This window comes from Geotrypetes seraphini, chromosome 5, assembly GCF_902459505.1.
Source record: "Geotrypetes seraphini chromosome 5, aGeoSer1.1, whole genome shotgun sequence".
Taxonomy (NCBI): Eukaryota; Metazoa; Chordata; class Amphibia; order Gymnophiona; family Dermophiidae; genus Geotrypetes; species Geotrypetes seraphini.
The window spans coordinates 11,375,869-11,520,047 of NC_047088.1; the positions used below are offsets into that span (position 1 = coordinate 11,375,869).

Genomic DNA, 144,179 nt, shown 5'->3' on the forward strand with positions numbered 1-144,179 from the left:
GTCTTTATCTGCCGTCATTTACTATGTTATTTGGCAGAAACCCAAAGAGTAGCAATATTCCAGAGCTGAGATTATGATGTCATAATGCCTCATTCCACCAATGCCTAAGAGCCAACCTCATCAGTGATGTCACAATGGCTTGATTAGATGGAACTTCAGCAGTTGGAACCTAGGACAATACCAGGTGGGCTTTACAGTCAATGACCCAGATATATCACAGAAGAGACAAGTTAATTTAATCATGCATTTTTAATGGATATACCGGTAACTAATGGGCAGATTGGATGGACCGTTCAGGTCTTTATCTGCCGTCATTTACTATGTTACTATATTAACCATGCATACATTTAGTTGAAGCTGAGCTCCACCTATCCAAATCTGGACTTAGAAACGTTTCCAGCAGAAAACTATGGCCCCCTTTTATCAAGCCATGTTAGGGATTTTTATCACCGGCCACTGCAGTATAAGCTCTGATGCTCATATCATTCCTATGAGCATCAAACCTTTTACCGCAGCGGCCAGCAATAATAAACCCTAATGCAACTTGATAAAAGGGGTCTTTATCAGCTGTGGCGAATTAAAACATTATTCATACTCTGTGGCAATGTTAAACAGCTTCCATGGAAATACACACACCTGGGTCATGTACCAGATTTACCATAATTTACCACACATTGAATGCTAATACCTCCCTATTACCTGCAATGTAGTTAACACATGGTATAGGAATATGGTGAGAACGCCCTCACGAATTAATGCAGAGGCTTTACGGATACCATGTGTTAATTTTTTTTTTTTTACTAATACACAATAACTGTTAAATTTCAAAGTGGGCCACCATTATGACATGTGCTAATAACTAGGGTCAACAGTAAAATATCATGTCTTAATGGTAGCCCATGCTGATATCCCCCTCCTCCTTTAATTAAAGAAAAAAGAAGTGTCTCTAGAAATGGAAATCACTGCTATATATAAGAAAAGTGAGCCAAGTATAGCACAATCAAGCCATTGTGACATCACTGATGAGGTTGGCTCTTATTGGTGGAATAAGGCATTATGATATCACAATATCAGCTCTAGTTACCAGAGACATATGAATAGCCTTACTGGTTCTGACTAGAGAATGACACGGTGACAAAATTCATCACCGTCCCCGTGGATAACCGCAGGAAATCATCTTCATGTCATTCTTTAAGGAGAGAGGGAAGAATCAGAGTATGAATGACCACAACCACTGACCCTCAAGCTTTGCTTTGAAGAATGCTGGTGTAGAAGGACTGAGGTTGAAATAGACACTAAAAAAATAACATGGGATTATTTCCCGTGGTTATCCGCGGGGACAGGAATGGTGATGAATTTTGTCACCGTGTCATTCTCTAGTTCTGACCAATGGTCTATCTAGCCCAGTATCCTGTCTTCACGGTGGACAATCCAGATCACAAGTAACTGGCAAAAACCCAGATAGAAGCAACACTCCATGCTACTGATCCAGGGTAGGCAGTAGGTTCCCCCATGTCTGTCTAATAGCAGACTATGGACTTTTCTTCCAGGAACTTGTCCAAACCTTTTTTTAAGACCAGCTACATTAACTGCTCTTACCACATCCTCTGTCATTGTGCTCCAGAGCTTAACTATTCTCTGAGGGGAAAAATATTTCCTCTTATTGATTTTAAAAGTATCTCCCTGTAACTTCATTGAGTGTCCCTAGTCTTTGCAATTTTTGATGGAGTAATAATAATTGATCCACTTGTACCCATTCTATACCACTTAGGATTTTGTAGACTTCAATATCTTCCCTCAGCCATCTTTTTTTTTTTTTAATTTCAAAAGAAAAGACATAGGTTTACATCTGAAATTGAAAGACAATTACATTCCAGTCTGCTAATTAGCTTAGTGATTGTGATGTGTCTGGAAAAAGCCACTCCAAATTGATGTTCACTAAACAACTTGTGAGTTTTTACAATGTCCCAATTCTTTCATAGAATCTTGGCTGCCTCTTTCCTTCCCACAAGTGTCATTATCATTTGACATCTTTATTTGGATCAGACTTCCTTGACCACTTAATGTACGCATACTTATCTCACTTATATGCTGAGCATAAAACATGGTCCGGATAGCCTCTCTTCTGTAGAATCAATAATAAAGTATGAGCCTGGCATTTAAAGTCAACTTGACTACTACAAATACCCTTGATTCTCAATAATTGTGAGTATGGGAGACTGTTCTTCAGTACTTTGGGATGACTGCAGCCATGATGTAACAATGTGCTGTGATCCGTGGATTTTTTGAACACTTTGGTAAAAATTGCAAATCAACCTTATGCGTTTCAACATCCAAAAACGTACTTTATCCTTGGAACAATCCATGGAGAACTGAATTGTATAATTACAAGAATTCAACCAACATGAAGAATGAATCAAAGCATTGTAGTCATCTGTCCATAGCAAAAACCTGTCATCGATATAGGGATTGGTAGCATGGAATTTTGTAGGTCTTTGGGATTTTGCCAGGAACTTGTGACCTGGATTATTCACTGTTGAAAGCAGAATACCGAGCTAGATGGACCACTGGTTGGCCTCTGTATGACTATTCTTATGTTCTTGCAACATATTTCAAGGTTGTGTCTTGAGCATTTAATTAGCAACTTTATAAGATCTGCACGGCACATTGGACTGTTTCATTTGCTGGATTAATCACATCTTTCAGCTAAGTGGACTTATACTGTAATTAGTTCTCTCATGGCGATAGTGGTTCCCTTTTAACCCTTTTTATATATGGGAAGGACTTTAAATGAACATTGATATAAAAAGAAAAAAATATCTAATATAATAAAGCCCTAAGCGCGCATGCGCACTCCCACCTGCGTGCTCCCGTTTTCCGTGTGCTGTAGGGCACCACACGTAGGAGTATGCATGCGCGAGAATGCTGCTGCTTAGGAGGCAGGGAGAGAGACAAATAGATAGAAAGAAAAGAAGAAAGACACGGGCAGGGAGAGACACAGAAAGACAGACAGACAAAGGGGACCAGAGAGAGACAGACAGCGGGAGGGAGAGAGAGACAGAAATAAAGACACACAGACATATATTCTAGCACCCGTTAATGTAACGGGCTACAATACTAGTATATAGAATAATAGGATAAAAGGGTGTTTTCAATATTTAAAAAAATGGGGGAGGTTTTTCTGACCAATTATTGCTCAAAATATGTGACCAGTACATGAATGCTATTTGGCTTCGCAGTTCCGATTCACTGAACCCTTGAGATCTTTTCCTCCGCCCAAGACATTTGTTACTCCCTAATTATTTATTTGTGGTATTGGAGCTCACAGCTTTAGCATTTTTTGGACTTTTTCAATGTTGTGTCTTTGCCTTTTTCCAAAATGAAAGCCCTACTTTCTGGTCAGTTTAGGCATGTGAGGGTTGCGTCCAATTCTGGTAGCATGCCCAGTTGCATGCTCTGCATCCGTCTTTGCTAAGTGGTGTAATATAATTCAGTGCCTCCCACATCTGTCTGTCTTCTGACTGTACAGGAACAGCCCATGATTCACTGTAATTACTGTGTATGAACCTGGTAGCCCTTCAAAAGGAGAAGTGCCAGACCTCTACAGGAACAAAGAACTACCATTGACTGAAAACAAATCTAAATCCAAACTTATAGAACAGGCAATGAAAGACTTTGATTTTCTTTTCTTTTCAAAGAGACATGAGATCAATCCCCACTTTCAGTTTGCATCTCTGAGCTTCCTTAGGGGGGTCACTGGAAATGAGATTTTTACGTTTCAAAGCCAAGTTGTCAGCATTTCTCATGTTATCTGGCAATCACAGAATGATTTATAAAAATAAATTTACAGACACACGTTGTGAAAAGCAATCCTATGACAGGCTTGGAGAAATTTGAGGTCCAATAGTCAGCTGGTGGTGATTGGCATTTGGGGGGCAAAGGGGAAGGGAATGTGTTCCCGCTAAGCTGCGCTGGGGTGCGCTGACGCACAAAATATTACCTCGCAGCGCACAAGTTTCTCGTCACAGCGCACACAGTGTAGAGCACAGTTCTTCAACCGCCGGTCCGCAAACAAAATCTTGCCGGTCCGCGAAGGATTCGGTCCCCGCCGCAACGAAAGGCCGGCGTCAGCTGACTTGCAACTTCCTGTTGCAGTCGCTGTGCCGGGACTCCTGCCTTCGCCGGGACTCCTGCCTTCCACCGCGTTTGCCTCCTGCCTTGTCTCCGCACCTCCAGACCAGCAGCGGCAGCTGTGTATGCTTTTAACTTCGGCACAGAGCTGCCCCTAATCAATAGTTTAGCGCGGTTTCATAAGGCAGCCTCGGGGCCTTTGCTAGGCCGGCCCACATCGCATCATCGAAGCGGGCCGGCTATCAAAGGCCCCGAGGCTGCCTCATGAAACCGCGCTAAACTATTGATTAGGGGCAGCTCTGTGCCGAAGTTAAAAGCATACAGAGCTGCCGCTGCTGGTCTGAACTCTTGGGCCGCTGAAGGAGGGCAAAAAGCAGCTGTCCTGGAGGTTTCCCTTCCTCTCGCCTTTACAGGTTCCTTTTTTCCACCTTTTTTTTTTTTTCCTTCAAACGGCAACGGGCCCCAGCATCGACATCAATCAAGTAAGTTCCACTGTCAATCAAGCGGTTCTGCTCGGCCAAAGCTTCCCCTGTGACATGAGCCACCCTCAGGGGAAAGAAAGTGACCCACAAAGGTGAGGGGAAGGGGGGCAGATGATGGAAGTTGGGGGGGGGGGAGGAGAGAGAGAGAGAGAGAGAAGGGGCAGATGATGGAATGGAGGAGATGAGAGAGAGAGAGAGAAGGGGGACAGATGATGGAAGTGAGAAGAAGGGAGAGAGAGCAGAAGGCAGATGGATGTCAGTTGAGAAGGGAGAGCAGATGCTGAATGGAAGTGGGGAAAGAACACATACTGGATGGAAGGAGGAGATAAATAAAGGGGGAAGAAAATAGTAAGATAATGGAGGGGTGAGGGAAAGGGGTGACAAGCTGTGTGTAGACACATTGAAAAGAGGGAAACGGGACTAAATAGTAAGAAAGAATTTAATTTAGATGGAGGCAGAAAATAGAGAAGGAAGACCAGAGAAGAAAAGGGAAGAGAGAGCAGAGAATGATCAGATCTGAGTGGAGGAAATGAGAAGAGAGATATGCTAAAAACCACAGGGGGGAGGGAAGGATAGAGATGCCAGACCATGAGGGGAACAGAAGGAAGATGATGGATGCTAGACCAAATTGGGGGGTGGGGGGGGCAGGAGGAGAGATGGCAGGGAAAGACAGACAGTGAATGGAAGGGGCAGATGCTGGACTGAAGAGACAGAGAAGGTTATCATGCTGCTGTACCGGGCCATGGTACGCCCTCACCTGGAGTACTGCGTCCAGCACTGGTACTTTAAGAAGGACACGGTACTACTCGAAAGGATCCAGAGAAGAGCAACTAAAATGGTTAAGGGGCTGGAGGAGTTGCCGTACAGCGAAAGATTAGAGAAACTGGGCCTCTTCTCCCTTGAGCAGAGGAGATTGAGAGGGGACATGATAGAAACATTCAAGGTACTGAAGGGAATAGACTTAGTAGCTAAGGCAGGGAGAACGAGAGGGCACTCTCTAAAGTTGAAAGGGGATAGATTCCATACAAACGTAAGGAAGTTCTGTGGTAGAAAGCAACATATTTATTTGGCTCATAACTTGCTGGCGCCCGATATTTTTAGCTCACAGTGAAAAAAGTTTGCTCACAACACCCGCCCGCTTAGAGGGAACACTGGACTTGTATACTGCCTTTTTGTGGCTTTGACATTGAAAGTGGTGGGGCACTGAAGGATTAATTGACTTGCCCAGAGTCACAAGGAGCAACACTGGGATTTGATCTCATAACCTCTGGGTTACTGAGGCAACAGCTCTACCAGTGAGCCACACCTTCCAGCTGACCACTGCTGGTATTATACCCAGAAATTCAATGCTGGGCCATGTCCAGGCTCCGACAGTGAATTTCCAGGTATATAGAGCCAGCAAAAACATAGCTGGCTAAGGCGCGCTAGAGCGACATTCAACACTTAACAGTTATGAAGAACCGAGGACTGCATTTTATGTGGTCCAATTTAAATGGTTATCGTAGTTGAAAATCGGCACTGATTTCTGCCCTCCAGAATGCCCCTAAAAAGGCCCATTTTGACTTGGCTGCTAACCAGGAATTTTCAGCAGTTAAATGCTGGCCATTTATATCTTTTGGATTTTAACAGGATAGGATTTGGGGTGAGACGCAGAGGAAGTCTATATTGGGATAACTGCATAGTTATATTTATTTATTTAACCCCCCCTCCCCCCTTTATGGAGCCGCGTTAGGCTTTTTTATCGCCAACTGTGGCAGTATTAGCTCTGACACTCATAGAAATCCTATGAGCATTGGAGCTAACACCTCCACAGCTGGCAATAAAAAAGCCTATCGCAGCTTCATAAAAGGGGGGTTATTTATTTAATCAATTTTCTATACTGTTCTCCCAGGGGAGCTAGTTTAAAAGATTCAGGCTTTAGTTGCATTAGTCATTATTCAATCTATGAATGAACCTTCCTATATGAGACTTACTAATTAATGTAGGGATGAGCAACCACGATCCTCGAGGATCACAACCCAGTTGTGTTTTCAAGAGTCCCACAATGAAATTGATTTGCACGAACTTCTTCCGTTGTACATGAACAGTTCTCAATAATATTCATTATGGAAATCTTGAAAGTCCGACAGTTGTGGCCCTTGAGGATCGGGATGACCCACCTCTGGCGTAGAGAATGACTCTTTTGATTAAATATGGTGGCTTCTTCTCTTTCATACAATTTATTTAACAAATTTCTGTCCTGCTTATCTACTAAGCGGGTAACAGTTGGTACATACATAAAAAGTAACAAACTTTGCATATTCATTAATACATTATCAAAGAAAAGCACTTATTAAGAACCATCATCTTGTATCCAAATCACATGTCATCTACTCTCAAATAGGCAGGTCTTTAGCAAGTCTACGCATAATCTTAATGTCCCTTTCATTGAGTTCCAAAGTCTTGGGCCCGCTACCAATACAGCAGCATTGATGGGTTTTTGTAATGTTCTTCCTGATTCTTTTCCTCGATTAATCTTATAGTTGATTCTGACCGCAAATTTCGGTTTGGAGTAGACCTTCTCAAAATCTGAATCAGGTACCATGGTGTCACACCATAAAGCACATGGTGTATTACAGTCAAAACTTTAGACTCGATTTGAGATTCAATAGGCAACCAATATAGCTTTTTTAGCATGGGAGCGATATGATCATATTTTGACACCCCAATAAGGGACGGAGCTGACTTTTCAGGCCCATCTTTCTGTGCAATTCACAAATGATGCTTCACTAGATTTGTGACAGGACAGTTTACGGATTTTACAATTCCACTCCAGCTCTCTGACAACAGCAAAAGCAATCACTACAGAAACAGGACCCGACAGGTCTACAGGCATCACGATATTTTTTAAGGTTAGCAGTCCAACGCTTCATCTCTTATGCTGCGTCTCAGCTTCTTTTGCTGATAAAGGTGGATGATGAATCTAACCAGGACAATGGATGCCACAAAAATGGAGGTTAGGGGAAAGTGTGCCCCAGGCACGGGCCTATTTTCCCAATGGTCAGTCCGCACCTGCTGGTCAGCTACCATAGGACAGGAAAAAAAAACTTTCCTATGTTAACTGGATAGTTCTCCGAGTACTGCTGCTAATACTCACGATACCTGGGTAACTCCCAGCAACCACCTTGTGACAGTATTCAATGCCAATGCGGGACAGGAGCCAGTGTTTAAAGAAATGCTGACTGCCACTGGCTGAAAACTGCCGTTATTTTATTCCTGAAAGCTCTGCCTTAACTTCACAAGCCTCAAACACTTAAGATTTTAAAGTGTTTGAGGCTTGTGCAGGTGAGGACAGAGCTTGCAGGAATGGGGCAGGGACAGGAAAAGAGCTCGGGGGACGGGATGGGAAAAGGAGTTCCCGTTGGGTCGGGTCATTCTCTAATAGATATCTCACCTGTAAAATTCATGTTCAGGAACAGATTACAAACATCAATAATTTAAAAAGCAAACACCATAAAACACAAGATGTTAACTAACCAACCAACTCAACCATTCCCAAATGGCAGCTCTAATGCCCATATTACTCTGGAGGACATCTGTCCTGGCACATCATGGAAATAACGCAAAGGTGACGACCATCAAACTGGTCCAGTGGCTGTATGCTGAATGCAGCGACAGGTTATAGAGCTACGGCCAAGATCAATAAAAGGTGATTATAGCTTTTGCTTCAGGGAAGAAATTATACCTTTCACTGACAGCAATTTCTTCATCAAATATTACTGTACCATACAGAAGAAACACTGAAACGGGCACCGACAAGCCCTGTGACACAACAAACCACTCTTCTGGTCCAGAGCACAGACTTTATAGGGAATTTTTAGATCATCAAGGAAACACATTCAATGAATTTCCTGTGATAGAATAATTCCCTACTGTGATTTTACATTTGAATTACTGGCTTATAAATCACCTTTCCAGAGAAACGTTGCCCAAGGTTGCAAATAACAAAATGCCACATCTTTCAAAACATGGGCAATTTGGCAATCAGTTTGCTCATAACTGTGCTGCAATAATTTAGTCTTCCAGTTTATAGCTCAGATGCCATAAAGCCCCAGGTCAATCAACTTCATACTAAGATAACCCAGTTCCATTCCACAGCCAAACACTGTGGGACACTTGACAACCAGCCCCTGTGATACAGTATGAGCGAGAGAAACATGCAGATTTGTTCATGAAAAAAAAAAAAGAGGACCCGTGGCCCCACCCCATTCCACCTCCAGCCTTACCCTATTTCATCCCCCAATCCCTCCCCCACACAAACCTCATCACTTCTTCCTTGAATCTGGACCACATCTGGAGGGCCTCCCAGCATGTACACTTGTGTGCGATGTCATCCCGTCACATCCGTGCATTCTCAGAGGCCCTCCAGACACGGCCCCGAGCTCGGGGCCTTCCAAAACCCGGACAAACTGCCAGGTTTGGAAAATCCATCCGGGCACCTGGATAGTCCTCTAAAAAGAGGACATGTCCAGGTTTTCCTGGACATCTTGTAACCCTACTGATGACAGCCACACTGCGATAGGCCACTTTTCCATTCTAGAGCACAGGTACTGTGGGAAATATAATAGTTATTCAACAGCTGTGTGAGCACAGTGGCTTCTAGGTCTCTTATTGGCTAAGATCCAAGCAGGAGTCTAAAGACAATTATGAAGTTAACACCCTGCTACTCAAAGCAGGAAGAGAAAAACTTCTTCTAACAAACAATACTACTACTATTAATGATTTCTATAGCGCTACCAGACGCACGGAGCACTGTACAAAGTCACAAAGAGTAAGAAAACAGTCCCTGCTCGAAAGAGCTTAAAATCTAAACAGGCAAGACAGACAAAAAAAAGATGTCTTGGATACAGTTAAGGGGAACGGTTAATCAGCTAGATGGGTTGCAGGGCAAAAGAGTAGGGTTAAGGATTGAAGGCTATATTAAAAGGTGGGTTTTCAGTCTGCTTTTAAACAAGGGAAGGGATGGGGGCTTGGCGGACAAACTCGGGTAATTTATTCCAGGCATAGGGGGCAGCTAGATGAAAGGAACGAAGTCTGGAATTGGCAGTGGAGGAGAAGGGTAACGTTAAGAGTGACTTATCTGAGGAACGGAGTTCTCTGGGAGGTGTATAAGGAGAGAGAAGCGTAGCGAGGTTGGTAGAAGAGTCGCACAGCAATTTTACACAGATTGCAAGGAGGAGAGGCGACATTGAGGGATACCATTTAGGAAGAATGAAGGAAAATATGCACTGCTCTACCCGAGAAAACAATGTTTTCACAATTCTACTCTAGCTTTGGCAAGAAGACCAGCACTTCTCCAAACAGCTGCTGTTTGTTTCAAGTACTTCTAAGCATGCCCACTGATCTGAGGAAGCGGCCCAGCGATCTTGTGCTGCTCTCTACTGGTCCTCCCAGGATGAGCACCAACCAAAGTTTTGCAAACTATACCCTCCAGTTGTTGGATCTCATCTTTCAGGCTTTGCACTGTTACTCGAACCTCTGAAAAATCAAAAAGGCTCACTAGATGCAAAGAAGTGAAGAGAAAGCCACTCAATCTCTGGTTTTCTCTTCACTTCTTTGCATCTAGGATTCCAGGCTTGTTTTGGATGCCACAAACTAATACTCATCTGTCTTGTCCTCTTTTGTGTAGTTCAACACTTCTAACGAAACAGTCTCTATAATGTGGACTTCATGTGCATTTTAAGTAAGGCTGCAAGTTAATCTCAGTTACCGCTGCGATTGATGCATTATTAATTGTGACTGAAAAAGTTAATCGCTACTAAGAAAATGAATCACGTTGCAGTCTGCTGCCTCCTCCAAACATCTCTTCTGCTCTCTTCCACTCCCATACCATCCTTGGTGTGATCCAGCATCTTTCTCCCCCATCTGCAATTCAGCATCACCAGCCCCTTGCGCCAGTCTTCCTTAAAGATAATCTTCTGTTGGTCCATGTCAGTGGCAGCATTGCACATTTGCAGCCTGGTCTGAAGCTTTCTCTCTGACTGGTCCTGCCCATGCGAAAACAGGAAGTGATGTCAGAGAAGCCAGAGGGAAAGCTTTGGAGCAGGCTGCAGGCAACGTATGTGCAACATTAGTTACCAGACGTCCAGGAAAGCCTGGGTATGTCCTCTTTTTAGAGGACTATCTGGGTGCCCAGAGGGATTTCCAAAACCCGGCAGTTTGTCCAGGTTTTGGAAGTCCCCAAACTCAGGGGCCACGTCTGGAGACCATCTGTGCATGCGCAGACGTCAATGTGATGACATCATATATACATGCATGTGATGTCATTGCATCAATGTCTGCGTATGCGCCTAGGCCCTCCAGACCTCAGGGAAGGAGACAGGAGGTTCGTATTGGGATGGGACTGGGGGTGGAATGGGGTGAAGCTGGAGGCAGAATGGGGTGAAGCTGGGGGCGTAAAAGGGTGGGCCAGGTATCCTCTTTGTTTAAGGAGGAAATCTGGCATCCCTATGCAATATGGCCACTGCCGGAGACCAAGAGAAGACTACCTTTAAGGTAGATTAGTGGGTGGGGCAGACAGTAAATCACAGGTAGAGAGAGGAAAGTGACCCATGGTTGTGATTTGGGGATGGGAAGGATGGAAATTATCAGTCCTTTATGGAAGAGAATGGGGATAGGATCTGATATAACGCCTTTCTGTGACTAATGTCAAGGGGTTTACATTTTATACACAGATACTTGTTTTGTACCTTGGGCAATGGAGGGTTAAGAGACTTGCCCAGAGTCACAAGGAATTGCAGTGGAAAACAAATATTTCCTTGTGTGATTAATTGCAATTACATTTTTTTGAAATCATGCAATTAATCTCAGTTAAAACTTTTAATTGAAATGCAGCTCTAATTTTAAGCAGCACATGACTGGTGTATTTTCTAATTAGCACATGGGATTGATCTGATCTATAACATCTGATCTACTTGAGTTGGGAACTGTAGCCCACAGTTACCCCCAAGTAACTTGCTTTTAGCGTCTTGTGGCTCTCGTGTAGCCCAGTGCATGCATTACTTTTGAGCTCTTCCCAGCTTTCACAGCAATGAGACAAAGTCCTGGGTTTCAATCTGCTTGTCTGACATCGCTACCTGGATGATTCACTTCCATCTAAAATTAAACATGTTCAAAACTGAGCTCCTTAAATTTCCACCTATATCTTCCCCTGTTCCACCCTCATCCTCCCTGTCTTGTCAGGTAATCTGACTCATCGCTCTCCTTCTCTTCACATATTCAACAGATGGCCAAAACCTGTTGTTTCTTTCTGTACAATATCGCTAAAATCAGACTCTTCCTTTCTGAGCACACTGCCAAGACCCTCATCACTTCTCACCTAGAGGTTACTGCAACTTGCTTCTCGCAGGTCATCCACTAAGCCATCTCTCTTCCCTTCAGTCTGTTCAGAACGCTGCTGTATGCCTCATATTCCTGCTCACATTACCCCTCTCCTCAAGTCGCTTCACTGGTACCCTGTCTGTTTCCGCAAATGGTTCAAACTCCTCTTACTGAATATTCCTCAAGTGTATTCACTCTGCAGCTCAGTATCTCTCCGTACATTCCGCCCCGAGAACTCCGTTCATTGGATAAGTCTCTCTTGTTGGTACCCTTGTCCTCTACTGCCAACTCCCGACTCCATCCCTTCTCTCTCTGGCGGTATTCAAATCCAACTTGCAGGCCCACTTTTTTGAAGCTGCGTTAAGTCCTAACCGTAGTTAGTTAGTTAGGTGCCATTGACTTATGCTCGAGTCCTAGCGACTTGATGAATTACAGATCTAAAAAGAAATCGGTTTTGTGCTAGTCCAGTAAAGTCCTCCAGCATCATCCACATGGTTGTTTTTATCATGTCCTAGTCCTCTTCACCTGGTTCTTCGATCTTCCTGAACATGATATCCTTCTCCAATGATCTTTCTCTTCTGACAGTATGAGCAAAATAAGCTAGTCATAACTTCATCATTACCCTTTGAGTGTCATAGCCGGTTTGATCTCTTCCAGAATCCATATTGTTAGTTCTTCTGGTGATCCTTAAGAACATAAGAGATGCCGCTGCTGGGTCAGACCAGTGGTCCATCGCGCCCAGCAGTCCGCTCACGCAGTGGCCCTTTTGGTCAAAGACCAGTGCCCTAACTGAAACTAGCCTTACCAGCGTACGTCCTTGTTCAGTAGGAACTTGTCTAACTTTGTGTTGAATCCCTGGAGGGTGTTTTCCCCTATGATAGCTTCTGGGAGAGCGTTTCAGTTTTCCACCACTCTCTGGGTGAAGAAGAACTTCCTTGTGTTTGTACGGAATCTATCCCCTTTCAACTTTAAAGAGTGCCCTCTCATTCTCCCTAACTTGGAGAGGGTGAACAACCTGTCCTTATCTACTAAGTCTATCCCCTTCAATATCTTGAATGTTTCGATCATGTCCCCTCTCAATTTCCTCTGCTCGAGTGAGAAGAGGCCCAGTTTCTCTAATCTGTCACTGTACGGCAATTCCTCCAATCATCTTAACCATCTTAGTCGCTCTTCTCTGGACCCTTTTGAGTAGTACGGTGTCCTTCTTCATGTACGGCGACCAGAGCTGTACGCAGTACTCCAGGTGAGGGCGCACCATGGCCCGGTACAGCGGCATGATAACCCTTTCCGATCTGTTCGTGATCCCCTTCTTTATCATTAGTAGCATTCTGTTTGCCCTTTTTACCGCCGCCGCACATTGTGTGGACGGCTTCATCGACTTGTCGATCAGAACTCCCAAGTCCCTTTCCTGGGAGGTCTCTCCAAGTACCGCCCCAGACATCCTGTACTCTTGCCTGAGATTTTTCTTACCGACATGCATTACTTTACATTTATCCACGTTGAATCTCATCTGCCATGTCGATGCCCAGTCCTCGAGCCTGGTTATGTCACATTGTAGATCTTCGCAATCCCCCTGCGTCTTCACTACTCTGAATAACTTCGTGTCGTCCGCAAATTTAATCACCTCGCTCGTCGCACCTATGTCCAGATTGTTTATAAAGATGTTGAAGAGCACGGGTCCAAGCACCGAGCTCTGCGACACCCCACTGGTGACGCTCTTCCAGTTTGAGTATTGCCCATTTGCCCCCACTCTCTGTTTCTTATGCTCCACCCAGTTTTAATCCACGTATTTCTCCCTCGATTCCATGGTTCGCAATTTTCCGAAGTAGTCATACATGCGGAACCTTGTCGAACGCCTTCTGAAAGTCCAGATATACATGTCAACTGGGTCCCCCTTATCTATCTAACTGTTAACTCCCTCGAAGAAGTGCAGCAAGTTTGTCAAACAAGATCTGCCTTTGCTGAAACCGTGCTGGCTGGTCCTCATCAGACCATGTCCGTCAAGGTGATCAATGATGCGGTCCTTTATCAGCGCCTCTACCATCTTTCCCGGTACCAAGGTCAGACTCACCCGGTCTGTAGTTTCCCAGATCTCCCCTCAAACCTTTTTTGAAGCTTGGCGTAAAATTCGCCACCTTCCAATCCTCTGGAATCTTTCCTGTTTTGATCGACAGATTGGCTATTAGTTGAAGTAGTTCAGCTATGGTCCCTTTCAGTTCCTTGATGACCCTTGGATGGATGGCATCCGGTCCCGGTGATTTATCGCTCTTAAGCCTATCAATCTGTCTGCATACCTCTTCTAGACTGACCGTCAACCCTGTCAGTTTCCCGTTTTCGCTTCCAGCATATAGCCTGATGAGTTCCGGTATGCTGTGTATATTCTCTTTGGTAAATACAGATGCAAAAAATGTATTCAGTCTATCAGCGATTTCTTTGTCCTCCTTTAGCGCTCCCTTTATTCCTTGGTCATCCAATGGTCCCACCGCTTCCTTCGCGGGTCGTTTTCCTTTAATATATTGAAAGAAAGGCTTGAAGTTTTTCGCCTCCTTGGCTATTTTTTCCTCGTAGTCTCTTTTTGCCACTTTTACCGCCTTATGGCACCTGCGTTGGTGTTGTTTGTGCTTATTCTAGTTTTCATCCGTTTTTGATCTTTTCCATTCTTTAAACAAGGTTTTTTTTGTCTTTGATCGCTTCCTTAACCTCTACAGTAAGCCATGCCGGTTCTTTATTCTTTTTCCTCTTTGATCCCTTGTTGATACGTGGTATATATAGATTTTGCGCCTCGGTGACCGTATCCTTAAAAAAAGACCAAGCTTACTCCAGCGTTCTTATAGTGCTTATCCTCTTCTTAATTTTCTTTCCCACCATGCGTCTCATCCCTTCATAGTTTCATTTTCGGAAGTTTAGGGCCATTGCCGTCATTCTGGGCCGATGTTTCGCCCCTATTTCCAGGTTGAAGTGTATCATATTGTGATCGCTGTTTCCCAGCGTCCCTTCTACTTCTACATCCTGTGCCGGTTCTCGCAGCCCATTTAGAACTAAGTCCAGAAGTGCGTTTCCTCTTGTGTTTTCCTTGACAAGTTGTTCCAGGAAGCAATCATCTACAGTTTGTAGGAACTTGGTCTCTCTAGCACAGCCGGAGGTGCCTAGGTTCCATTCTATCCCCGGATAGTTGAAATCGCCCATGACAACTGCATTGCCTCCCTTGCAGTTGCATTCAATCTCATCCGTCATTTCTTCATCAATTTCTTCAGACTGCCCTGGGGGTCGGTAGTAGATGCCTATCCTCGTTTCTGGTCCATTTGTTCCTAGAAATTTTGATCCATAGAGACTCTAATTTATCTGTCCGTTGTGGCATGTTATCTCCAGTAGATTCAATTCCCTCTTTGACGTATATGGCAATGCCTCCTCCCTTTTGAGCCACTCTGTCTCTGCGGTATAGTTTGACACACATAAAATCCTTCTCCAACACCAAAGCTCAAATGAGTCAATCTTCTTTCTTTCTGTCTCCCTATACCTCTTCAACGTGCTCCCACTGACGTCACTTCCGGGTGCTGTGCACAGGAAGTGATGTCAGAGGGAGAAGATGCGATCACAAGGAGCATGTTGAAGTTGTCGGTTGTAGTGGTGAACAAGTAAAGGTATGGGGGGGGGGGAGCGGGAGGGCGGAGTCCAGGGAGGGGGGCTAATGTCTCAGGCACCTGTCACCCTCGCTATACCACTGACCACAGCCAAAATGCACTCCTCTAGTTCCTTGAGGCCACTGAGCCTCTGCAGAGCCCAAATCCATGGCCATCGCTTAGTTTATAGATCTAGACATGTTTCTGCGGCCAATAGCATCACATACTGTAAGGCTCATCTTCTCCCTCCCACTCAAGTAACATAAAATCTAGCTAGGTAGGTGACAGCATGGGTTGGCCATCGTTGTAAATAGGTCTGTCCCTAGTCTATAGCAATTCTTAGGTTCTTATGGAGCGAAGGCCTCAGCGCATGCGCTCTCCTCGAGCGACGCTGTCGTGCCGCTGCGCGTCGTTCCGCCGGAAGAAAATGGCCGCTTCTGCGCGTGCGCCGCGCAAGCGCACAGCCCGCGAGACGTTGGCGGCCGTTGTGTGGGCCTCGCGCGCATCTCTCTCTCCCGGGAGGCCTCGAACGAGTTCCTCGGAGCAGCGGGATTTCTTCTCCGGATCCCCCCGCTCCGCGTGAGGCGACAGGGCGGGCTACAACCAGCGTTGCCGCTCCCGGACGTCGGCGCTTGCCTCGCTCGGAGGAAGGGATGAAGGAGAGCAGCAGCGCCCGCGGCCTGTCGCCCCTGGTGCCCGCCTTCCTCACCAAGCTCTGGACCCTGGTGGAGGATCCCAGCAACGACGACGTGATCTGCTGGAGCTGGGTAAATGCGAAGCGAAGCGAAGCGCGAGGGGGGGGGAGGGGCTCATGCTGCAAAGAGCCTTTGGGGCTGCTTTTCCCCTGCATTGAGATAAGAACAGCCTTCTTGGGTCAGATCAATGGCCCATTAAGCCCAGTAGCCCGCTCCCGGTCCCTAGTAGCTGGACAAAACTCAAGGAGTAGCAACATTCCATTCAGAATCCTAAAGAATAGCTAGATTCCGGAATCCCAAAGACTAGCAACATTCCATTTAGAATCCTAAAAAATAGCTAGATTCCGGAATCCCAAAGACTAGCAACATTCCATTCAGAATCCTAAAGAATAGCTAGATTCCGGAATCCCAAAGACTAGCAACATTCCATTTAGAATCCTAAAAAATAGCTAGATTCCGGAATCCCAAAGACTAGCAACATTCCATTCAGAATCCTAAAAAATAGCTAGATTCCGGAATCCCAAAGACTAGCAACATTCCATTTAGAATCCTAAAAAATAGCTAGATTCCGGAATCCCAAAGACTAGCAACATTCCATTCAGAATCCTAAAAAATAGCTAGATTCCGGAATCCCAAAGACTAGCAACATTCCATTTAGAATCCTAAAAAATAGCTAGATTCCGGAATCCCAAAGACTAGCAACATTCCATTCAGAATCCTAAAGAATAGCTAGATTCCAGAATCCCAAAGACTAGCAACATTCCATTCAGAATCCTAAAGAATAGCTAGATTCCGGAATCCCAAAGACTAGCAACATTCCATTTAGAATCCTAAAAAATAGCTAGATTCCGGAATCCCAAAGACTAGCAACATTCCATTCAGAATCCTAAAGAATAGCTAGATTCTGGAATCCCAAAGACTAGCAACATTCCATTTAGAATCCTAAAAAATAGCTAGATTCCGGAATCCCAAAGACTAGCAACATTCCATTCAGAATCCTAAAAAATAGCTAGATTCCGGAATCCCAAAGACTAGCAACATTCCATTTAGAATCCTAAAAAATAGCTAGATTCCGGAATCCCAAAGACTAGCAACATTCCATTCAGAATCCTAAAAAATAGCTAGATTCCGGAATCCCAAAGACTAGCAACATTCCATTTAGAATCCTAAAAAATAGCTAGATTCCGGAATCCCAAAGACTAGCAACATTCCATTCAGAATCCTAAAGAATAGCTAGATTCCAGAATCCCAAAGACTAGCAACATTCCATTCAGAATCCTAAAGAATAGCTAGATTCCAGAATCCCAAAGACTAGCAACATTCCATTTAGAATCCTAAAAAATAGCTAGATTCCGGAATCCCAAAGACTAGCAACATTCCATTCAGAATCCTAAAGAATAGCTAGATTCTGGAATCCCAAAGACTAGCAACATTCCATTTAGAATCCTAAAAAATAGCTAGATTCCGGAATCCCAAAGACTAGCAACATTCCATTCAGAATCCTAAAGAATAGCTAGATTCTGGAATCCCAAAGACTAGCAACATTCCATTTAGAATCCTAAAAAATAACTAGATTCCGGAATCCCAAAGACTAGCAACATTCCATTCAGAATCCTAAAGAATAGCTAGATTCTGGAATCCCAAAGACTAGCAACATTCCATTCAGAATCCTAAAAAATAGCTAGATTCCGGAATCCCAAAGAGTAGCAACATTCCATTCAGAATCCTAAAGAATAGCTAGATTCCGGAATCCCAAAGAGTAGCAACATTCCATTCAGAATCCTAAAGAATAGCTAGATTCCGGAATCCCAAAGACTAGCAACATTCCATTTAGAATCCTAAAAAATAGCTAGATTCCAGAATCCCAAAGACTAGCAACATTCCATTCAGAATCCTAAAGAATAGCTAGATTCCAGAATCCCAAAGACTAGCAACATTCCATTTAGAATCCTAAAAAATAGCTAGATTCCGGAATCCCAAAGACTAGCAACATTCCATTCAGAATCCTAAAGAATAGCTAGATTCTGGAATCCCAAAGACTAGCAACATTCCATTTAGAATCCTAAAAAATAACTAGATTCCGGAATCCCAAAGACTAGCAACATTCCATTCAGAATCCTAAAGAATAGCTAGATTCTGGAATCCCAAAGACTAGCAACATTCCATTCAGAATCCTAAAAAATAGCTAGATTCTGGAATCCCAAAGACTAGCAACATTCCATTCAGAATCCTAAAAAATAGCTAGATTCCGGAATCCCAAAGAGTAGCAACATTCCATTCAGAATCCTAAAGAATAGCTAGATTCCGGAATCCAAAGACTAGCAACATTCCATTCAGAATCCTAAAGAATAGCTAGATTCTGGAATCCCAAAGACTAGCAACATTCCATTTAGAATCCTAAAAAATAGCTAGATTCCGGAATCCCAAAGACTAGCAACATTCCATTCAGAATCCTAAAGAATAGCTAGATTCTGGAATCCCAAAGACTAGCAACATTCCATTCAGAATCCTAAAAAATAGCTAGATTCCGGAATCCCAAAGAGTAGCAACATTCCATTCAGAATCCTAAAGAATAGCTAGATTCCGGAATCCAAAGACTAGCAACATTCCATTCAGAATCCTAAAGAATAGCTAGATTCCAGAATCCCAAAGACTAGCAACATTCCATTTAGAATCCTAAAAAATAGCTAGATTCCGGAATCCCAAAGACTAGCAACATTCCATTCAGAATCCTAAAGAATAGCTAGATTCTGGAATCCCAAAGACTAGCAACATTCCATTCAGAATCCTAAAAAATAGCTAGATTCCGGAATCCCAAAGAGTAGCAACATTCCATTCAGAATCCTAAAGAATAGCTAGATTCCGGAATCCAAAGACTAGCAACATTCCATTCAGAATCCTAAAGAATAGCTAGATTCCAGAATCCCAAAGACTAGCAACATTCCATTCAGAATCCTAAAGAATAGCTAGATTCCGGAATCCCAAAGAATAACAAAAGATTCTAGAATCCCAAAGAGTAGCAACATTCCATGCTACCAATCCAGGGCAAGCAGTGGCTTCCCCCATGTCTCTCTCAATAACAGACTTTGAACTTTTTCTCCAGGAATTTGTCCAAACCTTTCGTAAAACTAGCTACGCTATCCGCTCTTACCACATTCCCTGGCAACGTATTCCGAGTGAAAAAAAAATTTCCTCCTATTGGGGGCTGCGCTGAGATTTGTGGTGCTTGGGTAGTGGAAGGCTTCTTTCTCTGCCGTGAAACCTGAAAGCGGTTCAATAATTCTACTGGCGCTTCTTATTTATCACGTCTGAAATGCTATCAGGTCTCTGCAGGGGCTGCTTTTCTGATACAACTAAAGTGGTTTTATGTATGCAGGTACTTTGTCCCCAGTTGGGGAGATGGATGCACTAAACGGGATCAGTAAGACCACTTGGATCTGATCCGACTCTAAAAGATCAATTAATGCACTAAAAATTTTGCATGCAAATAATTTGCGCAGAGATTCATATTAATCCTTGTCTCTCCCATCCGATTGATTGTTGTGAGAGCCTTAAAGTAGTCATCTGCCTCTTAGCTGTTTGTGGCAGGAATTTTTTTTTAATATTATTTAAATGGGCACAGATGCTGTATGTGTTACCCATGCACAACATCTCCCCCCCCCATGACAGCCCTTCCCAGCATCCCCCCAACGAACTGGCACTGGGGCCTGACACCCTCCCCCCTTTGCATTAGTGAAAATCGGCAGGAGGGATGCCCACTCCTTCCGGCCATGCCGAGTTTTTGTACTTGGGGCAGTGCAGGTTTAAGTGACTTGCCCAGAGTCACAAGGAGCTGCAATGGGAATTGAACTGTAGTAAGATTTATGGATGACTAATCAGTTACATAAACAAATACGTGCCTGTTTTAGTTTTCTAAAGGAAACCATAAACTCCTTATCCAAGGTTCGTTATTTTGCCAGTTTATATACTAAGAATATAGACCAAGGCTATATGAAGTATTTTATTAGAAATATAATTCACAAGCCAGCAATAAATAATAAACTAATTATTTGTTCACAATGTCTCTGAATACATATATATATCTCATTACATAATCATTACACCACACTTGCTAGATAAATGAGTAAAACTAATTCTTACACTCTAAATAATTCCTTATAATAATAATTCCTGATTAACAGCAGCTAAAATATAGCTTATCACCACATGTACTTCACTTCCTTGTCCCAAAGACAATAGAATTCTCTCTCTAACCCAGCTGAAAAGGCAATAGAATTCCTTATTCTCACCACATAGATCAGGCCTCAGCAAAATTGGGGAGCTATCTTTCCTCTGCTCGGCAGATATAGAAATTCTTCTGATTAGGAACAGTCCGTCAGCCACTGGAAAAGCTGTAAATTAGGTTGGCAGCAAAGGTTTCCTTTATGTGATGGAATCCAGATCTGTAGAAAGTCCGATTTCTCTCTCTCAAGCAGAGAGTCACAAGAGGTAACTTTTCAGGTCTTAGTTATTATAGAAGATGTGCAGAGAACACCTATGATAAGATATAGATAGACGCTGCACTATGCAGACACAGATACACAAAGTCATACAGAAGGCATTCTTCACCATGCGAAACCTAAGAAAAATAAGAAATTTCTTTACCAAAGAACACTACAAGATCATTGTACAATCCCTCACACTCAGTAACTTGGATTACTGCAACAGCCTCTACCTAACATGTCCTAACAATATGATAAAACAACTACAGACAGTTCAGAACACTGCCATCAGACTCATCTACTGTCTCAGCAAATTTGACCACATCACTCCCGCCTATATAGACTCTCACTGGCTTCCGATAAAAGCAAGAACTCAATTCAAGTTCTATTGTCTGCTGTTTAAGATAACCCATGGAACTGCCCCCTGTTACCTAAACAACCGCCTAAACCATTACCGCTCATCCAGATCAAGAAGAACTCAAAACCTATTCACCTTCCCACCTAATAATGGAACCCGTCTTAAGAAACTATACAACAGCCTTCTAGCGACACAGGCAGCAAAAATTGACCCCACAATCACCAAACTAATGATCAATACAACAGACATCAAAGTGTTTCGAAAAGAAATCAAAACATTTCTATTCAGAAAACACGTCATTACCAACTAATATCCTCCCTTTATGCACAAGCTCTCCCTCGATAGAATAACACATTAATTCAATTCTTAGAACCTTTCCTATCATACATACTCTGATTCCTATATAAACATTTTCCACACTATCCAATAAATTTCTTACTTCATTATTAGATAACTTCCAATCTGTAAACCGTATATACTGATAATCTCCACTATATTCTGTTATCACTTGATTCCCTTGATATGTAATTCTCAAAATTGAATCCTCTACCACACCATTTAATGTACACGAATCACTGTTATGTAATTTATCTAGATAATCTTTATTACGCAATTCTTTTGGTAATTCCTATAATTTGTATTCCGCCTTGAACAATATATAATGTATAATGTATTCGAAATTAATTTTCCTATGAACTGTTTTCCTACCTTCTTCTACTCTATGTTTATAACCTAACTAATTTATTTTTCTCAAGTACCGTATTTGCCGGCGTATAAGACGACTTTTCAGTACCTTAAAATCCTCCCCAAAGTCGGGGGTTGTCTTATACGCCGGGTACTGTTTACATGCCCTTACTTTACATGCCCTAACATCTCCTTCCTTACCTCCTTACGGTGCTTACGGTACTAGTAAACCTGCCGGGACATCAGCGGGGCCATGGCGGGACATCAGTGTGACAAGGGTGCCAGCTCCTTCATCCTGCGCAGCGGGAAGCAGCGGCGCTCTGGCCCCACCCCTTTTCTCTTTACTACGTCTCTCGCACATGCGGCCGTGTGTGGAGTCTAGCCCTTAAGGAAGTTGCGGGGGCGAACAGGAGGCTTTTGAAGGCTTTTAAAGGGAAACTGTCATGCCAGCAAACTTGCTAGGGACTTGCCCGGCACTTGCTCTCTCCCTCTATGTGTTATCTTCCTTCTATCATTGACAGTTTCAGTTTGGTTAACAGTTTAGAAATCAAATAGCATGGCAGCTCCCATGGGTTTATTGTTCTATTCAGCTTTAGTGAATTAATTAAAATTGTTGAAATAAATTCTGATGTTCTTTTAAGTTTTATTTGTTGTGCAGAAGGTGTGCGGAAGAAGGGGTAGTCTTATATGGCGAGTATATAACAAACTCTATATTTTAACTGTAAAAGTTGGGGGGTCGTCTTATACGCCCAGTCGTCTTATACGCCGGCAAATACGGTACTTTAGCAAGAATGTGAGCCTTTGGGACAGTCAGGGAACTCTAAGTACTTTCTCTTCATCTTAATTAATCTTACTTATTGCATTTCTTCTGTTTCTACTGTAAACCGCTTAGAACCTCACGGTACAGCGGTATATAAGAAATAAAATTATTATTATTATATAAGTTCCCTCACATCCTAGCACAGACTAATTAATAATTAGGCACCTTCTATTTGGTTCTCATCAGATGACCTCTCCAGACCAGCCTTTTTGTATAGAGTCTCGCACAGGCCGTGAAACAGAGGCGCCTTCGTTAGATAAGAACAGCATAGAAGCAATGCCTCCCCCAAGATTCACACAGGCTGAGCATGTAGGCATAGCTGGATGTCCTTGACTAGAATACAGTTCTGGTACATACCCAGAATGCATCAGGCATCATAAACAGCAACGATGTTTTCTTCTTTCTCTTGCATGGTTCAGGCTGGAATGATTTCTTGCAGATAATGGTTCAAGCTTTATGACGTCAGAGAGGCCTAACCTTCAGGTGTGAATAAGGAAACACCCCTACAGAACCCAGTTCCTCAGGTTCTCAGCCCATGCAATAACCATTAGGCAGTGAAGGGTCTTTAAATCTAAGGCAACTTATGGAACCTTTCCAGATAGAGGGACAGTTATTAACTAGTATAACTGTGCTACTGTAATTCAGAGACATTTTATTGGAAGGTAAGTGACATATAGCAATCAGTGCTCCCATAGTGGACAAGCAGTTTAGAAATGGGTGCAGTGGTTTTACTGACCAGTTAAAAAGGTACAGAAACAAAAAAAGGTTAAGAACCACCCTGCTTTATAAACAAGTAGAACTGAGAAAGAAGGATGACTCAATAGTGGCTTCTCTTGGTTGTCATGTAGTACATAGAAATTAAAACATAGGTATCGGTAAGGATGTGGGAGAGAAGGATATCGAAGGTCTCTATAAAAAGAAAAGATAAATCAAAACCAGTGGAAGAAGAGGGCATCAGCAGATCTGATTTTTAGTTTAGCCCTAATGAATATGCATATGAGAGAGTTTGCATTTCTGCTAACTTTATTGTATTCAAATATCTCATGTATATTCATTAGGTCTGTTCTGAAAACCCAACCTGTTGCCAACCCTCACGAACTAGGAATGAAGACCCAAAGCCATAAGGAATAGAAAACAGATAAAATTTGGTGACAGGCTCAGGAATCATAATAGGAAGTCAGTAGAAGCATAATAAAATGGTTTATGTAGATCAAAGAATTGTATGGGGACTAAAACAAGTGCTGAGGGCATTAATGTGCTGGGACATCCTTGGAGGTTGTTGGCTAGCATGGGTAAGCTTGATAGAAGAGCCATCTCTCTCAGGTACCAAAGTGTCAGTGGTGGGCCTGGCCTCTCTTGGGAGACCATCCCAGCTTTTACAATAAAGGGGAAGAAAGCCCGCTAATACACGAGTATGTACAGTAGAAACTATATAAGTTGAGGGCAGTTTTAGGACAAAAAATGGCCAAAAATTATATGACCCGTATATGTCCTATAAAGCAAGTCCCACATTGCTCACTCCCCTGCACCTCTCCTCTCCAGTATTTCCCCTGCCTTTCCTATAATTTCACAGACTTCCATAGCTTTAAGCTAAATCACCAGATTTCAGTATGTGAGAATTATATATTTATTCCTCACTGATAATTTCTCAATTTTATTCACCATTCTCTCTAAACATTGGCAAGTTTAGTAAAGCAAAATGTTTTAGAAAAATATTTTCACAAATCACTCACCCTTCCTATCCAAGAATAATGTTTCATTTAGGATTCATTATTTCTCAGCACTTACACACTCCTGGTTTTCTTTTACTAAACACAAAAGCAATCAGTTTCACTCACCAACTCTTACCATATCAAACCTCTCAGTTAAAATTCCCCTTTGAACCATCAAATTAATCATGGCTTGTAGCTGTTTCCAGGTTACCTGATAATTGTCATGCATGCTTTCCTGCAGGCATGTCCTCCTTTCAGTGTACATGCTCAGCACAAACTTTAAACCAGCCAGAACATTTACAGATTTTAAACAGTCACTACTACTACTGTGTTACTATTATTTTGATCACAGTCAACTTGCACACCTCCCCAATCCTTTTCTATTTGATTTGAACACTAAATAACCCCACCCTAAATTAAGGTTACTTCAGCAGCAGGGACACTTATAGCACTGGCTCTGTAAAGCAACTTCAGTACAGCTAGTCTGTTTACTGTACTTCCATGAAGTAGTATAGAACGGGTAGAGGTGGATCAATTTTTTATTTTTACTCCTTCAAAAATTGCAAAGACTAGGGAGACACTCAATGAAGTTACATGGAAATACTTTTAAAACCAATTGGAGGAAATATTTTTTCACTTGGAGAATAGTTAAGTTCTGGAATACATTGCTAGAGGATGTGGTAAGTGCGGTTAACATAGCTGGTTTAAAAAAAAAGTTTGTACAATTTCCTGGAGGAAAAGTCCACAGACATGGGGAAAGCCACTGCTTGCCCTGGATCAGTAGCATGGAATTTTGCTTCTATTTGGGTTTTTACCAGGTACTTGTGACCTGGATTGGTCACCATGAAGATGGGAAACAGGGTTGGAGGGACCAATGATCTGACCCAGTAAGATACTTCTTATGATACTGATGGGAATGGCCCATATATAAGATTACCCTGTTCTCTTAGGCTTCCGTGACTGGCATCATGAGTGTTGCAGTTGTCTGCGTCTTGCTTTGTCTAGGTAGGTAGAACTTACATTTCAGCCATCAAGAAAGCTACAGCATGATGGCTGAAGCGTCCATTCTACCTACCCAATCAAGGCAAGACCCAGACAACTGCAACAATCAAGATGACCCTGGTTTATTGATTGTATTTTGAAGTCAATTAACCTGATATCCTTAGCAACAGAAAACTGAAACTGTCTCTCATTTTCAGATTTTAATCTGCGAGCAAATTTAACAGGACAGATGATCCTTCATAGAGTGGGCCTTGGTCATTTACTGAATTAGTCAATTTAGGGTCAGATGCTCAAGGCCCAGGCAAGAGGCAAGAACTTCTTTCACCGGCACATCCTGTGGGTTGCGTGTCGGTGCCAAATGGGGGGGGTGCCAGTTCTCAGGGGGGGGTGCTCGTAAATCGAGTCAACGCTCGGGTTTGCGAGAATGTTTTGCTCATCTTGCAAAACACTCACAAACCGCGTTACTCACAAACCAAGGTTTGACTGTATTTGGTTTTAAATGGCATTTTCCACTTGTTAGACAACAGTAGGGTGCCATTTATAGACTATGGGCCATAGTGCTGCAATCCAGATTACAGATAATATGAAGAATCATGGTACAGATGCAAGAGAAAGCAGCATTATGAAAAAATTGCTTTGGTACTTAGTTTGCACCTCTTTTCTTTGAAAATGCTCAGTTTTGTTTTATTTCTCTCAAAACGTAAGGCTTCCCTCCACCCAGAGACTTATTTTAACTCTGACACTACCTACTATGTATCATTACTTTAATATTACCTTGGTTGAGGAAATGTTTTTAATGAAGAACTGCATTTGATTGATCAGAATATTATTAATAACTAAATATTTCACCTTTCCCTTTTTTTTTACTTCTAGAATGGCCAGAATTTCTCCATCCTGGATGAACAAAGATTTGCAAAAGAGATAATTCCTAAGTATTTTAAGCACAATAACATATCAAGCTTTATACGTCAGCTTAATATGTGTAAGTAGCAGCTGTTCTCATACAATGAAACTACAAGAAATTTTTCTGGTGGGTAATGGGTTTGTGCAAGATTGAAAGATCTGAGACCTTATTCCCACGTGTGAATTTTAAGTTTGCATCCCCTTCGCTTAGTCTTCAGCAAATCAAATACTAGTTTCAATAACTGAATTCCTTATTGTTGTGGTATATGTGCTCAGAAGCATTGTCCCTAGATACAGGTTACTTTTGAGCATATCCTGGCCATAATGAACTTTGCTCATATATCAGGGTATGTGGAGTATGATCGCAATCTCTCAAATTTACAGTTAGTGCTCATCATAGTTCTTCTATTGTGGCTTAAAGAACTTCCCTCTGGAGTTCTTGTCAGTCCTCCAGGCAGTACCAGACACTTGGGTTATGCACATCTGCCAGCAAATGGAGACTGAGAACACTTGACTTAAAGAACCATATACCGTATTAATAATACAAGTACTATGCAGTTCCTAGCTAGTCGTTATTTCTCAGTCTCCAGCAGATGGTGGACATGCCTTATGAGCCAATTTGGTAGGCTGGGGGTGGGTCCAGGGTTCCTTAAGACATTGATATATATTTTTGGGGGCATGTTGCAGGCAGGAAAAAATGAAGACAAGCCCCTCGGCTCGAGCTGCCTCCAACCCCGCGGGATCTCCAAGACCACGAGGGGCATCCCCATGGGATCCCCGGGACTCAGAGGGGGAACCCATGAGATTCCCGTCATCACCATGCAGCTCTCAAAGAAAGTCCAGAGAAAATATAGGGATGGATAGATGCCACCACTCGGGATCACATAGTTTTGAAATGTCTTTAATTCATACACATATCAATATATAGCAGAGAAGTAGACTACACATTTCTTCCAATCCTTCTCATAGGGAAAATGCTCCTCAAACTTTGCCAAGATTGGGGCACCATGATCCTCAAATCACCCCTTTAGCCATTCCAGGTTTGGTTTCCATGCTTCCTGGAACTCTCAATCGGGAAAGCATAGGAACTCCAACTGTTCCAACATTAACTCAGAATGAAAGTTCTCTACTGCATCCCATCCTTCACTCATTAGCACTAACCGTGGTTTCTTTCACCAAACGGGTAAATGCTTTCTGTCTCTAGGCTGCAGTATCTACTGTCACTGAAGTGTATAGGAAACTTTCCACTCAGCTTCAACTTTCTGCCACTTCAAGTGGACACGGTTTTCTTCCTGGTATGCATTTCATTTTCTAGAGCCTGGATCACATGTTCACTTCCGTTCATCCTTGACTACTTTCTCGACCTCAAATTCTGGTCTAAAAAACCAATTTGGTTAGAGTTCATCTTGGTGTGATCAGTGCATTTTACTCCTAACTGAACAAGAAGCCTCTTTCTGTATGTTCCTTGTTAACCCATTTCATGAAAGGCTTAGGCAACACAAAACCACCTATAAAGCCGCCTCCTGTTTGGTATCTTAATGTGGTTCTTTCTGCTCTAATGAAATCTCCCTTTGAACTGCTTACATCTTGCTCTCTCGAACTTCTCACTCGGAAGGTCATTTTCTTTAGTACCTCTCCAGACCGGTGCAGTTCACTGATGGGTAATAGCTCACCATGACCAACAGGTAGAGACTGTTGCCAGGCTTCCCTTAGCTAGTGTAAGCCTGTTGGAAGTTGTTTAGTGACCTTCTTGTTCACGTCTGTTGCCGGACTGAGCTTGGGGGAATCTTTCGGGGGTCCGTCTGACCTCAGAGGTGTCACACTTGACGAGTCAAAAGTTGAGTCTTTCCCCCCATTTCCTCCACCTCCCCAAAATTTTTCTAGAGGTGCCTCAGCTGTAAGCCTTGCCACTGATACCAGCAAGGCATATGGCTTAGAGAGCCAGTGGAGTCTGTTCTGACAGGAAAAAATTAATCATGAGGCAGTGCCGGTCTGAAGGGATCCTTCAATTGTCTGTAATTGATTTTTTATTGTTAACCGGCACTTTTAGCTATGTCACATATTGCGCAGTGAAGGGAAAAAGTGCTTATTGTGCTCCAGATGTGAGGTTGATGCGACCTGTGCTCACGGTGTACTGGCCACTACGAAGGGGAATCCTCATCGGCTTTGGTTGCCTGCATCCAGGGATCCTCTTTGACAACACAAAGGAATCCAACGAAAACTGCAGTAACGCCAGCCAAAGCAAAAACAAAAAACAAACCACAGATACCTATGTACGAGATGCAGGCAATGTTTGTTATACCAGATATTTTATTTTATGCAGTTAAAAATACCACCTTATAACAAACCATGGGACCTGACACGATCCATGTTTCGGAAAGCACTCCTTCCTCAGAGGTCCATGGATGCTAAGGTATAAAATAAACTGCAATGAGAGGTATAAAACAACCGCCTGTATGGTATTCTCCTCCACTTAAAATGTGCGACACAAAACTAGTCAAGCAAAAGCTAGTCAAGCTTTTTTGCTTGACTAGTTTTATATACAGATTATATAAAGAAAATAGAATTTTAATGGATACTTGGAAAACGCTAAGATTTGTTAGTAACTTAACTGATATTCCTATTAATAGATTAACTAATCAATCCATATGGCTAAACTCCAAGATTCAAATTGGCGGTTTCAAGGTCGTCTGGAAGCATTGGATAATTGCAGGAATTAGAAATTTAAATGATGTCATCTCTAATGGTAAACTGCTGGATTTTACACAATTGCAACATAAATTTGGGCTTCATAAATCACAATGTTTTCGTTGGTTGCAATTGAAGCAGGCCATTCAGGCAGGGTTCCCTGAGTGTTTTCAATCTTATGTTTGAACAAGGGAAGGTGTGTGATGCACAGACTCAAGTAGTCTATTCCAGGCGTATGGGGTAGTAAGGTGAAAGGAACAAAGTCTGGCTTTGGCAGTGGAGGAGAAGGGTTCAAATAAAAGTAACTTACCTGAGCAGAGTTCTCGGGGAGGCATATAAGGAGAGACTACAGAATAAACACACTTGTACGTTGATGATAGGAGTTTGACCTGTATGCAAAGGCAAATAGGTAGCCAGTGAAGTGATTTGAGGAGAGGGGTAACGTGAATGTAGTGAGGTTGGCAGAAGATGAGTCGTGCAGTAGAGTTTTACACAGATTGCAGGGGGGTTCAGTGGGAGACCTGTTAGAAATAAACTGCAGTAGTCTTAAGCATGAGCTTTCAAGGGTGTGAACAAGGGTCCAGGTAGTGTGCTTAGAGAGGAAGGGTGAATTTTGGTGATGTAGAGATAGAAGTGACAGGCCTTAGCAGTCTGTTGCATATGCATAGAAAACTCCAAGGTTATGAGCAGAGGAGACAGGAATGGTTTTGGTAGTTCACATTTACATTCAAGAATCTTGCCAAATTCACTGAGGTGTTTTTGTGTGTGTGTGATTTTATATATGGCATGGCACATAAATTCAAGCTGATTCTGGGACTCCATTAAATATAGACTTATTTCTGTGCTGATTTTTAATCTTCAACTAAGATCATCCAGTAGCAGAAAATGATAAAGCAGACTGAATATCCTCACACTGACAACTGTCCTTTTAAAATGATTTTTATTCCATTAAGAATATGATAAATTTTGCACTAATAGAAACGGGGGCCTGATCTCTTGCCTTTTATCTAGAAACCCGCACCATTCCCTGTACACATGATGATTCAAAATATGCGGTATTTCCTATCAGGACTATAAATGGTGTATTTTTTCATAGACATTAATGGGATGGTCAGTCAGTTACAACTGCTCTTGTCACTGGTTGCATGTTTCCTGTTAAGTATCCAGAAAAGTTTATAGAAGGAACAAGATAGTGAAAAGGATGGCTTTGTAAGATTATTGTTTTTTTGTTCTGTCCTCTCTCTCAATACTCACACAGATGGCTTCAGAAAAGTGGTCAGTTTGGAAAATGGACTGATAAAACCAGAAAAAGGTTCGGCACTTGAATTTCAGCACCCGTTCTTCAAGCAGGGGAAGGCAGAACTGCTGGAAAACATCAAACGCAAGGTGAGGTACTGCATGCTTAGAAGTCTTCTGCCAACAGACCACTTCCTGTTCGCTCAGCCTATAGTCAGCCATGTGAAATTCTTTTGTTCTAGGTGTCTATGGTGAGATCAGACGATTCAAAACTCTCCCCAGATGATTTGCAGCGAGTGCTTTTTGATGTCCAAGAAATGCGAGATGAGCAATTTAGCATGGATGCAAAACTGGACAATATGAGGAAGTAAAGTCACTGCAAATTTCCTCTTAACTAATGCCTATCGCATCATCATACCCTATGCTATGCCTTTATTTTGGAGAAAGGCCCATTATAATCTCACATGTAGGGGATGTCATCCACGGATCTTGTTTTAGGGTACTGCCAGTTTAAACATTTGAGGCAGTGCCCCCACTGTGTGAGTGCAGATTGCCTTCCCACCTGACATCGACGTGTGGGACTATCAGTCTTTAGTTTTCTGTGGAGCTAAGAAGTTGTGTTGTTCAGTCTCTCAGTATGTCAGACTTTGAGATATTTTTGTGCCCTCCCAGTAACTTTTTTAAAAAAAATTATTTTCTTCATATTCCTGTTTGTTTATTTTTTTCCTTTAATTTTCTCATGTTTGGTTTAATTTAAACAACTTTGACCTTATTGGCCTTTGGGCCACTTTGAGACTTTTTTTGTTCCCTGTTTTCGGTATACTTTTTACTGGAGCTCCCTGGTATGTTAACAATGACTGCATTGGTTTGTTTCCTTGCATTATGAGGGCTGTTCCTGCACTTAGGACCATATAACCTGCAGGGGCTGATTTTCAAAGAGAAATTCTACTAGGGCCAGGGGTAGGCAATTCCGGTCCTCGAGAGCTAGAGCCAGGTCAGGTTTTCAGGATATCCACAATGAATATGTACGAGATGGATTTGCATGCACTGCCTCCTTGAGATGCAAATCTATCTCATGCATATTTATTGTGGATATCCTAAAAACCTGACCTGGCTCCAGCTCTCGAGGGCCGGAATTGTCTTCCCCTGTACTAGGGGTTACTCTTTGAAAATCTCCAATGATAGTGATAGAGGGATATTTTTTTTAAGTCATCTATTTTCCAGTTAGCTTGTGGTAATTTAAAAATGTAATCCCCATGCATACTTCAGGCAGTTTACCCATTTTGTTTGCAGTGAGAGGGGAGGACAATTTTCAAATAACTTTTATTTATTCTTTTTTACTTTGCATTATTTTCTGAGGTTACTTCTTAGTCTGTCCCCTTTCACCTTCATTCTTTGCCCCCTCATTCCAAAGTTTCCTTTCAATTGAAAGAGATTCCCCTCAGCAATGGAGAGTTACGTGATATGCCCAAGATCACAAAGTGCATTAGTAGGGTTTGAGCCAAGTTTTCCTGGTTGTTAGTCAGGTGCTCTAACCACTAGGCTGCTACTTCTGAATAAACCCTTGCTGATCCTCAGAAATGTCTTTGCAAACTATCTCCAGCAGCAACAGACCATTCTCTCTGCCTGTTGCCTGATTCATGGCAAATTTTAAGTACTTACTGCTTTGCATAAATAAAATGGTCTAATCCTCTGACAACGAACCAGATTAACAAATCTTTTTAACTTGATTTCTTACAAATAGAGAGAATAAAGCACTTTGGAAAGAGGTGGCTGCTCTGAGGCGGAAGCACAGCCAGCAGCAGAAACTGCTGTCCAAGGTACGATTGGGGTGTTGTTAGGGGTTTAGGAATTGTAAATTTACACTTCTCCCTCCCTATTCGCGGGGGTTAGGGGCAGAGCTGGCCCGCGAATAGGGAAAAATCGAAAATAACTTTTGGCCAGCTCTGACCCACCCCCGGACCTTACCTGGTGGTCTAGCAGTGACGCTGGGCAGGAATGATCTTCCTACACTCCTGCCCCGTGCAGAGCCATGCTGCTGAGTTCCCGTGGTCTTTTGAGACTACAACAGGAACTCCCTGTTGTAGTCTTGTGAGACCAAGGGAACTCACAGCACGGCTCTGCACGGGGCAGGAGTGTAGGAAGATCATTCCTGCCCCAAGTTAATGCTAGACCATCAGGTAAGGTCCGATCGCCCTCAAGCCAGCTCCGATCGCCCCACCTCTGATTGCCCCCCCACCCCCACGCCACCTCCGATTACCCCCCTCCACTTCCGATCGCCCCCCACTGCCTCTGATCGCCTCTTTCCAAATCCCAGGGCCTTTTTTTTCGATGCCAACGAGTGATTCTCGGGGGGGAGGGGGGACCTGGGGAAAAAAATGTAGATAATCAAAACCACAAATAGGGAGGGGGAAGTGCTGTTTATTTTCCAGTTAGGTTAGTGATTGGATTTTTTTCAGCTGCATTTGATTATGATTTTAAAGTGATCGAGGCATGTGCAGATGAGAACAGCTTGCAGTAATGAGATGGAAAATTGAGATCCCACAGGGGTCAAGGACAAATTTGTCTCCATGTCATTCTCTAACAGAACACCAAACTATGCTCTGTAATGTATAGGATAGCATGCTATGTCTGATTGGCATGTCATTCTTTTTTCCACTGAAGACACAGGGGGTTGCTCTGTGCTTCAATTTGCTAAGCCCCAGGCATTCTTCCTTGATCTTCTAATGGTCTAGCTCTTGCCATTGAATAGGACAGATCTCGCTCATTGGAGGCTTGGTGTACAGCTTCTAGTCATTCCTTGAGTGGGGTAGAAAGCCTTTGGACAGGCTATCTGATTATTGTTTGTTGAACACAGTGGTCCTGTGGGGTCTGTTCACTGTGCTGTATGCCTGGAACAAATTTCTACAGCAGGCTCCATCTCTGGCAGTGTTCAAGTCCAAGTTAATAACCAACCTCTTTGATGCTGCTTTTAACTCCTAACACTTCTCACCTTGGGTTCTGCTTCCCCAACCCTATATGTCATGTCTGTCTTAAGTTAGATTGTAAGTTCTTCTGAGCAGGAACCATATATTTAATGTCAAAATGTACAGTGCTATGTATGGCCTTCAGCGCTATAGAAGTGATAAATAGTAGTAGTCCATCCTTCAATTCTTGGGGGGATGGTGGACCGCATGGCTTTGTAGATTGTTCCTTGGAGGATCTTTTTTTGGTCCTGCCCTACTGAAGACTGCTTTGCTACATCCTACTTGTCTTTGGATTCATCTACTGCTGATGACAAGGAAGGTAAAATTATGTTTCATACCTGATCATTTTCTTTCCTTTAGCCCAGTGGTGTCCAACCTGCGGCCCCATGAAGTATTTTATTCGGCCCTGGTCGAGGCGATGCAGTGTTTTCCTCTGCTTCCCCCAGGTGTTTACCATCTTGCCGACTCCCTCCTCTGTCTTGCTGCAGCGTTTGTGCGGCTCCAGAAACATTTTTTTCGACCAATATGGCCCAGGGAAGTCAAAAGGTTGGATACCTCTGCTTTAGTCCTTTAGTACCTTTCTCTGATGGCTGACAAGAAGGATGCCTACTCCCTCCTGCACCGGGGAGGAGTCTAAGGCCCTGATTGGCCTATGTGCCCATAGGAGGGGCTTTAGGCACCTGGGCCATTCAGAATCTTAGGCCACTCCCAGTGCATTTTATGGGAAGGGCCTTAGGCACCTGGACCAATCAGGGCCTTGGCCCCCTCCCTGGTACATTCCAGGATGTACCAGGAAGAAGGCCCGCCATTCAGTGGAAGCAGGCTTACCGGCAGGAGGAAGTGGTCATTCCTCTTGCTGGCCATAATAGAAAGGTAAGGGGGGCAGAGTTTCTGGTTATAAATTGATTTATAGCTGCAGTTGTTGATGAGGTATTGGTATGGTATATGGGACCTTCTGCTGTCTACTGGGGTTTTCCAGGGAACACTAGCCATTTATATCAGTGATGTCACTGAGCAGAGTCAGTTTCTCCCTATCTGTTGGTGGATAGAGAATACAACCAACTTCGAGTAAAGGAAAGGAAATTAACAGGTAAAACACATGACTATATTTCACCTTTATCCCAGGACAAGCAGGCAGCATATTCTTAACAGATGGGTGACGGCACCGACGGAGCCCAGGTACAGACAATTTTAGAGTGATTGCACTCCAAGAACTTAGAAAGTTCTAGCTAGGCTGCACCGCGCATGCGCGAGTGCCTTCCCTCCCGACGGTGGCGTATCTGCCTGCTGTCCCTGGATAACACCTGTTACGGTAAGTAACTGTGCTTTTCAGTATTGGCCTAGCTATTTGCCATCAGCAATATGATGTACTGAACAGGGAATGTTTTCATGGGTCTGTGGAAACAGAAGAAAACAGTTTTCACAGTGCACAGTTATTACCCGCATGCCCTATTTCTCCACTCCCTTCTTTCACCCTTCCCTTTCACCATCCAGGTGGTGACTTGTTGATTTGTACATTAATCTGAAGCTATGAGCAATACTATATTTCAAAATTATTTTTAAAGTTTTCATAGCAAGTCTAGTGGATTTTCTAGTACAGTGGTGCCTCGCACAGCGAACGCCTCGCACAGCGAACGCTGCGCACAACGTACTTAATGTCGTGCTCCCCACAACGAACTTCGTTTCACACAACGAAGTCGCCCGAGGGGCCCGGGGGGGGCGGAATGTGAGCCGGGAACAGCAGTCTAAATGTATCTCCCTCCACCTTACCTTGGATGCCGAGTTTTCCGGCTTTCCCCTTCGGCCAGCCACGCACCCTCGGGGAGCAGCGCACGCGCGCATGCTCTGTTGGTCAATCTTCTCCTCTGACGCAACCGGAAACAGGAAGTTGCAGCAGAAGAGATCATTGACCAATTCCGGCAGCTGCGAGTGAACGGCTCTCTGGGAGCGTACGGCTGGGCGAGGGGGAAAGCCGGCAGGCTCTGCATGTAAGGTGAGGTGGAGGGAGGGAAATGTAGGGCTGCAGAACGAATTATTTTGTTTTTTATGCATTGTTATGGGAAAACAGGGCTGCAGAACGAATTATTTTATTTTACATGCATTCCTATGGGAAAACGTGTTTCACACAACGAACGTTTCACATAACAAACTTGGTCCTGGAACCAATTAAGTTCGTTGTGTGAGGCACCACTGTATTTATCCAACAATAATTGCCTTTAATGCTCTTAGTACATTTTGAGATTTCAAAAGCAAACTATACCTGTAAAGTTGTTAACATGCCTTTTTTGTGTGTGTGTCCTTAGATTCTTCAATTCATATTAAGCTTGGTACGGGGAAACTACGTTGTAGGTGCAAAAAGAAAAAGGTAAACTTAATAACTATGATTTTCAAACATTAGGCTTTACAGGAGTTAATGTAACACACCAAAAACTACCACTGTATGTTGTGGAAAGGAGAAAGATTTTAATGTATATATTACCTTCTTTAGCGCTCTCCAGACCAGTAGAGATTAATCTTTACGAGTGGGTATATATCCAATCATGACCAGCAGGTGGAGACTGAAAATAAAACTGTGGAATAGTACATAAGAGATACCTTCCCTATTCCTATCAGTCTTCTTTCAGTCTCCAGCAGGTGTTGAGTGGGCTGTTGGAATTTGTTTAGGGGTTTCAGGTCCCTGTTTTTTGGCCAGATTGAGTTTGGGTAGGTCCTGTTTTGGGGTCTGTCCGACCTTGGAGCTTTTGCACTGGTAGTTTTGTTTTTTGCTGCGGGTTCTAGTATTTTTCTAGGGCCGGGGAGACTTGAAGAACAGCGGCTGTGGCTCGGCTGGCTTAGCTGGCGAGCTGTGGGGACAATTTCTTTCTGGTATATCTCTGCATTTTCCAACAGCATTTGGGAATGTTAGTTATTACTCCTGTTTGGAGTATTGTTTATTTCTGTTCTGCTTGGCTATTTGGCACACTGATAGGAATAGGGGAAGGTATCTCTTATGTACAATTCCACAGTTTTGTTTTCAGTCTCCACCTGCTGGTCATGATTGGATATATACCCAGATTCTGGGGAACCTGGTAGGATGGCTCGGTCTCATAGCTAGTTAGAAAGAAGGCAGCACATAAGGTTAGGTGACAAATTAAAAAGAAATACAAGAATCGGAAAGGGGTGGGCAGAGTGAAGTTTGGTTGATTAGTGCTCCCCCCCAAAAAAAACCCCCCAAATAATGCTCACTACTCCTATGGAAGGGATTTAGCTCAGTGGTTCCTTTTTTCTCTCTCTTTTTGCTTCTAATTGAAGTAAACTTAGTGCTGGGATTCTGATACCAATGAATTTTCATTCACAACCACCCACAGACATTTCTTCTACTTATAGATCACCTTCTCCTCCCCTCCCTAATCTAGTCATTGCTCAAAGGTCCTGAAGTCAGAAGCCATGTACCAGGACTCCTTCCAACTGGTGTATAATGGGATCTCAGTCAAGCCACCAGATGTTGATCTTTTCAATGATGACCAAGATATCTTTCCTACCCCACCTGTTTTCTCAGGCTGCGGACAATGATTCTTCAACATATATCTACTTGAGAGAAACTTGCCTTGCGCAACTACTGAAAATGGGTTTTACCCCTTTGCACCTCAGTGAGGTGTTATTCTACATTTATTAGTCCCTCAGTTTCAAAACACTGGGCAGGTTACAAAATTGCAACCACAAATATTCAAAATTATTATTGCAAATATAAATCATGTGCAACTAAAGTCAAGCCATATACCTTCGCACGGTGCCTCGAGACTCCTTATTTGATCCCCGCAGTGCCGAGTAAATTGGACACCAGATACCACACTGTCAATCGTTAGGGGTTCGACGGCTCACAGCTCTCCCACCAATCCCTTTTGGTGGAGTCCTCACTGAAGCGGTCCCATCCCTCCCAGGTCTTTGCCTCCGTCCCACCTGGTAGAGAGGGGAAAGACCATGGACCGGTTCAGCAGGAGAGTTTACCAGAACTCCATGATGGCCTCGAGAGTTCTGAATTACAACCAGAACTCCATGATGGCCTCGAGAGTTCTGAATTACAACTTCCACTTCACAACATATTTGGAATTTCTTTTGTCCATACTCCAGAAGTTTATGCCCTACGTGGATCCTAGGGCTCAGTTCGAGTACCAGGAGGCGCTGGTCTCATTATCCCAACTCCGAGTACAGCTTATGCAATCCTACGATGCCTTCGAGCTTGCGGCTCGGGCCGCAGCATGTACGGTGGCTATGCGCCGGCTGGCGTGGCTGCGGACCATCGACATGGACCCCCAACCTCCAGGACAGGTTTGCCAATGTTCCATGCGCCGGCTCCGACCTCTTTGATGAGTCCATCGAGGCGGTAACCAAGAAGCTCTCGGACCATGAGAAGTCCTTCCAGTCCATCCTGCGTCCGAAGCCCAGGCCTGCTCCTCCTCGTCAATCACGCCCACCGTTGATCTACCAGCGGCATTACCCCCCGAAACAGGCTCCCCCCATCTGACAGCCTGTAAAGAGGCAGCACCCGCAGAAACATCAGCAAAAGCCTCAATCATCTGCTGTCCCTAAGGCTCCTTAGCCCTTTTGACTATCTCAAAGAGGGCATAACCTCTGTCGTTCTGCCATTTTCTGTGATTCCACCTATCGGAGGTCGCATCCATCATTTTTTTCATCGATGGACGACTATCACCACCGACCTCTGGGTCCCCTCCATCGTCAAGGAGGGATACTTCCTTCAATTCCACCAGGTTCCTCCGGAACATCCTCCAAGAGAGTATCCTTCCAACTTGACACAGACCGCCCTTCTTCTTCAGGAAGCCCAGGCCTTGCTGCAGCTTGGGGCTGTCGAGCCGGTCCCTCGGGATCAACAGAACAAGGGGTTTTACTCCCGGTATTTCCTTGTTCCGAAGAAGACGGGCGATCTGCGACCCATCTTGGACCTCAGGATGCTCAACAAATTTCTGGTCAAAGAAAGGTTTCGCATGTTGACCCTGGCATCCCTGTACCCCTTCATCGAGCAGAACGATTGGTTATGCTCTCTGGATCTGAAGGAGGCCTACACTCACATCCCCATTCATCCGGCCTCCCGCCAATTTCTCAGATTCCGGGTGGGAAATCTTCATCTGCAATACCGAGTGCTTCCCTTCGGCCTGGCCTCATCCCCCAGAGTCTTCACCAAGTGCCTGGTAGTGGTAGCCGCTGCACTCAGGAACCACGGCCTCCAGGTGTTTCCTTACCTGGATGACTGGCTCATCAAGGATTCCACGTCTCAAGGAGTCGCCCTCCCGACTCAGAAGACAATTTGGTTACTACAACATCTGCGATTCGAGATAAACTTCCCAAAATCCCATCTACAACCTTCCCAGACTCTCCCCTTCATCGGGGCGATTCTGGATACTACCAAGCTCCGAGCATTCCTCCCTCCCCCACGCATGGAGGCTCTGCTTCATCTCTGCCAGTCAGTGTCCTCTCGCCCGTCCATCCCGGCGAGACAGATGATGGTCCTGCTAGGCCACATGGCCTCTATAGTACATGTGATTCCATTTGCCAGACTTCACCTCTGGACCCCTCAGTGGACCTTGGCGTCTCAGTGGTCCCAGACGTCCGACCCTCTGACTCAACACATCCAGGTCACTCCTGCTCTGCAACAGTCTCTTCGCTGGTGGATGCTATTCTCCAATCTCTCCAGAGGTTTGTTCCAAACCCCCCACCATCAGAAAGTCCTCACGACCGACTTGTCGACTTATGCCTGGGGGGCTCATCTGGACGGCCTCCGCACCCAGGGTTACTGGACCAGCACGGATCGCCAGTGCCACATCAATCTCCTGGAACTCAGGGCGATCTTCAACGCTCTCCAGACCTTTCATCATCTCCTTCGCGACCAGGTTGTCCTCATTCGCACAGACAACCAGGTCGCCATGTACTATGTGAACAAGCAGGGAGGCACGGGATCGGCCTCCCTCTGCCAGGAAGCTCTGAAGGTGTGGGATTGGGCGACTCGCAACAACACCTTCCTCAGAGCGGTCTACATTCAGGGGGCGGACAATGCCTTAGCAGACAGCTTGAGCCGTCTCCTGCAACCTCACGAGTGGACTCTCAACTCCACACCCCTTCATCACATCTTCTCCCTGTGGGGAACGCCTCAGATAGACCTCTTTGCAGCCCCCCACAACTTCAAACTGCCTCTCTTCTGCTCCAGGATCTACACCCCTCAGCGCCTCGAGGCAAATGCATTCCTCCTGGACTGGACGAATCACTTTCTATATGTGTTTCCTCTCATTCAAAAGACTCTGGTCAAGCTGAAGTCAGACCATGCCACCATGATCCTGATTGCTCCACGGTGGCCCATGCAACCTTGGTACTCCCTTCTACTCCAACTCAGCAGCAGGGAGCCGTACCTTCTGCCAGTCTTTCCATCTCTGCTTACACAGCATCAGGGATATCTGCTTCACCCCAACCTGCAGTCCCTACACCTGACAGCTTGGTTCTTCTCAACGTAACCCCTCTACAATTTTCCCAACCAGTGAGGGACGTCCTAGAAGCTTCACGGAAGCCCGCAACTAGAAAATGCTACCACCAGAAATGGACTATATTCTCTATTTGGTGTATCTCTCAGCACCAGGAGCCTCAACATTCCTCCTTGTCTTCGGTTTTGGACTATCTTTTGCACCTGTCTCATTCTGGCCTCAAGTCTTTCTCGATATGAGTCCATCTCAGTGCAATCGCTGCTTTCCATCAGCCTCTTCAAGGGAAACCCCTATCTGCTCATCCTGTTGTTTCCAGATTTATGAAAGGACTGTTCCATGTCAATCCTCCCCTCAAACCGCCTCCAGTGGTTTGGGACCTCAATGTTGTTCTTTCACAACTTATGAAGCCTCCATTTGAACCTCTTCACAAGGCTCACCTGAAGTACCTCACTTGGAAAGTGGTGTTTTTCATTGGCCTCACTTCTGCCCGAAGAGTCAGTGAGCTACAAGCCTTGGTTGCGGACCCACCTTTTACAGTATTCCACCATGACAAGGTGGTTCTCCGCACGCACCCGAAATTCCTTCCTAAAGTTGTTTCAGAATTTCATCTCAATCAATCCATTGTGCTTCCAGTGTTCTTTCCGAAGCCACATTCTCACCCTGGAGAATCTGCCCTGCATACTCTGGACTGTAAGTGTGCTTTAGCCTTCTACCTAGAACGCACCAAGCCTCACAGAACTGCTCCTCAACTTTTCATCTCCTTTGATCCGAACAAGTTGGGACGTCCTATTTCTAAGCGCACCATCTCTAACTGGATGGCGGTTTGCATCTCATTCTGCTATGCCCAGGCTGGATTGCCCCTTGACAGAAAAATCACAGCCCATAAGGTCAGAGCGATGGCAGCTTCTGTAGCTTTCCTCAGATCAACGCCGATTGAGGAGATTTGTAAAGCTGTCACTTGGTCTTCGGTTCATACCTTCACTCACACTACTGTCTGGATACTTTCTCCAGACGGGATGGACAGTTTGGCCAAACTGTATTGCAAAATTTATTCTCCTAAGTTGCCAACTCTCCCACCATCCCATTCTGGTTAGCTTGGAGGTCACCCATTAGTGAGAATACCTGCCTGCTTGTCCTGGGATAAAGCAATGTTACTTACCGTAACAGTTGTTATCCAGGGACAGCAGGCAGCTATTCTCACGTCCCACCCACCTCCCCTGGGTTGGCTTCTCTGCTAGCTATCTGAACTGAGGAGATGCGCCCTGGTCTGGGCGGGAAGGCACTCGCACATGCGCAGTGCGGGCGACTCGAAACTTCGAGTTTTTCTTCAAAGAAGCGTCCATATCGGGGCTCTGTTGGATCACGTTACCCATTAGTGAGAATAGCTGCCTGCTGTCCCTGAATAACAACTGTTACGGTAAGTAACATTGCTTTATACTATCACTAGCTACTCGAGCTATAGAGGAACGTCTCTTTTAAATAACTTGAAAGTATATTGAAAACACTGAATCTTAGCTTAGACTGTTTACTGGTTCCAACGTGCCACGTTTCGGTACTGCTTCAGGGAACCGACATAAAGTTTAAATACAATCATGACCAGCAGCTTTCCTTCTCCAGCACCCCATCCCCCCTCTTGACCCTCTTGACGGGGTGCTGGAGAAGGAAAGCTGCGGGACTGGTGGGTTATCTACGAGTTTGATGAGACTTCACCTTCATGTCTCTGAGCAGAGTTCTACTAAATATGCAATCAGTTAAATTTGGGTTGAATTCATTTTTGACCTTAATGGAGTGACTTTCTTCAATTCTTGTGACTGCTACTACTGGGCATAGGTTACAATGCAGATGAAACAGAGAGGGAGGAGTCCTGTTTTTGTGACCTTCATACACTGTTTGTGATGCCATTTGGAGTCATGAGCCACTGATTTAGCAATAGCCAACTGATATCCAGTTTGAGTCCATCAAGACAATCACATTTATTATTGATTGTGATCAGTACCATATTCAGATTTTAACAGAATATTATCATGACTAGGGGAGATAAAAGAGCGTTAAGCCTCATGTGACCCTATACCGTAGTGCCCATGATTTTGAAACATTTGGTTCACTTTTATCCACACTTTTAGATATTACACTGTCAAGTTTCAAGTTTATTAGGATTTTATATACCGCCTATCAAGGTTATCTAAGCGGTTTTTACAATCAGGTACTCAAGCATCTTCCCTCTCTGTCCCGGCGGGCTCACAATCTATCTAACGTACCTGGAGCTACGGAGGATTAAGTGACTTGCCCAGGGTCACAAGGAGCAGCGCGGGGTTTGAACCCACAACCCTAGGGTGCTGAGGCTGTAGATCCAACCACTGCGCCACACACTCCTCCATTCTGAAAGACCATATGCAGCTAAAAAATTCAATGAAACAAGCAACAGATTTAGGCTTCTGTTCAAGTACCTTCTCAGGTTATCTGTTAGAGCTAAGAGAACAGTCTGTATTTACCTGTGGGCTGCAGCCAAGCTGATGATAGTGTCTGAGGATCTTGAGGTGGTGAAACAATGTGACAAGGCAATGGCTGTTGCCAGAAGAATGCTAGGCTGCATAGAGGGATATAACTAGAAGAAAGGAAATGTTGATGCTCCTCTACAAGCTGGCAAGGTTTCACTGCAAGTATTGTATTCAGTTTTTGGAAGTGGTATCTCTTCAAGGATATAATAATAATAATAATAACTTTATTCTTGTATACCGCACTACCATGGAAGTTCTATGCGGTTTACAGATGAAGAGACTGTACATTTACAGCGAAGTTACATTTTCGGCGATGCTATGTTTACATTTTTGGCGATGTTACATTTACAGTGAAGTTATTTTACAGCTAGGTTACATTTGCAGAGAAGTTACATTTGCTGTAAGTTACATAGAGCGGTGTTACATACAGCAGAGTTACTTACGGCGTAGATACAAACTGCGGTGTTCGATAAGGCAGAGCAGAGGCATTTGGTATGGGGAGTAACGAAGACAGGGTAATTAGTTGGATAGGGTGATCCATTTTGTTAAGCCATTTAGTGGCTGACAAGATTGGAGGAGTCGGAGAGTCTGGAGGGAAGTCGAGGTCAGAGGAGGAGGTCAAGGAAGAGGTGGGGAGAAGTTAGAGGAATTTGTCAAACAAGTAGGTTTTGATTGACTTCCTGAACATTTGGTAGGTGGGGGAATTGGAGATGAGGGCTGTGAGGCATTTGTTCCATTTGCCCGCTTGGAATGCTAGGGATCTGTCAAGAAATTTCTTGTAGAGGCAGCCCTTCAGGGAAGGAAAGGAAAACAGGTAGGTGTTTCGTGTACGAGAGGGGCCTGCAATTTCAAGGTGATCAGACAGATATATGGATTTTTAAATATTAAAAAAAAAAATGGACTTAGGGATATTTGGAGTATTGAGATTGGACAGACAATTTCTGTGTCTCAATGGCCACGATTTTGGTCCTGGAGATTAAGATCTACAAAGTCAGCATCTATGAGTCAAACTTGGCTGTTTTTGTTACATAGAGTTTTATGGACCCCTACGCGCTTACAAAAGATAGATAGCACTAGATCTAATAGATGCTGGCATTGTAGAGTAGAAGTTGGGACGTTAGACCACTTAATTTTTTTTTGTCCCTGTGTAAATGCATTTTGGAAATTAATTTGGCCCCAAATTAATGAATTACTAGAAAATCATGCAGGACTCTCATATGATACTATATTATTTGGTACAGCAATGAGAACTCAGAGTCCGATTTCAGCAAATAATAACAAACTATTATTAATATTGACAGGGGTCGCCATGCAACAAATAACTCAAAATTGGAAGGATTATACCAAATTAAATTATACATTTTGGTGGAATTCAGTCTGTCATATATACAAAATGGAAAAAACAATAGCATTACAACAGGGAAATATTCATAATTTTAAGAAAATTTGGGAACCATTGACTCGCTATTCCAATGATCAGATTTCATAGCACATTAGTAATAGTTATATTAGAGTGGGGAGGGGAATGTATATTATGTGGAAATAAGAAATGAAAAAAGGGGAGGGTTATATTTTATAAGATAAGATGAATTATTTGTAATCACAATTTTCATGTATTAATTGAATATAATATGTACAATTCAAATATTGTAAGAATGCAAAAATCTATAAATAAAAATTTAAAAAAAAAAAGGTGATCAGACAGGTAGATTGGTGAAGAGCCTGCTAAGGTTTTGTAGCAGAGGCAGGCGAATTTAAAGATGATTCTTGCCTCCACTGGCAGCCAGTGGAGTTTAGTGTAATAGTCATATTTTTTGAGGCCGAAGATGAGGCGGACGGCAGCATTTTGAACTATTCTTAAAAGTTTGATGGTGTTTTTATAAGATCCCAGGTATATGATGTTACAATAGTCCAGTATGCTTAAGATTAGTGACTGGACCAGAAGTCGGAAGGTGAGATGGCCAAAGTGGCGTTTAATTGTGCGACGTTTCCAGAGGGAGCAGAAACATTTTTTGACCTGGGCACTGGTATGATCTTCGAAGGTCAAGCATCTGTCTAAGAGGACTCCAAGGATTTTTATGATGGGGTTGATAGGATAGTCTAGGCCGTTCAATTTCAGGGAAGTGTTTGTTAGTTTGTGGGTAGGACTTGCCAGGAAAATTTTGGTTTTTTCGGTGTTCAATTTTAATTTGAATTGTGAGGTCCATAGTTCTAATTTGGTGAGGACAGAAGAGGTGAGTTGTTCCGTCTGTTGTGTGAATGAAGTTATCACAGGACAAGCAGGCAGCATATTCTTAACGCATGGGTGACGTCACCGACGGAGCCCCGGTACGGACACTTTTACTAGAAAGTTCTAGTTGGCCGCACCGCGCATGCGCGAGTGCCTTCCCGCCCAACGGAGGAGTGTGTGGTCCCCAGTTTCTTCGTTTCCGCGGAGCGAAGAAGACGCATGTGTTTTCAACGGCCGTTGAAAAACTAATTTTTGCCTTCCCGCTCGCGTATTTTCTCACTTTTTTCTATTTTTCTTCTTCGGATTCCCTTTATTTTTGCTTTCAAAAAAAAAAAAAACTCCTCGAGTTTTCCTTATTTTTTCAGGCCGGCCCCGGCGGGGCCTGTTGCCACCATACAGGCCTCTGGATTCGATTTTGCGGAGGCCGTGTTTCCCTTCATGCCCCCTCAACCGGGCTTTAAGAAGTGCCAGCGGTGTGCACGCTCGATCTCTCTCACCGACCCGCACAATTGGTGCCTCCAGTGTTTGGGTCCAGAGCATCGGGCTGACACCTGCACCCGCTGTGCTACGCTTAAAAAGCGCACTTTAAAAAATAGGCAGATCCAACAAAATATTTTGTTCGGTACCGGATCTGCCATGGAATCTGCCACGACGTAGACGGCACCGACTACGTCGACACCACCGGATCCTTCTTCGGGGTCGCTGGGCCCAGGTAAGCCGGCTAAGAAGCCTTCCACTTCTCTGGAACGCCCTCCTGCCACGGTCGCGACGCCGACCCTTCCGGCACCGCACCGACCCCATAAACGCTCCGCTCCGATATCGGTGAGTGCCTCGTCATCGGCCTCCTCATCGCCGGAGCGTAGAGCGGCACCTATGGTACCGAAGAAGAAAAAAGCGGTACCGGTGCCCCCCCTGGATGACCGCATCACGGCCATACTCCAATCCCAATTACAGGAGCAGCTGCAGCAACAACTACAACAACTGTTGCCGGCGTTGCTGGCCCCGCACCTTCCGGTACAGGACCGGTCCGAGCCTCGCACTGTCCCATCGGTGTCGACCCCCTCGGTATCGATTAATACCTCCATGCCGGTACTCTTGGCTGAACCGCCTACAGTGCATGCCCGTGCCGCTGCCGACCCTTCCCGGTCCCAGGAACGACATCAGTCTTCCTCACCCGGTACCGCCTCGGTACGCTCAGGCAAATCTCTCTCAAAGACCCGCCATACCGAGCCTTCCACACCGAAGTCCAGACGTGCACACCCCGACGTTAGGGACCCGGACTTATGGGAAGACTCCCCGCACGGTACCGAAGAGGACGCTTCGTCGACCGACGAAGAACCCTCCATGGCCGACACCGTTTCCAAACCGGAACAGTCCTCTTTCTCTAAATTCCTTAGGGAGATGTCAGCAGCTCTTTCTATCCCATTAGAGTCCGACTCTAAAAAGTCTCAGGCTTTCCTCGATGCCCTAGACTTTGAGCAACCTCCTAAGGAATTTTTGAAGTTGCCCGTCCACGACATCTTACGGGAAACTTTTTATAAAAACTGGGAGACTCCCCTCACTGTTGCCGGGGCCCCTCGCAAACTGGATAGCTTGTACCAGGTCATTTCAATCCCTGGGTTTGACAAGCCTCAATTGCCCCACGAATCTCTCCTGGTGGAGTCCACCTTGAAAAAATCTCAGGGTTCCAGTGTATATGCTTCCACCCCTCCTGGCAGAGAGGGAAAAACTATGGATAAATTTGGTAAGCGCCTTTTCCAAAATTCAATGTTAGCAAATAGAGCAAACAGTTACACCTTCCACTTCTCCTTCTACATGAAGCATCTGGTGCAACAACTCTCCTCCTTACAAAAATATCTTCCGGAACGTAAGGTCCCCCCTCTTCCAGCAGCATATTTCCAGCCTCCTCCAACTCAGGAAGTTTATGGTTCGCTCCATTTATGACTCGTTTGAGCTGACCTCTCGAGCATCTGCCATGGCTGTTGCTATGCGCCGTTTGGCCTGGCTGAGAGTCTCTGACCTTGACGTTAATCACCAAGACCGCCTGGCTAACGCACCTTGTCTGGGTGACGAACTCTTCGGGGAGTCCCTAGACTCGACAACCCAGAAGCTCTCAGCACACGAGACCAGGTGGGACACTCTGGTCAAACCTAAAAAGAAGACTCCACCTGCTCGCCCCTACAGACAACAGTCTTCCTACCAGCGCAGGTTCTCGGCCAGACCTCTCAACCCGCCTCAGCAACAGTCTCGCCGTCCTCGTCACCAGCATCAACCTCAGGCTCGATCGCAGTCTCATCAGCCTGCCAAGCCTCTTCCTCCATCAAAACCATCTCAACCCTTTTGACTCTTTTCTCCAGGGCATAGCCAGTCTCCCACCGTCGCTACCTCTTCCTCAGCCTATCGGAGGACGTCTTCAGCTCTTCCTCAGCCGTTGGGAGGTCATCACTTCGGACCAGTGGGTCCTCAACATCATTCGCCACGGCTACTCTCTCAACTTCCAGACTCCTCCACCAGACAATCCTCCCATCGAGTCTGCTTCTCACTCCTCCCAATCCCTCCTCCTCCTGAGGGAGGTCCAATCCCTCCTTCTTCTCAATGCCATCGAAGAGGTGCCTTCGGACCAAAGGGGTCAGAGATTCTACTCCCGCTACTTCCTGTTTCCCAAGAAAACAGGAGATCTCCGTCCCATCCTCGATCTCAGGGACCTCAACAAGTGTCTGGTCAAGGAGAAGTTCAGAATGCTCTCCCTTGCCACGCTTTACCCTCTTCTCTCTCAACACGACTGTCTATGTTCCCTAGACCTCAAAGAGGCCTGCACTCACATCCCAATCAATCTGACTTCACGTCGCTACCTCCGATTTCAGATACAACACCATCTCTATCAGTACAAAGTGCTCCCCTTTGGCCTCGCATCATCGCCCAGGGTGTTCACCAAGTGCCTTATTGTGGTGGCGGCCTTCCTCAGGTCTCACAACCTCCAGGTGTTCCCCTACTTGGACGATTGGTTGGTGAAAGCACCTACGTCTCCACTTGTGCTACAAGCCACTCATCACACCATCTCTTTCCTCCATCTCCTGGGGTTCGAGATCAACTACCCCAAGTCGCATCTGCTTCCCTCACAGCGACTTCAGTTCATTGGAGCAGTTCTCGACACCACTCTGATGAGGGCGTTTCTGCCCTCCGACCGACAACGGACCCTGCTCCACCTCTGTCGTCAGGTGCTCCTTCATCACTCCATCCCAGCCCGGCAGATGATGGTCCTCCTGGGACACATGGCCTCGATGGTCCATGTGCTTCCTCTGGCGCGACTCCACCTCCGAACGCCTCAATGGACTCTTGCCAACCAATGGTCGCAAACCTCGGATCCTCTTTCTCATCCCATCTCTGTGACATCGTCTCAAAAGCAATCTCTTCAATGGTGGTTGAACTCCTCAAATCTTTCCAGGGGTCTACTCTTTCATCTACCCCCCTCACTCCATGACCATAACCACAGATGCCTCCCCCTATGCGTGGGGAGCTCACCTGGGAGATCTTCGCACCCAGGGACTCTGGACCCCTCAGGAGCGTCAACATCACATCAATTTCCTGGAACTCAGAGCCATGTTCTATGCTCTCAAGGCCTTCCAGCACCTTCTCTACCCTCAGGTTCTTCTCCTGTGCAGACAACCAAGTCGCCATGTACTATATAAACAAGCAAGGCGGCACCGGATCTCCCCTCCTCTGTTAGGAGGCCATCCGCATCTGGACCTGGGCCACGGCCCACAGTCTCTTCCTCAAGGCTGTCTATATCCAGGGCGAACAGAACTCCCTGGCCGACAATCTCAGCCGCATCCTTCAACCTCACGAGTGGACTCTGGATCCTCCCACACTCCACTCCATCTTTGCTCGGTGGGGCACTCCTCAGGTGGACCTCTTTGCAGCTCCTCACAACCATCAGCTGCCCCAGTTCTGTTCCAGACTCTTCTCTCCTCATCGTCTGGCCCCGGATGCATTCCTGCTCGACTGGACGGATCGGTTCCTCTATGCCTTTCCTCCCCTGCCTCTGATGTTGCGGACGTTATCCAAACTACGCAGGGACAGAGCCACCATGATTCTCATCGCTCCTCGGTGGCCTCGCCAACACTGGTTCTCCCTCCTGCTCCAGCTCAGCTCCAGGGAGCCCATTCCTCTCCCTGTGTTTCCTACTCTAATTACGCAGCAGCATCAGTCTCTACTACATCCCAATCTGTCCTCGCTCCACCTGACAGCTTGGTTTCTCTCGGGCTGACCTCTCCAGAGAATCTGTCTCAGCCTGTCCGTCGTATTTTGGATGCCTCTAGGAAACCGCCACCCTCCAATGTTACCATCAGAAGTGGACCCGGTTCTCCGCTTGGTGTCTACTACATCATCACGATCCCACCTCATTGGCGGTGGAAACTGTACTGGACTATTTGCTCTCTCTCCAACGCTGGCCTCAAGTCTACCTCAATTAGAGTCCACCTCAGTGCCATCACTGCTTTTCATGAGCCTATTCTCGGAAAAACCTCTCACGGCTCATCCCCTGGTTTCCCGGTTCATGAGAGGCCTCTTCAATGTCAAACCACCTCTGAAGCCTCCTCCAGTCGTCTGGGACCTGAATGTGGTTTTATCTGCCCTCATGAACCCTCTGTTTGAGCCTCTTGCCACAACTTCACTCAAATTTCTTACATGGAAGGTGCTTTTCCTCATTGCCATCACCTCTGCCAGGAGGGTTAGTGAGCTGCATGCACTGGTTGCCGACCCACCTTTCACTGTTTTTCACCATGACAAGGTGGTTCTGCGTACCCATCCTAAATTCCTTCCCAAGGTGGTCTCGGAATTTCACCTCAACCAGTCCATTGTGTTGCCTGTCTTTTTCCCTAAGCCCCATTCTCATCCTGGGGAACAGGCGTTGCACACGCTGGACTGTAAGCGTGCCCTTGCATACTACCTTGACCGTACCAGGGCTCACCGCTCGTCCTCTCAGCTCTTTTTGTCCTTCGACCCTAACCGTCTAGGTCGTCCTGTCTCTAAACGGACGCTTTCCAACTGGCTTGCTGCCTGCATTGCGTTCTGTTATGCTCGGGCCGGTCTTTCACTGGAAGGTGCTGTCACGGCCCACAGGGTCAGAGCTATGGCTGCTTCTGTGGCTTTCCTCCGTTCCACTCCCTTCGAGGAAATCTGCAAGGCTGCCATTGGTCCTCAGTTCACACGTTCACTACTCACTACTGTCTGGATACCTTCTCCAGACGGGATGGACACTTCGGCCAATCTGTGTTACATCATTTATTTTCCTAATGGCCAACCATCCCTCCTCCCTCTCTGTTAGCTTGGAGGTCACCCATGCGTTAAGAATATGCTGCCTGCTTGTCCTGGGATAAAGCACAGTTACTTACCGTAACAGGTGTTATCCAGGGACAGCAGGCAGATATTCTTACGTCCCTCCCACCTCCCCGGGTTGGCTTCTTAGCTGGCTTAGCTTAACTGGGGACCACGCACTCCTCCGTCGGGCGGGAAGGCACTCGCGCATGCGCGGTGCGGCCAACTAGAACTTTCTAGTAAAAGTGTCCGTACCAGGGCTCCGTCGGTGACGTCACCCATGCGTTAAGAATATCTGCCTGCTGTCCCTGGATAACACCTGTTACGGTAAGTAACTGTGCTTTAGGGGAATGATAATGGTGATGTCATCTGCGTATATGAATGATATAAAAAGATGAGGCAGCTCAGAGGAAAATGAAAAAATATGGTGTAGAGGGATTGTTTCCTAAGACTTTTGAGAAGAGACTGGAGGACTTGAATATGTATATGCTACAGAAAAGGAGAAAGAAGGATGATATGATATAAACATGTAAGTATTTAAAGGTGTGAATATACAAACAAACCTTTTCAAGAGACATAGGGGTGATAGAACTGGAAGACGTGAATGGAGATTGGAGAGAGGTAGGAGTAACGTTAGAAAATACTTTTTCACAGAGAGGGTAGTGGATGCCTCGAGTGCCCTTCTAGGAGAAGAGGTAGAGTCAAAAATAGTGAGCAGACTGAAAAATGCATGGGATAGACACACGGGATTCCTAAATAGAAAAGGAATGGAAATGCAAAATGGCTGTTGAGTTGTTATCTTGGGAAAGATTAGTGGGAACTGAGGCCAATGTCAGCCAGACATTTGCAGTCTACTTGCTGCGAGTGAGGGCACTGTGTGGTTCAAGAGAGAGGGGAAGCCATTTTGACTGTCAGCAATACTTGGCGATATGTGCTTATAACCAAGCCCCTATTATATTTGGCTGCTTATATAGTTGGCATGATAGTGACTTGACAATCAGCGTTTAAGCATGGGTGACTGGGGCTTGCGCAGAGTGGCTCTGGCCACCTTGTTGGATAGACTGAATGGCCTGTTTGGGTCTTTTAATTGCCATCATTTACTGTGTTGCTATGTAAAATATGTCCACAAGGTCTCTTCATAAAGCAAACTGGGTATGGATCAAAATAGCCTTCAAAGTCTAGTGGTTGCTAAGAGATGAGTGAAAGAATCAAGTTGGGCATTTGAAGAACATTGGAAGGGACTTTCTTTAAAAAAAAAAAGAGTGCTATTCCAGATTTTTGCAAACTTTTGATATATTTTTGGAGCAGATACAGCAGTGACCTGCTGGTTAGTCTGTTGCTGCTGATCAACCAACTAGTTTACTGACAGGTTAGATAGAAATTGATCATAATTCTGACACCTCGTTCAACCCTCATGGAACCTTGAACAGTTCAGATGATATTGGAATAATAAAGTATGTTTTTTTGTGTTGGTGTCCCGCCTTATATGTTTTATTAGTAGCAAGGACCATCTCCACCCCTCTAGAATTGTAGCAGTGAGTATTTGGTTGGGTGGGGGGGAATTTGGATGAGTAACTACTTCTGCTTTTGATGTTTGCATAATAACTTGTAGTTGTGAAGTGCTGTCGGATGCAGTAAATTGTACATGTTGAAACTATCTGATGAAACATGATTTTGCTCAGTTTCTAAAATCTCTATACATTTCTGCTCTCTTAAAGGTATATTTAAAAATAAAGTTATTATTTAACTCTGTGCACACAGAGTACTCAGGCTTGCTATTGTCTTGAATTATTTTACCGGAAAGTTTTAAAGCTATTCCTCACCTGCTATCTGTTACGTACTCACCTTACACTGCATTCGTTCTCTTTGTTCACAGACCACTAACACTAGATACATCGGATGCCAGTCCTGAAAAATATAGCCACCAGTACTTGCGCACACCTGTAGATGGTGGGGAAATGGTAAGGTCCTCTTTGAATGCTTTTAATTATCAAATGCTTGGATTTGCATATTTTTAGCTCTTGCACCAGAAAGTAATAGAGTACGCAGAATATTTTTCAGTACTATAGAGATCTGGTTTTATGTCTTCCTTGTAGATAGAGCTTGTGGAAGATGGTGTGGTCATTAAGGATATCACCAATTCTTCAGAGACCTTTTCTCCAGCTAAGTCAGATGAAGCTTGTCGGTGAGGAATGCAGTTTTCATACGAAAATCTTTTAATATAACATGTATATTGGAAAATCATGCACTAAAGAATTACTTTATTTTTTGTTTTTAAATTCTTTATCCATTTTCGTTTGTTACAACAAGTGTAGCAAATAAACTCATTTAAAACTTAAAGATACATATTTGATTAACTCTCATATAAGCATCAAATTTAACATATCATTACAAATAAAAATTCTATAATATTTTAAATATTATGAAAGAAATCTAACATTTATATCATCCTTATTGAATCTAATAGTCCCTCCCCCTCCCTCCCTATTCAATAAATCATAAAATTATCCTTACTGTGAAATTATTGAAATACTCATGTATTAAATAATAACAACAAGTAAAACCCACCCTTTTCCCCCCTAATCAAATACCTTAACATGGGAAAAGTTAATCATTCATTACAAAAATCTGTTAACGGTCCCCAGATTTTCTGAAATTTACTAATATAACCTTTTTGCGTTGCTATTGTGAGCTCCATTTTGTATATATGACACACAGAATTCCACCAAAAATTATAATTTAACCTGTCATATGTTTTCCAATTGTATGTTATTTGTTGTAAAGAATTACTTTAAGAAACTAAAAGGGAGGGCAGCCAAATTATAGACCAAAGTACTGAGATGCCAGAACTATAGAAAAAAGTATCCAATTAAAACAGAGATTTTGCATGCCAGGAAAGAGTATAATCTAGGAAATGAACACAATTCTTTACTACAGACCCCACATACTTCAATATCCATCCTGATTCTTGCAGCCTCTGAGCCGACATGCCAATTGAAGAGCATTAAGTCTTAATCCTAACCGACCCAAAGGTTGCTAGCCTATAGTGCTAACTTCCTTCTGTTTGAGACACTGACTTTGGGTGCTGTCAGTGTTAACATAAGAAATGCCTTCTCCGGATCAGACCTAGGTCCATCTAGTCCGGCGATCCGCACACGCGGAGGCCCATTTAGGTACTCCTTTATGGAGACCCGGTTTTCCCATATCCCTCAATATGATTAGCAAGAAGGTATGCATCCAACTTGCGTTTGAAACCCAGAACAGTAGTCTCCATCACAACCTCTTCCGGGAGAGCATTCCAAGTGCCCACCACTCGTTGTACGAAACAGAACTTTCCGATGGCACGGTTTGTTTAGCGGAGCGCTGATGATTACTTTGAGTGTTTTCTTGTGGCTTTAACAAGCAAACATGCAATTAACAATCACTGTTTTATATTGGAAAGCTGTGGTGAATAAGTATATTTTCTGTATAGGTGTTATAGACCCCCTGACACATGGTCCTTGTTAGGTCTTAAAAACACTGTTTCACCCAGTATTTAAAGGCCCTTTGTGCTTTTCTTTTTTTGTCATAGAGTTAACAATAATTTTTCCAAAATACATTGTTCTATTTTTCACAGGGAAGATGATTTAATTGGTACGCAGGCTCCAGTTGCAAGTGAAGTTTCTCAGGCTATAATGATGGAGCATCCCATATCTGGCTACCCAGTCGAAGCCCCTGACTCTTCTCTGAGGCCCAGTGAAGCAGAAAGCAATGCTTTAGAACTGCACTCTGTGCCAGTGAATGATGCTGATGACCCAGCATCTGTTATTGATGCCATTTTGAATGAAAACAGTTCCACAAATTACAGTGATATCATTCTCGACAGGTAAAACTCATATTTATTGCCCAATGAATCCAGCATGTTATGTCTCCCTCCTTGCAGAAAGTGACAGAGAAATATCCAAACTGACTGTTTCTTTTTAAGACTGGTGTAACTGGGAATCTAGTCAGTTTTTCTCTGTCTCCATCATGTGGTTCAGGTGTCTGGGGTAGGGGGAAGCATGGAGGGAAAAGAGGGTTCAATCTTCTACTTCTCCATTGGGCCTTGATTGCATCCAAAGGAGATTTTAGGGCAGTCATTCAATAAGGCACATTTCTTGTCTCCTGCAGGGTCCAGATTTTTAGGTTGGACCATGGTTTAGTGACTAAAAATCTCCCTTGAAATAGTTAATTCAGAGCAGCAGCCAGCTTGGAATTTGACCAGAAGCAGGCAATGTTTGTTCATTGTTGGTTAGTTAATTGGTTTATTTATTTATTTATATCCCGCCCTTATCCAGGGCGGATTACAAACTACATAGAAAACAGTACATGTACTTTAGTTTTTAAATACTGCTCTTTGTTACAACATCAGCGCGGTTTGCAACAAAGTTTAGAAAAGGAAAAGAACACCAATATTTAAATAACAGATGATAAAACATTGAAACAGCGCAGCGTGGTCTGTTGCCCCAAAATATTAAATTTCATAAAAACCTAAAATCACTAAAATTAAGAAAATGCCAGATCAAGGGGCGTGGCTTGGTCATGCATGGGAAGGTCATGTAGTGATTGAGTTCCATAGATACAGACTTTGTAAAGAAAATAAGTGTGTGTGGCGCAGTGGTTGAAGCTACAGCCTCAGCACCCTGGGGTTGTGGGTTCAAACCCCACGCTGCTCCTTGTGATCCTGGGCAAGTCACTTAATCCTCCATAGCCCCAGGTACGTTAGATAGGTTGTGAGCCCACCGGGACAGATAGGGAAAATGCTTGAGTACCTGATTGTAAAACCGCTTAGATAACCTTGATAGGCGGTATATAAAATCCTAATAAAACTTAAACTTAGTTAGGAAGAGAATTGATTCGCTTACCCAAGAGCTTGAGAATTGTTCAAACTGTGAGCGGAGGAATAATTTAAGGATTTTGGGGATGCCGGAAGGGGTGGAGAATGGAAATATATCCTTTCTTGAGAACTTGTTACCTAAAATCCTGCCGTTAAAAACAAAGTTCCCCCTAGAAATTGAAAGGGCGCACAGGATTCCTGCTAAGAGATTGTAAAGATACTAAAGCAATTCTAGGCTAAGAGATTGGATAAACAAGCAGGTCCTCGCCCTTTGATTTTTAAATTGCTTAGACATCAGCAAGTTTTGGAAATATTCCAATTAGCTAAGCAAAATAAAAATTTAAAGTACCAGGATGCTCATATTCACATAGTCCCGGACTTTGCGAGAAACACAGCTAGCAAAAGAAAAAGTTTCCTGGCACTTAGACCACAGCTAAGAGCTTTTGTGGCTAAATATGGGTTACTATACCCTGCTCTTATGAAGGTCTCTATTGGAAATAAAACTATGACATTTAATGATCAAGAAAAGTTAGCTGATTTTATATTACAACAAGAACAGCCAATGTCGATGTAACGCCCTTGTTAAATGTTTAAAGAACGAATTTATGCTCATAAGTTTATATTTGGGCTGTTTAAATATTTTGAATTTTATTGAAATTTGCTAAATTGAGAACATATTTAAAGTTAAAAAGTATAAATCAGCTATTCTTATTAGATTAACTCTGAAGGGAAACGGAAAAGAATGTTTATAGTTTTAATTTAAAATGAACAGATGAAACGGTTTCTGCAAGGAAAAATAGAATGTTCACCTTGGATTCTATTCTGTGTTTCAATAGCAACAAGAAATTCAATTGATTAAATACTTCTATCCTGCAGAAATATTATTCTTGATATATATTAACTCTGGTAATAGGAGCTCACAAATTGGTCTCCCATGAAAGAAATTTTTTGGCTTCATCGAATGAGACAATTCTAATTATCTTTCTGCTTCCTTGTATATGGATCAAAAGCAAAAGTACATGTTACTTTTCTTTGTGCCAATCATAAGTTAGGAATGCAAATAAAGCTGGACATATCAATGCACAGTGTGGCTGTTTTAAGGAATATTGAGCCAAATATCTGATATCTATCTATAGCAAGTATTGTGAGACATCTTTAGTCTATGCGCTTCTGGACAGTGACATGTGGATCCGATATGGTTTGAAATGCCATAAATATGAGGAAAGTTACAGTCAAGTTTAATGGAGATGTTATTTCTTATTGTGACTACGAACTTGCTGCTTTGATGCCTGCAAGGATATTGAAGGCAACTGGTGTTGTGGTCATTTTGTCATAATTTCAGGAAGATGTTATATCAAATATTTTTCTCTTTGGAATTCTGGACATGGAATGGATTTTTCTAATATAACATCTAAGAAATTGAAATATGGGTGAACACGGAATGGCTATTTACAGATACATAAAGAAAGATCTTGGATTCTTTGAAATTAAACATTGTATTCCAGTGGATTACTTCAAGAACAGGTAATAATAGCATGTCGACATTTATTACTGTTATTCCTATACACTGTCCTAGATCTGACGGCAGATAATATTAGATGCTAACGAAAAAGCGGCACTTCCTCTAATGCAAATAAACAAAAGACGTATGGATCTTTTTGCAGCTGATGTTACAAATCAAAAGAGGGAACGGATCTACTAATAACTGGAACTGCCCAAACAGACTGATGGTGAACTATTCGGGAGTATATTATAATAATTGAATACCAGATACTGAAGAGGATCGACACTAGCAGACAGTGTTTGTTCCCAGTAAGAACATTCCTTCAGAAAAGATTATTGATCTGACGGCAGATAACAGTAGATGCTAATGGAAAAATGGCACTTCCTCTGATGCAAGTAAACAAAAGACGTATGGATCTTTTTGCGGCTGACGTTACGAGTCAAAAGAGGGAACAGACCTACTAATAACTGGAACTGCCCAAACAGACTGATGGTGAACTATACAGGAGTATATTATAATAATTGAACACCAGATACCGAGGAGGATTGACAGCAGCAGACAGTGTTAGTTCCCAGTAAGAACATTCCTGCAGAAGAGATTACTGGTAAAACTATTGGATACTATACACAATATGACTTTTCGATGGAATGAACAAGTATGATTATTACAGAGTGAAAAATATAAAGTGGCTGGTACATTAGTAGATGAAGTCATTACAATGTTTTTGAATCGATGTGTTTTCCCTGAGTTAACTTCTAAGCTATGAGTTTAATCTGATTTTCAAGCTTAATTGAATATATCTTTTCCTTATTTGATTTGAATAAGATAAAAATTCTAATAAGATGCATAAATTCAATGGAATTTTAATAGTTTTGACTAGTAATATAGAGTTAAGATATGAATCAGTTTACTTTCATTAAATAGATTATACCATATTTATTTTGAAAACTAATGATTATAATTGGAATGTTTCTATAATGATTCTTTAATATTTTATAATTTATTTCTTATAATAATTTTAAAAAGAAGATATTTTATTTATTGTATTGAGTGACTTATTTTATTGAAGATCTACTGATAGTCTGTAAGGGGGTCTTATTTCATGATCTTGTATGTGTGTAACCAAGTTTTCACTTTTAATAATGATTTGGGTGGGGAGGGTGGGTGAAATGGTATGGAAGGGTGGATTGAGGGGGGAAATTTTTAACTTTCAGGATTTCAAGAATTGGGAAATGGCGTCTATTCATATTAATTTAAATAATGGTAAATATTTAGGTTTGAATATATATCTGGAAATGAGTAGTTCTAATGGAGATTAAAATCTTCTCTTTAAATGTTAATGCCCTTAACCATCAGATAAAAAAAATGCTTGCCTTTTTGAAACAACAGAAAGCGGATATATATTGTATACAGGAGACGCATTTATCAATGGTAGAGTCAACAAAGTTGGAAGGAGATTGGGTTAAACATAGTTTTTTTGCCCCTGCAATTGGGAAAAAAGCTGGGGTTGCAATACTAATAAATAAAAAATGTACAGCTACTTTTCAGTTGATTAATTCTGATCTCTTGGGTAGATGGGTACAAGTGAAAATGAGCATGGAAAATAATACCCTGGAATTGTTTAATGTGTATGCCCCAAATACGAATCAAACTGAATTTTTTAAGAAGTTACAACAATTGATACTTCCACTGGCTGCTTCTAATTTAGTAGTGGCTGGAGATTTTAATGCTGTTATGGATCCACTATTGGATAAAAAACCTAGTAAAATTATGAAATCGTTAGGGCTAGATAATTTGGTACAATCTTGTAATTTGAAAGATATATGGCGGATACTTCATTTTGATGATCGGGAATTTTCCTTTTGTTCACAAGCTCATAAATCCTTTTCAAGAATTGATTAGATTTTTGTCTCAAACCAAATAGTACAACAAGTGGAAAAAGCCTACATAGATCCTATCATACTGTCAGATCATGGGGGTGTATGGATTGATTTTAAGTTTGATGAGCAGGATTATAGTAGATCTGTATGGAGATTCGATAATACATTGATTGCAGATGCAAATTTCCTTGGAGAAATAAAATTAAAAATTATTTAATTTTTTCAAATTAATACTTCAGAGGAAATTACCATAGAAACATTATGGGATGCATTTAAGGCTACCATGAGAGGTAATATAATATCATATTCAGCATATATTAGAAAACAACTTAAAAAGCAATTTTTGGATTTGGAAAAAGAAATCAAACAATTGGAAACTAAATTAATTGATAAATGGGAACAATGTACCCTATGGGCTTTATTAAAAGCAAAGGGTAAATATAATGAGATATCTTCAAAAATGGTAAAGAAAGATTTGTTTTCTCAACAATCTCAGTATTATGGAAACTCAAATAAGGTGGGAAGATTATTAGCAAATTATCTCGAAGCAAAGAAAAGAAGAACAAAAATTATTGCAATAAAGGATGAGAAAGGAGTTACACATATTCAAATAGGAACTATTTTAAGTCAATTTCTAAATTTTTATAAAGATCTATATTCTTCTGAGCCTTATGAAGATAGAAAAAAAGATGGTTTAGAATTTTTGAATCTAATTATTGGACTGAAGGTTCCTGATCATATAAAAAGAAGTTTGTAAGAGCCTATATCACTAAAAGAATTAGAAGCAGCGTTGAAATCTCTTAGAGTTGGATCCGCTCCAGGTGGTGATGGTTTCATAGTAGAGTTTTATAAATCATTTCAAATTACCCTATTACCTCATTTATTAAAATTATATCAGTCTCAACTGATAAAGGTTGCATTACAGGTACTATGGCAGAATCATTAACAGTCGTTTTGCCAAAGCCAAACAAAGATCCCACTTTGGTTTCAAACTACAGGCCTATCTCGCTAATAAATGTTGATGGAAAACTTTTAGCTAAGATATTGGCATTACGCTTAACTAAGGCTCTCCCTTTTATTATTGATATGCACCAAACGGGATTTGTTGCTAAGAGACATTCCTCTAGTAATACCAGATTGGCTTTTCATATCTTAAATTTAACAAAAGCCATGAATGATCCGGCTTTCTCTGTCACTTTGGACGCAAAGAAGGCCTTTGACCGGGTTGAGTGGACTTTAATGTATCAAGCACTAGATTGGTTTGGCATAGGTTCAGGATTTATACAAATGATTCAGACGTTGTATAGCTCCCCTGCTGCAAGATTGTATATTAATAACAATTTATCAGATCGTTTTAATTTGCAAAAGGGGGTTAGACAAGGCTGTCCTTTATCTCCTTTGCTATTTGATATTGTATTAGAACCCTTGTTATTAGCCATTCAACAAGCAAAGGGGATACAGGGTATTCCTCGTACAGATTGGGAATATAAAGTCTATGTATATGCAGATGATATACTGCTTTATTTGAGAAATCTAGAAACTACCATTCCATGCTTACTAGAGTTGATTGAGAAATTTGGAAAATTTTCAGGGTATAAGATAAATTGGAACAAATCAGAAATTCTTCCACTCAATGTGCATTGTACTAAAGGTTTATTTGACTCATTCTCATTTGTATGGAAGGATGATGGTTTAAAGTACTTAGGTATTAGGATAAAAAATACTCTGGAAGACACAATGAAAGAGAATGAAAAATTTTTATTAAAAAAAGTAACAGAAATGTGCGAACAATGGAATCCTTTACATCTCTCTTGGTGGGGGAGAGTCCAAACTATTAAAATGATGATATTGCCTGTGGTTTGTTATCAAATGAGTATGATACCGATTTTTTTTCATGGGTCCTTCTATAAAAAGTTAAATAGTATTCTCACAAAATTTGTTGGCTGGGTAAAATCCCTAGAATTGCTTTAGTATCTACAAAAACCAATTGCGGAGGGAGGGGTAAATGTTCCAAATTTTTATAGGTATCATCAAGCCTATATTTTACGCCAGGGTATGTATTGGGTTCCTCCCAGAGCTCATGGAAAATATCCCAGATTGGTTGTATTGGAATGGCGACTCTTGTTCCCTCTAAATTTATCTCATGTTCTCAGTATTAAGATGCCTAGAAAATATAAAGAGAACAGAATATTGATGGATACATGGAAAACATTGTGTTATGTCAGTAATTTAACACCTAACCCAATAAATAAATCAACAAATCAATCTATATGGCTAAACTCCAAGATTCAAATTGGCGGATTTAAAGTCGTCTGGAAGCATTGGATTATTGCAGGTATACGGATATTAGATGATGTTATTTCAAATGGTAAACTGCTTGAATTTTCCCAGTTACAACATAAATACAGTGGAACCTTGGTTTACGAGTATAATTCGTTCCAGCACAAATGCACAGGACATGCCGGTGCCCGAAGATCCTCCCTCTTCTGTGCTGGGCTGGGCGGTGCATCGGCGATCCTTCCTCTTGCTTGTGCTGGGCTGGACTGGGCCTTGAGCATTTGCGCATGCTTAAGGCCTTCTGGTCTTGCTCTCTCCGAGATTCTGAATCTGAGAATCTTGGAGAGAGCGAGACCAGAAGGCCCTGAGCATGCGCAAATGCTCAAGACCCAGCCCAGCCCAGCACAAGCAAGAGGAAGGATCGCCGATGCACCGCCCAGCCCAGCACAGAAGAGGGAGGATCTTCAGGCACCGGCATGTTCTGTGCGTTGGTGCCGGTGCCCAATCGGGGTAAGGGATATCGTTTTGGTGCTCGGGGGAGCATGTAAGATCACGGGGGGGGGGGGGGGGAGATGCTAGATCGCGGGGTGTGGCACTCGTAAATCGAGTCAAACTCGCTTTCCGAGGCACCGATTTTGCGAATGTTTTGCTCGTCTTGCAAAACACTCGCAAACTGGTGCACTCGTAAACCGAGGTTTGACTGTATAGTCTTAACAAATCACAAAGTTTCAGATGGTTGCAACTGAAGCAGGCTATTCAAGAGGGGTTCCCTGAATGGAAAAATCTTAATAATCAGTATAGTCTGGAATTCTTATGCTTTAAGGTGGATTTCTTGGGACACCAGGCCGCACAGTGGTATAAATTGATATCTGGCTTTATGAATAAAAAAACAAAGACGGGTCTTAGAGACATTTGGAGCATTGAGGTTAAGCACAAAATTTCTGCATCTCAATGGCCACGAATTTGGTCTTAGAGAATGAGATGTACAATATCTGCATCTATGAGACAAACTTGTTTTTGTTTTTGTTTTTTGTTACATAGAGCATTTTGGACCCCAGTTCAATTGCAAAAGTTGGATAGCTCTAAGTCTAATAGATGCTGGCATTATAATCTGGAAGCAGGGACTCTGGGTCATTTAATATTCTATTGTCCTTGTATGATACAATTCTATTCGGGATGTCAGTGAGAATAAAAAGTCAAATTTCATCAAGCAATAATAAACTTTTATTGATAATGACAGGAGTCGCCATACAACATATCAACAGGAATTGGAAAAATTATAGTAGACTTAATTATACTTTCTGGTGGAACTTGTGCCATATTTACAAAATGGAAAGAACAATTGCCATACAAAAAGGAAATTATAATAATTTTAAGAAAATCTGGGAGCCACTGACAATTTATTGCAATGATTAGACGCCATTTTTCATTGAAAATACATTTACAATAAGGGGAGGGGGGTGGTATAAAATTCTGTTTAAGATTTACTTAATAGATATGAATGTAATATTTATATGAAATTTTGATTAAAATATTTGTGGGAAGGGTGGATCTAGGAGGGAATAAATTCATTTATTTAAGATAATAAGAGAAAGAAATTCAAGTGATGTGTATTAATTTAAATGATGTAATATTGTGTACTTGATGAAAGATAAAAATGAATAAAGATTTAAAAAAAAACAAACAAAATGCCAGTTCAAAAGATAAGTCTTTAAAGAAGCTCTAAATTTTGAATATGTGAGCTCAGAGCGTAACTCATTTGGAAGGGAGTTACATAGATTTGGAACAGAAGCAAAAAAGGCAGAGTTGCGAGTTGACTTTAGTTTAACCAAATGAATTGATGGTAAAGCTAATTGTTTTGCAGATGATGAACGTAAAGTATGCATAGGTTTATATGGAACAAGCAATTTTGCAAGATAACCCATTGTGTAGTACTTTAAATGCTAAAGTTAATGCTTTGTGCATTAAAAATTTAATAGGAAGCTCATGATATTCCTTAAACAACGGAGAGACATGTTCATATCTCCAAGCATTTGTAAGAACTCTTGATAGCGTGTTTTGAACAGTCAGCAATTTCTTAATAGAAATCTGTGGTAGTCCAGGGTTCAATGTTAAAATAATCCAATTTTGAGGTATCCAGTGCATAAACAAGGGATTCACAGCAAGGAACATCTATTTATGAGTGCATTGAATGGATCTTGCGTAAAGAATAAAAACAAGATCTAACTATAGAAACCAATTGCGGGTGAAATGTTAGAGCAGAATCTAAGTGAACTCTTAAATACTTTTTAGAATTCTGAAGTTTTATAGGTTGAGACAGCAAAACCAGGGATACTGTCGGAGATCCAGTGATCCATAAACCTGTAGCTTTCAAAGGATTCTGGATTCATTTATTTTGTAAAGTCCACTCATCAATCATATCTAAACAGGATTGAAAGGAATTTAAATATTCTATGTTGGGTATGACTGAGATGGAAAGGAAGTGAGTTGGTTTTAAGACTGCACACAGGCTGTAGCTGCCAGGTCTTAATCTCTAGGATGGCAAATAGGGGAGGAAGACTATTGATGCAGCTGGCAATGGTACTGATGCTTCAACAGCAGAAATGAGCTGTGAATCTGCTTAGGAGAATTCAGTATCCCAGTAGTGTGGATAAGAAATGGCTTTTTTGAAAGCAGGCCACATGGTGGCTTGGTAGACACAGCCTAATTTTTGTTCCTAACCTCATAAGTGCTGACTCCACCTCCAGACTGCCCACACATGAGCAGCACTATCCAGGTAAGAACCACTGAATATCCACGGTTAGCCCCAAAGAAGCCAAGAGCCCTTTGAATTTCTTCCCTTAGATTTGATTCCACACCTTCCCAAGGCAATTTACAGCTTTGCTTGTTCACTTTGTTGTTTACCATTATATGATGTCTTGCAACTGCTCATACAATCAATGTATCTCTGCATGTTTTTCTATGGCATCTTGGTCAACAGCCTCTGCTGAACCTTTCTCAATTTGATCTGTTTTATCTCTTTAAGGGAAGAGATTCAAGATTTTCTGAACTGTATTGATACAAGCCTTGAAGAATTACAGGCAATGCTGTTCAGGAAGAAGCCTGGCTCTGACTTTATCGAAGTAGGTCTTTTATATTCTCACTACGGGTTATCCACAGATCTGCAGGCATGTAGATAACTAGAGAGTAAACAGGAGGTATTTATATTTATCTAGTGAGGGAAGTTCAGGGAGGACTTTTTGTTTAAAAGTATTTATATATGTAATAGTTTCTGAGGATAAGCAGCTATCGTAATCTCAATATGAATGATGTCAACCACGGAACCTAGCACAGACTAGAGAGCTGCACGGGAACAGGGACGACGGGCATCCCGCGGGTTCCCCCTTCGGGTCTCGGGGATCCCATGGGGACGCCCCCTAGGGTCGCGGGGTTCCTGCGGGGCTGGATGTACTAAGTCGCGCGGCTTTTCTCCCTACCTGCTCTGCTTGCTGCACAGAGCTGAACGGAAGTCTTTCCAACGTCAGCGCTGACGTCGGGAAGACTTCCGTTCGGCTCTGTGCTGCAGGCAGGGTAGGCAAGGAGGAGTAGCCTCGCGGCTCGAGTGGCTACCAAGGGAGGGGGCGGTCCGCCCCGCCCCGGGTGCAGCACAGCCGGCCAGGTCACCTTACTTTTGTGGCGCTTCCCCGACCGACCGACAACAGCCCTGGTCCGACAAACCTCCCTGCCCTTAACCGCAAATCTAAATTACCTTCTTTCAGCAGCTGTAAGAAGGAAATTTAGATTCGCGGTTAATGGCAGGGAGGTTTGTCAGACCGGGGCTGTTGTCGGTCGGTCGGTCGGGGAAGCGCCACAAAAGTAAGGGGACCTGGCCGGCTGTGCTGCACCCGGGGCGGGAGAGAAGGAGGGGGGAGAAGGACGCTGAAAGCACTGGGGAAGACAAAGGGGTGGAGAAGGACGCTGAAAAGCCATGGGGAAGACGGGGGGGAAGGACACTGAAAGCATTTGTGAAGACAGAAGGGGGAGAAGGACGCTGACAGGACATGGGGAAGACGGGGGGGAGAAGGATGCTGACAGGACATGGGGAAGACGGGGGGAGAAGGACGCTGAAAGCACATGGGGAAGACAAAGGGGTGGAGAAGGACGCTGAAAGGACATGGGGAAGACGGGGGGGTGTGGAGAAGGACGCTGAAAGGCCATGGGGAAGACGGAGGGGGGAGAAGGACACTGAAAGAACATGGGGAAGACAGAGGGGGGAGAAGGACACTGAAAGGACATGGGGAAGACAGAGGGGGGAGAAGGACGCTGACAGGACATGGGGAAGATGGGGGGAGAAGGACGCTGAAAGGAAATGGGGAAGAGAGAGTGGGGAGAAGACGCTGGCAGGGAAGAAGACAGAGATGCCAGACTATGGGGGGAGCGGAGGGAAGAAGATGGGTGCCAGACCAATTTGGAAGGGGGGAGAAAGGGAGAGGCACAGTAACAGAGCAAATGGAAGACGCAGAAGGAAGAGAGACAGTGGATGGAAGGAACTGAATGAGAACATGAGGAAAGCAGAAACCAGGCAACAAAGGTAGGAAAATAATTCTATTTCATTTTTTTTTTTTTTTTTGCTTCAGGATAAAGTAGTATATTAGTTGTGTTGATAAAAATTTATAAACAAAAGAGGCTCTGGTAGAAACCCATTTACAAAGTATGTATTCTTCCCAATTAATATTTCCAAATTAATAAAGTCTTTTTGCAGAGCCTTTAATTCAGTAGCATAATTAAATGAAATAATTATTTCTGAAGTTTATAGGGACGGGCGGGGACGGAGGGGATTCCTCATGGGGACGGGCGGGGACGGAGGGGATTCCTCGCGGGGACGGGTGGGGACGGAGGGATTCCTCACGGGGACGGGTGGGATTTCTGTCCCCGCGCAACTCTCTAGCACAGACACTGCCAAGCGCACTGTCACTTTAAATCTTTAGGCAGATGCCTTCCCACCTGACATCAGCACACGGGACCTATGTTTTCTGCAGAACCTAGAAGCTATGTCTTCGGTATCTCCTCAGCATGTCAAACTTTGAAGTCTTATATTTTTCTTTTGTGCCTTCCTATTATTTTATTATTCTGTTTAAATCATTTTTATTAAAAGGAAGATTCAGCAACCAACAAGAAAAACAAAGCAACTAGAAATATAACAGTTTCTACAGAGCAACTGCAAACCAACCCCAAACCTACCCCCCCTCCCCCAACCACCCTCCCACCCCGAGAAGCAGCAGCGACAACTATAACTAGACAAAGAAATCCACATTGCAGGGAGAGAAAACAAATGAGTAAAGAAACATTAAGAGTCCCAAAGTTGGTGTTGAACATATGATGTAAATGTAGAACTGAAAGACTGCCAACATTGGCGGAACAACCGTCCCGCCCTGGAGGTCAAATCAGCAATGTCTCTCCTCTCCAGCAACATTTGTTGTAGCATCAAAGCTCTCCACTGAGAAATGGTAGCAGTCACAGTCTTCCGAAGAAAAGCTGAACAGCCCAGTCGCAAAGGATGAAAACGGATCTGTAGAGTGAAAAGAAAACTTGGGTGCAGTTGCCAGGAGCAGTCCCAGAGATGAGCAACAGATGACACCAGTTGAACCCAGTAACGAGATATGAGCGGGCAAGTCCAGAACATATGACCAAGAGAGGCCTGGGGTTGATTGCATTTACCACAACAATGTCCCGCACTGATTCCCATCTTGTAGGCTCTACTGGGTGCATAAAAAGCTCATAAAAGAAACTTATAATTCCGCTCCTGCTCAACAGTAGACAAATTAGATTTAGTGCCCAAGCGAACACCGGTGTGAACCATCTCATCAATAATGGGAATTTGGAGATCAGCAGTCCATTTTTGAGCCAAGGCAGTGTAATCCAGGTCACCAGAGATCTCTTGTAAGAACTTATGATAAAACCTCAGAGGTATCGGCTCCTGAGCCGTAAGACAAAGCGCCTCTTGTAGCTGTTCCTGAATGTCCTCCTTCAACACACCTGGAGTCAAGGCCATCAAGTAATGCTGGAGTTGTCTATAGGCCAACCAATCCGCAGGGAGCAGGTGAAATGTCAACTGAAGCTCTGCAAACAAACGGGGCAGGCCTGTTAGTGTCACCGCTTGAGATACATATTGAAGGCCACCACGTGACCAACGCTGGAACAATGGAGAATCCAGGCCAGGCGTAAAGTCCCCATTACCCAGTATAGGCAGGTAAGGTGTACACCTAGGTGAGATCTTCAATAACCTACACACCATCTGCCAAGCCCTGGGCATAGCAGGCAGGAAGGGGTCAGACTGCAACTGTGGTAAATCAGGAGCTTAGGAACATGAAGAAGGTAACTAAAGTGGTATGGCCTAAAATGATATCACTCAATATCAGGCAAAGAAAAGCAAGTAGAGTTACAAAACCAGTCATGAATATGACGTAGTTGACATGCAAGGTTAAACCTAGAAATACTCAACAAGCCCAACCCCCCTTGATCTTTAGGAAGCATCAATTTAGATAACGATATCCGAGCCCATTTACCCTGCCACAAGTAAGCCAAAAGGTGCGACCAATGCTGAGATAAATGTTGTGATGTTAGCATTAAAGGGAGAGTTTGCAGTAAATAAAGCCATTGCGGGATCATCATCATATTATAAAGAGCAATGCGACCAGAGAGAGAGAGAGGGTACACTCGCCAGTTGTGCAAAGTGGCCGCAGTGCGATGAAGCAAGGGCTTATTTTATTATTCTTTCTTCATAAGTCTTTATTTTTTTTACTGTGTTTTCCCCAAATTTGGTTAAATTCTGTCAGTTTTTGAGGAGGTGGAGCCAAGATAGCAGCTTGATCACTGCCAGTGTCACTAGAAGCAGAAGTTGCACCAATGCAGTTTTTTTTCTTTCACGAGTTTGCTTACCTATGCCTCTTATTAAGCGTAAGGTGTAGGAATTTCACACATAGGAAACACACACACGCAGTCTTAGAGTCGAGAAGGATGCGCTGCCAGGGGCTAGCGCCGAGTCCCTTTTTATTATGCTTCTAAGCTAATGACATCATAGTAACTTGCTCGTTTACACATCTCATGATTGGTGAGTACAAAGGTACATGCTTTTACATTGGTGGATACAAAGAAAGATACATGCTTATACATCGTGATCACCCTCCCTTTACCTCGTAATCATCCTCCAACTCAGCACTTAGACAAGGGCCTGATTAACACGTGGACAGAGCCTGAGTCTTTGCACATATGCAGTGCCTGTCAGCTGATGTCCTTTCCAAATAAGGACAGCTCAAATAAGATAAGCATGTGACAGTCCAAAGGTTATACAGTGGTGCCTCACACAACGAACTTAATTGGTTCCAGGAGCAAGTTTGTTATGTGAAACGTTCGTTATGTGAAACGCGTTTTCCCATAGGAATACATGTAAAAAAAAATAATTCGTTCTGCAGCATAAAATATGCTAAGATGACATAAAAAAGATAAATTTTTTGTTATTATTTTTATTTAGATACATCTAAAAACATACATCTCCCTGTCCTTTTACTTCCACTATCTTCCTATCCCATCTCTATTCCCTTTTGTCCCTCTCCCCATGATCAATCATCTCACCACCTCTCTCTGCCCTCACCCTCAGGGTTCAAGATTGCTTCCACTCTTTTTCCTGTTGTTCTCTCTGCCTGTCACCCTATGATTTAGCATCCCTTCTGCCCTTGTCCAATATTTCCCCTTCTCTCCCTCCCTCTCATCCCCTGCTCCAACATGTGCTTTCAGCGGCCTTCTCCCCCCTTAAGCGTCTTTTCTTCTCCACTCCACCTTTCCTCCCTCCCTGCCTCCACCTTTGTGGCGCTTTTGCACCCGACCGACAACAGAACAGGCCCGGTCGGACAAATCTCCCTGTCCTGTAGCCGCGAATCTAAATTACCTTCTTACAGCAGCTGGATTATTGAAGCTGCTGTAAGAGGTAATTTAGATTCGCGGCTACAGGGCAGGGAGGTTTGTCGGCCGGGCCTGTTGTCGGTCGATCGGGGGACCTGACCAGCTGTGCACATTCTTCGGGGCGGACCGCCCCCTCCCCCCCTCTTTCGTTCGCCATTGCCTTCTTCCTACCTGCCCTGCCGCAGCCGCACACAGCCGAACGGAAGTCTTCCTGATGTCAGCGCTGACGTCGGAGGAAGGGAGGGCTTTGCTTAAGCCCTCCCTCCGACGTCAGCGCTGACATCGGGAAGATTTCCGTTCGGCTGTGTGCTGCGACAGGGCAGGTAAGGAGAAGGAGACTACCCTCGCGGCTCGACCAACCCCGCTGCGATCCAACCCCGCAGGAACCCCGGACTTCGTTGTGTGAAACGAAGTCCGTTGTACGAATCAAGACATAAAGTTCGTTGTGCGCAGCGTTCGCTGTGCGAGGCGTTCGCTGTGCGAGGCACCACTGTAATGCATATTCCTTAACCTCAGGGCCTGCATGTAGGCAAAGTCTGATTGTTAACCATATAAGGGATAAGGGTAAACCCGTGTCAAGTTAATATGTGACAAGGGTCTTGTGACAAGATGCTAGCATTTTCCTTTACTTAGAATGGCTGCATGGCAAGAAGGGAGAGGGAATGGGAATAATTCATAATTCTTTCACAGGGGCTTATAATTCTTTCACAGGGGCTCAGAGTCTTACTCAGGGCCTAGATCCACACACAGGGCCTGGATCCGTACACAGGGCCTAGGTCAGTGTGCTGACCTGGCCTGGTTCAGAACTGCCTGTGTGCTGACCTTGCCTGTGTTCTGATGCCCTGGATCAGAACTTATCAGATCTCCATCCCTACAGTAAGGGAGTTATTAAACTTGCTCTTCCTGCAGGGAAAAGCTTGAACGTCGCACCATCGGAAGTCCTGGTGTTCTGCAGTTGAGACGCCTACTGATCTAAACAAGGGAGAAGTCCTGGATAGCTTGGGCCTTGAGTCATTTTCTCCTCTGGATTGTAATCCCCCTCCATGCCCAGCAATATTGAAAGAGATGGCAATGGTGTGAAGCCTGCTACGGAAGTCGTTGCATTGACTCCTTCGAAGGGAATATCCCATCAAGATTCTTGCATTGTTGGAAACAAGGCATTAGGGATGTAAACGCCTTCACTTGTAATGCTTGAGGGTGTTTAGAGGCTCTTGACAAAGGTGGAACAAGCAGGAAGTTCCTTAGATATTATATGCTGGAAAATCACAATCAGTTCTCTGTGCTTCTCTTTGGGCTAGCAGCAGCACCCTGAATATTCATCATAGTTATGGTGGTAGTGGCCGCTTATCTTTACAGATCGGGTTGGCAGTTGCACCCGTATTTAAACGATTGGCTCATCAGCATCGACACGGCTGGAAGGAGAAGAGGCAGTACGGGTGCTACACAGTCTAGAATGGATGGTGAACTTTCAAAAAAGCCACCTAGTGCCGACACAGTCCCTGAAATATCTGGGAGTCTTATTCAACACAGCGGAAGGCTGAGTCTTTCTTCCAGAAGCTTCTAGGTCAGATTACAGACCTATTGACCATACAAGAAAAAAATTGGTTAAGAAACTGTACACATCAACCAAAGGTGATAAAACAATTAGAATTTATTCTCACAAATAAAACAAATTGTAATCTGTTTGAGGACCAACAGTCTCAAGACCAGTCTTTGTAGCAGACCCAACACGGTCCTTATTTCGGCTTTGGAAAGCCTATCTTGGTTTACAATTGACATCCAGTAGATGGCGCACATGTAGCATTGAAGATGTATAAATCAAGACTTAGATTGTAAATTTCCCCAGCCAAATTAACATATACTATATCGTTCCCATATGGTAAAGAGTTTTGAAAAATTGTTTCATAGGTCGCCTTAGAGAGACTCCCTGCAGATCTTGTTCACCTGGAAAGCGCCATCCAAGCACAGCATGAACTGGTGGCTCCATCCACATTCTCTGGTGAAGTTTCTTCCTTTTTACCCAAAGCCTTTTCATGAGGCTACTGTCAAAAGAGCAACATCAGTTGGCATAGCTGGATGTGAAGCAAGTCACGTTGGAATATTTGACAAGAACAGAGGACTTTCAGCATTTGCATTGCTTGTTTTTCTTTTTAGTGGTCCCAACAAGGGGAACCATGGCCTCTATCTGTAGCTAGATGGGTTACGGAGATAGTTGTCCATACTTCCTTAAGGAGCAATTGCATTCGCTCTCAAAGCTCACTTCCTGAGAAGGATTACAGCCTCATGGGTAAATAACAGTTTGATTCTGCACAGGATATTTGTAGGGCGACTGTGTGGTCTTGCTTGCATTCTTTTATGAGGCATTATAGAATTGATATACAGGTGAAACAGGATGCGGTCTTTGGGGCTTCTGGTCTTCAGAGGTTCCACCTTAAGGTATACAGCTTTAGTAATTCCCAAGTGTCTTGATCAGTCTGGATGGCTGCTAAAAAAAAAAAGGAGAAGTTAGACCTTACCTACTAATTTTCTTTCCTTTAGGCCTTCCAGACCAATCATTAACCCACCTTTGTTGTGGAATGACGGGAGACAGGGAAGTGCGAATGATGTGTTCGGGATGGTTGCAGAAGCCTCTTTGGTACAGCACTTTTGGAAAATGTACAAATATTTATAGATATGTTTTGATTCATTTAGATTTTTGTTTCTTCCTCTTTGTTGCTATGGTGGTTCAAAACAAACACAAAAGGAAAAAAAGGCATGAGACAAGGGAATAGACAAGGTTCATCTGCTTTGTTGATATACTGGATAGCTGGGAACTGCTATCCAGTTCTTATGCAATTCTCAGTCAAGTGTTCTCAGTATAACTCAAGCATCTTTACCAGTCTGGAGGGCCTAAAGGAAAGAGAATTAGCAGGTAAGATCTAATTTCTCCTTCTGTTTTTTCATCACATAGTGTTTTATCTTTGTTGTACCCATCATGCTCCCCTTTACCTGTCAACAAATTAACCATAATTTATATAAAAGAACACGTCTATTATCTTTCAGGAACAAAAATCAAGGCATACAAAATTAGGCTAATTTTACATATTAACTATGCAGCTCTTAGTCTAGTTTTTAAATTTTGTTTTACAGATATTAAATTCTGACCTTCCTTCTTCAGACCTAAATATAACAGGATCATCATCCAGTATACCAACTGTAAGTATCATACCATTATGCTGGAATAATGCGACTGTATTTTAGCTTGCTGTGGTTTATTTATATTCCACCCTTATATCAAGGTAAATTACAAGAATAACAACATATAAAGCACAAAACCACACACATTCTGATGCCTTCCACACCCACACTCCCATAGGCGCTTTGTACGGTATATCTAGTTTTGTCTGTAACCCTGCCTATCAGTTCTGAGCTTTTCAGTGCGTCAAGACGTTATTTCTCAGTGGTATTTATTTACCATGTCTATCGGTGATTTGGTTTGTCAATGCAAAGAACATTCGCCCAGCTCAAATTTGACAGCTAGATCTAAAGGCGAAAAAACAGTGTGACAAGGCAGTGGCTGCTGCCAGAAGGATGATGGGCTGTATAAAGAGAGGCGTAGCCAGTAGAAGGAAGAAGGTGTTGATGTCCTTGTACAGGTCATTGGTAAGGCCCCACTTGGAGTATTGTGTTCAGTTTTGGAGACCGTATCTGACAAAGGACATAAGACTTGAAGCGGTCCAGAGGAGGGCGACGAAAATGCTAGGAGGCTTGCGCCAGAAGACGTATGAGGAGAGACTGGAAGCCCTGAATATGTATACCCTAGCGGAAAGGAGGGACAGGGGAGATATGATTCAGACGTTCAAATACTTGAAGGGTATTAACGTAGAACAAAATCTTTTCCAGAGAAAGGAAAATGGTAAAACCAGAGGACATAATTTGAGGTTGAAGGTTGGTAGATTCAAAGGCAATGTATTTATGCTCTAATCCAGTGGTTCCCAACCCTGTCCTGGAGGGACCACCAGGTCAATCGGGTTTTCAAGCTAGCCCTAATAAATATGCATGAGAGAAATTTGCATATAATGGAAGTGACAGGCATGCAAATCTGCTTCCTGCATATTCATTAGGGCTATCCTGAAAACCCAGTTGGCCTGGTGGTCCACCAGGAAAGGGGTTGGGAACCACTGCTCTAATCTCTGCAAGTTGTTCTATGTTGGTGCTATCTGGTAGCATCACCCTGGATTGATTTTGTCTATGAATAAAGTGCTGCAAGTAAGACTTTGGAAGCCAGTGGCAGCCCTCATTAAACCTATATGGGACTTGCTGCCAGCACTACCTCTAGAACAGGGATGTCAAAGTCCCTCCTCGAGGGCCACAATCCAGTCAGGTTTTCAGTATTTCCCCAATGAATATGCATTCTTTCATTGTATGCTAATAGACTCATGCATATTCATTGGGGAAATCTTGAAAACCCGACTGGATTGCGGCCCTCGAGGAGGGACTTTGACACCCCTGCTCTAGAACATCTAGAATGTTTTTCTAGTACTGCATGGCTTCTGGTGAGATTGTGGTGTGCTAGTTTTACAAGACCAAGAGCAGTGAAAGAGTTTGGGGACCATACAGCTCGAATTAACTGAGAGCTGCACACTGCCAGAAAGGAAATAGCGCAGCTGTTCTGAAGATGATACTGGCAGCTGCTCTCCAAGAAAAGTATGGAAAGATTAAGACTGATGTAGAGCGCCAGCTTGACAAGATGAAGATAAAGGCTAATATAGTAAAAAGGTGGATAGGGGCAGAAGGACAACATTCTTCATTTAATTTCATGAGCTGGCCTGAGTATACCTTGAGCAGCTGGACCCTAACTGCATCAGTAATTTTCTCATTAATGTGTTAAACCAGTTTTAGAAACTAGTTCATTGGGTTACCAGGTCATTTGTCTTCTACTTGCAGGTATTGACAGAATGCAGTAAGAAACTACAGCCAAGTGAATCTGAAGGGGCTCAAAACAAAGGTGTGTATGTTTGGACATCCTTTTTTCTTTGTATGTTACATGTGTAGATAGGAAGTGAGAAAGGAATATATCGGCCAAAACGTACTTTGAGATCAGAATAACAGATGTTGTTAGATGAGGGAATACGGGTTGGGGGTTCATTATGTTGAGACAGTAAAATCTACCTTTTCAGTGGCAGGGCCAGTGTTGTGGAATGCCCTGCCAGGTAATATAAGATTTTGGATTGCCGTTTTGAGGTTTAGAAAATTGCTAAAAACAGGCGTCTGATACTGTGAATTTTTTTTTGTTTTTTAAATTCTTTATTCATTTTTGCATATTACATCAAGTGTATTAGATAAAATCATACGAACTTATAAATACACTCTTGATTAACTTTCATGTAACACGTTAAATACAACATTTAATTACATATTTATATTTATACTGTGAATGTGATAGAGTAAAGGGGAGGCTTGTTTTAAATGTTATTTCATAATACATGATTATTTGAATAGTTTCATAGGAATGATACTTCTATGTATTATTGAGTAGGGAGGGAGGGGAGGTTATTCTATTCAATAAGAATAATTTATATATTAGATTTCTTATATAATATTTAAAATATTACAGAATATTAATTTGTAATGAAATGTTATACTTAGTTCATATGAGTTTAACTGCTACACTTGTTGTAACATGCAAAAATGAATAAAGAATTTAAAAAAAAAAATAAATGTTTGTTTATTGTTTTAATTGATTATGTATGTATTTATGTAAACCACCTAGGTCAGGGGTAGGCAATTCCAGTCCTCGAGAGCCGGAGCCAGGTCAGGTTTTCAGGATATTCACCATGAATATGTATGAGATGAATTTGCATGCACTGCCTCCTTGAGATGCAAATCTATCTCAGGCATATTTATTGTGGATATCCTGAAAACCTGACCTGGCTCCGGCTCTCGAGGACCAGAATTGCCTGCCCCTGACCTAGGTCTTAGGCAGTTAACAAATATTTTAAATAAATAAATACACTTAGAGGACAATTTTTGTAACGGGTTGCCTAGGTAGGAAGTCCAAGTAAGTGCCTGTTTTGGAGCTATATTAAAAGATAATGCCTTCAGATTTTAAAATGCAATTTAATGCACCTAGGACCAGCCTGTGGCTGAGTTGCACCCTTCTTGTTCAAATCTCATTACTATGAAAGGTTCTCTCTGATCCCTATTTAATGATTCTTTGAGCAAACGTTGAACCCAGTGTGGAGAAGTATTTTACTTGTAGGAGAATTCTGTGCAATGGCACAATGTAGAACTTGTACAAAATTCCAGACGAAAAAACTATACGACAACCTCCTAGCCACTCGAGCTGCAACACTTGACATCCAACTCTACAATCTATTGACCTCAACCACAGACTACAAAACCTTCAAAAAAGAAATAAAAACCCTTCTATTCAAAAAACACATAAAACCGAACTAACATAGTCAGAACTAACCCTAGCGTCACCTGCAACTACTCCTTATGTACTTCTAACATGACAACTCAGATATAATCCTTAGCAACTTAAATAAATGTACTAACTACTTCCAACACACTTCTAATGTCCTGACAATTCATTTGTAATCCGCCTTGAACCGCAAGGTAATGGCGGAATAGAAATCACTAATGTAATGTAATTATACCAAACACTGAAGAGTTAAATTGTATCTTGTGAAATGTGGGATTCCTCAATTCTACCCTCTTAGGTGAGAATTTATTCAGTTGCATTAGATTTGCACTTCAGAAAACTGCTCGTGACATTTTCCTTTGCCTCCCTTTGATATGTCGTATAAACATAGACTTGTAATTGTGTTCACAGATAAACAGTTGATGCAATACAGAAGTCACTCCCTGCTTTCACACTTTGAAGAACTCCCTGTGAATGAGGATGGTAGAGAGAGTGAAGAGACAGAAGACCTTCTGGCAGCATTGGAGGGAAAAGCTACTCTGGCCAACATTGAACCATCGCCACTCTTAACGCAGACTAATGCGAGTGAGCCTTGTGAGCTGCCTTTGCTGACGGAAGACTTGACTGGAGAATATAAGCTGCTTCCACTCTTTGTTCTCAGTCCTGTAAATAACTTGATTGAAGAGGCCACAGGAGTAGAAAACATGTGAAATGTTATGGAACTCTCTAGAGCTTCTGGCCTTCTTGTGACATAGTGGCATTTGCATCCACGGCACCCCCTTCATACAGTTATTGCATTTGGATATGAACCGCCCTGTCTAACTTCAGCTGAGATGAGAAGAAAGTAGAAAATGTTTCATTTGACATTATAGTTGCTTATTTTAAATAGTAAATCTATTTTTGTTTGAATTCTTGAGATTGTAATCATGATATGCCTTGACTGCAAGTTGAGTTATGAGTCAGTCTTGTGCTTTCATGGCAGTGCCATGCAGAAAGACCTGGTTTGATTCTTATGACAGTTCTTCCATGTGGGAAGGAGTCAAAGCCTAGCTAGTGGCTCAGATTAAGGCCCAGAGATTGCTGTAGTGTGGAGCCCTTGCTTTTGAGGGCTTTCTCGGTAATAGACCTAAAATAAATGGGGGGGAGGGGAAAAAATCTTCAGGTAATAGTGAGTAAAGGCTTATGGTGCCAGATCTTAACCCTGGTTTCAACTTGTGCTAGAAGTACAAAGGTGCAGGAAGAAACTGTCAGGTAAAAAATACATGTGATTTCATTAATAGAGAAAAGGTAGCTTTGTTAATTTCAGCAGAAAAAACCACAAGGAAATAGTTCTTTCTCTGCAGTTTTTGATTGATGGAGCCTGCTGTAGACTTCTTAAAGCTAGCCTGACTTTTATAGAGGACGGGATTTGTTAGAAAACTTCACTTTCCTTTCTGCAGTCATGCTGTTTTGGTCTTCTTTTTGACAGAAGTTTGTAGTATCCTAAAGCACTGGGTGGGAGGTGAATAGTGGCTGAAGGCTGTGGAATCAAATTCCAGAGCTTGCTCCTTGTGGCCCTGGGCAAATCTGTTAATCCTCCACTGCCCAGGTGCAAAATAAGTATCTGTATATATGTAAACTGCTTTGAGTGTGGTTGTATAAATACAAAAAGTTGGTATGCAAGTTCCAATCCCTTTCCCTAAAGAAGTCTCCATTTTGGTTCTAATTATCAGTTTTCTCAGACACAATGGGAGAAAACCCGTAGTAAAACAGTCCCTTTATTTTTAACTTTATGGAACATAAATAAGCAGTTAGGGAGAGGACATGTGTACTTCTTAGACTATTAAACTGAGTCAGGAAAGGTGATATTGTCATTATAACTGTAAATAAGATACCTTAAGGGTTTTAACAACTTTCCCTGACAATGACCTGTAGCATTGGAATTCAGTTCAAGTTTGAGACTCTGCCAAGTACTTGTGACTTGGATTAGCTATTGTGGATGCAGGATACTGGGCTAGATGAACCATCATGGGTCATTGGTATGGGCAGACTCGATAGCCCTTTTCTGCTGTCAGTTTCTATGTTTCTATCAGTCTGACCCAGTAAGCCTAAGGCAGCAGGGGGGTAAAGCAGGGCTCCTTGATTCCAGCCTTTGAGGTCCACAGACAAGCCAGCCTTTCAGGATTTCGACAGTGAATATGTTTGAGAGATTTGCATGCACTTCCTCCTTGGTATTCAGATCGCTCTCATGCATATTTATTGTGGATATTCTGAAACGCTGGCTTGCCTTTAAACCTTGAGGACTGGAATTGAGTAGCCCTGAGGTAAAGTGATTCACTGGCCCAGAATCGTAAGGATGTCGGCAGGGGAATGAGGATTTCATCTTTTGCGTCCCTTGTTCTCAGCCCATTACTCTAATCCCAAAATTCTTAACCCAATCCTTGGGATATTCCCAACAAGCTTGGGTTTCAGAATATCCACAATAAGTATATGCGTGCATAAGATTTGCATGCATTGACTCTGTTATGTGCAGATCTGTTTTATATGAATTCTGGGGAATTCTATAAATAGTGCCTAAAGTTACACATGAATTAGGTGCCGAACCAGGGCTAAAACGACAGATCAGTGCAAAATGATGCTTACATATCCAGTTATAAAAGTGCTACCTGCAAACCGGGGCATGGTCAGGGGCATTCAGGAAATTACACACAGTTTTATAGAATACCATAGATGTGTGCCCAACTCGCTCACCAGGATATACACCAGGCTTTAACTAATATAAGTGCTCACACCATAGCTGAGGGCAGAGTTCAGTATCCAGCCCTGGAGTGCTCATCCTAGAGCACCCTTTATAGAATAGCAATGAGGGCAAATTGTTTTTTCTGGCATCCAAATCTGTGTTCTGTTTACTGAATTGTGCATATCCTGAAAATGGGACACGGGGGGGGGGGGGGAGGAGGGGGTATCCAGAGAACTGAGTTGAGAATGTCTACTGTTCATTAGTAAACCACTCTTTTTTTTTTTTTTTTTTTAAGCAGGGTCAAATTATTTTTGTTGCACATGTATTTGTCTATTAGCTTCTCATTCAATATGTGTAGGAAGCTGACGTAGCGAAGCTGTTTTTTTACTGTTTAATTTTGGGCCAAGTTTCCATTTGTAGCAAAGTGTAGGATTGGGAATTACAACCTTAAGTATCTGACATAAAACTTGTTCACTGAGCAGTTCTGCAAATTTGAAACTTATCTTTTCACTGTCTTTCTGAAGCCTAATTCTGACAAATGGGGTTGGTGCTTTCCCTTGTGCTTTTTTTCTGCATTCAGTTCCATATTTATTGTTAGTTTTTTTTTTATCTTGCTTGCAAGAAGCAATTTGTTGGCCTCATGAAAATACGCTTTGTATGTTTGAAATGGCAGATCTGAGGAATACTCATTTGCTTGCGTTGCGCTTGGTACTACTCGTACATCCAACATTTTAGGCAATTGGGAAGCTGGATGTCCTAATAAAGATTAATTATTTTTTTAAATATAATTTTTTACACTGCTTGTCGAAAGGAAAAAGTATTACCACATAATATTGATATTCCTTGCCATTAGTTTTCTTTAACATTTGTTCATCGGTGAGGATGTGCTAAGTAGGTATTTTTTCTGGAGAATTTGAAAATGTTTGTTTAGCATTTTTATTAACTAAAACCAAAATGTAAGTGGTATTTTTAAAGAAATGGCTTTTGATTAGAAATGTTAGGGCTCATTTCTTTAAAATGCATGGAAATTGGTATGTCGCTGTTCAAAGGAACAGGCTTCCTTTAATGTGTGCATCCCTTGCCTAAAAATAAATAAATGAGAACATTAAACACCACCAGATGTTGAAGCCACTTCCCAAATATTGGTAGAGAAGGTAGCAGAAGAGGAGTCTAGCATCCATGAGAAAGGCAAAGAAAAACGGTTCTTATCACTTTTCTCTTTTTATGTCATGTCCCAGAATAAGTACCAAAACAGTTAATTAAGTCTGATGGATCCTTTATTGAACTGTGTAACTGCTTTATTGCTTTGCTAGGCTTTGTTCTACCACTGTGAAATGGATGATGAAAACCACCTAGTCTGTGTCATTTCTTTTCCTATCAGCTGGAATGTTTATTGCCCAGTTTGATTTGTTAAATTTCTCTTACAAATGACTTGCCAATCTTAGCTCTTTGCATATGAGATGAAACCATGCAGCAAGGTATGTAGTCCATTCTCAAGGATGGGTTTTGAATGTTCTGGGCCTAAATCTTCATTATTCTGAAATGGCTAATTCTTGTTGGGTGACAGAATCTGGAGTGAGTCCTGTAAAGTTCACCCCCACGTCTTCAGAGCTCCCTTTTAATAATAATAATTTTTATTTTGTATACCGCCATACCCAAGGAGTTCTAGATGGTTCACAGCAGATAGATTCAGTACAAACAGTACAGTTGACAACAAAACGAGCAAAGCAGTTATAAACAGTAGTAACATGCTGGTTATACATCTACAATTTAAGTAAAGGGAGCAAAAAAAAATACATGCAACATGTACAAGAGAATAAAGTACAATATGTACAAGGAATGAGGACATGCATAAGTGCATGCCGTAGTACATGCAGCAGTAAGTACATGCAGCAAAATGCATGTAATAGATACAATGAGTACGTGCAATTTGCCATTTGTTGGGCACCGAGGTTCACATGTCAGCTGGAAAAAAGTTTGAGTCTGCTGAATAGCTGTTGACTTGGGACCTCGACTCAAGTACTTTCATCACTCCTGCCCATCTCTCAGTGGGTTTGGTAGCTTTGTGCATTCGGCACTGATTGGGGGGGGGATAGTTCTTTGAAGTGAGTTTTAACTTTATGTGCCAATTTATGTATGTAAATGTGTGCATATTCTAAACATAAAAATTCCTATGTGTTCTTTATACATAGCACATATTATACAGGTAGGCATACACGTAAGTTGAGTCTGGGCACAGTATGGGTAGGATTTCCATTTATATGCATAACTTATAGAATGCTATAAGTTAGGTGTATATTTCTGTCATTTAGGTATACCAGTTCTATGGCTGGCAGAAGTGCTTAAAGTATACACGTGTACGTACCCAATCACCATTACAGAATTAGCCCCCTTAATGCAATGCTTCCCAGACCAATCCTGAGGAACCCCAGCCAGGTTTTCTGTATATCCATCCACACTGAATATTCATAAGCTAGAAGTGTGCATGCAAATCAATCTCATAAATATTCAGTGTGGATAGCCAGGAAATTGGACTGGCTGGGGTCCTTTCAAGACAGGTTTGGGAAAAACTGCCTTAGTGGAACAGCTTCATGTGCTTTGTTCAGCAATTTATTCTCTACATGAATAGGAATAGAAATCTTGACTTGACCTGTTCAGAAATTACAGCTTATTGTAAAAGTTTTCTGAGTTTTATTCCCAAATTGTGGTTTTTAATGTATAAGGAAAGTGTTTTTAATATGTTTGAGATCATTTGGTTGCTTGTATGAGCTGGAGACTCTTCTATTGTTCTGTATTGCAATCTATTCTATTTAATAAAGAGACGCTTTCATTATATGCCATTGCTTCATGGTGATAAGGCCTCACAAATCAGAAAATGATGAGAATACAGCAAAGCGAAATGGGGGAACTTTCCGGTGTTACTTATTGAAGACAGCAAAGAGAACATAGTGAAAATGTACTATATACAGTTTGAGCTCACAATCGCAATGTGATTTGACATTGTGAGACCAGTAATCTGATTGATGACTTGTACCCAAAAGAGAGTATCCCAGACTCCGTATCCCATTTTAATTATTTTGATAAGCGTATGAAGACAAATTAATGGGAGCCTACCTATACACCAAGTTCATCTGAACTACACATCAAAGCAGGGTACCAATGGTGCCTTGTACAGTTTTCACATTCTGCTGTGCTGTTGCACTTTGGCTTTCATTCTAGTGCAATAGACACATCATTCTTGAACATATGGATAGTCAATTCCTGGTCACATCATGAGATCCTGTGTAGAGAGCCTCATTTATATATTTCTGCTTTGCCTCCCTTCACTCTTGGCTCTTGCAAGGATTCAGTTTCCCTTTCTACACGCCAGATGGTAGGAGCCTGTCTCTTCTTCTCGTGTTTATTTTTCTTTAATTTTGGATTTTATTATCCAATTGTGAAGCTTTTTAGTTCTACAGAGGCTCCCGGTTTTGGGGCAGCCTGCCTTGCAGGGCATCTGCTTGGCCACACTGCAGGCTGAATAGCTCTGTGAAGGTTTTAGCTGGGATCGAGGCTGACTGCATTTCCTCCACCCATTTTGCTTACACCGGTTCCAGTAGGGGTTGAGGTCCCAGTCCAGTCAGGGGACTGTAAGGAGCAGTCCGAAGAAACAAACTCAATTTTCTAGGCTTGTCTGAGGCCGAACTCCTTCCTTTCGCTCTGGCTGCAGTTCCAGCCTAAGCAGCTCCCAGCATAGCATGGCACAGTGAGTACAAGCGGAAGAGCCTATGAGACAAAATTGGAAGGGGGTCTCTAAAGTTGAATTTTTGTGTGTGTGGTTTCTGTGGATAGGGACAGAGTTTCCCACCCCTAAAATCCTAATTTCAGAATTTTTTGAGTCCCCATTTAGCTCCTACGGGCTGTTTTTTTAGTACCAAAATCACTGTTGTGATGGCCATCTTGGATTTTCCTATTTTGAAGCTTCTATCTGCCTCAAATCAACTTAAATTGGCACAAAATTGTACTAGATGGACTCAGGCCAGGATGCCTTGGATTTATGCCAGATTTGCGCTAGGTGGAGTGGAAAAATATAAATCAGGCTCTCTACACAGGATTTTGTGACCAGGGATTGACTACCCATGTGTTCAAGAATGATGTGCCTATTTACTAGAAAGAAGATTATCAAGGTAAGAACCTAATCTTCCATTGATCTATGTAACTTAGGGCTAGATTCACTAACCTCACGAATGCAATCCAATCCATGGCTGGGCACCTGATTCACAATACACCCACATGCAAATTATGCCGATCGGAAGCACGCCCCCAAACTGACCACACGGATTGCTGATGAGCAATCCTGACGCATGCGCAGACCATCTTTCCCTGTAGATGGTCTGCGCATGTGCTTGCCCTCCGTAGGACTTCTCGTTGGCTGATCTCCCCACACTTCCTGAAGCGGAAAAAAGATAGGATCAGAGCCGGCAAAGCCAAGGTTGAATTTTCCCTCCTGCACTTTCCAGAGCTGGAAACTTTTGTGAACCCTGCTTTAAACCCGCGGGTTAAAACCACGGGCTTGCACTGCAGGGAAGGGTGATAGAGCAGGAGAAGTATCAAAGAAATGGCAGAGAAACAGGTCCCAGAGAAGCTTAGCTATCAAGAAAAAGACTCCCGATGGCTTTAACTGATGGGTGCAGTGTGCGGAGCTAGCACAGGGATGAACAGCGGTATTAGAATGATAGGAGGAATATAGGATTCCCTGGTTCTGCGGAAGCTGCAGTGCAGAGACATCCTCGGGGCAGCTGGTAAAAAGGCTTTTTATTGTGCACCGAGATGTGCTTTGAAAGCTCAGAGGCTTTGGTCTGTGGGAACTGCTGAAACTGCTTACAGGAGAGTCGGCAGGGACGTGAGCGACTGGTTCTCAGCTGTCTCTTCTTTTTGGATCGGCCAGCCAAGTCGGTGTTCCTGAAAATGTTTAGTGAATCACTGCCTTCCTACATTTGCATGCGCAGATCGGGATTGACTGGTCAAAGGGAAGGATTTAAACAAAGTGGAACCAATTTTCAGAAGCAAGAGGCAGCCCAGCTATCTCGATGGTCGGTGTTAAAACCCAGAAATTCAATGCCAGGGCTGTATCTGGCAACCGGCATTGAATTTCTGGTCTATTTTTAGCTGTGATTGACATAGCTAGCCAAGGTGATATTAATCGACTGATCAGATAAATAATAGTGGCCAAAGGTAGACCACCGAACTTAGCTGGTTGCTCAATGAAAATTCATGCGACATAGCCAATGACCAAGCTAGCTGCTGACCGGGATATTCAGTGGGAGAATGCTGGCTATCTTCTGCTGAATAGTAACAGCCAGCTTAGCACTATTTAGCCAGCAATTGTTCTTGGTCAGCAAATAGCGAGGAACATCAGAAGTGAGAGAGTGGCCTAGTGGTTCAGGCTGCAGCCTCAGCACTATGAAGTTGCAGGTTCAAACCCAGAGCTGCTCCTTGTGAGCCTGGGCAAGTCACTTAACACAGAAGCAAAGGGTTTGACCCTAGTTACTCCACAGAAGAAAACCAAACAAAAAGCACTGTGGAGAGTAGATGTTCAAGAGGTAGGCGTTATTAAAACTTCAGTTTGATAATCCACATGAAAAAGTCGGACTAAATACACTTTTTAACCCGCCACGGTCCATGTTTCGACACCACTGTCTTCCTCAGAAGTCCATATGGGTCCTAAAATAGAACCTCGTGAATTAAGATGTCCTAGTTAATGGGATCAAATATACCATAAGAACATAAAAATTGCCACTGCTGGGTCAGACCAGTGGTCCATTGTGCCCAGCAGTCCAGTCACGCGGCAGCCCTCTGGTCAAAGACCAGCGCCCTAACTTAGAGTAGCCTTACCTGCGTACGTTCTGATTCAGCAGGGACTTGTATAACTTTGTCTTGAATCCCTGGAGGGTGTTTTCCCTTGTGACAGACTCCGGAAGAGCGTTCCAGTTCTCTACCACTCTCTGGGTGAAGAAGAACTTCCTTATGTTCGTATGGAATCTATCCCTTTCAATTTTAGAGAGTGCCTTCCCGTTCTCCCTACCTTAGAGAGGGTGAACAACCTGTCCTTATCTATTAAGTCTATTCCCTACAGTACCTTGAATGTTTCGATCTTGTCCCCTCTCAATCTCCTCTCTTAGAGGGAAAAGAGGCCCAGGTTCTCTAATCTTTCGCTGTACGGCAACTCCTCTAGCCCCTTAGCCATCTTAGTCGCTCTTCTCTGGACCCTTTCAAGTAGTACCGTGTCTTTCATGTACGGCGACCACTGCTGGACGCAGTACTCCAGGTGAGGGCGCACCATGGCCTGGTACAGCGGCATGATAACCCTCTCCGATCTTTTCATGATACCCTTTATCATTCCTAGCATTCTTTTCGCCACCGCCGCACATTGCGTGGACGGCTTCATCGACTTGTCAATCAAAACTCCTAAGTCTCTTTCCTGGGAGGTCTCTCCAAGTACCGCCCCGGACATCCTGTATTTGTGTATGAGATTTTTGTTACCTACATGCATCACTTTATACTTATCCGCATTGAACCTCATCTGCCATGTTGATGCCCATTCCTCGAGCTTGATTATGTCACGTTGCAGATCTTCGCAATCCCCCTGCATCTTCACTACTCTGAATAACTTTGTATCTTCCACAAATTTAATCACCTCACTCGTTGTACCAATGTCCAGATTGTTTATAAAGATGTTGAAGAGCACAGGTCCAGGCATCAAGCCCTTCAGCACCCTACTGGTGACACTCTTCCAGTCCAAGTATTGTCCATTTACCCCCACTCTCTGTTTCCTATTCTCCAGCCAGTTTTTAATCCACGTATTTCACCCTCGATTCCATGGCTTGCAATTTTCCGAAGTAGTTCATGCGGAACCTTGTCAAACGCCTTCTGAAAATCCAGATATATAATGTCGATCGGGTCGCCCTTGTCTATCTGTTTACTCCCTCAAAGAAGTGCAGCAAAGTTCATCAAACACGATCTGCCTTTGCTAAAACCGTGCTGACTGGTCCTCAGCAGCCCATGTCCGTCAAGGTGATCAATGATGGTCCTTTATCAGCGACTCTACCATCTTTCCCGGTACCAAGGTCAGACTCACCGGTCTGTAGTTTCTCTGATCTCCCCTCGAACCTTTCTTGAAGATCGGCATAACATTCACCACCTTCCAGTCTTCTGAAATCTTTCCCAATTTGATCAACAGATTGGCTATTAGTTGAAGCAGTTCAGCTGTGGTCCCTTTCATTTCCTTGATGACCCTCGGATGCCATCTGGTCCTGGGGATTTATCGCTCTTAAGCCTATCAATCATAAGCCTATCAATCTTGAAGATAACGGTGCGCTGATGAGAAGTGCTCAGGAGCGGGAGTGAAATGGGTACTTTAGATTGTGAGCCCACGAGGACCGATAGGGAGAAATACTGGAATACCTGAATGTAAACCGCTTAGGCTATAATCAATCTATAAATACTAAAATAAATTGCTGCCATTGCCTGTGACACACTAGGTTTAGGGGGACAGGCATGGGAAGGGAAAGAGAGTCTATTTGTAGGGAGGGAAGAGGGAGAGAAGCCAGACCCATGGGGGGATGCTATACTAAGTGGAGAAGTTTCAGGTAAGGCAGCAATGTGCTTTTCACACAACAGAATTCCTATCTGATTTTAAGAAAAATAGTAGTAAACTGATGTGTCAGTTTGGAGAATTCCTGCAGTGAACATGGAGCTTTACAAAATCACCCAGCTTGCTTAAGCTATTTTTAAGGTTACTGTGGGAGGGGTTGCTGAAAAGTTCTCAGCCCAATCAAGAAAAGAATGATGTGGATATGGTTCAATCAATGATCTGAAACAATGTCGAAACATAGAATTTAATTTCTGCAAATTAAAGTGGCCAAAAAATACTCAGCATTTAGGAAGTTGGTTACTTGGGCTCAGAACTATTCAGCACCTGCTCGTATTTCACCATCGAGCACTCTTGCTCAACTCAGAAGATTCTGAGTTGGCCAACAGTTGTACCAGCCCTGGATCTGATTTCTCAGATATCAAACAGGTGGTCAGTGGCTGGATGGGAGACCCCTATAGAGTACTGGATGTTGGTAGCTGTGTAGGGATCTGCTTCCACTTGGAGTGAACACTATGGCCCTCTTTTACTACGGTGCACTAACAGATTAGCATGCGCTAATTGGTTGACGCACCTTAGTAAAAGGGGGTAAGCCTATCTCTGAGCACATGGTTACTATGTAGACTCAGTCTGAGCAATTGCTGAGCCAATGATATTGCAGTCCACTCCATCCCTATAGCTATCCGTACCTCTTCCTCTCCATTTCCATAAGGGCCAGATTAAGGTTTGGGCAAACTATGTGCATTCCCGTTGCAACCCCTCAATGACTATAGTGGCCCAAATAGCATTAGAGGAGCGGAGAGAGTCGGGGCTGGTGTGGGAAACTTGCCCCTCCCCCCCCCCCCAACTTTGATGTCATGGCGCTTATTCAGACACAATTATAGCTATAGTTATTTGATTTACTGTTGGGAGAGGTGGAGTATGCTTTGGTTCATCTGATACTGATCAGTAGGCAGAGACTTGGTAGGAGATATAAACTCATTTTGGTTAGTTCACTGTAGAAGATAGATTGGGTGAGTGTTGATGTATTTGAGTGAACTCATGTTCAAAGATTAGTACTCTACAGCAGGTAAGTTTGATTAAGTACTGTAGTTGTATCTGGGTTGGTTCCCTATATCTACAGGTTATAGGGAACCAACCATTTACATTAATGAAGTTATACTCACCTCAGTCCATGTGGATATGTTAACGCGACATCAGTGGTCAACAAGATTGAAATGAAAAAAGATCTCAAATTACAACCCAGCTTTCTATTCCCCACATTACAACTACTCTGCTCAATAGATTATAAAATCACCCAGCTATCAAGAACTAGTCGTGTGGGTTCCCTAAATAAATTATTGAAATGAAATGAAGAATTTAATATATGCACATAATAAGAAAATAATAAATTAAGACGAGAGTCAATGTGGAAAGTGTCTACCCTCTAATATCAGAGCTAGGCAGAAAAAGGAGGGAAAGCTTTGGGGGATTGTTCTTTCTTTGCTTTTCTAGGCGGAGGTCTAAGTTAGAAGACAGAGCAGTAGACCACAGTATCGATTAATTTTGTAATTCAAGTTTAGAGACTAGATATCAGGGAGCAAAACCTATAACCAAAGAGTTGAGATATTAAGAACACATCAAAAAGCACTTAGCAGTGTAGTGGATCAGGTCCTTGCAGGAGAGCACATGGATGGAAATACTCATAGGCCAAGTGCCACACGTTCCAAAGCCCACCCAGGTCCATTCTCCCAGTTCTAGCTCATCCCCCGTCTCCTAGTTGCTGCCTTCCCCAATCACCCTATCAATCCATACTTTCCAAACCCCCAAATCCCACTGAGGTGCTGCTCTTCTGCAACCCAGCCTCCCCTCTAATGTCTTAAGTGCTGCATCTTTTCATTACCCCCAGGATCTAAGTGATGTAAGCCCCCTGGTGGTGCAGTTAAGTATTACACTTCATAATAGAGTTGGTGTTAGGCAGTGGCCAATAATACAAATTCCCTGGCAAAACTCAACAGTAACCAGGAGATTTAATACTCAGATTGAATTTATTATACCATTACTAGTTAATTATTTAGATAGTAAGAATCTACATGGGGGGGGGGGGAGTTTCCCATCAAACAAATATTTCAATACTTATACATTTTGTTTCCAGGGCTGTAGATAACTTCAGAGCAGCAGTCTCTGAAAAGTACATTCAGTAGACATTAACATTCCTTTCACTAAATTAGCTCAGTTAATATAGTTTTTGTCAAGAACATGACGCACTGTTACTCCCTTGTGTCCTTCGGATTTAGAAGCATTTTTCTCCCACAGGATTCCAGTCTAATATGGAGGTTCTTTTCTTTTCACCCTTTATCTTTCCTTTCTGTGTTCCTGTACTTCTGTGTATTGTTCAAACTTAAGTGTGAAACACAACTACAAAAAGGAGGGGAAAAGACCTCAGATTCCTCTCAATGGCAGAAAGAACAACACTGCTTCTTGAATGGGGTCACTTCAATCATCGGTCAAAATAATCCTCACAATCTTATTACAAAGTATGCATAAATGTTTTAACAGCACTATATGTACATATACTGTATGTTTGGAGCAGCACAACTTCTCTGAGCATCCTGATCCCATTAGGACTAGAGAGTTGTGCGGGGACAGAAATCCCACCCATCCCCGCCCGTCCGCGCCAGGATCCTCTCCGTCCCCACCCGTCCCCGCCAGGATCCTCTCCGTCCCCACCAGGATCCTCTCCGTCCCCACCCATCCCTGTCAGGATCCTCTCCGTCCCCACCCATCCCCGCAAGGAATTACCTCCATCCCCGCCCGTCCCCATAAAAAGCAGCAATTACTTCTGACAGGATCGTCAATTCCAGTTTCTTTTGCTGTTTTCCTTGTGGAATCTCTTTGGTGGAACCCTTTTTCTGTTTTCTGTTCAGGTAATTAACTTATAAATCCCCTTTTACTAAGGCTGACGTGTCCATTATATTATATGGACGAACCCTGCTTCCAAAGCCTTCCATCCCCATGGGAGTCCCGTTGGCTAGAGGGGGATCCCTGTGGGAGTCCCTTGGGCCAGAGGGGGGTCCCCGTGGGAGTCCTGTGGGTTAGGGGGATTCCCGCGATCCCCTTTCCCGTGCAGACCTCTAATTAGGACCCATTTCACAGTCTGCTTCAGGGGATCAAAGAAAGAATTCTGTTCGCAAAAGCCAATGCACCTTTCTGTCACTTGGTGAACTCATTTTGACATAAATTAGTTTTGCCTTATTCATTCCTCATAATACGAGTTAGCGTCGACTTGCAGCACTAATTTGTGTTAACCATACTCCGACATTGTCCAAATTTCATTGTCACTCCCCCTATTGCACTTCTTCCAAGTTCCCTTCTGTTTAACGAAACTTGAGCCTTGCTCCCATTCTGTCACGTCACCTCTGGTCGTGTAGTCAGGAAAGCAAAGATGCAAATGGAAGAAAAAATAGCTGACACGGTAGAATGGGGAGACAAGACATTTTTTAGATATATCAGTGATAGAAAGAAGTGCAAAAGTGGCATTGTGAGACTCAAAGGTGAAGGGGAGGAATATGTAGAAGCTGATAAACAAAAGGCCGAATTGCTTAGCAAATAGTTCATGGCTGAAGCACCGGAAGCGGGACCGCAGAAGACAAAGGTGAATAGGGATGGAGGAGTAATAGACCCTGATCGATTTTCAGAGGGTTGTGTTCATAGAAGCTAGCTAAAATAAAGGTAGACAAAGCGATGGGGCTGGATGGTGTACTTAGGAAAGTTCTGGTGGCTCCTCTGACTGACCTTTTCAATGCGTCTCTAGAGTCGGGAGTGGTACCGGAGGACTGGAGAAGGGCGAATGTGGTCCCTCTACACAAAAGTGGAAGTAAGGAAGACGTAGGGAATTTCAGGCCGATAAGTCTGACTTATGTGGTATGCAAATTAATGGAAATGCTTTTAAAACAGAGAATGGTCAAGTTTCTAGAATCCTGTGGATTACAGGACCAGAGGCAACATGGATTCACTAGAGGAAGGTCTTGTCAGACAAATCGGATCAATTTCTTTGACTGGGTGACCAGGGAATTAGATAAAGGATTTGCGCTAGATTTTAGATTTTAGCAAAGGCTTTGACAGTGTTCCACACAGACATCTCATAAATAAAACTGAGTGCCCTCTGGATGGGTCCCAAAGTGACGGGCTGCGTCAGGAACTGGTTGTGTGGAAGGCGACAGAGGGTAGTGATCAATGGAGATCGCTCTGAGGAAAGGGATGTTAACAGTGGTGTGCCTTAAGAACATAAGAAGTTGCCTCCGCTGGGGCAGACCAGAGGTCCATCCTGCCCAGCAGTCCGCTCCCGCGGCGGCCCATCAGGCCCACTGCCTGAACAGTGGTCTCTGACTAATTTTGTAATTTACCTCTAATCCTGTCCCTATAACCTTACCTCTACTCCTATCTGTACCCCTCAATCCCTTTGTCCTCCAGGTACCTGTCCAGACCTTCTTTGAAGCCCTGTAGCGTACTTCTGCCTATCACATCCTCCGGCAGCGCGTTCCATGTATCCACCACCCTCTGGGTGAAAAAGAACTTCCTGGCGTTTGTTCTAAACCTTTCCCCTTTCAATTTCTCCGAGTGCCCCCTTGTACCTGTGGTTCCCCTTAGTTTGAAAAATCTGTCCCTATCCACTTCTTTTTAATATTTTTATAAATGATATTGCTGAAGCGATGTCTGGTAAGATTTGCCTCTTTGCGGATGATTCCAAAATTTGCAATAGAACAGACACACTGGATGCTGTGAATAACATGAAGAAAGACCTGGCGAAGCTTGAAGAATGGTCTGAAATTTGGCAGCTAAAATTTAATGCTAAGAAATGCAAGATCATGCATTTGGGCTGCAAAATCCAGAAGGAATGGTATAGTTTAGGGGGTGAAGAAGTTATGTGCATGACAGAAGAGCGGGACTTGGGTGTGATAGTATGTGATGATCTTAAGATGGCCAAACAAGTTGAAAAGGTGACGGTGAAAGCTAGAAGGATGCTAGGTTGCATAGGGAGCGGTATAGCCAGTAGGAAAAAGGAGGTATTGATGCCTCTGTATAAGACTCTAGTGAGACCTCATTTAGATTATTGTCTACAATTCTGTAGGCCGCACCTTCTAAAAGATATAAAAAGGATGGAGTCGGTCCAGAGGAAGCCTATTAAAATGGTGTGTGGTCTTCGTGATAAGGTGTATGGGGACAGACTTAAAGATCTCAATCTGTATACTTTGGAGGAAAGGCAGGAGAGGGGAGATATGATAGAGATGTTTAAATACCTACGTAATGTAAATGCACGTGAGTCGAGTCTCTTTAATTTGAAAGGAAACTGTGCAATGAGAAGGTATAGGATGAAGTTAAGAGGTGATAGTTCTCTGGAGTAATCTAAGGAAATACTTTTTTACGGAAAGAGTGGTAGATGCGTGGAACAGTCTCCCGGAAGAGGTGGTGGAGGCAGAGACTGTGTCTGAATTCAAGAGGGCCTGGGATAAGCACGTGGGATCTCTTGGAGAGAGGAAGAGATAATGGTTACTGTAGATGGGTAGACTAGATGGGCCATTTGGCCTTATCTGCCGTCATGTTTCTATGTTTTCCTCCAGAGGAACACTAATTCACTCTCCCTTCTAGGGCAAGACATGGCACCCTACTCCCAGGTTCCATGCTTCCCTCGGAGACTGTTATGTTACCATCCCCACATCTCTTATATAGAATGAGCTCTCGTTATGCAGCATCAGGGTGCCTAGAAGGAAGCCCCCACTTAAAGAATTGCCCCTTGGGGGGGTCACCTTCTTCTTCTCAGTCTTTCGTCCCAACAGACCTTTCACTCATTCCCTGCAAATGTGACTTGAGATTGCATGCAGCAGCCTGAATACCCAGTAAGGCTATTCTTATGTTCTTATGAGTCCCAACATGCCCCTCACCCTCCCTCCATGTCCCAACGTGCCCCTCTCTCTCCCTCCCCCCCATTCTGTGCTCCAAGTACATGCCTCCCTCTGTTGGGTATATACCGTCTGGCCGTTCCCTCCTCCTTACAGCCACCATTGTTTCTCTGCACAAAGCCATGGGCAGAAGCTCCTATGTGCGTCCTGGCTGAGCCAGAAGCCTTCCCTCTGACGTCAAAGGAAGTTCCTTCCACATGCTCAGCCACATGATGCACGTAGAAGCTTCTGCCCATGGCTGGAAGGAGGAGGGAGCTGGCCAGAAAGTAAACACCCGCTGGAGGGAGAAACGTACAGAATGGAAGGAGGGAGGGAGGGAAGGAGTGGGGCGCATTGGGACACCGAAGGTAGAACAAGACTCCCATTCATATGTACGAGTCCAACGTAAGTCAGATGTTCGTAAAATGGGGACTGCCTGTTCAGAACAATCAAGCCATTGTGACATCACTGATAAGGTTGGCTCTTATTGGTGGAATGAGGCATTATGATGTCACAATACCAGCCCTGGTTATCAGAGGCTGAAACTTTTCACACTATTTATTTATTCAATTTTCTATACTATTCTCCCAGGGGAGCTCAGAGCGGTTTACATGGGTTTATTCAGGTACTCAAGCATTTTTCCCTGTCTGTCCCAGCAGGCTCATAATCTATCTAATGTAGCTCTTGGTGGGTACTTGCAGGATCATTAGGTATTTCCCTGGTGCTGGACAGCTCACAATCTAAGTTTGTATCTACAGTAGGGGTTAAGTGACTTGCCCAAGGTCACAAAGAGCTGCAGAATTTGAACTGGACTTCTCTAGTTGTCAGCCCCATGTTCTAACCACTACACGATCGTCATTAAGCTACAGGTTGCTACTTACTGCCAGCAGAGAACTTGTGAGCAGCAATATAGAGTGCAATAAATCAACATATGCAAATTCCTCTCATGCATATTCATTGTGGATATTCTGAAAACCCAGCTGACTTTAGGCCAGATTTGGAAAACCCCGCCAAGTTTTGATAGAGTTGTTTTGTGAGTGTCCATTGCATAATCTACCACTGTTTTTACGCAGGTCCTCGAGAAGTACCACAGCTTATAAAAAGTCCTCTGATATAACGGACGTGGCCCCACTTTCGGTGCCAAAGGTACAGCCCTTCCAAAACTGTTTATTTCATGAGTTGTCAAAACACAAGTAAAGAGAACCTTCCTATATGTCGAGATGTTCAGGTTTTTGAGGAAGTTCAGCTCTTCTCCTCATTGTGAGCATGTTGTCAACTTTCTGTTCTATATTTTTAGCAGATAGCATGAGCATGTGCCCAGCTGAATAAGGCCCTGTCAGCAAAGTTGCCCAAGACCACAACTGACAACATTGTTGTGTAATTGCATGCAGGAAATCAAGACAAAGATGAGCATGAGCAGAGAGGACTGGTTTGCAGCATGACCTTGCAACATTCTTCATGAAATGTTCCTGTCGCTTTTACATAAGGAAAAGTTCAAGGACACTGAATGCAAGCACGGCACTGCCCTGAGTAGCTAATGGTGGGTTGCAGGGAATAAAGGAGGACAGACTCTCTTAAGGAAAAGAGCAGATATAATAATAATAACTTTATTTTTATATACCAAAATACCACAAACAGTTCAAAGCGGTTTACAGAAACCTTTCGAAATTACATTAGCATGTAGGGGATTACATAGGAATTCCTGTTTGATTCACAGTGCAGCCACCTACCACTGACGCAGACATCACCATTTCCATTGAGCCCATCACAGAGAAATAAAAAACTTGTCTAATATTAGGATTTTTAGGAGAGAGAGGAAAACATGGTTATTTCAGAAATGTTTTTTGATTAAGTAGGCTGGATGTTATGATTATATTGTAAGATGTATTTAACGGTTTGTTAACTTTTTGATTATATTATCTTTGTGGAACTTTGTGGTTAAGCACGATATAAATCTGGAAATTAAATGAAATTAAACAGCAGTCGAGTATCATGAAGTCCATGTACCAAACTGGCACCGGTTTCAATGTTTAAATCGACACCGTGATAAAGTAAGGGTGTTAAGGACTGATTTGTCACCCTGTACAGTGCTGCTCAGTGGTTCCTGAATCTGTCCTGGGAGAACCCCGACCAGTCAGGTTTTGCGGATATCTGCAATGAATATTCAGGATATCAATTTGCATGCACTGTTTCTAAATGCAAATTTCTCTCATGCATATTCAGTGTGGATATCCAGAATGCCTGACTAGCTGGGGTTCCCCCAGGACAGGTTTGGGAGCCATTGGCAGTGTTTCTCAGCCCAGTCGTTGGGGCACATCCAGGTTTTCAGGATATTTACCTTCTATATGCATAAAATAGATTGGCCTACCAAGGAGACAGTGTATGCAAATCAATCTCATGCATATTCATTGTGGCTATCCTGAAAACCGGTCTACAAAATCCTGAGTGGAGTAGAACAGGTACAAGTGGATCAATTTTTCACTCCTTCACACATCTTCTTCAGGGGTCCCTAAGCTTGGATGGTCATGGACAAGCTGCAACAAATAAGCGAAAGTCTGTAGATTAAAGAACCAAGTTCCAAGTTGACTGTCCCCGAAAAATACTGTGTGTCAGGTCCCTTCGTTTGCAAAGAGATGGTTATAATATACACAACAAAAAGACTGTCTAAATAAACCTAGCCTGCATCCTGTACGGTTGTCTGCAGTTTCTCGTTTGTTTGCTGTTGATCTGTTGGATTTTGTTTGACCACGCTTTAAGGAACATCACTGGCTCCCTGTGGCACAACAAATTCAATTGAAAGATCATTACTCTTACTCACCACACGCTTACCTCAGGAACTCCGTCCTGTCTCTCCTCTTGTATCATCCCTTAGTCTCCCTCATGCTCCTTGCGTTCTGTTTATGATCGTCTGCTTCTCCTTCCATCGCCATCCCAGGCAAGACTTGCCTCTACATACTCTTCTGCATTTTTCTACATGGCGCCCTCCCTCTAGAATTCCCTTCCAAAGCACTTGCGTCTTGAACTACCTTATCCCAAATTTAAATCAGCGTTAAAGACCCACCCCTTTGCCAGAACTTTCAACATCTGAATTGTTTCTCCATTAGTCTTACGTTTTTCCATCTTAGATACAGTGTCTGGTTATCGATTATCGACTTAGGACCTCCAACACTAGTTATTGTGGTTTTTATATTGTTTGTTTGCTGTGACTCATATACATACATATATTGTGGTTCCTTTCTAATTTCCTTATTTTTACCTCCCTTTACAAAACTGCACTAGCATTTGCATCGGAGCTGTTATTGCCACAGCCGGTGCTAAAAAAACACACTACAGTTTTGTAAAAGGGGGGGAGGGATGTTTGTAAACTGCTTTGCTTCTGTTTGCAAAAGGCAGTATATAAAGATTAATAAACCATAAGCAGATAAGTCAGGAGTTGCTTCGGTCTTTATGGAAGAAGATGTAAGAGATCTACCAGAACTGGAAATGGTATTCAAGGATGATGATGCGGAAGAACTGAAAGAAATCTCTGTGAATCTGGAAGATGTATTAAGCCAAATCAACAAGTTAAAAAGTGATAAATCACCTGGACCAGATGGTATACATCCCAGGGTATTAAAGGAGCTCAAACATGAAACTGCTGACCTGCTGTTAGTGATCTGTAACTGTCGTTAAAATCATCTGTAGTACCTGAACATTGGAGGGTGGCCAAAATTATGCTGATTTTTAAAAAGGGTTCCAAAGGAGATCCGGGACGTCAGAAGCTTTTTAAAACCTGGACAAAGTGCCGGGTTTTGAAAAGCCATCCAGACCTCCAGACATGTCCAGGGAAATCCGAACGTCTGGCAACCCTATGTGAGACACGCACTCATACAAAATACACATAAACCAGCAGATCCAGGCCTGCCGGAAAATTTTGCTTGGTAGGAAGTGGGTGTTGCCTTCTGTGCATTACATGGAGTGTTCATTTAAATACTAATGAGCTCCTTGTCATGCATTTGCATAGATTTCTCGGTAGCAGCCACGATGAACCCTTTTGAGCATCAGGGCCTCAGCCCTCGACCATACTGGAGTACTGTGTTCAATTCTGGAGACCACACTACCGTAAGGACATGCTGAGGGTCGAGTCGGTTCAGCGAATGGCCACCAGGATGGTCTTGGGGGCTCAAGGATCTCACGTATGAAGAAAGACTAAAAAAAAATTGCGGCTGTACTCACTTGAGGAACAAAGAGAGAGGGGAGACATGATTGAAACGTTTAAGTACATCACGGGTCGCGTCGAGTCGGAAGATGGTAGGTATCTTCTGTCTCATGGGACCCTCGACCACCAGAGGGCATCCACTGAAAATCAGGGGAGGGAAGTTTCATAGCGACTCCAGAAAGTACTTCTTCACCGAAAGAGTGGTGGATCAGTGGAACAGACTCCCACTGCAGGTGATTGAGGCCAGCAACGTGACGGATTTTAAGAGAAAATGGGATGCTCTCGTGGGATCTTTGAGAGGGGCAGATACTTGGCAGGGGCAGACTCGATGGGCTATGGCCCTTTTCTGCCACCATTTTCTATGTTTCTATGTTTCTATACTTTGTACCTCAGTACCATAAAACCTGGGTTACTGATATAGGAAGCCGTCTTGCAGCAGACAGTGAAGAAGTCTGACTAGCTGATAGCAAACATGAAAGTTCCCCAATGAAAGCACATTTACTGGCATGCAAACAAGGAAGAATTGTTGGACGCGACTTAATTGCAACCTATCAGAAGCTATTACTTACTGAACATAGAAGTAGGATTAGGGGATTTTGCTGTAGTAAAGATGAGTTATATGAATTCATATCTGATGCGATAACAGTTTTCTTTGGGTTTACTTCCACAGAAATTGTCTGCAGCTGAAACCTGGCACTGAATGATTCAAAGGCCTCATAAAAGGGACATTTTTTTGCTAACATCTGTGGTCTCCTCGTACTCAGGGAGACCTGCCAAATGAATCTGATGCAAACAACATAGAAAATAGGGGTGCCGCAGGGCAGGAGTGATGTCCACCCCCCCCCACCCCATTATAATGCACGTAGTGCACCCCATTATAATGTGAAAAGGTCACGGGGACACAGATTGTGTAGCTTGGCCAAGAACCTTCCATCATTTCTCTAACTACTCTGGAAACATAGAGACATAATGGTAGATAAAGGCCAAATGGCCCATCCAGTCTGCCCACCCTTTGAGCGTTGCTACCAAAATGACGAATAGTCATCTTATCATTTCACCTTCTCACTGTTCTAATTAACTTCTGCTCATGTCACCGAGCTGGGCACTTGGAAACCACCAAATCTCCCTCTCCTCGCAGACACTCAGCAAACTTTTGACTCGCAAACTGAGCACTGCCCCGATAAACGAGCACTTACAGTCCAGGAAGCGCCGCTTTGGGGGATTCCTCTTCCGTCTTCCGGCCAGCCTTCCACGTCGGGTTGGAGGACCTCTATCTGGGCCTGCGCGGCTGGGCGTCAATCATCGGCGTTGTGCATGCCATACGCGGCGTGTGGGTGTGGCAGCACTTGGCTGCATGGGCTCGGGTGGGGGCTCTCCAGCATGCAAGGGGCATCCGACGTGGAGGGCTAGCCGGCGGATGGAGGAGGCATCCCTCTGAAGCGGCACTGCGGGTTCTCTGGCGGTTGGCACATTAAAGGCATCCCCCCCCGAAGTGGCACTGTGGGGTTGTTCTTCATGACGGACGGAGGAGGCGGACAAGAAGGAGGACGGAGGAGACGGCGCTGAAGCACTCGGCCCCGACAGGTACATACCCCGGGTTCTGGAACCAATCGTTGCTGTTGCCACTATTGTCTATGGGGAACTTTGCTTTGATAAATGAGCATTTTGGATTACGAGCATGCTCCTGGAACGGATTATGCTCGCAATCCAAGGTACCACTGTACTTGACATTGCGTGTACAACAAATTTTTAATAAACATGAAACTTGTTTGGGTTTCTTCTTCTTTTCCTGTGGAAATTTGGGTCTTCTCTTCTTGGTGTGATTTTGAAGCCAAAACCAGAAACTCAAAGTCAGAAAATAATTTAAATAATAAAAGACCAGAGTATCGCAAACTGTGTGATTTCAGGTGTGCCACAACACACTGGCGAGAAGGAGAGTCGTCCACACCGGTTGACTGCCTACAGGACGTGCCTCTCGTGGCGAGAGGCACATCCTGTAGGAAGTCAGCCGGCGCAACTGATTCTCCTCCTGGCCAGCATCTCTCTTCCTCTTCCCGCACCTCCCGGATCCCTCCATCAAAGTGGGTTGCGGCCAAATGGGCCTCTGCGCATGCGCGGACATCGACACGATGATGTCACTCATGCACGATGATGTCACTCATCCATGATGTCACTCATGCACAATGATGCCACGCATCGCGTCTACGTCCGCGCACTTCCAGGTGCCTTCCGGCCGGGGCACTGGATTTCCGGCCGGAAAGTTTGCGAGACACTGCTCTACACACATGGTCCACAGCTAATGAAAAAAATGAAGCTAAAACCCCTCTGACACCATATCTCCACAGAGAAGCTAATTCGTAATGAGTTTATCATCCCAAATTTATAGACTTAAAATTCCTGCTAAACTTTTGTACCAAAAGTATTTATTTGGAGCATTCGATTTATTTACCAGATATATAAAGTTTCAAGTTTATTACAATTTTGATTAATTGCTTATCATGGCTTCTAGGTGTAGTACATTCTGACGAAGACAAGGGCGGATATACTGAATACGTTGATTAAGGTGTTGAACTACAATGATTTTAGAAAAGATAGCATAAATTGAAGTTCATCATGGTCAGAGTGGACCTCTAACTGCAAAGAAAGCTCCCCTGCCCCCACCTAGTTCCTAGTCAGGGCAGAAATGAAGCCTCAGTCACAGCGGCTATGTTGAGAGCAGAGCCACGGGCAGGAGTAACTGGGGATTGCTCCTATTCCCCCAGTACACCCCTAGACCGCAAGGAATTGTGAGAGAGGCGCAGGGGTCCTATTGGGGTGGGGGAGGCACTCAGGGGGAGGGTCTAGGAGGAGGGACAACATATGCTCTTGGGGGAGGGAGCATGAAATGTTGCTACTCTTTGGGATTCTAGAATCTTGCTATTCTTTGAGATTCTGAATGGAATGTTGCTACTCTTTGGGGTTCCGGAATCTTTTGTTGCTCTTTGGGATTCCAGAATCTTGCTATTCTTTGAGATTCTGAATGGAATGTTGCTACTCTTTGGGGTTCCGGAATCCTTTGTTGCTCTTTGGGATTCCAGAATTTTGCTATTCTTTGAGATTCTGAATGGAATGTTGCTATTCTTTGGGGTTATAGAATCTTTTGTTGCTCTTTGGGGTTCCGGAATCTTTTGTTACTCTTTGGGATTCCAGAATCTTGTTATTCTTTGAGATTCTGAATGGAATGTTGCTATTCTTTGGGGTTATAGAATCTTTTGTTGCTCTTTGGGGTTCCGGAATCTTTTGTTACTCTTTGGGATTCCAGAATCTTGTTATTCTTTGAGATTCTGAATGGAATGTTGCTACTCCTTGAGTTTTGGCCAGGTACTAGGGACCTGGATTGGCCACCGTGAGAACGGGCTACTGGGCTTGATGGACCATTGGTCTGACCCAGTAAGGCTGTTCTTATGTTCTTATGAAGGAGGGGACAAAGGGGACACAACACAGATTTTCAGCTTCTACAGAAAACATTGTCATTTTTGGAAGCCGAAAACCATGTCTGCTAACGGTTTGGCCGAAACTGAAACCATGGAGCAAAAGAATTGGGGGCTGGTTTTGGATTGCCAGCTGCTCCCTGGCACATACGGGCTTTTTACAGTTGGGCAGTGACTGTGCCCTGGATGACTTCTGTTTTTCAACACGGTGTCTATTGTTGATGAAAGAATGGATTATTAATCTTGTGCCCCTCCCCTCTGGGAACTCCAGTGGTCCCTGTCCCTGAGTGTCCACTCCCAATGCAAACACAGGAGAGGCAGCAACAAGCTGGGTCTTCCGATTTGATGAAATAAGGAAGGAAAGAGCCTCATTCATCAGCAGGACCTCATTTCACAAGATCTATGGGAAGAGGAAAGAAAAGAGTCTCATTGTGCCTCAGCTCTCTTTTCCCCGACCATGGAGGCGTTTTTCTGGCTGATTCTGCTCACCGGGGGCTTAGCCTGCAGCTGTGGTGAGTACCCTCTGGACCAGATCATGTCTTCCTGCCCCCCAGGTGCAGTGAACTTTCTAGTAAGAGACATCCTGATTCTCCAGGATCTCTCCCTGACCTCCTTGGAGGTGCTTTTCACTATTTATACCTGTTGATCTGTAGGAAACAAACTTTACAAGGGGGCTTTTTTTTTTTAAACCTCCTGGAAATGTATCTATGTATTTCCAGCATCACAGGGAGTACTTTACAAACCTAGACGGTGGCATTTTCTAAGGCAGATATAAAGCAAATGAAGGGGTGATTAAATTACCTTTATGGTGTTTAGAGAGAGAGAAAGAAAGGTAAGGTCCCCTGCCCCCCTAATTTGCTGCTTCATCAGCTGTTTCACGGTCTCGAGTTTTCTGAAATCTGGGATTGGCATCTGCAGATGGTAAAATAACCCATTTGAAGTCCCACATAACACTGACTTTTTGGAATTCAGGCGGGACGAATTGGCACCTGCGCATTCCCCAACATCCTTCTAGGTATTTCTGTTCAACAGGACTTTTGTAAAAATACTCCTGTCAAGGACATCCTAGCTCCCACTTAGGTGCCCTATTGGAAAATCCGGTTTTGAGTGTCTGATCAAAAGGCACCACTTTTCTTTCCTCCATCCTGCATTCCAGGCATGTCCAGGGGGAGGGGGAGGGGGAGGTCAATCAGCTCCTATGTGTGTGGGATGGAAATCACTGGCACCAGTCCCTTCAACTAATTGCCAAGTTTCCAGTTTTAATAAAATTTGATGGCTCGCTTATTTATAATTCAAAGCATGAACAAATCTAAAAACATGTAGGACATTTCTCAGTGCGGGGAGATGACATTATTAACATAAGTCGGACAATGAAACAAAACAGATCCAACAGGAAAATGGGACAGGAACTATAATATTTGATAGTAAAGGAGAGAAATAGGGGTAAAACGATAGGGAGAGGAAAGACCACATATAGGTCTATAAGGATTAAGATAGTAATAAAATAAAAAAATAAAAAATATATATATATACTGTATATATATATATTTTTTTTTATATCTATCTATCTATCTATCTATATATATATACAGTAAAACCTTGATTTGCGAGCATAATGCGTTCCAGAAGCATGCTTGTAATCCAAAGCACTCATATATCAAAGCAAATTTCCCCATAGGAAATACTAGAAACTCAAGACGATTCGTTCCACAACCCAAAAACTTTAATAAAAAATACTATATGTACTTGAATTGCAAGCCCTCGCTCATTTAGAACAGTCACTACACTCCTGCATCGTCAGAGAGAGAGAACCGTTGCTCAGTTGTGATGATGTGACACGTGTATGCTGCATGTACTTGTATTGCAAGACCTCGCTCGTTTAGAGCAGTCACGATACTCCCACAGCGTCAGAGAGAGAAGATCCATCGGCTCAGTTGTGATGTGTGTATACTGTATGTGCTTGTATTGCAAGACATTGCTTGTATATCAAGTTAAAATTTAATCAAATGTTTTGCTTGTCTTGCAAACCAAGGTTTTACTGTATATACATATATTAACAATTAAAAGCATTTTTAAAAAGGAAGCATTTCAATTTACTTTTTGAATTTGTATAATAATAATCTAATATAATAAAATGGTAAGCCGCGCATGCGCACTCCCACTGCGTGCATCCGTTTTCCGTGAGATGTAGGGCATCTCAGGTAGGAGTGCGCATGTGCGCGAATCTCTCTGGCTGGTCGTCGGGGTCTTCTTCCTCTCCCCGGCACACCCGAACCCCCGAGGCAGACAGCTTTGCTTGGGGGAGGGGAGACAGAAGGGGGCCACGGAGAGACAGTCAGGGAGGAACTGGAGGGGGAGAGGGAAAGGAGGCTGCTTTGGGGGGAGGGGTGCGTTGGGAGGCAGACAGCTTTGCTTGGGGGAGGGGAGACAGAAGGGGGCCACGGAGAGACAGTCAGGGAGGAACTGGAGGGGGAGAGGGAAAGGAGGCTGCTTTGGGGGGAGGGGTGTGTTGGGAGGCAGACAGCTTTGCTTGGGGGAGGGGAGACAGAAGGGGGCCACGGAGAGACAGTCAGGGAGGAACTGGAGGGGGAGAGGGAAAGGGGGCTGCTTTCTAGTACCCGTTAATGTAACGGGCTTTAACACTAGTAATAATAATAATAGAATAATTTATTTTCTTGTATAGGCCCAACCAGTAGTTCTGGGCGGTTCACAACAGAAAAATACTGAGACATTTCAGCACATGATATAGTTTCATAGAACACACTATCTATGTACGGTCTAAATGATATAATAAAAGTAATACAGTTGTTAAAAACATTCTTCCCTTATATTTATGGGAAGGGAATTCCACAGTTGAGGAGCAACGACAGAGAAAATGTATTGCCTACGAGTATTAATGGATTTCAAAGAAGGGATTACCAGCTAAATTGCAGAATATAGGTATCAAACAGTTAAAAATAATGTATTTGACAGATATATGTGGGTGACCTCTCTCAATTTTTCCTAATACTCTAACGTTTACTGTCTCTGTCCTATATATGACAAGATGGTTTCGGGGGGGCTGACGTGGAACTCCAGTAGTTGGCGTTGGGCAATCGTCTACAGCCTATGTCCCCCGAAATGTCAAAGAAGGATCATTTAATCATGAATTAATAGTGTGTGTGACTGTCGGGCACATTGGATGGACCATTCGGGTCTTTATCTGCCGTCATTTACTATGCTACTCTGTAAAAATTCAACACAACAGAGGTGACAATTCAGAAGCGGTGAAAGAGTGAAAAAGATTAATCAGAAACAATCAGTTTAATTGAATGGAGATTAATTGCCACGCCAAGGATCATAATGGTATCATCCATATAAGGAATTGTGGCATCGATCCAAAACCTTCATATACTAAAAATGACTTGCTTTGTCAATTTAATAAATGATCACTTGCCACAATTCCTTATACATGGATGATACCATTATGATCCATGGAGTGGCAATTCTGAGATTCTTTCCTTCATTTAATTAATCAATTAATCTCCATTCGACAATTCAGAAGCCACATCTTCCACCCGCCAAGTCCCTTATGCAGCGTCACATTATATTAATTTCAATTCGTTCTTCGGCGGAATTTTTAACTTGAAATCAGCTCTTCATAACAGGAGGGCATTTTTAGCTGCAAGGATTGCACATGAATAGAGAGGTCCTCAAAATGCAGAGATTTCAAGGGGGGAGGGGAGTTGGTCTGAGTAGTGTAACTGTGAATAAAGATATGGGTGTATATTCTACCACAATAACCAGCAGTTAAGAAACTCACTAGCCATCTTAGTAGTCTGAATTGGCTTCTAGGATTGTTGTGGGAAGGCTGCCGTTGGGATTGTCATAGTCCTTGAGTTTATCATGTTCTTGGGCTTATGGGAGGTGTTGGCAGCATAACAGTTAATTGCTACAACTTAAGCTCTGGAACATAAGGTGTTTGTTTCAATGTTAGACTCTAAGAATGTTTCTCGTTCTTAAACTTACTACTACTCTGAATTATTTCTATAGTACTACCAAATGCATGCAGCACTGTACAGAGTCGCAAAGAAGACAGTCCCTGCTCCAAAGAGCTTACAATCTAAACAGACAAACAGGATGTCATAAATACAGTTAAGGGGAATGGTTAATCAGCTGGCTGGGTTGGAGGGCAGAGGGGAGTACAGGACAATCAAGCCATTGTGACATCACTGATGAGGTTGGCTCTTATTGGTGGAATGAGGCATTATGACATCACAAGCTCAGCTCTGCTTCCCAAAGACTGAAACTCTTCACACTACTACTATGAATTATTTCTAAAGCGCTACCAGACATACACAGCACTGTACAGAGTCACAAAGGAGACAGTCCCTGCTCCAAAGAGCTTACAATCTAAACAGAGAAGACGGACAAACAAGATGTCATGGGGAACGGTTAATCAGCTGGCTGGGTTGGAGGGCAGAGGGGAGTCCAGGACAATCAAGCCATTGTGCCATCACTGATGAGGTTGGCTCTTATTGGTGGAATGAGGCATTATGACATCACAAGCTCAGCACTGCTTCCCAAAGACTGAATCTCTTTACACTACTATTACTATTATGAATTATTTCTATAGTGCTACCAGAAGCACGCAGCGCTGAACAGTGTCACAAAGAAGACAATCCCTGCCCCAAAGAGCTTACAATCTAAACAGATGACCCAGACCAACAGGATGTCATGGATACAGTTAAGAGGAAAGGTTAATCAGCTGGCTGTCCTGGGGGACCCCCAACCAGTTAGGTTTTCAAGATATCCCTAATGAATATGCATGAAGCACATTTGCATGCCTGTCATGTCTATTATATGCAAATGTGCTTCATGCATATTCATTAGGGATATCTTGAAAAACTGACCAGCTGGGGGTCCCCCAGGACAGGTTCAAGAACCCCTGGTCTAGGTCATTATCAAGTTTGACAGACAGGACTTTCAGGTTAAGGAAGTGCGTTGGCTGGTTCTCTCTCACTCTTTTTGTTTCAAGGTGCTGCAGTCTCTCATTCATTGCTGAAGCTAGATTAACAGGTATTTAATTGCCAGAGGAGAGCTGCATTAAAGGAAATAAAGCAGGATTTGGAAATCTTTACAAGAGAAGGAGGGGGAACATGGCAGCCAGCTCTGGGGGTGCTTGAGGACCCCCAATATTGAGCAAACTGTTCAATTTAATCCAGGGAAAGCTCATTGCCTTTGCTTAGCCCCCCCAATAGCTTTGAAAAAGTTACCTCCTATGAATGGTGGTGGGGGGATGGGGGAGGGGCAGAAGGTAGGAGTTTTCAACAAGTTCATTAGTATAAATGAACGTAAGATCCCAGCCCTCTGCTACGCCTTCCTTCTCAAAATATTGTACAAATCAACTTGTGACCAGGCCAAGCGATTATACCCATCACATATCCACCCCCAGGCACCTTTGTTCTCTGTTAAAACATAACACAAACATATAGGGTTGCATACGTTCCCTTAAAATCCCAACCAGGTCTTCCCAGCTCCTCCTGGCCCACCCAGGGTCCTCCCTGGACTGTCTCCAGGTCTTCTCCCAAGTCCTTTCTGACCCTCCATTGGCCCTCCAGGTCTTCGGCAGCTTGCAGTGAAATTTACCAGTCCCTCCGCCGGTTGCCACCATCCCAGCCATCCGTCCGCCAAACGCTCTTTAGAACTCTGTCCAATACTCCCAGGGTCTACCAGGCTGCCTACTAGGGAGCCACTGACTGCTATTGGTGCCATTACTGGTTTCTCTGCTGGTCTCCACCATCTCAGCTAGTCCCTCTACCGGTCAGCTGTCAGTCCTTGCCCCTCAGCCTTGGACTCTTCCAGCTTCTCCGTAGCTCAGTTGTCTTATCCTACATGCATGCACTGAGGACTCTCCCAGCCCCTCAGTCATCTTATCGCAGACACACATACAGAGGACTCTCCTTGTGGGGTCACTGCTGGTCCCTATGCTCCCCGGCCTCTTGGGTCCCAACCACCTGGATTCTTCTTCACCAGTCTCACTGGTGGTCGTCAAGCCTGAGTCACTTCCCTGACTCCAGGTTCTACCGAGCCTTCCGACTATTCTTAGCTCTTCTCTGCCAGTGTATAGGTCCCCAAGGACCCTCCCACCACCAGGCTTCTAGCTCTCTGCTGTACCAGTTACCCTTGTCAGGAATGGTCAGCCTAGTCTTAAGGGCTTACCGGGAGTTAGGCCAGAGGCCAGCATTCGTCCTTCTGAGGGTCGCCCAGCTCCTAAAGGAGTGGACAGCTCCCAGCAGCACTTGATCCCTTATGCAAATTAGCTAGGTTCTCTCACTGCTCCATTGCACAGGCTCCCCTGGTGGAATGCCACTGTCATTCCACCAGGGGAATTTCACCCTGTCATATACCTGCTGCTCCTTTCATGTGCAAATCCTGTTTTTATCCCTTTAATGACCCAGCCTCCTTCCTCCCCTCCCCGATATTAAAAAAAAAAGATGTGATGCTTTAGTGGCCTCCCTCCCACATAAATTCCTTGGTAGTCTTCTCCGTCTGTCCCCCCAAGAGACCCCCCAAATCATGAGGGCCCCCAAGGAGAGGTCCCAAATCCCATACTTTGAACGAGGCAGGAGAGATGCCTTTGTTGAAATCATCTTATTAATGACAATGCCCTGCCCTGGGTGATGCACCTTGGAATGAACTGAATGGGGCCTGTCTACCATTTAAGACAGGGGTGTCAAAGTCCCTCCTCAAGGGCTGTAATCCAGTCGGGTTTTCAGGATTTCCCCAATGAATATGCATGAGATCTATTTGCATTCATTCTATGCCAATAGATCTCATGCATATTCATTGGGGAAATCCTGAAAACCCGACTGGATTACAGCCCTCAGGGAGGGACTTTGACATCCCTTTTTTAAGGGAAGGTGTGATCCAGACCAGGTCTTTGATGAACAGTATGGACCAGGGGTAGGGAACTCTGGTCCTCGAGAGCCATATTCCAGTCGGATTTTCAGCATTTCCCCAATGAATATGCATCGAAAGCAGTGCATGCAACTAGATCTCATGCATATTCGTTGGGGAAATCCAGAAAACCTGACTGGAATACGGCTCTCGAGGACTGGAGTTCCCTACCCCTGGAATGGACAAAAACTGCAGGGATAAGCATTTGTTCATATGCATTCGATGCAAAATTTATTGAGTGCTAAATCTATGAATTCACACAATAAAATTTCAGATGTACATTGAAACGCTTTTATTAAAATGAATGTGTAAAACAAACTGGGACAGTGTTAGAAAATCATGAAAAAATCCTCCCAAACACCCAAAAGCAAAGCACGTAGTTTTTTCCCATGCACCTAAAACAGGGGTAGGGAACTCTGGTCCTCGAAAACCGTATTCCAGTCGGGTTTTCAGGATTTCCCTAATGAATATGCAAATAGATCTCATACATATTCATTGGGGAAATCCTGAAAACCCGACTGGAATACGGCTCTCGAGGACCGGAGTTCCCTACCCCTGACCTAAAAGATAGGGGCTTTACTGGGTGCTTAAAAGCAGAATAAACAGGTTTTTTATTCACTGACAAAAATGAAAAGAAAAAAAAAAATATTCGGATCAGTTTGTAACTTCTCCTTTTCTCTCCGCATATCTGGGAACTCTTTCTTCTAATCTCCAGTCCAGCATTCCGCTATTATTCATAGTTACAGTAAGATGCTCTCTCCCTTTTGACCTGCAGGACATCTTAAAACATCTTCATACTCCAACTCTATCACAGGATTCTGTGAACCCAAAGGGAAACCCTGAATACGAACATTTCCACTTCTCCTTGCTTCTTTCTCAGGATCCTTGGACCTGACGGTGCAGTTGGAATCAGAAAATAATATTAAATATTGAACTAAGGCCAGCACTGGGCAGATTTGCACGGTATTTATATGGCCGTTTGGGGGGAAGAATGGGCTGGAGAGGGCTTCAATGGCTGGGAGGGTGTAGATGGGCTGGAGTAGATTTTGACAGAGATTTTGGCAGTTGGAACCCAAGCACAGTACCGGGTAGAGCTTTGGATTCTTGCCCAGAAATAGCTAAGAAGAAAAAATTAAAAAAATTTAAATTGAATCAGGTTGGGCAGACTGGATGGACCATTCGGGTCTTTATCTGCCGTCATAGAAACATAGAGTATGATGGAAAAAAGGGCCGTCGGCCCAACAAGTCTGCCCACTCGAAGAACCCTCCCTCAATAAGAACCTTCCCTCTAAGAATTTTCCGGAGCGAACCCACTCCAAGAACCCTTCCTCAACAAGAACCCTCTTTTTAAGCATTTCCCCGGAGCGAACCTACATTTTATCCCATCGTCCCTTGAAGTTGAGTGCGTTTATCCCATCGATCAACCACTCTTTCGGTGAAGAAGTATTTCCTGATGTCACCATGAAATCTCCCACCCTTGAGTTTGAGCAGATGCCCTCTGGGCCCCGTAAGGAAGAAGATATCTTTCTCCACCTCAATATGGCCTGTAAGATATTTGAATGTCTCTATCATGTCACCCCTTTCTCTGCGTTCTTCAAGAGAATATAACTGCAGCTTACTTAGACGTTCTTCATATGGGAGATCCTTAAGTCCTGAGACCATCTTAGTGGCTATACGCTGAACCGATTCATCTACTATGTTACTATGTTATGTTACCCTATAGAGCCTCTCCCAGTTTATTTGGCTCTGCTGGATAATATCTGCCACTAGAGGATCCTAGCTGAGTGGTCCAGTCAGTCTGACCCTTCAGTGCTAAACAGGGCAGGATTAATTCGTTGAGAGCCCCTAGGCACACAAGTACACTGTGTACGAGTGTAATAAGCGTGCAAGGTCACCCTATAATACATTTCTCGCAACCAAGCACATGGGGTCACCCCAGGCATTGCCCTCAAGGTACAGGCTACATCCCAATGTCCCAAATTAATCTGCAATTCCCCCTCCCATTTACCCTGGATGATCTGGTAGTCCATGGCTGGTTGTAACTCTTGCAAACTAGCATAAATGCTAGACACCGAGAGTGAGCGGACTGCTGGGCATGATGGACCTCTGGTCTGACCCAGCAGAGGCACTGCTTATGTTCTTATGAAAGGAAGTCACCGTGAAATTCTGCCCAAACAATTAAGGATATAAGCTAAGAAGTCGAAAAGAAAGGGTGATCCATAGCACGAGCAAAGTAAGGAAAAAGGTCAAGAGCGGAAAGCCAAAGAAAAATAGTAGGACTTCAATTGTGCCTTAACCCTTTCAGGACCAAGGGACATATTTGTCCCATAACTTTAAAATCCTATAAATTTTGATTGGGATAGTCTACAGTTCTAAATTTGATATGTACGGATTCCATATGATACTGCCTTTATGTAAACAAACTGGTTCCGACATTCATTCATTAGCGTCGTTGCCAGATTGACGAGAAGATTCACTTGCCACACTGTCCATAAGCCAGAAGTGTGATTTTTTTTAAAAAAAAATAATGATATTTCACAAAAAAAATCAATTTTTTGGCATCTGCAAGCCCTTTTTACCATAAAAATGTCGTCAAAACCACAAAAATTGGCCTACGATCCTTATGGTCCTGAAAGGGTTAAAAGTCAGGATGGGTTACAGGGGAACATACATAGTTTCAATAAACAAAGTGTGAGGTTGGGAGGCTTTCTACAGCGCATAGGGGCATACATAGTTTCAACCTGGAAGTGACTTCAGAGGGAGAACCGAGGCCGTTGAGAGCAGTAGGTTGGAGATGCTGCTTGTGCTGGTAAAGATTTAGAGGTACTGGGAGCCAAACGGAAGAGAGGTGCTGGTGTCTCCACCAAGACAGTGCCCGGGGCAGTCTCCCCTTACTATGCCTCTGGTTGAGAGGCTGTTCTAGGAGGGGATGGGGGAGGGGGGATTCTTGAAGTCGACTGGAGAGAAGGGGACTGGGAAGAGGGAGTTCCGAGGAGAGCTGGAGTTCCTAAAGCTTGGTCAAAGTTATGCGGGTCCCAGTCGATAGTCAATGCTGGGACACACATAACTAAACTGGTCTATTTAGGACAGCTTTGGAGCTGTCCTAACTTGGCTAGGCTAGCTATGTGGGTCCTGGCACTGAATATTGCCAGCACCAACAGAACCGCCAGCTCCTCCCCAATAGCACCCCGTGTAGTACTCCTCACCTCCTCATTTTATTTGTGGCTGGTTAGAGCCAATATTCACTGGCACTGCCCAGTTAAATGCAGCTGAATATCAACAGTAGGGTGGCCAGGAGCAATTTAAGCAGGCTGGAGTCTCTTCTGCCCATTGAATATCAGGTGGACAATATTTTTGTCGTCCCAAATGTGAAACTGGCAACTGACACAGAGCAGAATTTGTCCCTGTTTCTGCGGAAAACCGTCCCGTGTCATTCTATAGTGTCTATCTCAACCTCAGTCCTTCTACACCAGCATTCTTCAGTGCAAGGCTTGAGGGTCAGTGGTTGGGCCCATTCAGACTCTGATTCTTTTGTGGGCCAAGTATAGGATAATGAAGCCATTGTGACATCACTGATGAGGTTGGCTCTTAGGCATTGGTGGAATGAGGCATTATGACACCACAATCTCAGTTCTGGATACCAGAGACTGTCATTCTTTAGTGTCTATCTCTACCTCAGTCCTTCTACACCAGCGTTCTTCAATACAAGGCTTGAGGGTCAGTGACTGGGCCCATTCATACTCTGATTCTTCCCTTTCTCCTTAAAGAATGACACAGGGATGGTTTCCCATGGTTAACCGCAGGGGTGGGAACAAATTCTGTCCCCGTGTCATTCTCTAGAAGTACCTGGCAGAAACCCAGAGTAGCAACATTCCAGAGCTGAGACTGTGATGTCATAAGGCCTCATTCAACCAGTGCCTAAGAGCCAACCTCATCAGTGATGTCATAATGGCTGGATTGTCCTATACTTGGCTCACTGTTACTGCATTATGATTTCTAGAGTGGTGCAGTGGTTAGGGTACAGCTTCAGCACCCTGAGGTTGTAAGTTCAAACCCACAATGCTCTTTGTGACCCTAGGCAAGTCACTTAATCCCCCCTTTGCCTCAGATACATTAGATAGTGAGCCTGCTGGGACAGACAGGGGAAAATGCTTGAGTACCTGAATAAATTCATGTAAACCGTTCTGAACTCCCCTGGCAGAACAGTATAGAAAATTGAACAAATAAATAGTGTGAAAAGTTTCAGCCTCTGATAACCAGAGCTGGTATTGTGACGTCATAATGCCTCATTCCTCCAATAAGAGCCAACCTCCTCAGTGATGTCACAATGGCTCGATTGGCTCACTGTTACTACATTTTGATTTCTAGAGTGGTGCAATGATTAAAGCTAAAGCCCCAGCAGCCTAAGGTTATGGGTTCAAACCCACATTGCTCCTTTTGACCCTGGGCAAGTCACTTAATCCCCCCATTGCCCCAGGTACGTAAGACAGAGCAGACAGAGACAAATGCCTGAGGAGCTGAATAAATTCATGTAAACCATTCTGAGGAGTGAATGAATATATTGGGTGAATCTCTTTATGAACAGGTAGTTAGTAAATCAGAATACATAAATGAATAATATCCGTAGCAGAGCCCGCCAGTGGAATTTGGCCAGGTCAGAGCCTTTGGACCCAGTTAAATCCTTCTAAATATCTATCCCTCTGTTCTTTTTGGTACGCTATTCTGCTTACAGATAAATGAATGGAGGGCTTTGATCCCTGAGAAGGGATCTTTGAACAGTTTCAGCACTTTTATTTATCTCAAAAGCAAATTGCGTTACTTTTACACATAATCACTGGGATTGGCCTGATTGACTAGTCACATGACATTCTACGACACGCCATCTTACCGCTTCTTCCGCCGCATCCATTTCCCACAAAATATGAACGTGCTGAAAGTTTTCGCCGATCCCTCATATAATACTTTCCTACATTTCATCTGCTGGAACACATAAAAACAGGCTCATTGCTTACTTTTATTTCAGAAAGCATGTCTAATAGGTCATAAATGTATTTTGCAATATTGGTTACAGCAAGAACCTCCTAGTTTTTGGCATCGGAGGAACCATGGTTTACTTTTATTTTTTTACTTTGTTTAATCTATATTTATTAACAGTGGTGGAACACAAACCACCTTGAGTCTGCTCTTGTCTTGTGTAACTCGTTTACTTTTATTCGAGGTTTGGGAGGTTCATAGATTTCCTAGACAAACTCTTCTTTATGCATATTTGGGATTCCTATATTCAAAAACTTTCTTCTAGAGCACAAAGCATGATTCTTAATGAATTACATTGAAGCTTTTGAAACCTTCATTGTATCCCAAGACCTGACAATCTATGTCACCTTCCATCCATGGGGGGGAGGGGGGAGGGGGAAAGGAAAAAGTGTGTGTGTGTGGGGGGGGGGGGTGAAAGGGTGGGATAAGGTAGGGCATATAAAAATTTTTCAGGAGGAATGATAGTAATATGTATGGAAATATCAGAATTGTGAAATTACTTGTATTACTTTGTATTTTATTATTATATAATTGCTTGATTTCTTTAATAAATTGTTATAACATAAAAACAGACTCTAGCCTAATCCAAGTTCTGATTTCTACTATTTTGTTCAGCTGAACCCAATTTGCTTATCAGCGAAGAGATTGTCGGTGTATGGAGACAGTCGGTCATCCTTCCATGTTCCTACACGCCCTCCCCTGAATATGTCGAAGAGACAGTAATTTGGTCTTTTGATGGAAGAGCAATCCTACGAGTGGTGGACCATACAGAGCATGTCTTCTTGACTAAGTACAGAAACAGGATCAGCCTTGTGAGAGCCCGTGCCGGTGACGTCTCACTCAGAATTAACAGCCTGCAAATGAATGACAAGGGCCACTACCGCTGTGAAGTGGGATGGAGGTCAGACACCATCGGCAAGATTCAAAACGATGCAACGATGCAACTAAGAATCAGTAGAGGTCAGTACAGCTATTGGTACCGTTTTCTCAATCTGCGTGGCTAAGACAGATCTGTCATATGTGAAAAGGAATCGAAGCAGGCTTGAGAAGAACATTAAGAAGAGTTTAGGCAAAAAGCTTTCATTCTTTAGAGCAGTGTCCCGCAAACTTTTTTGAGCTGCGGCACGCTAAAGATAGTGGCCGCAGCTCAAGGCACCCGGAAGTGCGTGGGCGTCACTGTGATGACATCACATACATGTGTGATGTCATCACGTTGACATCTACACATGTGTGAAGGCTCTTCAGACAGGCCCTGAGACGCCAGGGGGGGGAGGGTGCCAGCAGGGAAGAGGGCCAGAGAAGCGCTAGCCCTGGCTGATTGCCTACAGAACGTGCAGCTCGCCAGTGCCTCCCCTTCTCTCCAGTGTGCTGTGGCACACCTGAAATCTCAGGAGGCACACTAGTGTGTTTGCGATAGACTGGTTTAAAGATTAGACCTTTGTAGGTGCTCATTTCTGCCTGTATGCCCCATGCCACAATTCCTATCCCAGTCCTTGGGGCACCTAGTCCCAGCATGTTATCAGGATATCTCTAAAGAATATGTATGGGATAGATTTGCATGCTTTGCCTCAATTTTATGGAATAGTGCAGACATGGGTGACTCCGGTCCTCGAGGGCCGCAATCCAGTCGGGTTTTCAGGATTTCCCCAATGAATATGCATGAGATCTATGTGCATGCACTGCTTTCAATGCATATTCATTGGGGAAATCCTGAAAACCCCACTGGATTGCGGCCCTCGAGGACCGGAGTTGCCCATCCCTGACATAGACACTCTAATCCAGGGGTCTCAAAGTCCCTCCTTGAGGGCCGCAATCCAGTCGGGTTTTCAGGATTTCCCCAATGAATATGCATGAGATCTATTTGCATGCACTGTTTTCAATGCATATTCACTGGAGAAATCCTGAAAACCCGACTGGATTGCGGCCCTCAAGGAGGGACTTTGACAGCCCTGGTCTATGGCTATTTGGCAGTTGATTCTCATATGGCTGCATTTTATGTTTTGCAGTTTCTAAATTACAATAACATTTATTTGAAATAAGAAAGAAATGCAGGGATGCCTAGTTGACATGTCTATGTCTATATAAAACTCTTAATAAATGAGATGACTGTGAATAATAATGTGAACATTTTGATCTTTGTTAAATGCTATTGCAGTGTCTCCAGTCACCGAAAACCCTAATATCGAGGTGGTCAACACCCAAAGACATCCATCTACAGCAGGTAGGATGGAGTAACTGAAGAGAGAGATGTCCTTAAATCAGAGCGATTATGCTTAAGACACACATGACACTCAGTTACCACAACCGAAAGGGAGAGTCCTAACTTTGAAGCCTGCTTTGGTAGAGGTCAAATATATTGCCCAAGGTCACAGGGACTTAAGGGGATTTTTACTATAGTTTATGCTTTATTAGCATTTGTTATACCACATTAGTGGAGGCTGTCAAAGGGGAAAACACTCTTCAGGGATTCAAGACAAAGTTAGACAAGTTCCTACTGAACAAGGACGTACGCTGGTAGGGCTAATCTCAGTTAGGGCACTGGTCTTTGACCAAAAGGGCCGCCGCGTGAGCGGACTGCTGGGCATGATGGACCACTGGTCTGACCCAGCAGTGACATCTCTTATGTTCTTATGTTTACAGTACAATACAAATAATTTATAAAAAGAACTCCATTAGAGATAGGAAAAACACTAGATAGAATACATATCTAATATAATAAAGCCCTAAGCGCGCATGCGCACTCCCACCTGCGTGCTCCCGTTTTCCGTGCGCTGTAGGGACCTGCAGGTAGGAGTGTGCATGCGCGTGGTGGTGCAGAGCCTGTCGGCTGCGGCAGCTCTTGCCGTCTGAACGATAAAGCCAAGAAGCACGGAGCTGGAAGGGAGAGGAGCTGCTCTCCTCTCCTCCCCCAATGGACTTAAAAACTCCCAGAGCTCGCTTCAGGTCCAGCAAGGGCTGCGGGTCCTGAAACCTTCCGAATCAAGCAGCATCAGCAGCACTCTACACACGCTGCTTTGGGGCCTTCTACTGCCCTGATTTGCTGGGCAGTAGAAGGCCCCAAAGTAGCGTGTGTAGAGTGCTGCAGACGCTGCTGGAATCGGAAGGTTTGTCGGGACCGTGGGAAGGGAAGGGGGAGGGCAGTAAGGGACTAAGGGAGCCGGCCAGACCGCGGGAAGGGAAAGAGGGGGTAGGGGAAACGCTGCTGCTGCACAGGGAAGTGGTGTGGAGGGAGGGAAATGGAGGGGGAGGGGATGCTGCTGTGGCTGCTGCACAGGGAAGTGGTGGGAGAGAAATGGTGCTGCATAGGAGGCAGGGAGAGAGACAGATAGATAGAACGAAAAGAAGAAAGACACAGGGGCAGGGAGAAACACAGAAAGACAGACAGACAAAGGGGGCCAGGGAGAGAGACAGACAGCTGGAGGGAGAGAGAGACAGAAATAAAGACACACAGACATATATTCTAGCACCCGTTAATGTAACGGGCTAAAATACTAGTATAATCATATGTGTATAACAAGAGAGAGAACGAGAAAAAAAAAAAAGGGCGCTGAACTGAATTCCTTCAATAAATATGAGGGATTTCTGATGAAGATCTGTCCTTCCCAATGATTCCTCAAAATAGAAGATCTTAAGTCTAATCACGAATGACTGTCTAGTTTCTTCTAATCTAATGTCCGGAGGTAGATGATTCCATAATAGTGTGCAATATATCGAATTCAGTCCTGGGTGTTTAATTTTAAGTGACCTTCTTAGACTTACCCCCATACCTTTTGTTGTTTAACGACCTACATGCATGAAAATTATGTGCTGGATTTCCAGTGCCAGGCAGTTAGCGTGTTAATTTAAATTTCAGCTGAGGTCAGCTCTGCTGTACGCATGGTCAGTGGCACCGAACAAATGAATTTCCTGCTGACCAATGCTACTGCTGTCGATTTAGTTTAGACCCACACAGAAGCCTACACTTGATGTATAAACTATCTGCCTAGTGGATGAATCTTGCCGCTCTTGCTGCACCAAAACTCTCCTTCTCCACTACACAGCTAGGAGTAGAGTGACAACACCAATTTTCAGCCTACGACTATTTATATAGGGGCTAAAATCCAAATCTATGGCAAGTGGAGATATAGAAATATAGAAGATGATGGCAGATAAGGGCCATGGCCCATCAGGTCTGTCTACTCTACTGTCCCACCCCCAAGTCTACTATCCTAGGGATCCCACTCCTGGTGACAGGTTCCCTTGGCTTAACTCTCTAAGGGATCCCACTGGGCATCCCATTTGCTCTTAAATTCTTGCACGCTGTTTGACTCGATCACCTGCACCGGGAGCTCCATCTCTTGAACATATAACTCTTCTTGAATATTGATTCATATGTATTAATACACCATCAATTTGCAAAAAGGTTTGTGTTCAGCACTGCCACTGAAAGTAGAAGTCCTTTTGCATATTGGACCATGCGTATTTTTGTTGGAACCTAATGTGTTTGTTAAAGAAGAGATGGAAAGATTTGGTTGCCCTTGTATGTGCAAGAACTCCATCGACTTGATATGGAGAAAAGATGGTTATTTGGTCTTTTGCTGGAAAAGTGATTCTACGACTGAAAGACTCCGTGAAGCACGTCTACTTGAGTAGAAGGCTCAGTCTCTCCAGGAGCCACCAAGGTGACATCCCACTCAGAATCGACACTCTGAAAATGGATGACAAGGGCCAGTACAGTTATGAGGTCTCGAGGAGTTCAAAGAGCACCAATGCCCTGATTCATAAAAGTGCAACCTCTGAACTAAAAGTCATTAGAGGTCAACACAACCATCACTGTTTCTTCCTCTTTCAAAATGAATCTGTATGGACAAGAATCCAAGCACTAAGTCACATCCCAGTGTAGAAGAGAAAGAAGGGTGTAGACTGGGTTGAGGAGAAGATTAAAAAGAGTTCAAATCCATGATAATGTCTGTCTTTATGCCCCATGCTGTAGCTCAAGACAGTGGGGACTTGCATTCGTTTGAAATGGCAATAGGAACGTCAACAACATATCCTATACGGTGGGCAAATGTACACAAAATGTTGTACTTCTTCATGTTTTTATAACAATGGCCAATATATAACAATTATACCAACCCTCTCAAATCAACTGGATATATTCGACAAACTGGGTTGGAGTGTCAAAAGTGCATATTTCTTCAATAGGACACCTCAGCCCCACCACTCCACCGCTAAGCCATCTCAAGAAAGCAGGAGATTTATGTGGTGCCTCATCATAGGTCATCCATTTTAAGTGCTGCGTAATATTTATTGTATTTTATAAAAAAAATTTTAATTTAAATAGTTCAATACTTTATAATGAAAAAGTTAAAGAGCTTGTATACTTAGCTTAAACACAGCTGAACCTGGGAGTCTGACCCGACATGTTTCGCACATATAGTGCTGTCTCAAGGGTCTCCCTGTGTAAAAAACAAAAGTATAGGGAAGTTGTAGTGAATCCTTCTATACACACTACCTCCCCCCCAACATACTCGCATCAACTCCCCCCATCTCAACTCCGTCTTACCGAGTTTGCCGTTGTCATCTGACTCACAAGTAAGGTCTCTGTGAAAGATGGCAGCGGCGTCTTTGGCTCACATTTAAATTCAAAATCTTATGATGTCATAACCACTCCCCCCAAAAACCTCGTTGGTCCATTCAACCACCAGTCAAAGTAACCCATTCAACCTCCCCATTCAGTCCCCGAGGTTCCACCGTATCAAGTGAAAAAATCAACCTCTTCTTCATGTGTCATCAATAATATGCAATTATATGAAACGACGCATTTGAAAGATCGTGCGTGATTCCCAAGTGCATATTGTATCTTGACAGAGCCCACAGGCACTGGCCAGCTCCTGGCTGGTTAAATAGTGCTTAGCTGGCCAAATGCCAGCATTCAGCTGTAGTATCTTCGTTGAGTATTCATGGTTAGTACTAAAACATATCATAGATCTGTTCGACACTTAGGGCTCCTTTTACGTAGGTGCGCTAGCGTTTTTAACACACGCACCGGATTAGCGCGCGCTGAAAAACTACCGCCTGATCATGAGGAGGCGGTAGCGGCTAGTGCGCAATTTTAGCATGCGCTATTCCGCGCGTTAAGGCCCTAATGCACCTTCGTAAAAGGAGCCATAAATCTCCTTTACCCTCTCCTCTCTTCTTTTCCTCCCTTCTCCCCTTCCCTCCCTCCTCCACTCCCCCCTCTTTTCTCTCCCCTCCCCTTCCTCTCCCTCCTACCTATCCACCTCCCCTCTCTCCCTCCCCATCCTCTCCCCTCTCTTTAAAGTTGCCTTGAGCCTGTATAGGTATGAGCGACACACAAATAGAAGAGTAGATTAGATTACAACATAGGCTAGAAACCACCAATATCGAGTGCTAACTGGCTAAATTTTGCAACTACTACTATGTAACATTTTTATAATGCTAATATGAGGTCTGACAATTAGGTGCTATATACCTTATTGATGAATATCACTATGGTCACCTTCTCAATACTCCCTTTGGGAAGCTATGCACCAACGCCAGTGCCTAGTTTACCCTTCAAAGCAATTTTGGAACTCTTTTTCTGGAACTCTTGGAACTCTTTTTCTGGCCATCAGAGCTGTTGTCGTATTATTCTTGACATCTCGAATGTCATCAAAATGTCTTCCTTTCAATATTTCCTTTATCTTCGGTTAAAGAAAAAAGTTCAGGTGAGTATTTATTTACTGGCTAAAAACTCCCTCTTTCCATATTCAAATTTTCCCAGATGTCTCTAGAGAGACTCAAAAAAGAAGAAGAGAATTTCTAAACCTGAAACCTGGAGTGACTCAAATAGGGTTTTTTTTTCTTCTTAAGATACCCATGTAAATGTATAGTTAGATATCATTCATTGAAATATGTATTTGTAGATCCATCTCATTTGACAAGATTTATCTCAATGAAACGCCTTGAGAATGAAGTAAAAACAGCGCCTATTGATAATTAGTTCTCTGTTTGATAATTGTTTTAATTTAATTAAGCTACTCTTTAAATCTTGAATCTTATTTAATTTAGAGGACTGGTGTGTGATCAAGGGAAGCTGATTTTTTTCTTTTCCTTTAATAATTTGAGTGAATTACTTTTCAGATTGAAAGTTAATTTAAATTAGAAGTGTCTTGATCGTACTTTTCTGTACAAGATGTTTATGCTTGGAAAAAATTTATAAATCGTATAAATAAAATTTTTTAACAAATAAAATAAAAACTTCCTCACAGACAGTGCCGTGGGACCTGGTGCATTGTCGTGATGCAAGAGCCACGAGGGACTGTTTTTGCACACACCTGTCTCATGCCAAGATTTTCAGTTAAGATTTTCCATACTGTTTCCTAGAGCGGTCAAGCTGGCTGACAAGTACCTGATAGGATCCGTTGTGTTTATTCACACCTTCCAAGAATTCTAACAGATTATAAGCCATTGCTTTCCCAGACTAAATTCATGCTGGCTCTTCTCCCAGTAAGCCAAGTATATCAATGTAATCTGGGATTTTGCTCTATAGTTTTTTTGGAACATCAAAACATAAGAATAACCATACTGGGGCAGACTGATAGTCCATCTAGCCAAGCATCCTGTTTCCAGCAGTGGCCAATCTAAGTCACAAGTACCTGACAGAATCCCAAATAGTAGCCAGATTCCATGCTACGGCCTTCAGGGATAAGTAGTGGCTTTCTCCATTTCTATTTTAATAGAACTAAGAACATAAGAATAGCCTTACTGGGTCAGACCAATGGTCCATCAAGCCCGGTAGCCCATTCTCACGGTGGCCAATCCAGATCCCTCATAGCTGGCTAAAACCCAAAGAGTAGCAACATTCCATTCAAAATTCTAAAGAATAGCAAGATTCTGGAATCCCAAAGAGTAACAAAAGATTCCAGAACCCCAAAGAGTAGCAACATTCCATTCAGAATCCTAAAGAACTGCAAGGTTCTAGAATCCCAAAGAGTAACAAAAGATTCCGGAACCCCAAAGAGTAGCAACATTCCATTCAGAATCCTAAAGAACTGCAAGGTTCTAGAATCCCAAAGAGTAACAAAAGATTCCGGAACCCCAAAGAGTAGCAACATTCCATTCAGAATCCTAAAGAACTGCAAGGTTCTAGAATCCCAAAGAGTAACAAAAGATTCCGGAACCCCAAAGAGTAACATTCCATGCTACCAATCCAGGGCAAGCAGTGGCTTCCCCCATGTCTTTCTCAATATGGACTTTTCCTCCAGGAAATTGTCCAGGTTGATTTTGAGGGTGAGGGAGATTTTTTTTCCTGCTTTTTCTTTTTTTTTTTTGGCTTTTATGACATTTTGGATATTGTAGTGCAGTGGTTCCCAACCCTGTCCTGGAGGACCACCAATCATAAGAACATAAGAATTGCCGCTGCTGGGTCAGACCAATGGTCCATCAAGCCCAGAAGCTCGTTCTCATGGTAGCCAATCCAGGTCACTAGTACCTGTCCAAAATCCAAGGTGTAGCAATATTCCATGCCACCAATGCAGGGCAAGCAGTGGCTTCCCCCTTGTTTTTTTAAATCCAGCTATACTAACTGCTGTTACAACATCCTCTGGTAACAAGTTCCAGAGCTTATCTATTGATGGAATGAAAACATATTTCCTCCTATTCATTTTAAAAGTATTCCCATCTAATTTCATTGAGTGCCCTGGTCTTTGTTCACTTGTACCTGCTCTACACCAGAGGTTCAAAACATGCAGCATGCGTACCCCATGGGGTACGCGAGCTGCTAGTGGGGGGTGCATGGCACTGCGCAGGTCTACTGCCCTCTTTCCTCCTAGAAAACCCTCTTGGAGCCACTGTTGTCATTGACACCCCTGCAATGATTGATTTTCCCTCACTGCCAATTCCTGGTTCCAGTGACATGCGCAAGGGGCGTGTACTTCTAGGCTCCCGTTTCTAGAATTGCTCCAATAACCCGTAAACTAATTTTGTGCCCTGTGATCAAACTCAGCCTGTAATGTTCACTCTAGTGAACCATTCTAACAATTCTTAAAGTGAACTCAAGACAGATCAACCAAAATACAATATTTTCAGTGATGAGAAATATACTATTTTATGGGGTGTCAGAAAGACCTTTTGAAGTAACTGCACTCTAGTGAACTGCATTAGAACAAACACACAATGAGCTGTAATCTGAGGGTAAGGTGGATGTTGGAATGGATGCCTATTTAGCATTTCTATGAATATATAATACCATTAATAATATATAATATTATCAATGAATAAAATGACTCTGAGCAATAATGTGAACACTGATCCTTGTTCAATATTGTTGCAGTGCCTTCAACCACCAAGAAATCCAAGATCGAAGAGATCAACACGCAAAGACCTGGACGCACAGCAGGTAGGGGAGAGTAACCGAAGAGATGACGATAAATCAGAGAGATTAAACTTGAGACACACATGAAAGAACTGCAGGTACAGCGGCTGAAAGGGGAGTCTAGCTATGGCGGACATATTGAAGCCTGGTTTGCTGGTGAGGTCAACGGTATTGCCCAAGATTAAGGAAGGTTTGGACAAGTTCCTGGAGGAAAAGTCCATAGTCTGTTATTGAGAAAGACATGGGAGAAGCCATTGCTTGCCCTGGATCAGTAGCATGAGTTTTGGCCAGGTACTAGAAACCTGGTTTGGCCACCTTGAAAACGGGCTACTGGGCTGACCCAGTAAGGCTATTCATATGTTCTTATAAGTGAGGGTTAGAGCGCACAGAATCCCAGAAACCTCTGGTTCCCACTTTTCTAACCACTATTCCATTTGTATAAATGAAAACGGGCTGTACCCTACCTCTGATTCTAATTCCTGCAGTTTCTACAGTTAACATAAGAACATAAGCAGTGCCTCTGCCGGGTCAGACCACAGGTCCATCCTGCCCAGCAGTCCGCTCCTGCGGTGGCCAAAAACAGGTCAAGGCCTGTCTGAATCATCAGAAGTGGCTCCCCTGCCACCTTGGATTCCCATTTAAGTTCTGCCCTCCTATCGAAGTCCTAGCCCTCCGGTCTTGCACATGCACGACCAGGTTGGTTTACTCAGTACCCCACGATCCCTCTATTCCTCAGGAATCCATCCAATCCCTGCTTGAATCCCTGTACCGTACTCTGCCTGATCACTTCCTCTGGTAGCGCATTCCAAGTGTCCACTACCCTTTGGGTGAAAAAGTTAAATCTATCTTGATTGTTAGAGAAGAGATTAATGAATTAATGGAGAAATTCAGTCATTCCGTAGGCTCTCCACTGAGTATGTGAAAATATTATTTGCTATTATGGAGGAAGCAATCATTTGCATAACTTTGGGCAAGCTCATATGACTGAGCCTGGAGGTGGTCAGCCTATTCAGAAACATTCTTTTTCTAACAGTGAGAATCTCGGATCTTCATTTCTTTCTAAGGAAAACCAACCTTGCATATTCAAAATGAAATTCCTCCAGAACTTGCCTCACCACAGACGACACATGTGCTTATTGATAGCAGTATATGAAATGCATGACCCGCGGCCCATAGTCCACATGGGACCAGAACAACCCCAGATCTATTGCCAAAAAGAATCAACACTGTATAGAACTTGTGGCTATTTCTCCATATCGTAAAGGGAAAGCATGTGAATAGCGGAAAAGTTCCATGTTGCTTTTCACACTTGCTCAATATATAACATGTATAGTTTTTAAAAAAGTGCTTGTTTTTGTCAGGGTTCCAGTTAGAAAGGCGAGGTCGCTATTTAACTGGCAGGTCCAGGCCATTCATGCAATAAGTATCTTTATAATATGCCTGTTCCTGCTACACAGGGTGGCAAATACACAGGCTCTCCTGTAGCTAGTTCAGAAAAGGCGCTGTGTTGTTCCCAGATCCTTTTCTAAAATACCATTAGAATTAAGCACATCCCAACTTGGACTTTCGATTTCTGATCTCTGTTGACCGTTTCGCCTTCGTCTACTTGCTCATTCGCTACATCAAAGAAATCTAATGGATTAGTAAGGAGCAACCTTACTGCATATTGGGATTCTGCCAGTTACTTGTAGCCTAGACCAGCCACTGTTGAAATCAGGATACTGGGCTAGATGGACTCAATAGGATAACTCATATGTTCTTAACCTTCCCATGCTAAATTCATGCCGGATCTACCCTAGTGAACCATTTTTATCCATATGACCATGGATTTTATGCTACAGTTTTAGGACAGGTCCATTAATACTTATTGGCCAGGCAGCATACAGATTGCCAAATTCCTACATCTGGAATGAGAATAATAATAACAGAATATACCACCCAACTTGGGAGTTCTGAACATTTAATAAAAGAAAAAAGAATTGCAGCAGACTAAGACAAATTACAAAACATAAAACCATTAACAAATAACGTTCCAAATATTTCTGAACATAAGAATTGCCGCTGCTGGGTCAGACCAATGGTACATCGTGCTCAGCAGTCCGCTCCCGAGGCGGCCCTTAGGCCGAATTAAAAATAGGCTTGAAATTATACAAAAAAAAGGTTTAAGATGTTTTCTAAATCATAACAAGTTGCACCACTGCTGCTGGTGCTTTGAGGGTCATTTTTTTTGCCTTAAATTGATAGAGAATTCCACAAGAGAGGGTCAACTTTTTCCCTATACACTGGTAGCAGGTGGCAAGTGTGCAAATACAGGTGGCATCAGTTTACTTTTAATAATAAGTAGTGTAACAAATAATTAGAATAAGTACTATGGAGATTTAAAAGAAAGGTACAGTGGCTTAAATTCTATCCCCTCCCATTTTACAAAATGGCGGAAGCAGTTTTTAGCGCAGGTCAGGGTGCTGAATGCTTTGCGCTGCTCCCGACTCCCATAGATTTTCTATGAGCGTCGGGAGCAGCGCAGAGCATTCAGCATGCTGGCCTGCGCTAAAAAAACGCTTTCGCAGTTTTGTAACAACTGGCAACCAACACAAGGCTTGAAATACTGGGGACAGACACACTGTCAAATTTGTGTTTTCCCAAGATAACCTTGGCAGTACAATGTTGAATCAACTGGAGCTTTGTTATAACCTTTTTCTGGAGACAAACTATTAAAATAATCAATGCATGATAAAAAGGAATGCACGAGTCAGTGTCCAGAGATCATCTAATGAAAACTAGGCTTGAATCTATTGCAACATTCAAAACTTATTAAAAGGTGTTTTAACCATTTGTTAAAAATGATTCTCAAAAGAAGAATCAAGAATGATACCTCTGCTCTGAACGGAAGACTGCAAGCTAAAAATCAGACCCTACTCAGGATTAAATGAGTCTTATCACAGTTTTACTAAAGTCCTGTTTTAACCAATTAGAGGTATTTTTGACATGGTTAACAGGAAAACCAATCCAGATGGCATCAATGTAGATGTCTTAAGAAAGACTTGTAAATTGCAACAATTTCCCCAATGATATCTGATAGGTGCTGAACAAGATGCGGGACAGTGGAGACCCCTGTGGAATGCCACAATGTGGTTCCCATGTTTTTCTGTTCCTCGCCACACGGTTAAAGTCTTTAATCTCAAGAAGGCAGCAAACTAATGGCAAACAGGGTCAGAAATATCAGTAGAATTCAGGATGATTAACGGGAGAACACTTTCCCACTAAGACTTGCCTGGTACTTCCAAGTGACCTGGACTGTCCATTTCTGAAGTCAGGATACTGGTTTCATTGGTCCTTTGATCTGACCGACTTCTGTGGTTTCAGGATAATGCGGTTGTAGGAACACAGGGATGCCAATTTAACATGCCGATGTCAATCCTTATGGCTAAACTCCAAGATTCAAATTGGCGAGTCTAAGATCGCCTGGAAGCATTGGATGCAGGCAGGCATACGTATGCTAGATGATGTTATATCAAATGGGAAAATGCTTGAATTTTCACATCTGCAACAATCTTTTGGTGTTTCAAAGTCTCAAATTTATAAGTGGTTGCAGTTGAAGCAAGCCATTCAGAAGGGGTTCCCTGATTGGTGAAATTTCAAAAATCAGTAGAGCTTGCAGGTCTTCTGCTTCCAGACAGATTTGCTAGGGCATCAGGCCGCCCAGTGGTATAAATTAATATCTGGTTATAGGAATAAGAAACCAAAAACTAGTCTTAAGAGACATTTGGAGCATTGAGATAAAGCAGCAAATTTCTGCACCTCAATGGCCACGAATTTGGACTTGGAGGATGAGATGTACGGCGTCAGCATCTATGAGACAAACATGGCTTTTTTTTTCTTACATAGAAGTTTCTGGACCCCTGTTCGTTTACAAAAATTAGATAGTTCTAAATCTAATAGATGCTGGCACTGCCATCTCGATATAGGGATGCTGGATCATCTGCTGTTCTTTTGTCCTTTGATACTCAACTTTTGGAAGTCAATATGGGGACATATTAATTTGATTTTAGAGTCTGCAATTAAGAACATAAGAAATGCCGCTGCTGGGTCAGACCAGTGGTCCATCATGCCCAGCAGTCCGCTCACGCGCCAGCCCTTTTGGTCAAAGACCAGTGCCCTAACTGAGACTAACCCTACCAGCGTATGTCCTTGTTCAGTAGGAACTTGTCTAACTTATGAAACGGTAATCTGTGGATCATTATTATCTCTTAAACATAAAAATAGGCTTTTAGGAATTATGACTGGGATAGCTATCCAAATGATCACAAAACATTGGAAAAATATTGATCGCTTGAATTTTAGTTTTTGGCGGCACTCATTATGCCTTTGTTACAGGATAGAAAAAATGATAAATGATCAAAGGGGAACTACTAAGGTATTTCAATTAACATGGGGGTCCGTTGACTAATTAATAATAGTTGAATGATTTATTAATATACTTCTGGTTGTAACTTACACATTCGAGGTGGGTGGATGGACTGGGGATATCTTAGAAATATATATGGTTTCTTGTTCAGTCAAGTGGGTGGGTGGTAAGGGTCAAAATGATTGTTCATGTTTTTCTGAAAGATAAATCTGCTTTTTCTTGTTTTATTATATGCACATTTGATTATTTATTGCATGTTGTTGATTTGGAAAATCAATAAAGATTTTTTTTTTAAAAATGCCGATGTATACGAGTATATAATATTGTTATTAAATGAAATGACTGTGAATAATAATGTGAACACTTTGATCATTGTTAAATTCTATTGCAGTGCCTTCAGCCACCAAGAACTATGAGAAGGAGGTCAACATACAAAGGACTGGACTTACAGCAGGTAAGGTAGAGGAACTGAAGAGATGTCCGAAAGTTAGAGATGTTAAACTTGAGACACACCGGATACATTACATTACATTAATAATAATAATAATAACTTTATTAGTGATTTCTATTCCGCCATTACCTTGCGGTTCAAGGCGAATTACATAAGAGTTGTCATGAAGCTCCACAGACATGGAACGCTCTTCCAATTTATTTAAGAATGGAGCAGGATTTAGGAAAATTTAAAAGCAATTTAAAGACATTTCTTTTTAACGATGCTTTTAATATTTAATTCAATAATTTTAAGACCATTGATTTTATTACTTTATGTTTTAATGTATTATGTTTCCCTATTGTGTTTTTCCTATGTTTTGCTTTTCTTTAATTAATTGTATTTCAAAACCCTTTCTTACCCTATGTAATGAGAACTTATATCAAGTAATTACCCGATGTTATTATTTAAGTTTGTATTGTTTGTATTGAATGTATTTTAAAATGTTCATCGCTTAGAATTCCGATTAAGCGATTAATCAAGAAAAATAATAAACTTGAAACTTGATATATAGGCGGATTACATAAGAATTGTCGTGAAATTAGGTAATACATGTTGGGTAATTTGAACATTTTAGATTTGATAAGGAGTATACAGTGTAGTAGGTGGAGCTTGGGAAGGAACTGGTCGTGTTAAATAGGTTTTATGTATTTTTTGAAGAGTAGAGTTTTAGTTTCTTTTTTGAAGGTTTTGTGATCTGTGATCGAAGACAGCAGATTGGTGAGTTGTCTGTCTAGTCACTTAAAGGGCTGCAGGTACAGCAACTAAAAGGGAAGTCACAGTTATAGTGATGTGGTGGTGACATTACAGAGACGTCAAATTCTGAATTGAGATGTTTTGATGAATATGGCTCACAGCCATAAGCAAATCAGAAAAAGTCTAAATTTTTGGTTTGATTAAGGCTTTGAGCCTAGATGTTTTCATGCTCATCACAACTATCTGTAAGAACCATTAAAAACCCCTCATAAGTCTCAGGGGAAAACGTTGAAAAAGAAGCCATAGGGACATCTTTATGGCAGCATTCCTAGTAAACTGGCCGCACGGACATCGTAGCCTAGTGATTAGTGCAAGTTGAAGTCATATAAAGGGAACAAGGTACAAATCCCACTTAAACCCTTTCATATTGTGTTTATTATTATTTACTGAGATTTATTAATTGCCTGTATGAACACCGCTGTCAAGATTATATTCAATGCAAAGAAATCCGACCAAGAAGCCCATTGGTTGCCAGTGGAACACAGAAACACTTACAAAATTCTTCTGTTAAAATTTAAGACCAGACAAAACAATCAACCCAAATTTATTAATAATCTTCTTACCCCTTATAATCCTTCTAAGCCTCTAAGATCGACAGCCAATAATCTTTTCTCTATTCCGTCACTGAAGTACCGTATTTTCACGCATATAACGCGCGCGTTATACACGATTTTACAAACTCTGACATCAGAGAAAGGGCGGGACCGCCAGAAGAGGAAGCAGCGCAGACGCAGGGCTCAGAGAAGGGGCGGGACCGCCGGCAGAGGAAGCAGCAGGACAACGGTAGGCAGCTTCTCCATGATGGGGGGGGAGCAGGCTGTGGGGGTGCGCGCGGTCCTTCGGGGTGGGGGGGTGGGTGCGGGTGCAAGTGCGAGCGGTCCTTCGGGGTGGGGGTGCGAGCGGTCCTACGGGGGGGGTGAACCGGACGTCGGGGGGGGCATCAGGCTTTCAGGGTGGGGACAGGACTTCAAGGGGGAGAGGAGAGTCGGGGCGGCGAGAGGAGAGTCGGGGCGGGCGAAAGGAGAGTCGGGACGGCCAGAGGAGAGTCGGGGCGGGCGAAAGGAGAGTCGGGCGGCGACAGGAGAGTCGGGGCGGCATGCGCGGTATACGGGTGTGCACGCTATATAAAAATTTCTTTACATAAATTACAGTTTCCCGCGCGCTATACCCGTGTGCGCGTTTTACACGGGTGCGCGGTATATGAGTGAAAATACAGTATATAAATACAATGAGGTCTGTTACTGCCCCTTCTCTCTGGAATAGTATCCCAAATTACTTACGTGAAGAATCAATTCTTAATAACTTAAAGACGAAGCTAAAGACATTTCTCTTTCTTGATGCCTTCGAGACTTAACTGTCCTTTTAAGGGCAACTGAGTTCAACATTATTTAAAGCAGCCCCTCCTATTGTATTTTCCCTAATTGTTCTCTTTTACTTTGACTATTCTAGTTCTTGCCTTTTTACCTTTTGTTCCCGTTTGTCTTTGTTTTTAAAAGTCTTCGTAAGTTATTGTTACTGTTTGGTGATGTTTTGTCAGCTTAAATTTGTATTTTAGCTAAAGTATGTTTTTATGATTTTGTGCACCGCCTAGAAGGTTGATTGGGCGGTATAAGAAATTTTAAATAAACTTGAAACTTGATTCACCCAATGCGGTGTAGAGCGAATATAATTCTTACAATTTAGTTAACAGCATAACAGGAGTAAAAAGACCAAATATATACAGAAATACAATGAATGAAGTAAAGTCAAAATCAGTAAACTGAAACTTAAGAATAGGATTACCATGAAACAGTTTCAAAAATATACTTATTAACAGCCCTGAAATCCAAATAAAAGAGATTTAATATCTACTAGACGGGAGACATAATATTTATGAAGCAGCTAATCAGAACATTCAAATACCTTACATATGACGCTAATGCTTTTCTATAACAGCTTATAAGTCCTATAGCCGAGGGGTCAAATGGAGATATTGGATGGGAACAAGATGGGTGGTACAGATCGCTTTGGGATAAACAGACGGGAGGCTAAACTCAAGGCAAGTTGTTTATACGTTTTAAACAAGGTATAAGGAACTGATTTAGTTAGTCCTGGTGCAGAATGAGTGTATAGTCAGTCACCCTATGGATTGAAGACACAGGTGACGAGCCAGGCTTTCATCTGCTTCCTCAGGCTTCCAGGCTATTATTATATTTAGGTACAGGAGGCATTGTATATGCAGAAGGGCTTCCATATTTGTATGAAAATTAAAGAGTTAATGTGGGAATTGAACCTGAGTCCTGTTGACCACTAGGCTACTCCATCCACTTGCTTTCTGTGACCATAATATCTGGAGTTGTCATAGAGCCTGGTATCGACTGTTACTGTCGCATCTTGGGGGTGGGAAGGGGTCAGAGACCACTAGTGGATTAAGAAGGGGTCATGCTTTAATCCCTCTAGTGGTCAGCTGGTCAACTAGAGCACCTTTTTCTAATTTAGTCGTGCACGGAACAGGTCTATAAAAAAACATACTTCTTATTTTTTGCCCTAGAGCAGTGGTCTTCACTAATTTTTAAGTTGGGGTCACTTTGGCTCCAGATGAGCTAAAGGAGAGCATCCATGCAACGCTGCTGACCAGTGTGTGTCAACCACATCTACCCCACCAAACTGCCTTCAAGATTTTTATTGAGGGTATCCTCAAGGAGATGAGCATTTCCAAATGCATTCTTTGTTTGTCTACTGAGGAATGCTTTGTCCTCCAACATGTGACATTTTCCTCCTATCCACTTTTCCCTTTCAGTCATGAGCCTGATTAAAGAGGCAAAGATTAGCAGAAAAAAATGCCAGAATAATGATGAGGGCCATTCTGGAGGTCTCCAAGGGCCACCATTGGCGCTCGGGCCTTGCATTGAAGAACACTGCACTAGACCATTTTTAGTTTGTTCTGTTAAGCCCACCCAAAACACACCCCTTGTGATTTAGATAGACTGCAGTATAAAACACCCCAATTCTGAGTTTTGGAAACTATGACTTTAGCATTTTTTTGCTAGAAAAATCTCCATCTGTTTCTTTGTGCTACTTCTGAGACATTTTTCTCTTTTGAAAATGAGCACCATAGTAAGGATAGAACTCGTATAATCCCAGAAATCTCTTTTCTTATTTCCCGCTGTTCTAACCACTATTTCACTTATGTAAACACAAACAGGCTATACCCAACCTCTGATTCTAATTCCTGCAGTTCATGCAGGTGAACCTGTCTTGATTATTATAGACGAGATTAATGGGCGATGGAGAGATTCTGTCATCATTCCGTGTAGCTACATGCCCTCCGCTGAATATATCGAAGAGACAGTTATTTGGTCTTTTGGTGGAAGAACGATCCTACGAATGGAAGATTCAGTGGAGCACATCTACTTGACTCGGAATAGAGGGAAACTCGGACTCTCCAGAAGTCATCCCGGTGACGTCTCACTCAGAATCGACAGCCTGCAAATGGATGACAAGGGCCAGTACAAGTGTGAGGTGATTTGGAGGTCAAAGAGCACTGACGGCAAGACTCAGAAGGATGCAATGATTAAACTAAATATTCTTAGAGGTCAGCACCTTTATTACTTCCTCTTCTGAAGCTAATCTTTATGGGTGGGAGTGATCTGTCATGTGAGCATGTAATGAAGCACTGGTTCCTCATCCAAATAAATTAGAGAGACAGTAGAAACTGTGTAAGTAATAGGGTTGACAGATTTTCCAGTCGGATATGTCATGCTTCAAGGTCTTCATAGTCTACTTCTTTATAGGGATGTGCCTTTTATTTTCTAATGCAATGCAAAACATAGTCAAAGCCCTCTGAATTTCAGTTTGTTTTGGAAATGAAAAAAACCTTGAACATCAAAGTTGGAAGTCCATCTCAGGCCTTCCCCTATGACAGCTGATATCCTCCTACAGATCCCTCTTGCCTATCTTTTAGGGCACCTTAATCCAAGTAGGGCAAAAGCGATCCCCAGCCACTCATATCCTGATTGGCCCATTGTTGAGCAGTTGCAGTGTAAGGAACTTGTAATCCCGGCTGAAGGGTTTGCAAATCCATCAATGGGTCAACTTACACTCTGATAAGCTGAGACAATGCAAAAAGAGCCAATGCAAGTCTGGAATAAAGAACAGAGAGTGGGAGAAAAAGAATATTATCCCTTCCCCATAACCCATAGCAAGCAGTAGGGTGAGAGAATCCCCTAAGCACAGCCTGGAGTGCTGAACAGTCTGTGCTTATAGGGGAGCCCTCTCCCACCAAGTCATGAACAAAGGACAATCAGTGAGGGATCATTTATTCACACTGTGGACAAAAGGATAGACAGCACGAATCAGGGGTTCCTCTCCCCAAGGCCTAGAACAGAAAAGACAACCCAGGCAAGCATAATGTCTCCCTACAGCCTAGATTGATGGACATGCAGAGAGCATTTCTATAAAGGGGGACCTCACTGGAGTCTATTCTGTAAAGGAAAGTAGGTACCAAGTGGGGTCAAGAAACCAGTGATTGGGGTCACGTCCTGAGCAGGTGCCTTGAAGGACATCATCGTCTTGCACTGCTTGGGGGGTCATGCACTTTCAATGGCCATGTGATTTGACCTCGTGGAGGCAGAAAGATTGGTGAGCCCTGCTGTGTAGAATACAAGCGACACCGGGTAGACACACATATGCAGTTAGATGCGAGCACATCTGTTAGCCACAAATCTGGTGTCAATGTTTGCACCTAGATTATGGAAATATGTATATACCGTATTTTTCACTCCATAAGACGTACCCTAGATTTAGAGAGGGAAAACAAGAAAAAAACCCATTCTGAACCAAATTTTCTCTTCCAGGCTCTGCACCCAATCCCACACTCCTTGCCAGGGTGCATCCTGTCCCACCCTCCCTGCCAGACTCTGTACTTTGTCCCCCCTCTGGTGGTCTAGTGGTAGGCCGGGACAGGGCACAGGATAAGTCGGGACAGGGCACAGGACTGGCCGGGTAGGGCACAGGACAGGGACAGGCAGGGAAAGGGCAGGCAGGCAGGCCCCACACCGAGACAGGCAGGCAGGCAGGCACCCCCCCCCCCTTTACCTCAATTCCTCTGGCGGTCCAGTGCTGTAGGGCAGGAGCTTTCAGCCTCCTGCCCTTTCCTCCAGCTGACTCCCGCAGCATGGGACAAGGCAGGAAGCAAAAAGCTCGCACCTGCCTTCTGCACCGCTTTGACTCTGACGCTGCAGGTATTCGTTCTATAAGTCGCACCCTTATTTCCAACCAATTTTTTGGGGAAAAAAGTGCATCTAATAGAGCGAAAAAATATGGGTAATTCGTAGTATTCCATTAGTCCTATGTAGAAGAGAGTTGGCCAAATTCCACCTATGTATATTCCTACCTGGAAAATATGGTTCTCATACCTGTCTTGGGGGAACCACCAGCCCATCCGGTTTTTAGGGAAGTGCATGAGAGAGATTTGCCTACCTGTCACATCTGTTATATGCAAATCACTCTCATGCATATTTATTAGGGATATCCTGAAAACCCAACTGGCTGCTGATCCCTCAGGACAGGTTTGAAATGTGCATCACCAGATCTTCGGCATTTAACACACATCTGGCCTAATTTTATGTATCGAAGATAATGATGATTAAATTTGAAAACTATATCCAGAACACTTACACACTATAAATCATAAATAGAGAATAATAATAATTTATTTCTTGTATACCGCTATACCAAAAGTTCGAAGCGGTTCACAACAAAGGATACATACAGCCAATATTTAAAATACAGAATAAAAACAATCAGTAAAATCAATTGGTAAGTAGAAAGCTGTTAAAATTCATAATAGATTTGACAGTAACATGACTAAGAAGAAAACATGTCAAACAGGCGTGTTTTTAGTGATTTTCTAAAGTCAAAATAGGAAGTAGCCTCAAGTATTAATCTTCTAAGCCATGTATTTAGTTTGGCGGCCTGGAATGATAAAATTCTGTCAAAAAACTTCTTGTATTGACATGATTTAAAAGAAGGGTAATTCAATAGGTTTATTCCTTGAGTACTCCTGTTGGAACTATTCATGGAAAACTGGGAGGCAAGATAATCAGGGAGCATCCCAAAAACTGCTTTGTAACTGATGCAGGAAAACTTGAACAGGACTCTGGACTCCACTGGCAACCAGTGAAGTTTTGGATAATAAGGGGTAATGGGTTCCCATTTTTTTAGACCAAATATAAGGCGAACCGCAGTGTTCTGGATTAGTCTTAGTTTTTTGAGTATTTTTTTGTAAGCCCCTAAATATATGATGTTACAATAATCCAAAATACTCAGAATGGATATTTGTACCAACAGACGAAAAGAAGGTTTGTCAAAAAATTTTTGGATGGTACGAAGCTTCCATAAGACTGAAATGATGCTTTTTTTTATTGGCCTCAGACTCACCACTCCACCGCCTACCAAGAACTTTTAGTGGAGAGAATTACATGGCTCTTTGGATAACAACTGTCCTTTTAAGGACAGAAATTAAAGTAAACTATTACTTTTTACCCTAACCTATTATACTTTCCTTTTATGTTGCATGATGGACCTTTGGTCTGACCCAGCAGAGGCACTGCTTATGTGCTTAAACAATGTCCAGCTCTTTCTAGAACACACTAGTGTGAAAAAGTTCAGAATCTTTCTTTTTCATCATTTCTGTTCTGCATATCCTACAATTCTGTGCAGGTTACAAATTATTCATGTACTCAAGCATTGTTTCCTAACTGTCCTGGTGGGCTCCCACTCTTATCTAATGTGCCTGGGGCAATGGAGGGATTAAGTGAGTTGCCCAGGGTCACATGGAGCAGTGCGGGATTTGAACCCACAACCTCAGGGTGCCAAGATTGTAACTCTAACCACTGCACCGCACACTCCTATTATGTGCACACATTTGTGCCTCTGTGTTCATATTCTAGTCATGTTATGGTTACTAGATCTCTGGATTTACCCGGGCATGTCCTCTTTTTAGAAATCTGGTAACCCTAACTACAGACAATATACGCCTTCTGCATAGAGAGTTGCGCGAGGACAGAAATCATACCCGTCCCCACCCGTCCCTGTGAAGAATCCCCTCCATCCCTGCCCGTCCCCGCGAGGAATCCCCTCCGTCCCCATCCATCCCTATAAACTACAGAAATAGTTATTTCATTTAATTATGCTACTGAATTAAAGGCTCTGGTAGAAACCCATTTACAAATAAGCAAAAAGACTTTATTAATTTGGAAATATTAATTGGGAAGAATTCATACTTTGTAAACGGGTTTCTACCAGAGCCTCTAATGTTTATAAATTTTTATCAACACAACTAATATACTACTTTATCCTAAAGCAAAAAAAAAAAAAAGAAATAGAATTTTTTTCCTACCTTTGTTGCCTGGTTTCTGCTTTCCTCATGTTCTCATTCAATTCCTTCCATCCACTATCTCTCTTCTCTCTGCGTCTTCCATTTGCTCTGTTACTGTGCCTCTCCCTTTCTCCCCCCTTCCAAATTGGTCTGGCACCCAACTTCTTCCCTCCGCTCCCCCCATAGTCTGGCATCTCTGTCTTCTTCCCTGCCAGCGTCTTCTCCCCACTCTCTCTTCCCATTTCCTTTCAGCGTCCTTCTCTCCCCCATCTTCCCCATGTCCTGTCAGCGTCCTTCTCCCCCTCTGTCTTCCCCATGTGCTTTCAGTGTCCTTCTCCCCCCTCTGTCTTCCCCATGTCCTTTCAGCGTCCTTCTCCCCCCGTCTTCCCCATATGCTTTCAGCATCCTTCTCCACCCTTTTGTCTTCCCCATGTCCTTTCAGCGTCCTTCTCCCCCCCATCTTCCTCATGTCCTTTCAGCGTCCTTCTCCACCCCTTTGTCTTCCCCATATCCTTTCAGCGTCCTTCTCCCCCCCCCCGTCTTCCCCATGTCCTTTCAGCGTCCTTCTCCCCCCTCAGTTTTACCTTAAGCGTCTTTTCCTCTCCACTCCACCTTTCCTCCCTTTCTCCCTCCCTGCCCCTTACCTTTGTGGCGCTTACCCACCCGACTGACAACAGAACAGGCCCGGTCCAAAAAACCTCCCTGCCCTGTAGCCGCGAATCTAAATTACCTTCTTACAGCAGCTGGAGTATTGAAGCTGCTGTAAGAAAGTAATTTAAATTCGCGGCTACAGGGCAGGGAGGTTTGACGGACCGGGCCTGTTGTCAGTCAGTCGGGGGACCTGGCTGGCTGTGCTGCACCCGGGGCGGACCACCCCCCCGCCTTGTACCACTGCCTTTTCCCCGCCTGCCCTGCCGCAGCACACAGCCGAACGGAAGTCTTCACGACGTCAGTGCTGACATCAGGAAGACTTCCGTTCGGCTGTGTGCGGCAGGGCAGGTAGGGAGACGAGCCACGTGGCTGAATACATCGAGCCCCGCAGGAACCCCGCGACCCTTGGAGGCGTCCCCATGGGATCCCCGTGACCCTAGGGGGCATCCCCACGGGATCCCCGTGACCCGAAGGGGGAACCCGCGGGATCCCCGCGGGTCCCACGGGATTCCCGTCGTCCCCGTTCCCGTGCAGCTCTCTACTTCTGCACTGTTGTAATAGAGGGGTGATGTAGCCACTTAGAGAAGGATGATTGCTGATGCTGATGCTGATACTATGAAATCTTTTCAGGTAACTGGGGCCTCTATGCTTTTAAGACTTTAAACACAGAGCATTCATAAATTGAGCTCTTAAATCCACTAGCGACCACTGTAAGCTCACCTTTCCCCACTTTCTACCTACAAACAACTTTGCCACTGCGTTTGCCACTGCGCTTATAACCGTCTCACAATTTTCTTAGGGAACCCCACATAAATGGGCTGATCCACAGCTATAAAATCGTCAAAACACCTCACCGACTGCAATTGACTATAACGAAGGGTAGAGGGCATTTTTAATGCTCAAGTTTTTTGTTTCCAAACCAAAGAAAGAAAGCTCTTACATTTGCAGGGCTTTTGTTGCTGTTGTTTAATTTTGAAATGAAACTAAATGAGTTTTTCATTTAATTAGAAAATGAATCTAAAGAATTACCTCCTAGATATGGGATAAGCAGGAAAAAATGGAAGGGGACGGGCAAAAGAGTACCCTGATCTACCAATTTCCAAAGGTTGCCACTACGAAATTAAACTCTAGCATGAGACCCTTATGGAAGGGTCACGGTGACCATGTCAAAGGGGATGAAAGGGACATGAATGATACCTTCTCAGTTATACCTGGAAAATGTGAAGCATGAATCAGGTGAAGGTGCAACTCATTTGCCCTGGAGAGTGCCAAATGAGAGGCAGAACCAGGACTTGACGTTAGGGAATTCCAACAGTTCATTTTGTCCAGACCTCTAACCCATGTCATCACGCTTCCTGCTCTAACAGTGGAAATCATGTTGTAAACAGAATGCATCTCACCCCATATCCTGATTCGTGTGTTCTTCCAGGTGAACCTAGCCTGGTTTCGAAAGAAGAGATTAGTGGCCACTGGAGAGGATCTGTTGTCATTCCATGTATGTACGCATCTGACCCGGATTATGTAGAGGAAACAGTGATTTGGTCTTTGGATAGAAGAACGATCCTAAGAATGGAAAATTCTGTGGAGCATGTCTACTTGACTAAGCATAGAGGAAGGCTCAGCCTCTCCAGAAGCTCTCCAGGGGATGCCTCACTCGGAATCAACAACCTGCAAATGGATGACAAGGGTCGGTACAATTGTGAGGTCATGTGGCGGTCCAAAAGCACCAATGGCAAGCTTCAAAAGGATGCAGCTACCACACTAAAGATCATTAGAGGTCAGCATGGCTATCGTTACTCTTTCCTCTTCTAGAGGTAATCTATAGGGGTAAGAGAGCAACCTCATCTGCTTCTTGATTAATAAGAGCGTGAACTGGTCTGGGAATACGTTCAGAAACAGCCACTCAGAAGATCTTTGTTATATGAGTTTAGATCGAATCTAATCTAATTTTCTATTTGTGCGTCGCTCATACCTATACAGGCTCAAGGCGACTGTAAAAAGAGGTAAGAGGGGAGGGAGAGAAGAAGGAGAGAGAGGAAGGAGAGAGAGGAGGTAGATAGGTAAGAGGGAGAGGAAGGGGAGAGAAAAAGAGGGGAGATCTTATAGCGGGTTCAGTCACAGGGACTCAGGCCTGAGAGGCATCAGATCATATGCAGATAAATTGCAGCATACTTCTCTATACTTCCGTTACATTGTGTACAGTGATATGGGGGGGGAGGGTCCGTCCCAGGCGCCATCTTTGTGAGGGCGCACACACCCGTTTTCTCCACCACCCCGCTCCTTCCCCCCCCCCACTACCGTATGTGCATGCCGCTTCTGTCCCCTCGTACCTCAGTAACATTCCTGGCATGAGCAGTAACCCCCCAAGCCGCTCTCGCACCAGCATCAGCTCGTCCTCTGATGTCACTTCCTGGACCTGCACCTAGCACAGGTTGGAGGTTGCTGCTCGTGCCCAGAACGTTACAGAGATACGGGGGAAGGGAAGCAGCACGGGCGCATTGGGTTGATTTTTTGGTTCGGGGAGGGAGAGAGAAAAGGGCACTTGTTGGGAGAGGGAGGGGGGGGTAATTTATTTTAATAGGGCTGATATTTTGCGTGTGTAAACATTGTTTATGGCCAATCAGGGACTTCCTTAGACTCCTCCCTAAGGAAGTCCTTGATTGGCTGAGGTGCCACAGGCCCCTCCGAAGGGAGGAGCCCGAGGTGCCTCAGACAATCAGGGCCTTAGTCCCCTCCCCATGCATCACATGATGCACCGGGACGTGGCCTAAGGCCCGTATTGCATCGCGGACCTGGCAGAGCAACAGGAGCAGGAGGACTTTGCACTTCCTCCTGCTCCCGAAGATAACTAGAGGCGAGGTCTAAGGTGCAGGAGGGACTGGACACTCCTCCTGCTCCCAACATTTGTTAAGGTACGGGGAGGGGGGTGGGTCCGGCCGGCCCAACCAGGGGTGGGCCGGTCGGGGGTGCGGTGTGCCAGAAGGGGGGTCGGTGGCAGTAGGTGAGGTCTACGGAGCAGGAGGGACTGAGCACTCCTCCTGCTCCCAACTTTTATATACGGGGGTGTCGGGCTGGGCTGGGCCGGGCGGCCAGGCCAGGAGATGGGCAATTTATGACTCTCCTGCTTTCTGCCACCCTTCCCTGTAGTGCAGCCCAGTCCAGCTTTAAAACCACGGACTCGTACTGCAGGGAAGGGTGACAGAGCAGGAAAGTCGGAGCAGGAGAGCAGGAAGAGTCGGGGAGCTAGAGAGAGTTGGGGTAGGCAGAGAGAGCAGGGGAGCCAAAGAGAAAAGTCGATGCAAAGCTGTTTTTTACACAAGCGACTGGTGCTCATCAGTCTCATGTTCTAGATTGGCCAGCCAGTCGGTGTGTAGGGAAAAAAGTTTTGTGAATCACGAACTTCCTGCTTTGCATGCTGATTCCCCTCTTTTGCATGCACGGATCGGAATAGAATCGCTACACAGGTTAGTGAATCGGGTCGCAAAGGGCTCGCAAACCGATTGGTACATGAACGGTTTGCTTAGTGAATCTAGTTCTAGGTCGGCCCACCTCCCGCCCTTTCCCCTCCTCTAAAAATACCTCTTTTTGCTCTAGGCGTTTAAAGGTAGGGTAAAGGCCTATGCTGGTTTTAAATACATCTAAAACCAGCTTTGATTATTGGTACTTGGATGATCTGGTTTTTTGATCATCCAAGTACTGATTTAGGTCACTTTTTGAACGTGTTTTTTATTTTTTTTTTTAATTATGAGCCCCTTAGCGTTTTTCTAAATGATATACAATTTTAAAAATAAGGGGATTAACAATCATTAACAAATACAAATAGACGTACGTACGTTATACTTACTTCACCATTGGGATAGAGGGGTCAAGAACTAGAATAAAGTATAGTCCAGAAGAACAAGTAAGGGAAAAAGAAATTGGGAAGGGTATTGGTTGAAACCAGAAGTCTGGGACTAGAATTAAAGGAAGTCCTAAGTATAAAGAGAGAAGTTTCTTACAGCATTCATGTTCAATTTCTTTAAAATTCAAATGTGTCTTTAACCCTTTCAGGACCAAGGGACATATTTGTCCCATAACTTTAAAATCCTATAAATTTTGATTGGGATAGTCTACAGTTCTAAATTTGATATGTACGGATTCCATATGATACTGCCTTTATGTAAACAAACTGGTTCCGACATTCATTCATTAGCGTCGTTGCTAGATTGACGAGAAGATTCACTTGCCACACTGTCCATAAGCCAGAAGTGTGATTTTTTTAAATAAAAATAATGATATTTCACAAAAAAAAATCAATTTTTTGGCATCTGCAAGCCCTTTTTACCATAAAAATGTTGTCAAAACCACAAAAATTGGCCTACGATCCTTATGGTCCTGAAAGGGTTAAGGAGAGAGCTTTTGAAAGATCCTTGAAGTCTCTCCAAAACTTTATCCTCCCTTAGATAAGCTGGCAAAGTGTTCCAGAGTTTGGGAGCTGTAACGGGGAAAAAATACTATTATGTCGTGTATTGACCTCTTTCAATGATGGGACAGATAAAAGATGTTCATTTGATCGAAGTGTTCTGGATGAGGAGGAAGAAGTGAGAAATTTATCTAGAAAGGCGAGTGCTTTCGATGATCGAATTTTGAAGATTATTAGCGTTATTTTGTACATTATCCTAAGGTTTATTGGGAGCCAATGAGCATTTTTAAGAAGAGGTGTAACGTGATCGTATTTTTTTGTGTTTCTTAATGAGGTTGAAAAGATGCCTTCAAGTTTCCAAGTTTATTTAATCTTTGATATACTGCACATCAAAAACATACCTAAACGGTTTACAATTATCAGAATATTATTAAAATAAAATATAAACTTCAAAGTAAAAATTGGGGGGGGGGACGACAAAACAAATAGACTTACTGGAATAAAAAGGAAAAATGGGAGATGGTAAGAGCTTAAATACAATGAAAAAAATGAAATATTAAAAGGAAGGGAAGAAACGGAAGGGCTTTAGCATACTAGGTTAGGGAATGGCTTCGAAGGAAGCGTTTCAGTTCGGTACTGCCGACTACAAAGAAGCTGTTAGGGCTCTGGGAGAATAGAGTCAAACTGAGAAGGCCGAATATTTTTAGTTTACATTTGAATGTTTCAAGAGATGTTTCTTGTCTAAGATCTGACGGAAGGGTGTTCCATAACGTGGGGGCAATGATTGAGAAAATGGTTTTGCGGGTAGAATCGAGGAATAGTTCGCGAATAGAGGGGACAGAAAACAGGTTTTGAGTAGTGGAAAGCAGATTCCGGGCAGGGGTATATGGAATGAGAAGTTTGTCGATGAACGGGGGTGAATTGAACTGCTTATCTGCATATATCCCAAGGCGAGGTGTTCTTCTGCTCCCCACTAGATCAACACTCGGACACGATGGAGTGGATACGTCCAACGAAAGACGGGTGGACTCTAAACTATTCCACAATGTTCTTTATTCTTTAATTCAACATACGTCGACTCGACATGCTCATGTTTGGGCCCAAATGGCCTGCTTCAGGAGTCTCAAGGCCGTATGCAGCTCACAAGAGGTGGTGGTTTTCTGACGTGGATCATGTGATGCCCAATTGATTTCTGGATGTTCTTTTGATTCATACACAGATTTGCGAGACTCCTGAAGCAGGCCATTTGGGCCCAAACATGCGCATGTTACTCGATCATGTTACTCCCCTTCTTATCAGATCTCATTGGTTACCGGTAACTCACCGTATTACGTTTAAACTATTACTTTTAGTTTTTAAAACCATCACTTTCAACGAGCCACAATTCATTAATAGATGGTTAATCCCTTATAACACGACTCGTTCACTTCGCTCATCTTCTTCCAACCTCCTGTCGGTCCCCTCGTTGAAGGTAATTGGCACTAGGCGTAACGACATGTTCTCTGTTATTGCCCCTCAGTCTTGGAATCTCTTACCGCAACACATTAGGGAATTAAAAGATTTATCCATTTTTAAAAAAACACTAAAAACATTTTTCTTTAAAGATGCATATGATTCTTAATAGTTTATCATGCTTTTTTATTTATCTATAAACTTACTTCCCCTTCCTATTTGTGTTTTCCTTTGTTATTACTCTTCCTTTCCTATCCAATTATTGTAATTTCTTTCCTAATTATCCTCACAATTCAAGTATGTCTCTATACCCTAACTAACATTTTAATATACGTATGTAATTAAGTATGTTTAGTATTTAAAAATTTTTTATTTTATATTGCCAATAATATTTAATTTGTATGTGTTAAGGTATTAATCTGTATGTATTAAGGCTTTGTACATCGCTTAGTGATTTAAAATAGGCGATTCATTAAGAATAATTAAACTTGAACTTGAACTTGCATGTCGAGTCGATGTATGTTGAATTAAAGAATAAAGAACGTTGTGGAATAGTTTAGAGTCCACCAGTCTTTCGTTGGACGTATCCACTCCATCGTGTCCGAGTGTTGATCTAGTGGGGAGCAGAAGAACACCTCGCCTTGGGATATATGCAGATAAGCAGTTCAATTCACCCCCGTTCATCGACAAACTTCTCATTCCATATACCCCTGCCCGGAATCTGCTTTCCACTACTCAAAACCTGTTTTCTGTCCCCTCTATTCACGAACTATTCCTCGATTCTACCCGCAAAACCATTTTCTCAGTCATTGCCCCCACGTTATGGAACACCCTTCCGTCAGATCTTAGACAAGAAACATCTCTTGAAACATTCAAATGTAAACTAAAAATATTCGGCCTTCTCAGTTTGACTCTATTCTCCCAGAGCCCTAACAGCTTCTTTGTAGTCGGCAGTACCGAACTGAAACGCTTCCTTCGAAGCCATTCCCTAACCTAGTATGCTAAAGCCCTTCCGTTTCTTCCCTTCCTTTTAATATTTCATTTTTTTCATTGTTTTTAAGCTCTTACCATCTCCCATCTGTAGAATATTTAGAGTTCACCAGTCTTTCTTTGGACGTATCCACTCCATCGTGTCTGAGTGTTGATCTTGTGGATTTCACTCTCCTGTGTTTTGCTGCCCTCCTAGATAAAGCCAGCTCCTGAAAACTTCAGCCTAGGCAGATTCCAGTGCGTTGTGACTCTAGAGGAGTTGAATGATTACACAAGAAATGACTGATTAGGAGTAAGCCGACGGAAATAAATCCGAATACCTTCACAGAAGTAAAGCATACATTTTTCTACCAAAAGCTGCCTTAACCAACCACTTTCTTTCTGCTTTATTCCAGCTCCACCGGCGGCGGCAGGTGCTTTTGGCATCCCCCTGTACCTTGTCATCTTGATATGTGTGCTCTGCATTGCTATGGTCGCTGCTGCCGTTACCATCCTGATTACCAAGAAAAGAAAAAAACCCAGTAAGTAATCTCTAGGGTTTATTTCTATTTGATTAAGTCGCCTACCTTACCAAGTAAATCAAGGTGATGCACAATTAAAAACATATACACAGGAAAGGAACTCCGTCAACATACAGTGAAAATCAGTCACACACACAAGTTGTCATTGAGGCTAACATGCCTTTTGGCTACAGATTCTTTCAGCTGGAAATCTAAAATCTTGCCAGCTTGTTGACCAGGACCCAGGTCTTTCAGACCTCAAAGGCAAGAGTAAAAAGATAATAATAATAATAATAATAACAGCTTATATACCGCGCAATACCGCGCCTGTAATGTCACCATGCATGCCATCCCAACGTCGGTTTCGAAAAGCCATCCAGATCCCCGGACATGTCCTCAAAAGGAGGACCCAGACGTCTGGTAACCCTATGCTCTAGCACTCACAGCACCCACAGAGCCGGTGCCTATGCTCACACGGAAGAGGACGAGACTTTGCAGGACACAATGCCAGTCCCATATATACCCAGGTCATGTTCTGTGGGTAGTCTCGTAGAGTGACCTGTTGGAGCATGTAGGTAAGTAGGGACGTGATAGTGAGTGAGGATCTTAGGATGAGGGTGGTGCTGAGAGCTTGCAGGGATGAGGCCAGAGAGAGGTCTCGGGGGGGATGGGAGAGGATGGCTGTCACTGAGGGATCACAGGGAACCACGTTCCAAACCCTGATCCAGCCATGTATTTACCGCATGGCAGGATAAAACTGTGACTGGACCCAGCTATTGCCACATACAGTTATGTAGTAACTCATCTATACCACAAGAGGTCACCACTGACACGCTTCACGTAACACAGTCTCATACATCATTTGGTTGAATGTGCAAAGCTCATGTGAATTCCTTTTTCTTTCCAGGTCAGCTCTATGAAGTCCCAAAGTAAGTGCTGTGAACGAGTTTCTAGTCCTTTGCACCTCTTCCTCTCTGCTTGTACTCTGACACACACATGCACGCCGGCTCGCTTTTCAGAGACGCTGGGCTTTTGGGACAGAACACAAGCTGTTTGGACTGCTTAGAACTTTCAGTGATTTGTGCTACGGAGCCGTGAGGCGGGTCGAATAAGTCAAGACAGCACATCGCAGTTTCTTCTAAAACACTACGTCTCTGCTTTAATGGCTGGGTGCTAAGCTCTGCCAACTGAAGAGGTCTCCTGTGCAACTCCCACTTGAGCTGTCTGAGCAGCGCTTAAGCGGTTGAACTCTGTCACTTACTTGACTGCTGCTCTCCCAGCATGTACGGAGACTCGCACAGGAGACCTTTTCAGCTAGCAGGGCTTGGCATCCCCACCAGCAAAGGTATGCTTTAATGTGGCAATGGGAAAGGGGGGGAGGGGACTACCTGGCCCCTTCAAATCTAGCTTTAGGCCCTTCTGTGTATGTTTCTGCTAAGTGCCCAGATTCTGTGTGGCATTGAGAAACCTAAAAAGAAATGCACACTTATAGAACCGCTTCCCAAGTGATGAACTAATTAGACAGTTCTAATTCCAGCAGTAATTAAACATGAATAACCATAATACCCTGTTTCCCGAAAATAAGCCCTACATGATTTTTAAAGATGCTCCTAATATAAGCCCTAATTAACCCCAAAAATAAGCCCTAATTAACATCAAGCCCCGAAGCCCCCCCCCAGAATGTCCCCGACACTCCCTGACTCTATCCCTGTCTGATTCGCCGAAATAATTGGACTCGTCGATTCAGCATCCCTCACCCCATGAGACCTGACATACCTCCGCTCCAAGGCCTCCTAAAGCAGCAGCAGTGGCAGCGCTCTGAATGGGCTGCTTCACGGCCTTCCCCTGTCGCATCACTGAGCACTGCCGCCGCCGCAGTTTTTGGAGGCCTCGGAGGTATGTCAGTCTCACGGTGGGGTTCTGCTGCACAGGGGGATGGGAGGGAGGGATAGAAAGATGCTGCACAAGGGGATGGGTGAGAGGGAAGGAAAGATGTTACACATGGGGGGAGGGGGAGGAAGAAAGGAGAGAGGAACAATTCGGGTGCAGGAGAGGAAGAGAAAGATGATTGTTGTACATGAAAAAATATAAGACATCCCCCGAAAATAAGCCCTAATGCATTTTTTGGACCCAAAATTAATATAAGACACTGTCTTGTTTTCGGGGAAACACGGTAAAAGTCCTAACTTCCCTCCCTCTGCCCTTGGAATCTGCTATGAAATGCAGGCCCCAAAACTTGGAGATAGTCTTTCCATTCCAGAGTTGCTAAGAAAAGGCTCATTTGGATGAATTTGGAGTCGTCTTCTTGAGTGGTGAGTGATATCTCCTTGACTTTCAGCATGGCGGCTATGTTGGTCAGAGAAGGCGAGTCCTGTACACAAGCCAATGGCTGCCAGAGGTGCGAGGAGCCCAGAAGCAGGAGAGAGAATGAGTATGAAACAGGAAGAGAGGGAACCTACGAGAAAATGGAGACTGTGAAAGAGGCTGAATACGAAATGCTGAACTATGAGAGGGCGGAAAAGAATTAAACTCTAAATCTGCACCTGCTTTTTTTCTGTCAGTTGGAAAATATGAGGGGGCAGAAAGAAAAGTTTAACTTTTTTATGATGGATAATTTTATAAAAGGACTCTCCCAGATCCAACCCTATTAGTACACCAATGTGATATCGAAGCCAAGGATGCTTGGGATTTAATGTAACTGTGTTTTTTGGCATGTACAGATGCTCAAGGTCCTGTTCCAGATGTGATAAGGCTTCTTTAAACTAGTAGGCAGCAGCCTTGGTTCTGCCCCAGAGAAGATAGGAGCAGGGAAGCTGCTGAATACTGTGGAGAGAGAGTTAAGGGTAGGAGATGCTGAGCACTTTGGAGGAGGGAGGGTAGACTAGGGGCAGGGAAAAAAGAGAAATAATGAACACCTGGAGAGGGAGCAGGGTAAGGGCAGAGAAGATAATTAATATTTTATTGGGGGGGAGGGAATAGGCTGAGAAAGAGAGAGAAGATTATGGAGACTTTTTAAGGAAGAGAAAAAGGGAAATCATGATGCTGAACACCTCGGGGAGAAGGGAGGGATGAGGAGATACTTAATACCCCATGGGGAGGTAGGGAAGCAGAGAAATACTAGATACCTCCTTGGGGAAGGGAGTTAGAGAAGTGGAAATGATAGTCTATGGATCCAAGTTTCTCTGTGCAGTTTACAGCTTTACTGAACAATCTTTACCCTAGATTTTCACAGACATCTCCTCAGGTTTTGTTCTGAAAAACAGACTCCTCGTACCCATGCACTGCAGAACTCACTGCATTAGCTTGACATTTCTCTGAGAATCCCTTTCAGTTAACCCTTACTTCTGTAACCTTAGTGTTATTAGTCAGACTCTGTAATTCTTTGAACAACTTTCTATA

At 43.4% G+C, this 144,179-nt stretch overlaps 2 protein-coding genes and 1 long non-coding RNA gene across 6 annotated transcripts in view; 2 read left to right on the forward strand and 1 right to left on the reverse strand.

The window, feature by feature from the left end:
- The first annotated feature begins 16,032 nt into the window (after positions 1-16,032).
- On the forward strand, positions 16,033-80,062 carry LOC117360970 (heat shock factor protein 3-like). Its single transcript, XM_033945684.1, has 13 exons — positions 16,033-16,359; positions 26,218-26,326; positions 30,194-30,321; positions 30,414-30,538; positions 31,916-31,991; positions 35,441-35,502; positions 51,525-51,609; positions 51,745-51,833; positions 53,265-53,513; positions 63,190-63,286; positions 71,232-71,297; positions 73,029-73,089; positions 74,920-80,062. Exons 1-13 carry the CDS (start codon positions 16,246-16,248, stop codon positions 75,216-75,218), a joined length of 1,560 nt encoding a protein of 519 aa, XP_033801575.1. The 5' UTR covers positions 16,033-16,245; the 3' UTR covers positions 75,219-80,062.
- Positions 70,264-93,703, reverse strand: LOC117360971. Its single transcript, XR_004539563.1, has 3 exons — positions 93,605-93,703; positions 70,667-70,817; positions 70,264-70,587 (listed from the first exon to the last, which is right to left on the reverse strand). It is a non-coding gene; the product is annotated as an uncharacterized LOC117360971 (long non-coding RNA).
- A 4,943-nt stretch (positions 93,704-98,646) lies between these two features.
- The window catches only part of VSIG4 (V-set and immunoglobulin domain containing 4), a 45,571-nt gene continuing 38 nt past the window's right edge, over positions 98,647-144,179 (forward strand). Inside the window, exons 1-10 of one of the 4 annotated variants that reach the window (XM_033947033.1) lie at positions 98,647-98,955; positions 111,032-111,376; positions 112,572-112,637; positions 119,733-119,798; positions 124,571-124,633; positions 128,643-128,999; positions 134,866-135,213; positions 140,676-140,801; positions 141,688-141,709; positions 143,119-144,179. The exon at positions 143,119-144,179 is cut by the window's right edge and continues 38 nt beyond it. In XM_033947033.1, coding sequence (XP_033802924.1) covers positions 98,901-98,955; positions 111,032-111,376; positions 112,572-112,637; positions 119,733-119,798; positions 124,571-124,633; positions 128,643-128,999; positions 134,866-135,213; positions 140,676-140,801; positions 141,688-141,709; positions 143,119-143,308 — 1,638 coding nt within the window. In that variant the 5' untranslated portion in view covers positions 98,647-98,900 and the 3' untranslated portion in view covers positions 143,309-144,179. The remainder of the gene's footprint in view (positions 98,956-111,031; positions 111,377-112,571; positions 112,638-119,732; positions 119,799-124,570; positions 124,634-128,642; positions 129,000-134,865; positions 135,214-140,675; positions 140,802-141,687; positions 141,710-143,118) is intronic. The other 3 variants (XM_033947034.1, XM_033947035.1, XM_033947036.1) reach the window with 3 other exon arrangements.

Coding starts and splice junctions, on each gene's coding strand:
- LOC117360970 (XM_033945684.1), top strand. CDS start 16,246: ATGAAGGAGAGCAGCAGCGCCCGCGGCCTGTCGCCCCTGGTGCCCGCC. Junction 26,327..30,193: donor TATACGTCAGCTTAATATGT/GTAAGTAGCAGC, acceptor ATACTCACACAG/ATGGCTTCAGAAAAGTGGTC. Junction 51,610..51,744: donor CTGTAGATGGTGGGGAAATG/GTAAGGTCCTCT, acceptor TCTTCCTTGTAG/ATAGAGCTTGTGGAAGATGG.